This window comes from Falco rusticolus, chromosome 7 (genome assembly GCF_015220075.1).
Source record: "Falco rusticolus isolate bFalRus1 chromosome 7, bFalRus1.pri, whole genome shotgun sequence".
In the NCBI taxonomy this organism is placed as follows: Eukaryota; Metazoa; Chordata; class Aves; order Falconiformes; family Falconidae; genus Falco; species Falco rusticolus.
Genome location: NC_051193.1, coordinates 12,381,219 through 12,517,860, shown reverse-complemented (window position 1 = coordinate 12,517,860; position 136,642 = coordinate 12,381,219). Strand labels below are relative to the sequence as shown.

The following is a 136,642-nucleotide window of genomic DNA, read 5'->3' as shown; positions in this document are numbered from 1 at the left end:
AGTATAAAACTCAAAATAGGATAAATTACAAAAGTCAGCATCAAATACTTCTGTCCTATTAAATGAAGGAAGTCATCACAGCTTTCTGGACTTGAATGCATTTTTGCCACATCAGCTCCCGCCCCAAAAAAGTTAGGGGGTTTAAAATGATAACAAAGAAAGTCCTTGAGATGCTAGAATTCCCTAAGAAATTGCATTTTTTTTTATGATCAGCTTTTTTCAAACAATATTTTGGCTGTATTTCCAAATACCTGTGCTTAGCATTGATGTTATTGGACTGTTGACAATATTGACATTTTTAATTAGTGCCATTAGGTTTAAGGGTAAACAATTAAATTGTTGTTATTTTCAACAAAGCTACCTGGCTTCTCTGCTTATCCTATGGTCCCAAGTGCCTCCCAGCTCTGTCTAATTGAAAAAAAAATGAGACATACCTAAGACAATAGCCAAATTATCTGCAGAAGTTCTCAATATAAAAACCTGCAAGATAATAAGATACTGAGGTTGTGGCTATAGCATTAAAGAAAAAAAAAAAAGGTAAAATTAAAGTAAATGCAAGCACAGTGCACATACTACATCATTCATCTGCATTCAGTAAGAGTCTCAGTTTTAAATATATATTAAGCTGCTACACAATTTCCTTCTTACCAAACCAGATTGTGAAAGTACATCTAAATTCTTCTGCAAAATTTATGTTTCATTCTGCTGTAAAGCACAAAGAGCCTTAATGCACAACTGACAAATTGTCATGTTCTTGTCTGTGGAACAGTCTTGAAATCATTAGTCAGTTTGCCAGCATAAGGAACATAACACAGAATCTGTGAGATGCATATGGTAACAAGTTTAAGTCTTATGACCAATCTGGTTTTTATAACAGTTTGTGAATACCTTTAAAGTAAATTAGATCTATTAATCTATCTCTGATTTTGCATAGGGTTTTTATCTCATATCAATTGTTTCTTTGCAGATTTTGATGTTTTCTGTTTTAAACATATGTGCTGTGATTAGAATACCAGAATAGATAGGGATCATTAAAATAACATTTATCATCTTAAACTGTTATTGTTGGGTTTGGAACATATCTGGTCCTTTTAATGTGTTCTCCTTAAAGAGAAATAAATGACTTCATTTTCCTGGGCAAGTCCAATCTGTTCTTGAGAAAGCCTTGCTTTAAAGCTGCCTGTACTCTCTACTTGGTTCTCGTAATGCTTTTTTTTCTTGCATTTTGTTTTGCCAGTGTCCATCTCCAGGAAGTCAATTTTGCCTGTGACAAGACTGACACGTGGCATACTGCAGGGAGATTTGCATCTTGTCAGAAAGGCCTAGTCCCACAAGAAAAATTGTTTGTCTAAAAGTGCGCAGCACAGCTTTCATTTGCTCTAATTAAAGCATAAATGTCATTGTTCCAAGGTTCTTTAAATTAGGTTTATTAAGCTATATGCCACATTTTGGAATGCAATTAATGTGTGGCTAAGCTTTCCATTTCCTTTAATGTCACAGGGGATGTATTTGATATAATGTTATTTAATATTTTAATAGAAACTACAGAAACTGAGATTAGGCAAGTTTTTTATACATTAAAAACTGAATAGAACTCAGTGAATCAACTTTTTTTCTGGCAAGAGTAATTTCTTACGCATGTTATATTCCTTCTGTATATAACTTACATTTCAAAATCCTGCTCCTTAATATCAAGGATTTATAGATAGTTCACCCGGTTTATGGGCAAGATCAATTTTGTTTGTAATTACACAAACAATAACATTCACACAAGTGTCGCGGGTGGTTATTTAAATTACACAAGTGTCATACAGATGTAAACAAATGCCCAGATTCTGCTTTCACTGTGCAGATTGGACTGTTTATTAATCTATCAGCTGAGCCACCGGAATCAAGTATATTAGTCTGAACACAAGGTTTAACTGCATAAGTAGAAGAATCAGGTCCCAGAAAATTTAATGGATTTGTTATTTTAAGAGACTGACTAAGATGACTTCATAGACCAGTTTTATAGGAGGTTAACAGAAGTGCTTGCAGGATCACATGCCATGAAATGTTTTCATTAAAAATAAAATGTAAGGAACAAAATGCCAAGCTGTAGCATTACAGGTTGGGGCATGGCTCTCCCAAAGTGGACACTCACCTATGGAGAGCAGCGGGATGCAGACTTAATAGCCAGAAATGCTAGACTCCAAGCCCTTCACTCCTGTGAACGAGTAGGCCTGCAGGATCAGTTCCTTTGGGCCTCCAGAAGTTCTGAGGAAACCAGATCATCCCACAAATAATACTACATCAATTTCTTACTGTCCACACAGTACTCAATTACTTGCAAAGCTCGAAGTCAAAAGGAGGCAACAGGCAAGGTATGGGACCAATGCACCATGTAAAATCCCCTGCCATTCAAGCTTGCTTTTATTGAAAAATGGAATTTCACATCACATTTCTTAAAGTATCTTCTCTACTTCATGTTAGTATTAAATGAAATTCTGCAGTTCTGGCATAATGAGCAAGTGCTCATTAGTGTGAGTGGTTTAAAGTATGCAGATGCAAGACCTTCTCATTGTAAGGAATAAGTATTAATGAACAGTAAAATGAGACTGAGGTACTGAATATAATTTAAATCACCAAGAGAGCAACCCAGCGTACAGGACTTGTGCTGTATGAGCCACAGAAAAAAGTACCAAAACTGACCAAAACATTTTAAAAAGCATAATGTTACTTAACTATTAAGAGCTCTTGCTTATTTGCTTCAGTAATTTTGCATCTCTATTACCACACTGTTAACACACAGAGTGTATTTGGCTGGTGGCTGTGCGGCATTGAGATGTTCTGTCTGTCAAGACTTACACTTTGTGTTCTTCATTTCCATCAAGGACATTGCTAAGCTAAGAAGGCATTTGGGCTTGAAATTACGATTCATACAAGTAACCATTACTTTCCCAAAGGGTCCAAATCACAGAAACAGAAGCTGCAGAGAGAAATGAAGAGAGTTGCCCATCTTACCTCTAAGTTAATGAAGGAATAACATGTCTGTTAAAGTAGGTGCAGTGCTTAGGACAATGTAATTAACATTTTTTCTGAGTCTGTTCCATTGATGAGTAAAAGGCTGATGTAAGGTCAGAAACAAGATACAGATTAGTTTATTAGCAATAATAATTTTTCAGTCCATTAATCCAGTTTCCCTGAGGAGAAGGCAGTATTTAGTAATATCTAGATAAATAAGAAGTTTAACTTTGGATCTACAGAAAAGCTCAAAACCAATTCATACAAGGGAAACTATCATTTGAATGGAAATAAAAAATCTGAGATGTTGAGGCAAATACACCCCCTGCGCAAAGGGTGAATACAAAGTAAATAAAAGATCTAAGATGCAAGGGTAAATACAGTCCCAGTGCAAAGATTTCTGACTCATCACTAATTGATATTTGTAATGAAAAAGACTTTAGGATCCACAAAGCTAAATTCTCGCATTGGTTATGTCATCTCAGATATGCTTCTTAGAGACAAACAACAGTGTGTTAGTAAGAGCTTGCTAAACCAGTGATCCTTTAAATATGAGGAATGCAGAGACAGTGATTTTGTTTTATCACTGTCTTATCTGGCAAAAATAAGAAATAATATCTACCCAGACATTAATTTGGCTTTGACACAAACCAGCAGAAAGTCAAAAAGTATTTCTTTCAATCCAGTGGAATAACATCTGACCAGCATTTCCAGAAATGCCTTTTCAAAATCCCCTAATAAACTCAGTGGGTTATGAAGTCATGTTGGATAGCAGACACAGAACAGCAAGAGGTAATAATGTATGTTGTTGGTTTTATTTACTTACTTATGACACAAGATTACTGTTGGAAAGCATGCTGAAAGAAGAAAATGCAGGGACAGATACACCATGTTTCTATCCTATGGAACACATTGGAACAATATGGGGAAAAAACAGGGAGCCATATTGTCAGAATGGTATAAGTGGATGAAAGTAATTTCTTTCTGTGGAGTACTGGTTTTGAGAATGGGTGTCAGAAGACAGAGCAAATACATTTTAACCTTGATATACAGTGAGCGTTAGGAGTGTTAGACAGCTGTGTAAAAATATATTTTAGAATTCTATTGGGGCTAGAACATCCTTCCCTCTATCCAGCAGTTACACTATGGATCAAAATGAAGAAACCTTTGTTTCATGCATATCAAGCTGCTATGTTCAGTGAGGTACTGTGAAAGAAACATAAAAGTAGGCCCTCCTGATTCTACTCATGTACTGTCTCCTGATAATAGTCAATATATTGTTCCTGTTGTCAAATAGAAAATGAAACTTAGATGTGGACTGAGAGTCTTAAATACCTCCAGCAAGCTGTAATGAAGTTCTTGATAATCCATCCTACCTATTTGAGCCTATCACCATTAACGTATCCATTCAGATATTTGTTTAGCCCTTATCTCTCTCTCCCATGTTCTGTGTCACTTTTCAGCAAGGCACAGATTGTAAAAAATGTATATCTTGCTGTCCTTTATCCAGCTATAAATGACATCAGTGTTAACGGAAAGATTCCAAATTACATCAGAGATCTGAGTGCTTTTGATTGTTAAAAATGCTTCATTATTTATTTGTAATAATTTTTTCCCAGGGAAGAAGGCTTTGTTAGTGGTGAGATCAAATAATTCCTTACATTTGAAAACAAAACACAATGCTTGGTCCTGTTATGCTGAATAAGAGTACAAAAAAAGCAAGAGAATTCATGGGAAAAGGCCAAGATCTGTAGATGGAGCCGAAGCAAAAATGCATCAGAAATCCAGAAAATCTCTATTGATGGAACATAGTGAACTTTCCTGAAACCAATGTGCTGCTCCCAGTTCTCACACCCTTGAACTGATATCCCCTGGTGTTGCAGAAGACATTGTTCCCATGTTTGTAGCCCCTACACAAACATCTCTGAATGCAGCATATTTTTATTTTCTTGCTAGGCCCAGATGTCTTCATGGGGAAAAGTCACTGAGGGTTATGGCTGGTTCAGGGCATTTGATTATTAAAATAACCATGCTCACAACTGACTCTGCAGTCCTACCCACCCACTGAACATACCTGGCAGTGTGTCAGAGTAGGCCGTCAGTACTGTGCAGAGCCAGAACCATTAATCTCATCTTTTTTTTCAATCACCCCTCAAGACTCACTTTTTCCAAGTCCACGTGTTTCTTCCAGCGAGGATGCTGTTGAGTAACAAATCGGAGCTGTAAATCTGTGACAGTTTAAGACCTGGCCTTCCCGTGGATTTCACAAGGCTGTCAATGCCTCCTTTGTGGTGGCAGTTTCTTGGGAGCAGTCCTGAGCCTTCCTTTTCCCTGCCTTGGGCTGAGAACATGGTTGGCCCTTAGCCAAGATGCAGAGAGTTGCTTAGGTGGATGTTAATTTTTAAAAAGGCAGATGAACCAGGATAATATGTCACTCTGAAAACTGTGGCACAGTATTTCTGATAGACTTTATAATCCTCTGCTGCATGAGCTAGCATAGTTTTATCTTCAGTGGAAACATTAAGCTAGTTCTCTATGGGGATGGGAAAAAAATGAGCTGTTGCATTGCTCAATACTCTGTGCTAACATTAATCCGTGGGTGGACTTGGACATCTGAGCCTACACTGACACGGACTGGGGCAGATGTGTGCCTATAACACAACTGGCACACACTCATTTTGTTGAGGAGAGAGGGAATGGACTCAACTATACCATCAGGGTCTGTTGGCAACTGCGCAGCAAACTGAGTTATTGTTAAGGTCCACTGGGAGAATGTTAAGCACCCATAAAAATGTAATATTTATTCCAATATCCACCAAGGATTCAGTCCAAAACGGTGATCATTCGCCACAGCTTAGAAGCATATTTAGGGCTTTGTGTTCCAACTGCACATACTCCAACATGGGAGTCACTAATGGATGATCTCTGTTCTGCTGTGGGCTATGGCTTTTATACTGCAGAGGGATTTTGTCTCAGAAAACTTAGTATTTTCCTGAAGATTTGAACAAGAAATTCCAAATTCAAAAGCAGTAATTCAATACTTAAATGAATTCCACTTGGATGAGCTGTTGTTATTATTTTGTAGCAAATGTTTTTGTAGGATGTAGTGGCCAACTCATTGAGACGTTAAGATAATGACAAACCTTGCCCCATGGGGACTGCAGCTTGACTGACAAGCCATAGCAGATAGACAAGACAAATCTATGGGATGGGGTGGGAGGCAGGCACAATAGGATTCCAAAAAATCCCAAACAAACCCCAGCCAGGGAATCAGCTTCCAAAATATTTATTAAGGTTTTCAGGGCTTCAAAGATAAAAGTCATTCCAAACATAAATGCTCATCCCACACAGACAATGCTTGTACTTACATGCTGTTGTCTCAGTGAGGTTCCGTTTTCAGTAGAAAACCTTGTAGCTTTTGAAAGTAGTTGCTGGGAGTTGAGTTTGCAGATGCAATGTTGACTGCAAAGTAGTTCTGCATGTGGAGTATCACAATTAATTTACCAAAGTGCTGACTATGGCTTGTCTTGGCCTGTAGGCTTAGTATCGTCATTAAAGAAAGAAGGAAAAAGAGGAAAAAAGGAAGGGAAAAGAGGAAAAAGGGAAAGGTAAAGATAAAATAAGGAAGGGAAAAGAAGAAAAATAGAAGGAGAAAGAAATATGTCACAATCATGTTCAAACACAGTGTATTTTTTAGAGCAGTTTAACCTAAAGGACTTACTTTGCAGACAATTTCAATGCAATATATTCTTTTACTTAGAGTTTAAGCAGACCTTGAAGACTTTTCTTTTTCCACCTGCCAACAGTGGACAAAAGCACCAGCAATTACAGCAGCGTAGCCAGCACGCACTAGCTCGATGAATATTACTTCATGAACAATATTAATGGCACTTTACAGATCCTTATAAGTAAAGGTGACAAGAAATTTCTCCACTGCATAAGAAAGAACAGTCTGGCAAATTCAGGAAATATTAGCACCAAAAAAGAAGAGGATGCATTACAAACTATGAGGGAATTTCAGATCCAAAATCCAGTTTTAGAGTTTGACCTCTTCCTTGCCCACTGACAGCCAAACCCCATCAAAAGCCTGGGCATCAGATAAGTACCAAATCCGTATGGTCATCAGATATTTCTAGTTCACATATGCCCAGGTGCACTAGGATTTACTTCCACCTGCTGCTGAAATAAGCACTGTGCGGGAGTGAGGTTCAGCCCACATTTTCCCAGTCTGTTCAGTTGTCTCCATCTTTGGGCTCAGCTGCATTCCCTTCCTTTTTCAGACTCTTCTCATCCCCAGGCAGCTGCTCACAACCCATTCCTTCCTTTCTTGTTCCAACGAAGTCCTTTTAAGATTCATATTCTTTTTGATCTCTGGGCTCTCAGACTTGGCAAACCAGCTGTGTAACTGCCTGGGGCCTGGAAAATAGCATTTTCCCAACTGGTTATTGAGTTATTGTTATTTTAACTCCCTTGAAGTTGTTCACCCCAGGTATCATGTCTCGATCACTGTTTTGTTGCCCATTGGTTTCCATCTTCTCCCAGACTAAACAGCTTTCGGGACTTAACTCTATAAATAATCTTCACATGCACAGGCTGAAGCATATAAACTCTTCATGAAAGCAGTATACTTAATTCCCCTGGTTCTCCAAACCACAGTAGTTAAGATCAGTTATCTAGAATGTTATACTAACAATTCGCAGATTTATAGGTTAGATCATTGGTGGAAAAGGCTTCTGTGCCGCAGGGTCTCTGACTGTTGAATTTGCTTTGTAGGTTTTCTCAGCTCTCTGCTATTCACATGAGTAGAGGGGTGAGGGGGTAGGCAAGTCATCACCTGAGGTATTGCATAAGTAGGTATCTTCCTTCAAGAAAATCCTAGCAACCAGAGCTTTCATACTTTGTAAATTTACTTGCTAAATTTTTCCCTTTGTTCAACATTTTCTAGTTTTCCAACACTTCTGTTTCTTTATTTCCTCCTCCCCTCCAAATTACAGTATTTTCATACCACTTCTTCGTATAAACCATTTTAGACCAAGAATATTTTTCCAATGTAGCCTGAGGTTTCTTACTTTTTTGAATTTATTTTTAAAAGTGGGAGGAACTGAATACAAGAGAAAACTTCTAGCATAAAATGGAAAATATTTTTCAGGACTTCTTAAAATATACTATATGTGGGTTGAGCGATGCACTCAAAACAGAAAACAGTGCATCCTACTTCTTTGCCTAACTCCCCACTTCTGCTACTTACAATTAAAATGAGATACACTTAAAACGTAAGAAGACAAGCATAAATACCCGGAAGAGGAAAAATAACTCGCAAATCCATTTCCAGTTTTCTGGGGAAATGTAGCTTAAATTAATATGCATGTCAGATGTAAGAGCTGACATGTACAAACAGCTAAGTTATATGGTGAACGCCTCTGACATGATGCTAAAAAAAAAAAAAGCTGCAGTGGGAGCAAAAGAGGAGATAGTGCTGCAACAACTGCTATCAGTAACTCTATCCTGTTCAGGTCCACATAACACTGTATTAAAACCTTTTGTGTCTTTTGAAATATTGAATATGCCCATGTCCCCAGTCACTGCTAACAAGGTGACATGCTATAAGAGAAACAGTGAGAGAAAGCCCTCCTAAAGCAGCCTGGATCCATCTGGAGTTAACGTCTCCTCCTAACACCTGGTGCTCTCTTCACACTTAGTGCAAGGCTGAAGAGTTTTCTTCTAATTCAGCATCCAGGTGGAATTCCAACAGCAGGAGGTTTATGGTACTTTGTAAGAAACTGCTGGTGCCACTGCAAAATCCGCCCAGACAAAGCTTCTAACTGCTATATAAAATGTAGTATCTCATTGCAGATTTAGGAAATGTTCCTTTGCAATGTGGGAGAAGTATTCAGCACACTGGTATTTATAAACAGCCACACATCACAGTCACGAGCTTCTGGAGAACACATTCTTTCCAAGAAGAATGTAAATGTTAATCCACTGAAGAGTGAGTGTGAGAGACAGTGTGAACGCGTGAGTGCAGCGGTGCAGTGTGGCTGGCAGGAGCTATGGTAGAAGGAATGAAGCATGGCTCTCCGCTTAGCCGGCTGCCAGGGCTGGCTCACCTCCTGCCTCCAGTGAAGTCCATCAGCTGAACCCTCAAAACCATGGCACTGGTACAGCTGAAGGCCTTGTGAATTTGATGAACTTGCTATGTGGATATCTGAAACAGCTTCAGGTCCATAAATGTGTACTGATGCTGTGGCAGGGAGAAGTCCTTTCCAGCCCTCGAAGGCTTTCTATTGAGCCACTTTTGGGGTAAGATATGGAAACAGATTTTGGGATGCCCTTGAGGAAAAGTCTGTACTATGTCTTCAGATTCTCCTAGACAATGGCACTCGTTGAAAGGAATTAATTCTCTTTTCCCTGGCATGTGATTAAAAAAAATCCATCAGTGTGGTGTGAATAGCAGAAAGAAGTAAAAGTTGTTGTTGTCAATGTGTAAGGCTTCTCAGAAAAGGTTAGAACAAGCTCTGATTCCCTTCTTAGCTGCATAGTGAATGAGAAAGCCTGCAAGGGAATTCCCATGAAGATTTCCAGCAGTCACATTGGGATGGTTACTCTGCTGCAAACAAGCTCACACTCATCAGTGATAGGAATCAGATTTTTTCTCATCTTCATTATACTAAAATATCTAGCAAACCTTGCTCATATTTTCAATGTGCAGGTCACTAAAAAAATTGAAAGCTCAGAGCCCTAAAAAACATTATTTTACAATAACAAGGCCGAGGTCTAGAGGGAATTTCAATTTGTGGCAGAGATTTAAAAACTATTTTAGTAAAGGACAGATAATCCTAATATGAGCAAAAAATAAATTAGTTCAGTACTGGACCATTCACAGTCACTTGATCATAAAACAACAAACAACTCATCATTCCTAATGTTATTCTTCTCTAGGGAACTGAGCTTTTTGTTTGCTGTAATGAACTGCTGTCATTGAGCTCTAACTTTACTGGAGTAGAGCTTTTTTCTTAAACAGCTGAGAAATGAAGATTCTGATTAAAAAAGATGCTTGCACTGAAATAAATGTGCACATGATATAACCAGGTCCTTCTATGTATGCAAAAAAATTATATTCTGTTACTTTTCTTTTATATTGTATTTTTCAAGGAAAGGCATTTAATTTTCATTGCTAATACACACTGGACATAGAAGATCAGATGGCAGATATTATAATGAAGTGTTCTTTGTTTACAAAAAAAATTGTGTTCATGATTTTTTAATAGTGTTTGACAGTTTCATCATAAAGAAATGGAAGTCTCAACCGGAATTGTTGTTCGTCATATGCCTGAGGCCTGAGGTTGATTTATTTTGTCACCAAGCTGAGCTGATTTTATTGGAACTATAACTGAAACTTTTCTTGCATCCTTTACTATGACAGTGCAATGAATGAAATCCTAATGCACCAGCTGTATCTCTCTCAGAAAACTCCTCATTATCTGAATGCAGACTTTTCCTCCATTGCCTGTTAATCTTTAAGGCTGTAATGTTTTATAAGGAGCTACATGTAGTGGGTAAATCAAGATATAGGGGTATATTTGCTCTTCTCTCTACATATAAGCTCTGGTCAGAGCCGATCATTTGTGCCAAATCAACCACTGACATAGAACAGACTAATATATAATAGGTACAAGAGCAAAATAAAAATCCTATTTGTGCATCTTCATCTCAGGACCATAGTGAGGTTTGTGGTGTAGCTAGATAATAAGCCCACAGGTGTAATTTAAGTACCGTCTTACCAAACACATCAGCCAGAAAACCTCAGAGATAATAGTTCTTGTCTAAATTGGGCTTGGCACGCTGTTTTACAGCACCCCTTGGAAATCACAGAGGATAAGCCTGGAAAATTATTTAATCTAATGAAAAAAACTGGGAGCACGTTCAGTGCTGCCTTTCATATAGCCAAAAAATGCTCTACAGAAGAAAAAGGACTATGACAGCAAAACCGAGACATGTCCCACGCAAAGCCCATCACCTGTCGGCTCACTAACTAAAGGCCAGCTCCTAGCTTAACGGCACTTCCAAATGAGCATCAGCTCCACTGGCGTGGATTGCAAAACCACCAGTGAGTTTGGAGTCTATGATTTCTCCGTTTGGATCCTAGGTACTTTTACATCAGCAAAGGAAATCTGGGGACTTAGGGGCTGGTTATCATTTATACAGTGGTTGCTTCTAAGCACAAATCGAAACCTCAGGAGGAAACAGTGCAGGTGGGACTTTCTTCTCTCTAGTGCTAAAGACCAGGTGTAAAAGCCATGACATTTTCCCACTGAACACAGTTCTTTTTTGAAGATAAGTTTGAAGGGAGACAGAAGGATTTTTCCAATAGACATCAATTTATATGACTAATTTTGTATTTTCACCTCTGCTTAAGCAATATGAGGTTATCTTTGAAGAAAAGAGAATCATAACTTCTCTCAGGTGTTTTTAACCTTTTCTTAATTCACGTGCCATCGGATACTTTTTTCTCCCTTGCTTCACGCTAAGCTAAAGAGAAAAACAGTCTGACTTTTAGGGTTTTTTTCAGAAATGCCTTCAGACCATTTTTCAGCCCAACATGCCTATATATATTTCCTTTGGCAATGGGGCATACTGGAAGGTCTATGGGGTTTTTTAAGGTTTTCCTGTTGTTCTCTTAACTACAGCAAGATGCCTGCTTCTTGCACAGAAACCCCAAAGCATCCATGGCAGGAAGGCATGATTAGCTCTCTAGAAAAAAAAAACCAAAACAGCCTTCCACTTGGCATGCTGAACCATTTTTTGTTCCAAGTCCATATTTTCATTTTGGTTCTCCCAGTCATAAATGTCTTGTGATACTGAGTAACAGCAACATAATCTGAAAATTATGCGCAGATGAATGACATCGTTCATAGCTGTTATTCCTCATCTATGACTTACACATCCCACATCTGATGCATTTTTTACCTGCATACTGTTCCAAGGGATACGTGTCGCATACAGTGGTAAATATTTGAGGGAAACCTGGTACAATGTATGACCCAATTAGCCACAGGTCTTATGATCTGTCCTGTAATAACCTATTTTTGTTTTGAGATGGTTTCCATCTCTTAAGAAGGTCTAACTTAAAATAATTATTTCTTGATTTAGTTTTGTTTCCTAGACATCTTAATTCACAAGTTTTTAGTTGTTGCTTAATACAACGCATTAAAAGCAGATTCACACCCAACTATTAACCACTTGATGTATCCAGACATTAGCTAATAAGCTAAAATTCATGTGTTGAAACAAGTTCTAATAGTCTGGCTCTGCCCTCAGAGGCCATCTGAAATGAACAGAAGAGTTTTTCCCATCTCTCTTACTTCAAGTCAGTCCCAGGTCACCAGCATCCCAGAGTAGGAACCACAGCCATTTTGACTTGGTCCCACTGAGAGACTGAGTACATCAGTTTCTGCAAAGGAACAAATCTGCTTTCAGGAGGGTTCATTAGCTCTTTGCTCAGCGCTCCCAGCCCCAGCATACAAAAACTGTAAAGCAATTCAATTCCCTCCTGGAGAAACACTGGGCTACAAAGATAACTCACAGGTGTTACTTGCTAACATTCGCTAGCAGGTTCTTTAAAGCACTGCTTGCCCACCATTACCTGTGTCACACAGCCTCGGAAAGAATTATGGAACCCGAATTCCTCTCTCATTTCAGCTGCTCTAGATTAAGTCAGAAGAGCATTAATGGGACAGCATCGGCACTGCACTTGCCTTTCTCTTTGTAGAGGCTGGCTGCGTAAAAGACCCGTTTTACTAAATCCTGCATTTGCAGCCGGATTGCTTTCTCTGCTATTGCACTTCTTTTGACCCAGTCTTTTGAGTGTTTGACTTCAGCTCTGAAGAGAATGAGAATAAAGATGCACAGATCATCAGATCATACATTTTCCCAAAGACAAGGAAGAAAGAGAAGAAAACATTTCTCAGAAGAGCTCATTCAATTTTTATACTCTTGGGGGCTTTCAGGAACTGGCTACATAAAAATAATTTGTTTTATTCCTCTGAATTTTTAATACCAAAAGAAGTTTGATAGGTAGGATTAACTCTGTTCACATGGGGAAGGAACTTCATTATCTCTCACTGCTGTGCAATAAATAACTGTCACAGAAGACCAGTAAGAGACTGGTCACTTGTCCTAGCTTTGTCCCATGACCTGTATGAGAGCTGTGAGTTCCCAGCCTCTGTCCTGGCACAGTGTGTGATAGCTGGGGCTCTGGTTTGTTCACAACCTCAAGTCTCACTTTCCCACTTTCCTTTTTCCTTCAGCATATCCAAGAGGCAGCTGCATCACTCTCCTCTGAAATGTCACCGCACTCTCCTCAGGTGCTGTTCAGGACTCTCAGTAGCTCCTGCCTCTTGCCACAGCCACCTCAAATTCTCATCCCCATGTTGGAAAAATCTAAACTGCACCACTTCAACTATCCTTCAGCCTATGGTTATTATGGTCAAGTCAAAACCACCTCCAAAATGAACACATAAGCCTTCTGAGTTTAGGGTCAGTCAGTTCCCCCAAAAAATCCAGTGGCGAGATCCAAATGCAAAATGTGTTTGGGGAAAAGACATTTTCTGATCTCATGGACAATCAGGGCTGTCTGCATACCTTTCAGTGCACATCATCAGCTTTCCTCAGTAACACTCTGCTGCTCTTTTCCTCTTGCTGAAATACAAAACCGTAGCTTCCCACATACTCTCATGGCACATGTCTTTGCCAAACTGAAGGATTTTTAGGGCTGAGCCTGCCTTTTCCATACCTATGAAGAGCCTAATGCAATTTTGGGCACAGGGAATACAATTTTTCTAAAGTGATCTTGAATATTCTGTTAGACCAAGTTCCAGTCCCATCATCCCACTTTCAGTTTTACTAGGGACATACCTGGATTTTCCCATGCGACATGAGGGTTTTACCTCATTCTTGACCTGAGAGAGAACAATCATACAGGAAGGGTAAGGAAAGCGAAGTTGAACTTATGGCTTTAACTGGAAAAACATATTGGATTAAAAGTTGTGCATTAACTAACCCCTTTTATTTGTAGCAAGTCAATAAGAGCAATGGCACTAAGACTAAACAAAAGGAGATAAGCTGAAACAGGCTATAGAAGAGTATGAAATCTGCTAATTTAAGAGAAAAATAAAAGCTAATTAATATATTGATCCCCAGAGTTAATTGCCCCATGAAATTAGAAAGCATTTCTCTAATTCAAGTGAGGTGCTTTACTGACTAAATACCCAGTTCCTTTTCATCCTCATCTTCATAAACTGTAGTACCTCAAATGGCATAAGATTAAATCAATTTAAGAAAGATTTGGAAGTGTCTTCCTGGAGGGGACAGGCATGACTCCTGTGCATTCACTTTTACAGGGTCTGCCTACGTAGGCATATTCAGGAAAATTCACCTGAAATAAGTGAAGATGTGTATTTAAAGCAGATTCCTAAAAAATGCCTTCCTGTTTATTTTTCAGTTATATGTTTATTTTGAAAATTAAGGTGTTGGTCATTCAATTATGTTAAATTGTTCTGTAATAACAGCATACAGATTATCAGCTCTGTAATTATGAATGGGTGTCCATCTCACACATTAACCATGTTTAACTGTGATAAGCTTCGTTCAGTGTGAATGCAAATCTGATCTCACACATGAAACAAAGTAATATTGTCCTAACCCTTGATGTGCACATGGCTCATTTTTATAATAACTTTTATTCTAGGACACAATATCAGGCAGATCTTCCTCTAATTACTGTCACAAGATGATGTGCAGTAAGGAAGTCCTTTTTCCAGTGCTTGATTTCTATGGCTTGCAGTGAGCAGCTGACCACAAAGCCAGCTGAAACATGAAGCAAGAAAAATTTCATATTTCAAATTTGAATTACATAAGTTATTTGAATAACTAAGGAAAAGGGATGATCTTTTGCTAACTCTTTGGAACGAGGCAGCAAATATCCTTGTCTTTTTGTAACCTGAAGCTGTGCTCTCTGAAGACTCCAAGTGACTTGAGCAGCCTTTGCTCAGTCTCTTCCTCCCCATTTTTCTTTTCCCCACCTGAAACGGGAGTGAGAAGGTGATCTTCCTGCAGACATTGGCCTCTAGCTCAGCTGCCCAACGTGCAGGCCACGTTCTTCACCTTGCTGTACAACAGCTACCACAAGTTATCCCAGGCTGTTGCTGGGGCTGTTAAATGCAGCCACGATAAACCTGTCCTATAACACCGAGTTATTCAATAAAAGCATATCCAGGCTGCTCCCAAATTCTTTTAGGCTTATGGAGTCTGTTCTTGACACAACTGTATTGCTACTATGTAAATCTTTATACATTTATGACAAAGGAATAAATAAATTTACAATAAACATAAATTCATTTGTGAACTACTTAACTTTTCTCATGGACAAGCACTCTGCACTATATGGCTCTCTTCAATATTACAGGTCCAGAGTCAATTATAAGCCCTTTCTGTTTCCCTAGCAGGAAGGTTAAAATTCAATTCTTTTTTATTGCAGTTTGCAAATATAATATACTCTCCAGCTATCTTGGCAAAGCTCTTCAGTTAAATCATCCTGTGCAACACTGCTTCTTAGTCGCTGGTACCTCCCTACACAACAACAAACTGTGAACCCCATACTTCCAGGGTATTTATTGGTCTGTTCCGTAGATATGATAACTATTTTACATCATATTAGTTTTTCATTTAAATGATCACATAGACAGTTTTGGGTTTAGGGTTTTTGGTTTTGTTCTTTTGAGTGGGGACACAAGTGTGCTTTTATATTTAAAATGTCTCCTAAAGGCTTTGAGGGAGTGCTGTTGTCCTTTGTGCTTCTCCCCAGTAAATCAGTTGCTTGGGTTTGTGGGGGTTTTTTTGTTTTCATGGTTTAAAATACTGTTACTAGCAGAAAGTAAAGTGAAGTGATGTGTTAGCATAGCAGAGTTTTGCTGTGTTATTGAGTTGAGGCAAGGAGCCCAGAAAACTAGAGGAAAATGATCCATTGAAATCTATAATCCTTCCCTCTGCCCTCACCACAGCTACAGAACATGAGATTATTATGCTTGTCAGAATAACTACTTATCTGCCTGTGGCCAGGGCTGGTGTCTGTTGGAATGTTAAAAAGGTCCACACCTAATTACTGTGCTGACTCAATTATTTTTGTCCAAATCATACTTCGGAGAAATCCATTATAGCTTATCCCCCAACCAAGGAAAGTAAATGGACTTATTGGAAGGATCAATATACTCCAAAAGGGTGAGAGAGGAATAAAGACAAGAATTTGAGTACCTTTCTACAGGGTCCTATAAAAGCTGAGATCCTTCAGTGTGAGTTAATTGTTTCTGCTACCAATGCTGCAGCTCCCAAGTGCAGCCAAGTTTTCTTGCAATGAGGCCATCACCTGGCAATCCTGCTTGTTACATGTGTTCGTCATTTGGTCTGATCTTCACTGGATACTCCTTAGGACAGGGACTGTGGCTTTTCTGCATTTTAAAGTTTAAGACACATGCACCTGATACTTAATTACTATATACAACAAAATAAAAATTCAAGGCACCTTTGATGGTTCTTTATTTCTATGACTCAACAAATTTGTTATCTTGAGGTGCTAAACAGCTGTGAGCACAAGAGAGGAAAAAAAAAGGTCACTTTTTCTACTACACGAGTGTCTTCTCATTTCACAGAAACCAGATGACGCTGACACTGATATATTGTGTGCTTGTTTCCCTTCTCCTCCAAGATGTTATTTTTGTGAAAGTGCAAACCAGCACCTTTTCAGCAACATCTGTCAGCCAGGAAGACTGAGTATCTTTGGCATTTTCACAGGCAGAAATTACAGCACTGATAACAATAATACAGTACCAATGATGCTGAGGCGTATCGTAGAAAGCTGCATTGATACAGAAATTCCAGAAAAAGCTGAAGTCCAGCTGATAAAACACTTTCCAAAGGAAGAATGTGGCATGCTCTGTCTAGACGCCTGTCCTTGACTGCCCTTTTTCCAAAGGATCCAATTAATATTCCCACAGAATTTATTAGCCACGCTGTTTTAGTGGCTGGGATTTCCCCACACTACCCAAAGTGATACTCAGCCTCTGAGGATGCTCAAAGCCATTAGTAAGGGAGTTAAAGTTAAAGCCTCCTCTCACTAACATGAAGCTGCTGCTATTCTCGTGAGGTCTCAGTGCCCCCACCAGTGGCAGAGAAAATCTCCCCTGCCCAAGACACTTAGAGGGATGAGTGAATCAACGCCTAACACAAGCCTTAAGCCTAGTCTTAAGAAATCCTAGTCATTGATTGCTGTGTATCTACTGGGGCACCTATGCGGAGGAAGCATCACATTTTTGTCTCCAGGACTGCCATATATTTCTTTTCACAAATTTGCCACATACAGTTGGGCACAATTAACACTAGCAGGTCACTGGAGGCCTGGGTGACAGGGAAGCACAGTGCCAGAATGGACCTTTTCTCCCAAGAGTCCCTTTGAAGGTCAGGGTTGGAGTGGGCAACAGTCCGGCTTCACAGCACCTCACTCGAGCTGGTTACAGGGAAAGCAAGTGCAATTACCCAACGGCTTCCCAAAGGCACAGAGTCAAACATGTCATCGTAATGAAAAACTTAGGATCCCTAATGAGAAATCATTTACTGTGGCTCTTTCTCTTGCTGCCTCTTTATTATTACTGCTTGTTATTTCTACCCCGCCAGCCTGCGGTAGGACCAGTCCCCCCACCATACAGTGACAGACACTCCACAGACAATGGACACGGGTGACAATCCCTCCTTCAAGACTAGAGCAGTGCTTGGAGCGTGTTCAATCTGGGATGTTAATCCGTGAAGTTTTAGGCTGCTACTTTTTGACTGTACCCTTTATGTAAGCAGGGCTGGCACAGTCTGTTTCAGAGCTAGGGAACCCCTCCCTTTCACTTGTACTTCTGAAAAATACAAGATTAAGTTCAATTGAAAGTGTTTGCTCCTCAACATTTAAAAATATATTGGCTTGAATTTGTAATGAAAACTCAACACCTCTCTGAAGTATAAAAAATAGCGTTTGGCTGCAAGTTACAGAATACAACAACTTGCACTATAAAGAGCCATAAGGCAAGATGAAGGCATCCCCAGCCCCTTTGCCTTTAAAATGCCATGGAAGCACAGAGGCTTTCGGCAGAACACCTTATCTGCTCTTAAAAGCTGTGACTCTTCATCCTTTCGTTATGAAGACCCAGGGGATTGCTTACTTAGCATACACCAGAGGCAATGGATAGGGTGAGCAGTCACTGCAGCCAGAAAACCCCAGTACAGAGCACAGGCAATTACCTTGCACATGCAGAGACTTTGAGGCTGGATTGCGCTGAATAGAGAACCCCTCCGGCTGAGCAAGCCATGTGTGCCCGGGAAGAGCAGCCACTTTCGCTACGCTGAAAAGCAATGCAGTAAGTGACTTGGATATTGCAGCAGGCGCCTGTTCCCTGGGTTAATCAGGAGCTGAAGCCTTGCAGCTTTTGCTCGGAGAGAGACAACCTCCAGTCTGGGAGCAGTGTCAGAGCTGCATGATTTTTTGTTGTTGTTGTTGTTTCTAAATCAAGTGAATCGAGCTGATATGCAGTGACACTAACTGTATCATTTTGCATTGTGTGGATGTGTGTGTATTGCAGGGGAGTGCTTGCTCGATGGTCCTGTGCTGAACTAGTGCTGCTCGCTTTGTAGCTTATATCTGTAGTCATGTTTGACAGTGTTTAAATAGAGATGGGGCTTAATAACTTAATGTCAGCGCCTGTTCGTGTGCTCTTTCTTAATTATGCAGCATGCTCCCTATACTTAGGTGCAAACTATTTTCTGTACTATTACTGTAATGCTGGATTTATATGGACTGTGCCTTTGGATAATGATAAATTGTAGATTGCAACTATATGAATGAGTACCTTGACGATGAATAATACTTTCATTTGACTCCACCGGATATGGCTAATTTCTAGTTTGAGGTGAATTCTTCAGTGTGGTCTGAAATTGCAGATGCTTTTTTGTAGATAAATGTTTATAAGCAGAGTACTTTATTATAGCATAGCTGTGGTTTTCTTCAGATTCAAATGTTCTGTTTCTGTACTCTGCAGTAAGAGCTTTGTATTTGTACTGGGTAGGAGAGAGAAAGCATGATTTAAAGTTTGATTTATAAGAATAGGGATTTTTAGATAGTTTGAAAGTGTCTGCAAAATCAGAGTTTCGGCAATAATTGCAGGCCTTTGGAAAAACTCTGTGCAGCATTTAAAGCAAGTTTGACTATGCAGTTTTCACTCTGTTAATTTAGGGACTAATATTAAGCTGCATTCCTCCGGTTTCTTGATACAGCTTTCTCAGTGACTTATGAGGCTCTGGCTTTAGAATAACTGCCATTTTGGGCTTCAGGCGTGTTTAACTCTTTAAGGCAATGCACGCTAAATTTTTAAGAGATCAGTACATGCAAGTGCCAAAAGTTAAGGATTCTTTTCTTGCTGTTCAGTCAAATATCAGTATTAAATAGCCATCAATCTCTTGTAAAGGAGCACTAATGAAAGCAGTCTTTAATTTTCCAACTCTATTTTTGTTTAAAAGTTGGGGATTGTTTAGTTATTGTAAACTATTGGGAAATGTTAGGAAGCCTTTACATAATGAAGAAAAATCTTCCTCTTTGATTTATCTGTCATTTTAGTTCTGAGCAAAATTTGTAGTGTCACTTTATTAGGAGGGATAATTCTCAGAAATTAGATAAACGAAGTTCATTTTCTGCTGAAAGAGTTTTTGCCGAGATGCTGCTAAAGACGTGTGTAATGTTTAGTTCTAGGCACAGCTAACAACACCAAGAAATACCCTGGAAGTTATCACATCTTTCCACTCATACGCAACATGCGTGTCTTAGAGACTTTTCTTCTTGAGATTAATACTCAGATGCTCATAAGAACTATTTTCTCTGACACTGCAGTCAAGAGAATTTTCTGCTTTTTGCCTAAGAGAACCCTTGTGACATATGGTGCTATTGAGTTGCAATCGTAAAGATAATGAGCAATTAATAAGTGATAATTATTCTTCATTAGCTGTACAACTTTGAAGGTGGACAAATCTATGAGGAGGATGAATCGCATCTGTATCTGATCTGCTTCCCTCTGCCCTTTCTCTCCTAACCCAACTTCTCCTTTTCTGTTTATGTGCACTTGGTAGGTGTTATAATTGCAGTCATTTAAGGACCTGAACCTAAGATCAGTGCAATTTTTCCAGTAATGGGTTCACGATCAGTATGTCATCTGTCCCCATTTTCTGCATCTAGATATCCAGCAAAGCCAGTAATGAATTTGGAACATAAAAGGATTTATTATAAGATATCTCTGAATGAATGTTATAAACCTAGTATTGATTTACCTATCATGAGAAAATAGCAGGGGTTTTACCTGTAACTAGAATGTACTCAGAACACGCAGTTTTGATGACATTATTGTCAGACATTTTCTGATAATTTAACAAGCTACTGTTTTCAAATTATTTTTTCTGAGGAACAAAATGAAGGGAGGGGGGGGGACAGTAAGAAATGCAAATAAGAGTTGATGTTGGAAACATACTGGATGAGATACACAATAGGAATCACAAGACGAAAAGAAAGATTATAGCTGGGTTTATGCCTTCACGCAATTCTGAGTCTCTAATCAAAATGTGTTTCATGGACTGGAACCTTAGAATTATTCGCCAGATATTATTGTTCATGTCAGATTAAAAACAGAGAAAATCAGGTATAAAATCTAATATCTCAACTGTCTAGAATATGTGTATTAGTAAACAAATGTTTTCCCTTCTTTGTCCTGTCTTTTAAGTAATCCTGGCAGGAGCCTTGCCTCATAAGTCAAGTTCACTTTGTGGCATTGCAATCTTAGAGAGATATATGCAAAGGGAAGTTTACTAATTTTATCCTACATTGCCAGTAATGAGTTGCAAGTCAATTTAATTAATTAGCAGTAGTTGTTCAACATTGTAGTCACCTACACTAACTCACGCCACTATCTCTACCACTTTTTCACTTGTGGAAACACGGGCTTTTCTTTACAATATGAAATATGACTGCACTAGCTTGTCATTTAAGTACCAGGGACAAAACTTCCAGTACAAAACCATATAAAAGAACATACAGTGGGCAGATAAACATGCTCCATAATTTCAAAGTACAGTAAAATGCGTGTCATAGTTGCACCAGGAACCAATGGCACAGACAACATTACATTAAAAGATACGACATTCAGCACATTCTCAAAGAGATAAGCTTAGCTGTATTCGCACAAGAGTCAAGAATTTCTGTACCGTGCTTAGTAGAGCTGTCATGTTTATAAAGAAAAGTATCTTACAGCTAGTGATGTCCAAAACATGCCACATATGTAGTCAATACTTTCTTTCTGACTACAAAAGAAGGGACATTTTCTTCCTTTCCTGTTATTCAAGGGTAGACTTTCTGATGGTGTCAACTACTTAGATATGCTGCATAATAATTATTTTATTCATATGTATGAAAGCAGATCTCTTAGCATCTTATCTGCTATGAGCATCAAGACTGAATTTAATTGGAATTTTCAGATATATGCTTAGACAATCCATTGTCAACAACAAAATGAATATGCTATTATTTGCTACTATCACTTCTTACCAAGGGCAATTGCTTAATACTCTGTAATAGCTACAGTTCAGAATACTTCCTTTGCCACTGTGTCTGTCTTTCACTTTACACACCCACACAAGCCCCAGAACCTACTGTGCGTAAAGCAGCAGTGCAGTAGTATTCAAGGAGGATTAAAGGACTAAGATTAAGTACTTCCTAAATACTGCTGCCGGAGCTGTTGTTTTAAACAGGAGTAAAAATAAAGTACTTGCCTTTTCCAAATGTTCGAAAGGTATAGATGTGCACCCAAAAAGCATCCAGAATTAGAAAGATCATGCTTGACATTTTGCAAAGTACCTTCAAAGTACACCTGTAAGGCAGGTTGACCTTCAGAAGATGCAGAAGAACTGGTCCATGATTCCTTCACCTTCTGTATGTGTTCCCTAAAACTTCAGGCAAGAATTTTGGCTTCTGGCATTTTGTAGGGTAATTCAATACATTGAACTTTAAAACAAGGCTTGAGAATATGTATCCTAATAAACTTCATCATCGGTGACAGACTGCAAATCAGATACCTGATATTCACTGAAAAATCTGAAGGAAACTCCAAATGCTGTGTGCTCATCTCTGAATATTCATGAGTTAGTTCATGGAATCTTTAATGATCTTTTCAACCCTTCAGAACATAAATACAAAGGAAACGGCATGTGAACTGAACGAGGGTTTGCTTGAACAGTGGCAGCAGAGACACATACCTTTTCCCAGCATTATTTCAGCATTTAAGTTTCAAACCTATTTCATCTAGCTCTGGCAAGACTAAGCCTCTGGGGGTCCTATCCACAGATACTCTGAATTCAGGGTAGTCAGCCAAAGAGATTCCTAGAGAGGAAAAACATTCTATCCCCAGTGTCAGTCAGTACTTTGTTCAGAGGGAAAGATGAGGAAATGAGACAGAAGGTTGCTGAAAACACAGATGCTCACATTTCTTCTGCTAGAAAGAGAGAAAGGATTTATTTCTTTTTATCATAAGTCACAGGTTTTCTCTTACTGCTTTGCTTTAGACATTCGATCAGTGCTGATAGCTGTAAAGAACCACATGCTCAAGCAAATATAAATTATCTGGTGGAAAACCCTCCCCTTTCTTTCCCTGCCCTGCCTGATTGATTTCACAATTACTGGAGAATTTGCTGCATCACACATTTAGTTTATATTATCAACTGGTCCAAAGTAGCTGATGTCACCCATCTGATTTTTGTTTCCATATTCAAATTCAAGCTCCCACTCCCTCTGTCAGCATCACCAATATATCTATGACTTCTTACCAAATAACCGTATCACACCATATGTTGCAGAATTGTTCTGGATTTCCACCAGCTTAGTTTAAAATTCAGCCCTCAGTCTGAGCATAGTTCAGCTAGGAGGGGATATAGTAACAGATCTTTTTTTCTACCTCACTTGGAGGCATTAACTCTTCATCAGATTGCGTCTTGGCGTATTAATTCCTTTACCTCCACTACAAAAATGGAGCATCTAGTCAGTGGGGCTACCCAAGTGGTTTTGCAATCCTTGTGCTTTCTTTACGGGGGAATCAGGGAAAGAATTTGTCATATCAGTATATCAAGAGTAGCTGAGCAGTGCTTGCTCGCTTTCAGCAGTGATTTTTAAAAAGCCTGGTGGGAGCCACGAGCCAGAAGCCCCATCAGAGAATATGAAAAATAGCAGGACTGAAAAGAAGAGGAAGCCTTAGCCCTCAAGAGGAGCTGATTTTTGCCAGCAAGTTTTTTTTTTTTTTCAGGAAAGTCTCTCCTGTTATTAGAAGTCCTAATGACAATTCATAATTGCTCGAAGTCATGAAACATAGGTAAACCAGGCCAAAAAGACTGAACTCTGAAACAATAAACATCAGTCTTTTTGTCTTCCATTTTTGAGGATTCTTTAGGATTCATGCTTCAAAATTTTCATCCACAAGCATATGAGAGCATTTCAGAAGAAATAATTTGAGATCCTTGCACAGTAACCTCACCAGAACTTCAAAAATATCACTGCATACTAAAATCATACAAGTTTAAAAGTTAGCGAACCCCTATACCATTGCAATTTTGCATGCCTTTGTGTCTTACAGCCAATGGAAATTTTTCCTAGGAAGGGAAACAGAAAGATTTTCTACTGTCTGCATCTGCAAACCACCAGAAAATACTGTTTTTTGGATTCTATTCTGCCACTGAGGTCACTGTATCATCACTGCAGTTTTGCAAGATGCAAAAAAAAGGCAGCCAGAAAGAAAAATACTCAAATAAAGTTGATCCAATCCTAGTTCGGTTGCAGAAGTATTCAGAAAAATCTTTCTCTTTTCACGTGCTGTATTTGGTCAGCATGCCGTGGATGACTAGCGTTATGTTTTCTCCTGTTCAGACTCTGTCACACCACTGCAGCTTTCACAGCTGTCATCTTCATGTTCACTATGGTTATTTTCTGAAAAGAAACAGATTCTTCTGTTCAGAAAACACCTGCTCTTGCTTCATATCATTTTCCTTCTGCCAGATCTTAGTAATGAGCTCTTTTAAGAATTGCCTGGAGAATGGGAACAGGTTGGTAATAGCAAGTAAAAGAAAAATCAAACCCATAATTACATCTGTAAAGGAGTTTTTCTCCAACCGCCTTCTGCTTTGGGTCTCTGTCCTGGTTTCAGCTGAGGTAGAGTTAATTTCCTTCTTAGGAGCTGGTGCAGTGCTGTGATTTTGGTTTTAGTAGGAGAATAATGTTAACACCACACTGATGTTTCAGTTGTTGCTAAACAGTGCTTACTCTAAGTGAAGGACTTTCCAGTTTCCCATGCTGTGCCAGTGAGGAGGTGCACAAGGAGCTGGGAGGGAGCAGAGCCAGGACAGCTGATCCGAACTAGCCAAAGGGATATTCCGTGCCATAGAGCATCGTGCTCAGTGTGCGAACTGGGGGGAGCTGGCTGGGAGCGGCTGATTGCTGCTCGGGGACTCGCCGGGCATCGGGCAGTGAGCAGCAGTATTGTGCATCACTTGTCTTTCCTGGGTTTTATTTATCTCTCTTTTTGTCATCTCCCTTTTTATTACTATCATTATGTTATTATATTTTATTTCAATTATTAAACTGTTCTTATCTCAACCCATCGGTTTTACCTTTTTGTCTTCTGACTCTCCTCCCCATCGCTCCAGGGGGGAGGTGGATGTGAGCAAGCAGCTGTGTGGTGCTTGTTGCTGGCTGGGGCTAAACCACGACAAACTTGATCCCAAATCCATGGAAGGCAATGAGGAGACTCCCACTGACTTTGGATCAGAACCTAAAAGACTTCTGCGAAAGGAATATTGAGAATACTTTTGGCAATCCACAGCTACCTGCATTTGCAAAGGTTACTCTGCTTGTGGTGGAAAAAAAAAAAAAAGAAAAAGTGCAAGAGATCTTGACCTTGCAAACATTCACCTTTGTGAGCAACCCTCTCCTGTGTAAGTAGCCAGCCTTCCATCAGTGGCTTTATTTGCCTAAGTCCTTGCACATACATTAAAGATTTATAACAGAATTGTTATAGACAATGAAGTTATGTGCCATCCTGTTGTTTTCTAGTAGTGGTTTGATTTAAATTACATGTGGAACAAAGGAAATAATATTTTTTTAAAAAGAATGAGAGTAATACGAGCACAAATAAAATTTGGTTACCAATGGAATTGAAGTAGTTGGAATAACTTTTCTTATGAAGAAATATTGTGCCTAGGGAGAATGTTTTGTATAATACTCCGTAGCTTGGGATTTTATTTAAACCACCCTTTAGACATCCTAGATCTCAAAATGTAGCCCAGTGGAAAAAGCCAGCAAGGGGATGTGTCTGTCTTTTTTTTTTTTTTTAATCCCCTCCTTTTGAGCGTTTACTTAATAATCCTCATAAAACTGAGATTTTGCTAAGAAATAATAAGTGCATACAAATTAAGCAGTATCTCTGAAAGAAACTAAAACAAAAAAGCCCAATAAATCAAGATTTGGAAAGGAAATGAAAGCAGCATATATTCCACAGGAAAGTTTCCTTACACAGTATTTGGTACTAAAGCATTTATTGACTTCAATCTAAGAGAAAAAAAGCAATGTGTCAGCTGAATGGGTCCCAGCTGGATACACCTGTCTCTTGACGAAGGCAGCTGACCGTTGCAGCAAGAAGCTGAGGGAAGGGGCATGTTTATACACTGCTTCATTTCAAGCTTACTGGACAAGACCCATACAGCAAACAGTCACAGGGATGGCTGATAGCAGTATTTGTTTCCAAAACTAACCTGTGACAGCACGACTGACCTACAGGGGTGCTACCTAGCTGTTAGGAAGCACAATCCATGCAGAAAACATCACTGTCCATAAGAGCAAGAGGTTGGATAACAGGTAAAAAACAGAGAGGACATTTTATATACAATTGTGTACGTGTACACACGCAGAGATGCAAACCTGAGGGTTCGTCTTTGGGGTTTCCACCAGCTGCCCATGAAAAGGGCTGCTACGAAGGACCCAAGAGCCACTGGAGCCCACAAACAATGCAAAATTTTTCTAGCGTTTATCCACAGTATGAAAGGAATAGACTAAGTCTCTTATGAAACAAAGAATGCTCAAAGCTTTTGTTTTTTAATACTCATCTTACAGTTGTGGCACCTCTGAGCTTCCTTCCTTGAGCCTGCAGGCAGTGCTAGGTTAACGGTTGGACTCTGATTTTAAGGATGTTTTCCAACCTACAGATTCTGTGATAGCGTCTTACAAGCCTTGCTCCCTACCCCTGCCCACAGGTGAGGGAAGCACAGATTAAACACAACAGATTGAGCTAAACTGTGCAATGAGTCAACAGAACAGCTTTCTTTTGGTTCCCCTGCAGCTAGGATCTTGCTCTAAAAGTGATGTTATATTTTCGGGTGATATTTAATCAAACGGTCACTTGTTCATAAGAAAACACCTGAAGTGACTGCTAGGCTTTTTTCCCCCTTTTGGCTAGTGCTAAAGTATAAATTTACTGAGCATAGAACAAAGTCTTCTGTGGTATTTCCAATGTCTGAATCTGCTGTATGTGTAGTGGTCAAAACCCATCAGCCTACACATCACTTCCAAATATGAAGGATCAGTCTCGCTGTTTCGATGCAATAGAGTTACCATTGCTATCGTAGCAATCCAGTCCCATGGAATCAAACTGTGTGTATGTAAACACGCTGCCCTCAGAACCATTTATATATCCTTCAGTGACTCCACTGAGCGGTTTGGTAAGAGAACACCCTATTAAATTCTTTTTTTTTTTTTTTTTAATTCACATAAATTACAGTTTAAAACTAAATTTGAAAGACTGGCTGGGGGCAATCAGCCTAGGCTGAGCTTTTTTATGAAATCTGTGATTTAGTGATTTAAACTTATTTGATTTTCTGAGATAGACTAAGAGCTCCTAGGCAGTCTATTACTCAGTCTCAGCTGACAAGAGGTAACTTCTAAAGATATGTTAACACAGCCACTTGCTATCTTGAAAACATAACCCTACCATATTGGAAGTAATATTCTAATAAAAAGTTCACCACCCTATCTACAGTTATTGCCGTGTTACGTGATAGTAATAACTGAGAGGCATCAACATGAACTTCGCTAGAAATAGCTCTAACAGCTTGGAAAGGCACTTCTTCAGGTGAATGGAGAAAAACTTTTCAGCTCCTGGAAACACGAGCCTTTCTACTGCACTTCAAAGCCTCGCCCAGATGGAAGCAAACACTGTAGGAAGCTGCTGTAGGGTCCATTTGGAAGCTGACTGTAGCACGGGAATTGAAAGAAAAAGAATTTGGCATCTAAAAGGAGGTTCTGTGGAGTCAACGCTTTCTAAGCAGAGGACAGAGAGAGATTTGGCAAGGTTAGTGCATATATTATTGATGGTTTAGGTCACAAAGGGGTAAGCCCAGATCTAACTCTGAGGCAGCTGAACTTGCAGTGGTCTGGAAGCCCACCCTTCTCAGGTGTGACCGACACGATGCTGCATTGCTCAGGCCACAATCTCCGTGTGGGTACGTGAGTGTTAGAGATTGACAGAAAACATGCACATGCAAAGAAAACCCCACCATTTTTGCACTAACCTGGGATTTTCTGCATTGCCTACTGCCCACCCACCACAGGTAAAGCTTTTGTGTGGATAGTTGTCAGAGAATTAGCATAGAGTGTTGAGAAAAGGAATAATTATGCCCGCTTTAGATTGTTCAAACTGAAACACTTTTTTAAAGGAATCATTCCAAAATGGAAATCAATGATGGTTGGCATCAGACTCAGAACATTGCCTTGGGACATCAAAGTGCACAAATGCTTTGTTGATATTTTGGACACAGTGCAGGACAGTTTTCCAAGTGATTTTCCATCTCACAGCAAGAAAAATATTGCATTTTCTTATTTACATGTGGACATTATTTGTAATTTAAGCAAGTATCTGCAACACACTAATGCCTACAGCATTTTTTTTAAATGAATAGCAGAGAAGGAAATAACACTGGCACTTTTGGTAGAATTTTATCTGTTGGATTTAGTAAGAATGGGATACTCTGTATAAACAAAGTCTTGTTTCCTTATTTGCACAGGGATCAGAACTGCTGTCTCTAGCTTTCTTTTCTCCTGACAATTTGTTCCTGTAATCTCCTTATGCTCCTACATAAAAACCTTTGAGAAGTCATTTAACTGACAATTTAAGCTAGACGTCAGTAAATATAACAGGAGGAATGGAGCAAGTCACCCCACAAAGGAAGCAAAACAATAAAAAATGGGAATTTGTAGTACCACACCCACTACTTTTTATTCCTTTTAAAAAAAAATCAAACCAAAGCTTCCTTGTGATGTCTTCTTTTTTCCTCCACTTGCAAGTTGCTTCTGCTTAGACTGAGTTCACGATGTATAGAAAAGCTTACACCACAGTTAGGTCTGGTCTAAGAAGATGCTTGATGTTTAACAGTGGCAAGCACACGAACTGAGTGACTGGAGGACACTGGAAGTCTGTGCACACGTAGGGTAGGGAAGTAGCAAGGCAGAGATTTGAGATGGGCCAGGTGCCCTTGTTTTGGGATGCGTAGGGTTCTTCAAAATGGCTCAGCATCAGCTGAAAGTGTCTTTGCAAGTGCAAGGTGGATGGCATTACAAAAGCTTAACTGAAAAATCACACAATGGGTAATTCTAGGTAACTCCTCAGGAATAAGGACACCACGCACAATACTAGCAGATTGCTGTTTAGGGTTGGCCAGAAATAACTGCAGCTGACAGCAGTGGCTCATCTGAAGCATGGACCAGAGTGTCCTGGGCACACTCAGACACTCAGCAAGCAGTAGTAGTTCCTGCCACAAGCTCACGTCTGGGCATAGGCAGCCCAACAGCTCTTAGAGGAAGGAATAACTGCAGGAAACCAGATTCAGCTACAGAGAAAACAGAATTTCAATCAATGATTTTTTCATGACAACTGGAGCAATGTAGTCCACAGAGTCCAGTGTATTAAATGGCATATTTTCACTCTGGGGAAGCTAACTGTGGAATCATTCCCCAAAGACTATCATGCAACATGAGTGGCTGATTATCTCAACGAAGTGTTGCAGAACTGTTCTCTCTCTCTTCTTACAAGTGATGTTCAGTATAAATCATCCTCCTATTGCATTACCGCCACATCAAAAGAGAACCCCAAGGAAATAACGACCATCCCATATTCCTGTCTCAGTCAGAGTTGTGATCCTAGAAGCAGAGAATCCCTGGGAGGCTCTCAAAGGACTTTGCATCACTGTTCTCTGAGCAAAGATCATGGGCAATAACCAGTACGGTTTATACGACATTCCGGATCTGTTTCCTGCAAGAACCTGATTTTGCCCCTAAACAGATCATCTTGGGGCAAAAAAAGTTTGGTTTTTTAAAAAATAAAAAGTTAAAAATATTTAGTATTTTTCCTTTTCCCATGAACAAAATCTCTTTTTTTTTTTTTAGTAGATATCAATTGCTAGAGTTTTTCTTTGTGTAGGGCTTGTGTAAGCTGAAAAATGAGCAATTTAAATTCAGTATTTCAACAGAATTGCAAAGTTTCTGACCATCAATAGGCAAGTCTCATTCTAGCAGAGCAAAACCAGGATTGTCTCACCCTTCACCTGGAGCAGTACGACCAAGGCTCCCTGTTCTTCAGAGAGGAAGGGGCCGTGCTGGATGGAATTTTTCTAAAGCATTAAACTAGAGCTGCGGCTCCTCTGTTACCACATTTTCCGTGCTATCTTTTTATCCTCTTCATCATACGATCCAACAAAGTGTGTCACCCAATGGAATGTCTGGAAAGTTTAGCAAGTTTGATCAGGAAAAGAAAATTTTGTCCACCAGCTCTATTAAATTCACCGCGTTTCCTGAGAGAAGAGGATCTTTGAACAGCAGCAGGGTATATGATTGCAAGCAGACATTAATTTTATTGCACAACTACTCAATAGCACTTTTCTGAAATAGCTGGAAGTTCTACTGCACGGAGAAAGTCAGCATTTTTTAGAGCAGTTTAAACCATAAAACAGAGTAGTAACCATCAGGGGAAAATAAGAATAGCTGTTCCTTCAAAAATTTTTGAGTGATTAGACTAATTGTCAACCTTTCCTGTACATGATCTATTATCTATTATTATTAATAAATCTCCCACCTTACTTCATAGCAGCAATCGACATCTTTCTAGTCTAAACTTTTGTTTTTCTTCCATTATGGAAGCATTTCTTTCTAAAATGAGGGGGTTTTGCAAAGTGCTGCTAGAAGGGAGATCAGAGAGCAGGAGCAAACAAGGCTTCAGATGGCTGTGCCAGCTCTCCTGAGTGCAGTGCCGTGGCACTGCTGCTATTAAGCATATTCCTCACCTTGAAAGCCAAATCAAAGACAATTTCAAAACAAGGAATAAAATTAGAAAACCAAACATGTAAGGGTGAGGAAAGCTAGATCTGATCCAGGACTTACTAGGGTAAGTGAAATCACAATTAGGCTTTCCTAATCAGGATCTCGATGTTCTTTCCCATATTTGTATTATTATGAACTAAAAATCAGTAAGTGCTCTAACTACAACCACGTATCAGAGGGACAAGGAAGGGGACAGTCAAGTTTCTGCAATTTTTTGGTTTTTCTCATATAACATATGGGTTAACTGTTGCTTCTTTTGTCCAATTGATGTCCTTGTAAGATTATCTTATTATCTTAATGCATTCCCCCCCCCCCCCCCCCCAAAGAACTAATTCTATTTCTAAATAGATTTTCTGGGCAACATTTTCTGATTTCTATTCTTATCGTTTCTTCTGGTTGTATTAGCACTTTCTTTTCAAACAGCTCTGGCTAATACAAACTTGATTAACATGTCATTCAATGAGCCCATAAACAAATTGGCAGGCAGGATATTAAATAACAAGTAAAGTTCTTGTAATACACATTTAGCAAGTTAGAACACATTTAAATGAATAATAGCTGTGTCTTAAAAATAGCAAAGATAATTCTACACATCTCTTTTTTAGATTGTTAGACCTCAGTAACTTTCTGAGAAGTTACTGTTTAAAAACATGACACTACTGTGAGCACAGAATATGAAATCTGGGGTCATTTACTTCCAATCCTTCTGAAAAATGTGCCGCATTTGCTGTACAGCAGAACAACTACAGGGACTCTGAAAGGGCACTGCGAAAACCACTGCTCCATGAAGTGCTCACTGGTTAATGTTTAGAAAAGGAATTTGTGAAGGCATAAAAGCACTTTTTCACCAGATTACAAAGGATGGAGAAAGTTTCCAGTTGCTGGAACCAAAAAAAGGCGAGGAAGTACAAGTACATGCGGGGGGTGTGGGGGGAAAATTCACAATTCTCCTTTGCAAAGAGAAAGGAGTGATTAGCAGAAGGCACTCACGAAAATACTTCCACCCCAGCCCCGGGAAAGATTTGTATACAATCAACTTCTGTTTGCCGAATATCGGTTGCCGATTTATTTCCATGCAAGCTGATGTTGTTTTCCCTGCTTGAGTGGCATACCAGTAATAAATATATCTATTATTCATTAAATGACATCAAAGTACTTTAATATGCCTCAGCATTTCTGAACGGCATTGAAATTGCAGCAATACAACACCCTTCTCACTGAATTTGCCATATTAACTGCTAAATATTATAGTTTGCAGCTTAAACTTTCTAAGTGTTGGAATCAGGGCGGTGATTTTCTTCATTGTGTGTTACAGATCAGGTATGATGGGAGAGGTGGCGTTGGTGGGGCAGTGGGAGCTCATTTCGCTGAAGTATGGGACCAAGCACCAAAATACCCATGTTCTCTGTGACGACACTGCATGCTGACCTTGTGAGCGTAAGGCAAGAAATTAGGAAATTTAAGCCACTGCTGAAAATTTCAGCCAACAGGTTTGCATATGGAGCTCAAGCCCATCAACACCCCTATTTTCCAGATAATTCTCCAGCAAAATAACCACAAATCCTTACAATTCTTAATTTTTTGTTTTTAGACACTTTACACACCAGTGAACATTTCTAGACAGAATAGAGAATCACTTAACTATGTAGAAGTTAAACCCTTAAAAAATTTTTCTTAAGAAAAAAAAAAATTACCCACCAAAAAACCCTGGTCTTATACACAGCTCAGTTCACCCACATTTTAAAATACAATTAACAAAATTCACTGGGCCTGAAGGGTGTAAAATGAGGAAAAGGATGTTTCTAAGGCAAAGACAGATCCACAGATAGATGCTCTAGTATGTGCATGCATTGTTTTGTGTGGTTTGTCACATTTTGTTTGTTGTATTTTGTTTTAAATACATAGGGAGAATAAGAAAAAAAGGAGAAATCAGGAAGGTTTACTCTTCTGATTTTCTCTGCTTGCTGTTTGGAAGCAAGTATTCATGTTGCTGACTTAACTGGCTACAGGGTCCCAGCTTACATTTGCATGATGGAGAGCTCTGCATAGCATTTTCCTGAGTGCCACAGCATGCCAAAGTAGATGGAAGATGATTTATGGACTTCGTTGTTTATGGGGATATACGAGGACAGAATTATGCCTAGTTCACCGTGTCCCAAATAATTCCTTGAGGTTATAAAGTTTTCACAGGAGTGTCTTACCATAGGTTTATGCCAGCATAAAATCAAAATAACGGCAAGTGAGCTACTGAAGCGGAATGCATAGGGAACGTACCAAAGCACATAGTGCTGTGGGGGATAAATCTAGCTACAACTGAACCATACCAGCCACAGAAGAAGCAAGTTTTATCCCCAGTTAATGCTCAGTGCTTCTGGTGAAACACTTCCAGATTGTATTATTGTCACCAAGTGCAGCATTTGGCAAACGATATCTACAAACAGAGTCCTGCAAAAGTCAGGGTATAAGCAAATGAATCTGAAAGCTGAATAGTTTTGCTTCTTTAATGATTAGCACTTGAAACATCTAACAGCAGTTACCCGTGTTGTGTCCTATTAAATACAAAGAGAGAACTCACAGCGAACGATAAAAGTGGGATGCTCTTTAAACAACATGGAGATGACTGCTGCCACTCTTAAGAGTTCAGGGACATTACAGACATGATCTTACATGACTGAAGCTGGCAGTGACATCTCGCCAAGATGCAAAGTAAGGCTGAAAATGAATACGCAAGTCCATCGGTACTGTTGTTATTTACTACATGTCTCCCAAAAAAGAATATGGAACTTTGGATGGCTAGAGGATGTTTCCCAGAGGTTTGCCTGTGCTGTCTTCTGAGTCCTGACAGTGACAGAACCACCATTCATGAATTTCAGCACATCCTAGGAGCTAAGGCTGGTTTTGTCGTTTATTAACATCACTGCAGCTTGAAACTTAAAATGGAACGTGAATCTACATTTGATAACTCTGGCCAAAGGCTTATTGCAAGAAGTTATCTTTCTGGTACTTTAACTCTTGCTTTCATAGTAATAACATCAAGCATTGAAAAACTAGCTGTTGTTTGGGGCGAATGCTACTGAAGTGGTTGTATCAGGCTGTGCTTTCAGCAGGTGTGGGGTAGGTTTTGCTATTCAGTTGCAAAATGGAAAAGTCCAGTACTTGTAAATTAAATGCTCTTGAAGAGGTCCTGCGTTAGAAATCTATTTTGGAAAGCTTTTCTTCCTATCTACTTGGGCAAAGTCCACAGTCTTTCAATGTTTCTGTAAGCTGTAATGGTTTTGTCCTGCAAGACAAATACCCATCGATTTGAGTTTCTAATGACTGCTAGGTCAGGCTTGCTATATATTTTCTTAATTAATGTATCTGTCCTTCCTTCCATTTAATACGATGACCAAACTTCCATTTTACCATCTGTGTGGATGTTAGTCTGAAGCACTTACAATGTCAAAGGCTTTGTATTAATTTCTAATTTATTTTGAGCCTTTTTTAAGAAATGTGACTGGTCAGCATAGATTTATGATTTGTTTTTTTCAGCTCAATCTGCTATCATTTGTCACAGATTTAAATTAATGTATACGCATTGATCTACAGGAAGGAGACTGTTACTGTTTCTTGAGATACGAGGAAATAATCTGAACTCCAGAGAGGATTTCAGGTAAATTTGTTGAAGCTGGAAAGTTACTTCCTACTTGTAATTAGCAATGCTTCAATCTCCTGCCTTAACAGTCAATAGTAGAGGTAGAGATTGGAAAGAGAAGTATCACATCCAGTATAAAGACTGCAGCGTACAGGGTATCTAGGTGCCATCCAGCAAACCAAGCAGATGCTTAGAGCATGCATTTAACTCTGACAGCGTTAGCTGGACTTCAGTTAAGCCAAAGGCATAGGGATAGATTGGCTCCTGAATCCTACCTAGGAAGCCCTGCTTTCATTAAAGTCTATGAGAATTTAAGAACCTAAATACAATTAGGTATCTTGGCCTTACTGCTTTACTTCTCAGGGCTGCCCTACGTACATATTTAAAGTTAGGCATGTGCTTAAACCTTATGTGAAAATTGTATTCAGACAAGTGATCTAAAATTAAAATATCAGCCTGACTCTTGTATACTTGCAAATCATATTTATTTTGACAACAGGTTAATATAAGACACGGCTGAGAGGGAGCCTAGAGCTAGGTGGATTGTGTGATTTAATGCTCTGTAATTAAAAGACAAAGCCCAGGGATGCTGCCTTTCAAGTGTGTGTTGTCTGCATGCATGCCAGTAAACCAGAGCAGTTGCCATGCTACTTCATGGAAAGTTATTTATTAAGTCAATGATTTATTTAGTCTGTTTAAAGAAGGTGGGATAAAACACTGGGCTGGTATTGCCATGATGATTATGCTATTATTATTATTTTTTTAATATTGGGCAACCCACACTGCAGCCAACTCCAAGACACTTCAGAAGTGAACTTCCCATTTTCTGGCTGGAGAACTAAAACCTTCATTCTAGACAAGGATAGGATAAATAATATTTTCATTCTAGAACCCTACAGAAAACCCTCTAGAACCCTACTTTTCCTAGAATCTTTCATGTACTCACCACCCAGCCCACCATCTCTGAGAAATGAAATACAAGCCCAGACAGAATCCCAGGTTTGAAGATACCACAGAGGAGGAGAAACTCAATTCCTATCTCCATTCTTCTATAACTCAATGCATTATTTACCAGGACAGAGCCAGAAGCCAGACATGGTTGCTCTCACCCTACTGACCTGAAATAAACTATTATTTCCACCTGCTCATCCATAACTTCCCATCACTCTCCCCTACCTGGTAGATCCCTTGCCAGCCCAGCTCCCAGACCTGCTCTGGGTTATTAAGGGGGAAGTTCCTTAACACTTTTGACAGAGGTGAAACAACAGATTTTTATAGCAGAGGTTTAGCATTGGGGTAGCGGGAAGGGAAAGCAAGGAAAGAGCAGCTGGGCATGATGTTCTCAATTCAGCATATCTGACCACTAACCTCTATGTCTTTCCAGCAGCTGAACTTTACATAACTACTGGAAAAGACTCCTTCAGCTCACATGGGAAACAGCAGGATTTTTGGGGTGCTAAAGGCCCCAGATTTATTGCTATTACCCTGCTATTGAGGTCAGTGGGACAGAGGCAGGTGACTGTCAGTGCCAGGTGATAGTATCTGAATTGTGGGAAAACCACATTAATTCAAAGCTGCCTACCCAGAGAAGAGAGTCATAGTTAACTGCAAACCCATCCTGGTGCAATAGTATAACACTATGTTGTGTTAAATCCTGAATAGATACAATCCTCAGAAGCTATTTTAATCAATTAAGAACAGTTGGACCCTTCAGCACAAGGTTACTATCATCTACTTATTATGTACTTAAAATGCAATTATGGACAGGAAAATAATTTTCGTTTTCTATTGACCTCTTTTTTACTCAAGTGAATTAAGTCTACTTCTCATCTGCATTCAAAGTCCCAGCTGCTTCCTGACAAAATCAGATCCTGTAGGCTTTTTATATCCAGTAGCAATGCAGCAACGCCATATGTAAGCCCAGGGTGTGTGGGGGAGCTGGGATGTTTCCTGGCTCCTGAATTATCAGGCTGTTCCAACTTCCAGTGCAGAATCATTCCCAGGATGGTGATTCATGAGGTAGCAAAGAACCTAGATCCAGTTCCCAGGCTAAGTTTTCAGAGTTTGAAAAGCAATCTTCCTTCTCAAGCTTAAGAAAAGAAAAAGAAAAAAAAAAAAGAAAGAAAGAAAAAGGGAAAGGAAGATGGTTTTTAGAGTCACTACCTACAACAGAGCAGATCTCTGAGACTATCAGTTATCCGATAGACAGGGGGTAGAGTAAAAAGGGTGAATGTATAGTGAAGGAATTTTCCTAAACATATATAAGTAGCATACCATCACACTTTTACTCAAAGAAGCAAAGCCTGCAAGAGGAACAAGTTACTATGCTTTGAAACACATCTGACCAGTGACTGAAATGTCTTCACGCATAGTTTCAACAACCAACAAACCACATCTGAAATTCAGGGCAATGCACAAGAACTGAAAATGCAAATGCTCGTACTCCCTAAATGACATTGATGCAAGTTGCTTGCTACCATAATTAGCTTTGTCAGAAGATCTTAAATAGAAAGGAATGGCGGGGAGTCCCTGCAGCACAAACCAGTGGATACATGTGTCAGAGCAGTGTGTAGTTAAGTTCTTAAAAGCAGATCTGCATTCATTCCTGACCACTGCACTTACATTGTCATTTGATGGACAGATATGCATAGGCTAGCTACATTTCACCATGAGATTGCTAATACAATTCCAAGGTTATATTTATAAGAAACCTGGCAAATCCTTTAATTGGTATCCACTGCAGTACATCACCAAGTAAAAAAACCAACAAACTCCAGAGTAGCCTTCAGGAACCTTCTGCCTAAGCTGAGAGGAGGTTTAAGTCGCGACACAACAGTCTATCAGGACTTAGACTTCTGGGAAGAATTGTTACTTTCAGCTGTACCTTTAGTAGATGCCAAAGGAATAATCTGAACACCATTCTTTGTGGTCAAGCTTCGGTTTCTATGCTGCTACTATAATATCTAAACTCTTCCTACTAAAAATTGCATATCAATAGAACCGGCCATACTGAGTGTCAGATAATTGCTGGCACTTATTTTTCAAAGTCAAAACTCTGCTTGGACTTCCCTTTGAGAAAATGAGGGGTTTATTAGTTGGCAGGGGATTGGAGGTGATACCAAGGGGAATTTGGGTTGGGAATGCAGTGTTCCAGTTACAGCATCCTTGCTGGCAGAAAGGCTTTCCTCAGAGACAAAGTTCAGCAGGGTTTCCTGAGATGGCTTAGCTCTCAGACCTGGTTTTGGATGCCTCAGAAGATGTCAAGACGATGCCTTCAGACATACGGACCCACCCAGCAAGGCACAAAAGCCTCTGCCTTTCTCAGTGCAGAGTCAGTTATGAGTCGGTGTGTGGCACTTGCAAAAAGAACTGAGGGGGAGGAGGGATAGAGTTTGTGCTTGTCATATTGCTGCATAATATGGGAAAACACTGATTTCATATCGGTGTCTCGGAAGCACAGACTTTACCCAGTCTATCGCGTTGGGTCTCCCTCTTCTCAGACCTGACCGACCAGATGTCCACGTGGGTAACGCTGCCCTTTATTTCCCTGCTCACGGGGACATTTGCCAGAAAGATGATGACATCTGTCAGGCATTCGTATTTTGGTTAGCCCAAAACCACTGGGTTAAAGTGAAGCAATCAGAAGTTTCTAGCTGCCCACAGTCTGCCTGGTTGAAGTTAATGCAGTTTTTATGAGGCATTTTATTATTAAAAGAATTTCTCTAGAAATCAACCCGCCCACTGCCTGTCCAAGGTTTACAAAACTAATTTAGTTCAAGGGTGCTCACAGTCAAGTAAATGCAAGCCAAACATTATTCTCTGCTAGGGAAGTGTCATTCAAAGAAAGGTACCTAGCAATGTGCAGACCATATTTTAACATGCCCATAAAGTGCTATTTTCTAGCTTAGCGCTGCATATCTCTCTGCTTCTGAATGCTTTGCAGTTGCAATGTTCATTCAACCCAGGAAAGATGCTCTAGGCAGCTCTACACTATACAAGCCCCGTTATTTAATCATGGTATCACTACAGGGCTGCTGACCTCGCTGACATTACATGCATCAGGCTGTTTGTTAGCAGGATCTCCAACCTCCTCCCCACACTCTGCCTCCTTTAGCAACCAGCCAATACATGTCTTTCTTCGAGGCTTGGTGTATCTTGCAAGAGCTAAATTTTACAGCAGTCTCAGGCTACTTTCCCTTGCTGCCCCCCCCAAAAGAGCGGGTGGAGTTTGGGGTAGTCACATAAATGGATAGAGATGTTTGGCTAAATCTCAATTTACAACATTCAATTTGCAGAGCAGGCTTAAACAGAAAGCACAGCGCTGTCGGGCACTGACCTGACTTACAGACCGCGGGGCGGCATTGGAGGTTTCTGCGATTAAAGGAGCTGCCTTGTATCTTTGCTTAATATATTAGTCTTGGTTAATAATTACTTTCAGCTTATTTAGAAAAATAGAACCAGTCATATGATTTCATTTGCCTGCCTTTAAGTGTTAACTCTTCAACTCTGCTAGAATTGACGTCTGTGCTTCCCCATTACAGGTGACTCAAACAATCCCTGCTCTAAACAACCAGCCTGAAGCAAAACAAGGCTCCTTGCCTTGTCCTGCCGTAGAGGATCCCTGTGCCTTGTGTCAGCTCCCACCACAAAACCTGAGCATCTACACCTTTGCACCCCAGGCTGTTCACAGACAGATGTCTCATTTTTGAGATACAGAACAACAAAAAACCCCCAACAAATCACAAACAAAAAAAACCACACAGGAGAAAATGACAGGGGGTTTTAGTAAAGAGAAACACCCCCCCCACACACACACCCCACTGCAAACAGATAATTCTTCATGTTAATCTGCAATGACAGGGGATAAGATCATGGGCTTTGTTATTTCTGTGGTTCAGCTAACATCAGAAACACTGCAGAACTGATGAGAACCAGTTGCCCTTGCTCACCTTCTAAGAGAAGATCTACACCAAACCACACTGGAGTTGTAAAGGCTTGCTGCCACTTCACCCTCCCCCTCCTCAATCAAAACCCTGGTTTAAGAAAGCTGACTGCTGCTGGCATAAGAGCAGCGGTAGCTTCTGGACCCGGCCCTGATGGAATCACACCAAGCAGAACTGCAGCTGAGAGGCAGAAAAGCAAGTGCAGGTTTTGAGCTGAACATCTTGTCCTTCCAGATGCTCCCAGACTCAGCTGTGGCACATCAAACCTGTGGGAGATCTGGAATCATTCCTTACCATAACACACGGCACCAGGACCATCTAGAAGACCTTGCAGGGAAAACAATCCGATGGGAAGGAAAGAACACTTAAGTCTAAATAAACCAGTTTCAGATCTGCATTTGCATTTATATAAAAATTCACCTTAGAAAAAGGCTAATTTTGCCACGAGGTATGACTGCAGTCCAGTTAGTTCCTGTCCTAACATAAATCTTAACAGAAATACATCAAACAAGGTAGGAAAATTTAGTTAACCCTAAAGGTATCATCACATCTTGCTCCTTGCATAGTTTTAAAGATCATTGGCTGGATGCTCGGTATGGAGTTGTGTCTGGAGAGATGATGTACAAAGGTAATTCTATCTTTTCCAGGACGCACAGATTTGGGAATGTAATTTATATCTGTCAGATGTGTACTTCTTTCTGGCCCAAAGTCAAGTGTTCTGCAAGACAGCTAGCCTCCATTGCCTGCATTTGCAATCAACTACTAAACTTTCAAGAGCACAGACATAAAATGAGCCTGTGACAACAAACAAATACCAGTCAGGGGGCAGGCAGAGACCCACCAGGAGACATTTCACGTTATTATTCATAGGACTGAGCTGTTTGAGCTTAGTTTCCTTTCGTGCATGAAAAGCTTTTGAGGAATCTCATTATTGTACTGAATATGTAAACATAAAGAGACAGAGTTCTACTAGAAGCAAAGATCGGTGCCTGGTTTTAAAAGTGTTAGAGCTATATTACTTACAGATATGAATAGAGATTGAAGGTGAAATTGGATCAGGCCTTAAATATTTTCTCTTTTTAATGGGGACTTTCCAGGAGTCAGCCTGAAAGCATCAGTAATCAAAGAAGTAAGAACATAAGAAACCTGTTGCTGGGTCAGACCAGTGGTCCGTCCAGCCCCGTGCTCTGTCTGTGGTAGCTTCAAGGGGAGATGCCCATCAGGGGTATCGTGTAAGCCTGGCCACGGTTGGCAGGCCATCCTCCAGCATCCATCCCGTTGTATTCAGGAAGTTACAGGGAAGACGTCTGCTTAGTGTTTTCAGTGTCTATTTATAGACCTATGTCCATCACTCATCCAACCCCTTTTGAACCTGCTGGCACTGTCTCCGCTCTCCTGGGGCATCAAGTTTCAGGAAGTCACTGTCTGCTGAATAAAGTAGTACTTTTTTCTGTTTCAAGCTGATCTCCTACTAGTTCCATTGGATGCCTCAAACTTTCCCTATTTTGGAAACTGGCAATTTTTTTTTTTATTTAGGAGGAAACAGTTTTCCCACCCACCTGATCTGTGACTTTGTATAGCTCAAACATAATTATTCCTCAGCCACATTTTTCCCAAACTGGAAAGTCCCAGCTTCTTCAGGCATTTCTAAAGCAACTGACCATCCCTTTGACTATTTCAGTTGTTCTAAAGATTGCTCCCTAACAGGAGGTATCTGCTCCTCAGCACACCAACCTGCTTTCATATTGCAGCGATCCTAGTCCACCAGAAACCAAAATAATAACGGTGGCTAGAAGGGGAACACAAGAATTTAGACTTGGGACATTTAAGCACATTTGGAAGTTAGCGTTATCCCTGCAAGGGAGAAAAGACCTTCCAAACTGCTGAGTCAGTTCAGGCAAACCCTCGTAGCTACCTGTACATTAGGTTCACTTAAAAATGTCCCCTGTGGCTAATGGCGCATTAATAAGGTATTGGCTGTATAGGACTATCGGGTGCTGTGCCAGAAACACAGTCTTTTATAAATTGAACATGTACAAAGGTTCTGGCAGTCTGATTCGCAATGACCCGCTGACAAGCTACTGATCTAGCTGGAGATGTGGAGATGGAATGTAATTGCACACAACCTTTTTAATCAAGGTCTACACTTCCAATAATCTGCTGCAATGACAAAGAAAACAACATCAGGCTGTAATACATGTCTGAAATCAAAGCTCCTTTCAGTACAGTCTTAATTAAAGAGTGGCTCTGACAAGTTTTATAGAATAGTCAATGAGCTTCCAGCTGAGGAAAGGACCTTTCTTGATGTGATGAAATGACTGCACGCGTACTGAGAGCACAATCAGAAAAAAAACAAACGAAACCATGTAGCAACACAGGTAAAACTCAGGCCACTGACTGTACTTGGTACTACTGCCAATACAGATTGGGATGAGAGGGAAGAAGGGAATGAAAAGGCATTAATCACCCCCAAAACCCCAAGCACAAAGCAAGCTATGGCCAAAGCCATCACTAGCATAAGTCAGAGCTGCTTCAGGGATACTGCAGTCGGAGCTGCTTCGGGGATGGCATTACAGCCCAGTTTGCAGCAGTCCCCCAGGGCTTGGGTGCCTCAGGACAGCAGACTTGGGATCATGCCCCAGAAACAGGAATGTCGGCAAGGTAGGAGCCATTGGCTGGCTTTTCACCACTTGGACAGTCTTCAATGTCAGGCTGTGCTGGTGATCACTAAACCCGTATTCTGCCCACCTGATGCCACCAAAGCCCATTCAGAAAGTGTCCAATTGCTTTACCATTCTCAGAGATCATTTTTGACTGTTCTCTGTCTTTGCTTATACACAAACTGTATTTTACACCCATCCATCTGGCACTTCTTCTATATTCTGCAACTAAAAGATAATTCAAAGTTCACAAGTTTATTTTGTCATCCCTCTATGTAAACACATTGTAGTACAACGACCTGTTACAGAGGTCAAGCAAATTTAACAGTGTTTGCATGCGCTGCTCTTTGCCAGCCAGCCTCAATGCCAGAAAACAGCCTGGGACACACTTGATTTACTGGTACAGGTACAGTCCGCGTGTCCTGTGAAGGACAAGAGACAGAGACCCTGAACAGCTGGGACAGACTCAGGATCCTGAGTGATCCTCACTCTCCTGAGCAATGGGCCATTTATCCTTTCAACCAACCTCACTCGGTGGCACACAGAATTTGGAGGCTGCTGCATTTGTTATCTACCTGCAGAGCTGGAGACTAGAGCTCAATTATCCTTAAATTCTTATCAGGATCCTTCACTCCTGCCAGTGCTGTCATGGAAATGTAATGCATGTCCTGCCTCAAGGTTTTGGTTCATTTGTAATAAAAATCATCTGGCCTCTCTCTGAAGGAAAATACAATCCATCCCTGCTGGGAGAGGGTTGAAAATATAGTTTATCTTCATGCCAACTGGATCCTCATCAGAAAGGAGCTTTTGTGCAGCATTCACGTGCAGAATTGTGCAGAAAGGGGTGGAGGGGGCCTGAAAACAGGAAGATTTTCTGTGATGTTAAATTGTTTGTCTGGTCGCACTGATTCCAGATGGTGCTCCAGGCACTCAGTGTCTCTGAAAATGGGCCAATTTTCATTCTCCCAGTTCTTATAATAGCAAGAGAAAAACTGTTCTCCTGAGAAAACAGGGAAAAGTCTAGTAATGATATTTCTACTTCTCCTGTTGGCAAATTATAACCAAAATTAGCTAACATGCTGCAACAATTCTGGCTCTCCAGCTGGAGAGGGTGAGGAGCAGCAAGCTTCTCTGGGTGTCTCATGCAGCACAAAGCACTGCTCCTGACACAGCCCTAGCCCAAACTCATTTCAGATCACCTGAGGCCCCTAACTTTTCATTTCAGATCTTCAATTATTTTTTTTCTCTAACGCCTCATACTAGCGAAGAGAGATAAATCTGTTTAAGCGGGGCTGGTTTTGCCAACGATTTCTAAAGGGTTTTCATCCTTACCCAGAAACACCTCTGGGCTTTGGGGCTGTCCTTTCTGTAGGTCCATTTTTGCCCAGGGACCTGGTAGCAGATGCTGAACAGTCTGTAATGTCTTGTCCTGCTTTGCTGTCAAATCCATATTCCTACATGGGAGCACTTCTGCATCCCATGGCTTATCCATTCAGTCTTTAAGACTCCTTTGCAAAATTTTTTTCAGTTTAAGATACGATGTAGTGTAGCTGGCATCACGCCTCTGATTAGATCACCACAAAGAGACAGAGAAATAGCACAGTAAATTACATGCATGAGCACAAGCTACAAACTTCCATCCTTACTGTCCCCCGTGGACTAAACCGGTTCTGAAAAGGAACAGGCACAAGCAGCGTCTTTGACAGGAGCCCTGTGTAAAACATGTTATTTTGTTTTGAACTAAATGCAGTCTGGCCTTTGAGCTTGAATTTTGCTTATGTTTATTTTCTTATGTCCCTCTCCCCGCAAATTTCTGAAGTATCCGAGAAAAGTCTGTGTTAAAAAAGCTTATGAATTAGTTATCAATATAGATCGATGAGTACCTGCATGCACAAAACCTGCATCTTTTACTATAGCAAAGCTACCCGTAGCTTTTTTTTTTTTTTCCTGTTTTGCCTCTGACTTATTAATTTAATGCCTTCTTGACTAGGAGTTTCCTGCATTAGTTAGTGTCTAACTTTTCATTTTAAATAAGCAATTCAAGGTGAATCAAGGGTTACAAGATTTCTTCATGCCAATGTTTGTGGCAGTTCTATAGGTGTAACCCCACTATTTTCATAAGCATTCATCCACAATACTTTTCCTCAAATGTAAAAAATGATGATACAGCCTCAGTCTGATCCAGGTGTATGTAGCTTTTCAAGACAAAAGGGCAAAAGATGTGTCTCTGGGAGATATTCTGCAAGTTAGAGAATACTGGACATCACTACCACAAGGGAGACAATTCATGTAAAAAGGAGTTGCTGTTCTACCTCAAAGTGCACCTTTTTTTTTTTAAAAAAAAAAAAAAAAAAGAAAAAAGAAAAATTAAAATTAAAAAAAAAAAAAAAAAGAAAAAATCTTCAGAGCAGAAGTGAAAAAAAAAAAGATTTTTTTCCTCCCTGTCAACTTTGCTGCTGTGAAAAATTTCTACATAGCTTTGCTTATACTTCTCCTGGCCAACAGCCACAGTTTAATTTATAAAATAACTGACAGGACCAACAGGCATGTTTGTCTCCTTCCACGGGATTTAAACAGCAGAGTTTAAACAGCAGATACTCCATTAAAATGAGTTCATATCCTATCTATTCAGACCTTAAAAGCCTTGGCTTAAAAACAAAATCCATTTGTTTCTCTAAGACTCCTTTATATTTGCCACTCACCATGATGAAAGGGGACGTGCACCTTGTGCATCGTAGCACTGAGTGATAAGAAAAGCAGCAGCAGACCCCTTATCAAAACACATATTGAATGAAGGATGGTCCTGCTGCGGACAGATGATCCTTTCCAAGCCCATCTAAACTTCACATATCGTAGGTATTGCTTTGCATTTTCCCAGCACCAACTATTAAAGGATTTCAGCACCTGATGAATCAATGATCCCAACAGCCCCGCGGATGGAAGCGAGTACCACAAGGAGGACTGGGCGAACCATGTCACAAAATCACTGCAGCTCTTACACCCGCAGCAGAAACGCAAATAGGGAACTGAACCAGTTTCCCCGCAGCATGCACAGGAGACACAGATCTTTTTTCCCATGTCTGAGCTGGGCTCTTGGCTCGCACATTGCTCAGAGCCTGGCCAACTGAGGGCAGTACCACGGAGATGTAGCAAAAACACCTGAACTGGTCTCTGAAGGAGCACTGGGTGTCCTTTCTTCTCTTGCTTCTCTATGAGTTGTAAAACAGCTGATACAAAGACAACATTACAGCTCAGGCCTGGCTCACCTGCCCTTGTTTAGCTAGCACACGTTTCTGAAGTCCTAGCACTTCCCACCGTTGTGCCCAGTAGCCAGAAACTCATAAGGTCTATCACTGATTCTACCCCACTTTTTTTACCTCTGAAGTACCATTTCCAGCTTCTGAAAAAGGTTCCTGGGTGCTCTCACAGGCTCTCACTCCAGCAAAGTTTAGTCAAGGATTACCCATGTAAGTTGAACTTTGGGAGACTGGAGGTGGTTTTCTCTCAAGAACCCAACTGTCCATCGGTTTGCTCAATAGCTCGAAACAGCAACTTGCTCCCAAGCACAACCATCTGTTTTTTAATCTTTTGTTAACAGGTAATACCACATGCTCCTCAAGTGAGTGAGATTATTTGATTTAGGACACACTCAAATTATAAGCAGCGCACAGTTATTTTAGGAGCATGTTGCATCTTTTTTTCAATGAAGATTAATGTTATTCTTTCCATGGGGCTATGTAAAAAGGAAACATCTGTGCAGCAGCAATTTTTAACGCTCTCCCCAGATTGATTTATATGCTTATTCATTTTCAACTTTTGGGGCACCCATAAATGATGCCTTGAGTCTTCTGAGGGAATACTGACATCCAGTAATTTATGGCTGGCTAAAGGCAAGTGTGTTGAGGGAAGATTATTTGTCTCTTGACCATAACTGAGTGGGCTGGACTGAATAAACTAGTTTGCGTAAACTAAGCTGAGCATAAAGATTGGAAGTCCATATGCAAAGCAAGCAAAAAATACCTGAACCAAAGAGCCAAATAATGGGTTAAAAACAAAGATTAAATCTGCCTGTGTGCTACAGGTACATAGGAGAAATCGTGCTCACAGGAAGCCAGAGTTACTGAAATAAAGTATTGATTTTCTTCTGGAAGAACTGTAAGTATTAAAGGACAATTAATTTTTAAATGAAGGTAACGGTCATATTATTGCTCTCTGGATATAGAAAGAAGACCATCTGTCTATATCTCTCTACAGCATTTGACTCTGAGGCAGTGAGTTTTTAATCAAAACTAGTTTGTTAAGAATATTAGAGTATGATTAAATGTCCCAACTAGTCTTTTATAGATTTGAACTTCAAATCAAAGGTGAGTTTGACACACACAATATATACCTGAAGCAGCAATTCACCTTCCTGCCTGGCCATTCACCTCTACTCCTTTGCCTGAGCAACACCCTGTCCTTGTGAGTCTCCTCACCTGGGATCTGAGGTCATCTTTGGTTTCTTCTCTCCAGCCTTCACATCCTAAGCCTTAAAACACTTTTCCACACCAACATCCCAGAGTAACCATCTCCACAGGCATCCTAAAAACAACCAGGCAGGTTCTTACCACTTCTCAACTGGAATTACTATAACCTCCTCTCCTCTGGCTTTGACAAACATCTCTCCCTGCCACAGCTCCAAATAGCACTGCAGAGGTCAGCTCCTGCACCTTCCCTCAGAGCTTCCCCCAGACATGTGAGAGCCACCTCCCCTTCCAAGTGCCACAACAGCCTCTTCCCACCACCTCTCTTCATTACCGATCAAAGGCCGATCAATGCTTCCCTTTGGCCCTTGACCCAGCATCTGTCACTTGGTCAGCACCCAAATGCCCTTCAAAGATGGGAGAGAAGCTGTCTGCAAAGTAAACCTCACCGTCCTACTGGTACTCAAGGTGTTGGGTCATCAGCATTGGGTCCCAGCCATTACCTGTCTCACCATGTGCTCTTCACGCCAAATATTGTCTGGTTTTTTACACTTAGACCGTAATTTCCCTGGAAGAGTTGCTGTCATTTTGGTCTATGCTCATAGAGATCCTAGCATGGCAGGTATGGCCCATGGCAAAGGCCAGATGCCATCACATCAATGAATAAAATCAAGGTTTTCAACGAATAAAAACAAGGTTTTGTGCCATCTCTCTGCGGGTTGGTGAGTGGTGCTGCTGGGCAGGAGTCCTGGGCTCTGGGCCATAAGACATTTCAGAGTTAACAAAATTGAGTGGGGCAATGGGTTTGTCATCCAGCAAGTTGTTAGAGTTTGTCTGGTTGAAATTGTTTTCTGTGCACATAAAAAAGAATATCATCTCAAATCAGACTGAAAAATATCCTAATAATTAATAGGTTTTAAATCCTGGCCTATCAGTTCAGAGTTATCGCTTAATTTTGTTTAAGAACTGAAACATTTTACTTCTATTCTGGACATTTTTGTAATAAAAGGTTTTTTAAAAACTAACTACAGATGCAGACTCCTGCACACTATCAATTCAGACCTGGCTGCTCTTTCATTATGAATTAAAAATGGGATTTTTTTCCTTGTTTAAGAAGAAATAAGGATAGGACTACTCCGGGCTCGAACACCACTCTTCGTATCATAAATGTTCTTCTAGGGAACATCTGACGAATCCGTCTTGTGTGTGACTGTATCCGATTGCCTCAGGCTGTCGCTGGAACAATTCCCAACCGCCTAACAGAGCCGTAACGCCCACATCCTGCGCGATGAGCAATTGTGAATTTTTATTTTTTTTTTTTTTCCAGAACACACCGGTGAGAACTGCTTCCAGGTCTGGGTGGACGTGAACCTGAGTGGAGCCTGAATGCCGTTAAAGCCACACTGACTAACAAAACTTTTAAAATATGACTACAGTAAGGATTTTAACTCCACAATGCTGCTATGCTGGGATGTGACAGGCTTCCTACCCAGGCCTGGAAGGTAGGCATCTGCTTGCATATATGAAATCACACAGTTCCCCTTCCCTGCACATCTGTTGTTTTGGGAAAGGAGTACAGAAGGAAAAAAAAAGAATATGTTTTGAAATATATCCTATGGGTTGAGATGAGTGGAAATATGATTAACCAGTGTAGGAACTGGTATGGTTTTGACCAGCTCGCTGTGATGTAATATATGTGGTACGTTATTACCTAATATTTAAAGTGACAGTGCCAAGATTGTCAGATCTGGAAAAAACTCATGTCTTTTAAATTATTTTGCATGGGTAAGAATGATTGCAAAATTCAGCCACACCGATGAGCACAAGCGTTATATAGTCCGTAACAGTGCTGGTATACTAAAGAAGATGCCAACATGTCTTTGCCTGCCTGCGTACATAAGGTCATCAAAAATGAATATATCCTCTCTTCCGTGGCAATCCCTCATGAAAGGAGCACTGGGAAACAAAAAAAAGTGGCAAAGACCAAATGCTCAGGACAGATTCTACACTGAGGTACCAAAGTTCTTTATCCCCAGGCCACGGTCCCTGACTGTTCTCACACACCTGCCAGGCTGCAGGGTCTCCTGACTGCAAGAATAGTCAGACAAGGTGAAGCTGGGGGGGGCCAGGGCATCAAAACTAATGACGCCAACCCCTCTGAAGAGATACAGCTGCTGCCTGGCCCTGGCCCTCTGCGATCCACCAGGAGCCAAGTGCAGATGCACTTTTGGTACCGAGTTACACTGCCCAGCGCAGCCAGCCCAGCTCCGTCCCGGGGCCGATGGGTCCGCCTGCAGCACCCATCTATTCCCCCAGGAGTTAAAGGGGAGAGATCGCATTGAAACACCCAGGGATTTACAAAAGAGCATACACACAGGACTGCTAAACTGCCGGATAGTTTGAACCAGGGATTGCCCTTCTCCATCTGTTGCTTTTGTTTAAACCAAATTATGTTTTCAACAAATCTGAAAAACTTAAAAAATAAATTCTCAGTTCAGTGCTGACAAGCTGGGGAAAAAAGTAATTCTCTGCAATTCAGCTATTCAGAGAAAAATTGATCAAGTATAAAACTTTATAATTGTTTCTGCTGATCTTTTTGGTTTCACACACACACACACACACGGTGTCAACCTTGGCTGTGCTGGTAAATAAAAGCAAAGCATCCAGCCAACCAGTCTGTAGCTGGAGCAAGAATTAATTTCAATAGCACTGAAGGATTTCACAAGCCAGACCAGGATCTGCAAAACCATTCTGCTCACATACACAGCACATACCCCGTGGCAGAGATAGATGGTGGGACGTGCAGGCAGAGCCTCCTCCAGCATGGACTAACTGCATCAACCTGTAAGATGCTTCTACCACCCCCTCCAAATCTGGCTGTACCGCTGGGCACCAAGGAAATGCAAGGGAAGGTTGAGGCATTTACCAGGAAAACAGAAAATAAGCAGGACAAGTTGTTCAGCTATTACAGAGATGTAAGACTACAAGTACCTGGCAGACAGTGGGGAGCAGCACGTAGCTGTGGTACCCTCCCTCACTCATGTATGTAGGCACATCTTTGCCATGCAGCATGTCCGTGCTGGGAGAGATGAGGTGCACTGGATATTCCCATGGAAACAAGCCTGTTCCCTCCCTGTGCACTGGTGTATCCATAGGCAGATCCTTATCTGCAGCGGTGCTGAAGCTTTTTAGGAAATAATAATAAAACAGCATGTCAACGGTAAAACCAAAGAGCTGGCCTTCCTCAGGAGGAACCAGTCCTGGTGAATACGTGCAAATAACTCCTTTCCCATCCAAAGGAACATCTTCTGCTGGTGCCTAGATGCCTGATCTAGAACAGTGGTATATTCCAGCAATAATAAATTAATATGGAGATAACTGCCTCAGACACAGCCCCGTTCCAGCACCTAGGTCTGTTCAGTGCCAAGAACTGTCTCCACACTGCCAAGGCCACCAAGAGGCAGCTGCAGTACTGAACCGCAGAACACCACCAAAAGTCTTCCGACACCCGACCCACCTCGCCACTCGGATGAGCACGAGCATCATGTTGCTGCGGCTCCGATGAGCTGGACCAGCAGAGGAGGTTTCCCTCTCTGACAATACTGGTGCACAGGGAGATTCAGGTGAGCAGTCAAGCTGTGAGAAGAGCAACTTGGAAAGCCAGGCCCTTCTGGCCAGCCCCAAGAAATATGTTCTCCATCAGTAATAACTTAATGCGGACCAGTAGTCGCAGCATAGAAACACTACACATTTATGGGGAAAGCAGAAGGAGGGAAGACGTGTGATTTGTACCACCTCAAGAACACAACTTTTCGAAAAAAATATTTATATTCCCACCAAAAATGCTGACTTTCTGGCAAAACAAATCAACCTAAACCTGAAACCACTGGATTCAAACTGTCACTGTAATTTCCTGTGCAAACTACAGCTCAGATGCCATACACTTACACCCTGCCCTGGGTAAAGCTTTCTGCCTGGCATATCCTTTCCATAACACGTTTTTCCCTTCCAGTAGGAGAGGGGGCTTCACAACAGCTCAGGTGTTTCATGGGAAACATCATCCAGCCCCACTCCTGGGGGCAGAGGCACGCAGAAGGATGCGGCACCTGAACCACGACTCCACTTGAGATCGTGTGATGCCATTTTGAAGAGAAAAATCTCCAAGGGATGGATCTCTACTTGGAACCTCAGATCGTTTTCCACATAAATGATTCACTGTTTAGCAGAAAGTGCATTTGATTGAAAATGCAGTTTTTCTTCAAAGATCAGGACTGATGGAAATTACCAGGTAGTTCTGACATTCTGCAGGAGGTAACTTGCTGTGAAATAACACCACATGGTGCCATAGCCAGAATTTCAGGAGGGAAAAAACAAATCCATCTTTGTCAGACCTTCACAAGCATACTTCAGGAAGGACTGGGCTACATTAGTAGTTTTGATAACATTGTTTTCTTTAGCTTCACACACACACAAAAAAAAAAAAAAAGCAAAAAGGAAACAAGTATCCACACTTAATACTCAGCCTTTAACAAAGCCTTGACTCTTTTTCTCCAAATGAAGGTATAGACTGTAACATAAGATCCGTTGGCTGATGAAATAGTGGTAAGAGTGTCTTCTGGGAATAACAGGCCTCTGATCAGACTAGGTGAGCATTACAAGTCTGATCCTACTCTCCTCAGTCATTCTCCATGAGCCCAAATGTGCTGGCCCATCCTAAGGATGTGACTGGTAAATACACATGATGTCTGCTTGGTTTCATTCACTATGTGTCATCAGCTTCTCTTTCTTCTCCCTGCTGCAGAACCAGCTGTCGCAGTAATTTCTGTGCTTTCAGAAAATTAAAAAAATCTGCCGTCCTTGTGCTTAAAATAGGCTGGAGGGCCCAGCTGATTTATGCTTCCCTTGTAGGATCTAGGAGGTGGTGAGATTGGAAAACAACTTGAAAAGGAGTAAATTATGAGACGGAAAAGGAACTGTGAACTTTTCAAATAAAAGGTCCTTATTTCACCCCAAGAAAGAAACCAAAAACACTGCAGGGCACAAGAGTTCAGGAGTCACTGGGACACCCGCTCACAGCTGGCACAGCACGATGTGGAAGAACATGATGCTTCAGCCAGATGTGAACTGCGACTGAAATAGCCCTGCCAGCAGCAGCAGCTCACTGGAAATGTAATCAGGCAAACATGGCTGTGTAGATGAAATCTGTACCTGATATTTCCTAACTGTATTAATGTAGTTACAGTGAGCAATTGGACCACCTGATACCCAAGTGTCACCCAGTTCTCCCTAGGGATCGGCATCTTCTTTCCCACCTCTCTTCTCCAAATAAAGCAGGGATGAGTTCTTAGATTATTGCAGTTGATGTGAGCAATTTGTTGTTTTAAAAAGACATTCATGTTCCTGCTCTTTTACAACAGTAACCCTCAAGATTTCTACCTCCCACCTTGACCAAAGGTGGATGTCAGGAGAAGATTCCCCCACCCCTGGGCAGTGACCCAATTCCACAAGCCAGGTCAGTTCCCCTTCTTCAGCATCTTCATGCAAAGCAACCTGTGTTAGCAGCTAAGGAATTATCCAGAGGCAAACTTGCAGAGGCAGAAGGGAGTCAACCTCTACTGAAGACATTTTGGTTATGGATTCAGGTGATGAGGTCAGACGAGACCTTCAGCTACACAGGCATCTGCATCAAATAAGATAATCCTAGTACTAATCACATAATAACCTGTACTTCTCTGGGTGATAAAACATCCACTTCAAAATTATATTGCTCCTAAAAATCTTCTATTGCCTGGAGAACCTATGAGTACCAGAGATTAAATGTTATGGAAAATAAGTATGCATAATTCTCACTTCGCTTTGTGCCAGTGAGAGACAGGGAGTGTTTGGACAGAGAGGAAAATTGGGATAGAAACAGTCTGCTCTGCCATTTGTCTGCTCTTTTACACTAGCAGAGGGGAAATATTATTATGATTGGGAAATGCTGAGACAAGAACAGCGTCTGTAGCTCTTTCAAGAGATGGTATTTCAAGGGGATAGTGTTCATTCACCACTGCTTCTCTTTCCTTCGTTAACATCTCTTTTAATTGTCTAATATTTTAGCAAGAAGCATTCATGGGCTAAATTAAGGTGGAGATGAGGTTTCTTCCTTTCACAGCTGTCAGTTACCTGAGCTATGACATTCCCAGCAGCTTCATTTCCCTACAAGAACATATCACAGAGGTTTTCTCTTTTTATTTCCACCCCTGAGTTTCCCCATACTCCAGAGCAGCAATCACCTGTGTCTGATGCAGTCTTTTTTTTTTTTTTTTTTTTGGCAGGTGGTTGATGATGTTAGGAGCAAACATAAACCCAGATGAAGAGCGACATAAACAATGGAGGGACCAACCCCAGAGCCTGTGTACGTCGATGTGGACAAGGGACTGACATTAGCATGTTTCGTCTTCCTCTGTCTCTTCCTGATTGTGATGATTATTCGTTGTGCAAAAGTCATCATGGACCCTTACAGTGCCATCCCTACATCTACATGGGAGGAGCAGCATCTAGATGACTGAAAGGACTTCCCTAGACAGAGCCATAAAATGCTGCGATCCAGGAGGCCTTTTCCCACCAGGAAGGCTATCACACAAACAGCCATTTTCAGATATGCAAGGCAACGGCAATATCTCTAAGAGCACATAGTGTAAATGATTCTTGCTCAACAGGTCAGGATATCAGCAAGCCATTCTGGCAGCGCAGTTTAATACTATGCAGCAACCTTTATTTTACTGAAAACAGTTATCATTGTAACTCAAGTAGCACAAGACTCTCCAGACATTTCCTAATATAACTCTTGGTCTAGCACAGTCTGTTCTCCCTTCAGTATCTCCCACAAATCCAGGGTAACCATCACAATTTGGAAAAGCAACAGGAACATTTTGTCCTTCCTGGAAATAGATTGCTTCAAATATCTTCTTCAGTCATTATATTTGCGTTTCAAAAAAAAAAAAAAAGGCCCAGATTTTATAATTTTGTATCACAGAGCATCACAGAGTAGAACTGCTAAAGCATCCGTGCTTAGGTAGGGTTATATGAGTGAATTTAATCTCAGCTCACATGATTCTGCACATACACTCCCGACCCCACTGCAACCCTATTTCCAGTGACCATGATACAGAAGCACTCAGACTACAGTTCCAAGGGGGTCATGGACTTCTGTGACCATGTAGCACCACCTCGCTCTAGCCTACTCATGCAAAAACCAGGCATATCATCGGGCACAGGTCCGTGGATTAGCCAGATGTGTCAGACCACTTGCTATGGTAGCCACCAGAAGCCCACGGAGCAAAGTTTGGATGCTGCTGGTTTCAGCTACACAGAATTTGCTGTGATTTTCAGAGTGATTCCATATGTAGCTTCATCCATCCATCATGTTTTAGATGCACTTCACTGGGACGAGATATGACAATAAGCAGAAACATTGCTCCTAGTTTTGTCACTCAGACTCCTCAGCATAACTGTTAAAGTAACATACACTAATGTGCATTCTACCTCTGAGAAATTCAGCACTTTTAAAAGAGGAATTTCCCAACAAATTTGTAAGGTGAATAGCTGTACATTTCCTCCTCTTAATTCACCAAGACAACCATTATGCAAGAAGGCACAAGTGAATGTGAGAGCTTTGGAAATTTATTATTTATCTTTTGAAGAGTGGGGACTGAGGGATTCCCATGTCCTCTGATCCCCAAATTCTAAGGTTTGCTCGCAGCTGCCTTTTTTAGTGACTAGTGTTTGGTTTATGGGATTATAAGGAGTTGCTGAAGCAACATGGAGTAGGTACTGCAACCACAACAAGCATCTTGAGCAGACAAGACTTGAAAGCACAAATCTGCAAGAAGGACATTTCACTATTTCTCCTCTTCCTTACCATCCTACCTGACCTCTAGGTTCTTGCCACAAGGCAATGCACAGTGGGTGACAGAGGTGGAACTGAAGGTTGCGGTGAGGAATATGGACGTAGACTTTGTAGGTTACTGTTCTCGACTTTGACAGATTTGTTAGACCATCACGCAAGTCACTTCTTTACGTGCCTCTACCTACTCATTGGTGAGATGGGTACAACAATATTAACTTGTCTCACATTGTTTTGTCGGTCTCATAATACCAGAAAGCACTTGGAGAGTCTTCGGGACACAGAAATAAGGTATCGATTCACAATTCCTCATCATGAAACTAATGGGGAAGGTTTGAATCTTAGTATACAGCAAAGGAAGTTCTCCCCAGGCAGAGGACGTGTCCAAACCTCCGCTTACTCTCCCATTGAGATTGCAGTATTTTGAGCCATGCCAAATGGCACCTGCCTTTGCTATATATTCCACTGATTTCCGAGGACAGTCTGGATGCAAGGTGCTCAGCACTGTGATTGCAGAGGTCCCAAAATAGCAGGCTACGAGGCATGTGGAGATTTTTGCATGGATCTTTTGCACTGCAGTTTTTGCTAATCTCTGTTGTAGGAGGATCCGATTCAGGTGGCAGAATATTTGAGGACATCTTTAACATTGCTGTTCTCTAGCAAGAGACTTCCACTGCTTCGGTTACTTACTGCAGGTTGCTGTTATTTAGCCTCAGTTTCTGCTAGCCACTTAATCACCAGTAACTGAGGAGTTTTTCAGTTGTGAATGCTAATGTTCACCGTACTTTGAGCAAACACGTTGGTCTGCCTTATTCATGAGTGTGTCTATCTGTACCATAGGAATGGATGCCCCAGCTCAAAGAAGGTTGCTTCTGTTCCCTGGGCTAAAGTTTAGAACCCATTTTTTGTCATTAAGTCTTGTATCCCACCTTGATACAAGTGGGGCTACTTACAGAATAAATAAATAAAAACAAAACACCAAATACATTTATTTCCAGGCTAAAGGAACGTTCAGTTTGGAGGTCACCTGGCTGTGTTCACAGCTGATGCAGAGCAAGAACAGAGCTTGTCATCACACCTCCCAGTGCCAACACTCCACTCAATGTTTATCTGCACGCAGAACTCTTTGGCTTTGTCATGCGTCACTGAGAAGCCTCTGTTCAGCTGAGGACTTCAGCACAGGCTTCAGTTTAAGCCTCTGAGCGGGCTGCCTGACTACACTGAGACCAGGGTTGGTCGTGTGCTGTGTCCTTGGCGTGGCAGGGACAGCAACACATGGCCCTTGCAGGAGCAAAGCAAATTAACAAGTTTGCCTTGCAAGAACGTTTGCCACCTCTTTTTTTTTTTGTCCATCTTTCCAGCTGTACAAACCATTTTAGGGATTTTCCTGAAAATCCTGACAGAAAGACCCCTCTGGGTAGCTCTATTTTCTGATAAAAGGCTCTCGTCCTCCTGGCATAGCCTGTCAAGTCCATCCTTTTGACAAAAAAGTTTCCATAAACATCTACGTATTCATGTCCAATCTTTTCACATGACTGCATAAGAGTCAATGTGATTGTTTTAATATAGATAATGTAAATGCATTCCGATTTCTGCCTTCCCCACTGGTTACAATCACACAACCCTACCACTCTTCAATCAAAAGCAATACTAAACATCATGCTGAAAGCAGAAATTTTATCCTCCTTGCATTTGGAGTCAGGACTTGCCCACCCGAGGTGCATCCTTACAGCTCCCGCCCGAGGCCAGCAGCATGAACCCCGCCAGCAAAGCTGCACTTGCAGCCAGTGGAAAGTCGGTTTCAGCAGGGGCTGCATCACTGGGCTTAGTTGCAATTTCAGCTGCATGCAACAAGTGCCTCTGCTACTTTTGGTTCTTTTTTTAATCATTATGCCATACTACCAGCAATTGCACTCAGAGGAAATAATTCAAACTTGTTGCAAATGTATTTATCTAACACAATAAACAGCTTCAACATGGAAAACCTTCTTGTCTCAGTTGTACTTCACTTCTAATTGCCAGGAGCTCTCAAACACATGGTTTTCAAGAAAGATATATATACTTGACAGCCCTCCTTGGAGGGTGAGAGCAGAGAACTGCTCCCTGTGTACCAACACCACTACAGACTCTCAGGAGCTCAGGATGGAGCCAGCTCCAAGTGTTCTGGTGGCTCTGCTGGAAGGTCAGCTCCTCCAGAGTGGCTATTTCAGGTTACTCTCACAGCAAGAGCCCTGGGCTGAACTTCAGTTCAGCGGGGGACTGCAACACACCGTATTTCAGCAATTCACGATCAGTAACAAACAGCATAGCAAAAGAAACAGGGCCATCGAGACTGGAATCCCCCCTGCTAGCAGCTGAAAACGAGGAGTGTGGAGCATCTGTGGGGTCTCTTTGAAGAAGCCAGAGTATGTGATATGCTGAGTAAAAAGCACCCAAGGAACTCCTCCTCTTGAAAAAAATGAGAGAAATTGCCAATTCTTTTATCTTATAAAAAGGACTCTATTGCCTGAAAGCTGGGTGCTTTATGTGTCTGCTTGCCCCTGCAGCGAGTCCTCTGGCAGAAGGACCTTTGTGCCACAAAGGCAAAACGGCACTGACAAATCATTAACTCCATCTTAGGCAGAAGCAGAGGCGGGATGGAGTCTTTGTGCTGTTTTCAGAGCAGCTCCTCTGGCTAATGTTAAAGTAGGCAGACCTGAACTGAAGCCAGCAGTGGCTGAATTTGGACAGACACCCTGGAGAACTGTGAGCATAAAGGTTTATCTGAAAGGAACGGGGACTGATGCTAGCCAGGGAACCGCATAAGCAATGCTGCTGCAGCCTGTGCTGTCCGAAGGTGTCCCCAGCTTGCTGGGTCATCACAGGTCTCAGCAGGCAACTTCAGCCCACGTTACTAGAGCTCAGAAGTCAACACAGGACTCGTGGTCAGACTCCAGCAATCTCTATGGCACACATAGGGAGGGTGGTGAAAACCTCGGGTATTTAACTGATTCACTTTAGAAGCTGGTGCTCTAGAAAACAGTGACTATATGAGAGATGAAGGCAGAGACTTTTCAAGATAACCCCAAAATTAAACTTCCATGGAGCAAGACTGATGCTGGTCCCCTGCGCCACCTGCAGCTTGCATGCGGTCCCCCACTAATGCTCAGCAATAACTGAGCCTACGAAGAAAGCCTTGAGCTTTTCACCCAAAGACATCCAAGGACAGCAGTGACACCATCACCTGCGTGTGGACTGGGCATTACTGCTGGGGCAAGGAGTCATCCCAAAGGAGCAGCCACTCCTGCAGTTCTGCATCTTTGAGGTCAAGGTGGCAATGCAGGGAGTGACACCCGTTCCCTTGCTTCACACCCAGCTCTGTCCTGGTCCACAGTGGTGCTGGATCTGCACTAGCCATCAGCACAGCAGCACTGTTGCTTTGGCGTCAGCCAAGCTGCCCATGGTGTGAAAATCCTGCTAAACACAGGCTGGAAAACTGAAGTTAATCTTTTCCCCTTCCTTACCTCTCCATCTCTGACCTCACCAACCCAGACTTGCCAGGCTTCAAACCTCCTGTCGTAGCAGCTCTCATGATTTTACATCTCAGGTGATTTTATTTAAATAAAGGATATTCAATTCCCAGTTTTAACCATGTCTTAATGCTGGAATGGGAATTCTTGATTTCAGTCAACATTTTTGCAGTTGCACTTTTTTATTTTTTAAAAAACAGTTTTTGTTAAAATTGCTTGGTACACTTTAGCCACTACTCCTTCTTGCTAACCAGGAGGAAAACACTGCTCACTCATACATTTTTAAATCAACACACAGTTTAAGATTCCTAGTTGAATTTATTTTTTAGGGTTCAATTCAATCCACAACGGCATTAGGAAATGTTGAATGATGCAAGTTCTTAGTTACAAAGCTCCACATTTTGTACTGGGACTTGCCCAGGCAACTCCAGGAGGGAAATAGCAAATCAATCAAAAGTGTATTACAATTGCAGTAAGTGTGCTGAAGCCATATGGAAAATTAAGTTTTTCAAAATGTATTTTATATTTAAGACTAATTGGATTTCTCTAGCAGCAGCTGCACTGCCTCTGCAGAGCAAATGAAGCACCTGGTAGGGGCAAGTGGGTAGCAGAGCTGGGCACCCCACCGGCCCCTGAGGCAACCCCCAGAGCCACCCCTGGAGCAGGGCCCTAGGACACAGCAGCTCCAGGGCACTGGCAGCACCGGTCCTGAGCCCTGAGCATGTCTGCCCTGTATCCAGCGCGCAGAGAGGAGGGGGGCAAGAAACCCTCCCTGCACTTGCAGGTCCCAACCAGTCCCTTAATATTCATTGACAAAGATGTTGATCCTGCAGGCTGAGGGACCTCTGCTCCTGCAGCCATTCCCTGACACACCAACTGCATCTACCCCAGCTCTCTTACAGCTGCCAGTTAGATAATATGGAACAAACGGAGTAAAAATTAGAAAGCACAGGTCTATAATAAAAACCTAATGGAAAACCGAACATAAGTGCAACAGAAAAAGTGTTGAGCTGAGGATTTTCTTGGGAATGAGGGGACATGAGAAAAAGGGGCAGCTCATAGCAGATATTTACGGGGCAGCATGGTGCCGGTACTTCAGCATGTCCCTCACGTACTTCCAAAGCCTTCTATCAATTTTAGAATTCCAGAAATGATCTCTTTCTTTCTCACAAAGCAGCAACTGTGTGGGCATCTTGAACAGAAGCAGCAATCAAGCCTGAGAAACTGCCTCCTGCCTTAGTGCTTAAAGCCAAACCCAACGCGAATATTACCCATCAGCTCTGTCCCTCTTAACAAGCCACCACCCTGACCCTGAGCAGCTACTGAAAGAGCATTTTACTTTGAGTTATCGCTGCCTGGTTAATGAGGGAATTACGAATATTGCTGACTCAAATGTTTTCATCAAAACTGATTTTTTTTTTTCCATGATATCACATCCATTTCTAATTAGAATCTCTGCAGAAAACTATTTTTACTGAAGAATGCCAGCAGTTCACACAGAAAATCCATTGTTTCCTTTAAATTCTGAAATATGCTGTAGGGTTTTGTTCCATGCTTTTCTTTTGACAATTATACCAACAGATCTACTATAAATTATACTCAGCTTTTTCATTACAAACCAACTAGGTGATGCTTTGATCTAGAAGAAAATGCATCTCAAACAGTATCAGAGGCTGCCCTTAATTTTCTTACCAGCAAAATAACAAAACCAGGCACAATATTATGAGGCAGTAGGATTCGTCGCATCAAGGACCACCCCTGACAAGGCAGCACAGCACAGCAGCACCTCCCGCATCCCTCCCAGACCCTTCACCCAACATCTCATCATTACTCACACCCAGGATTGCTGCACCCTGGCACAGGTTGCTGGGAGCTGCTGACTTCCACCGAGCATGGAGCATCCAGGCAGCAGGAAGGATGCTCCAAGCAAGCGGAGGAGCTGTGGTTTCCGTGCAGACACACACTTCCATTTCCTCTGGTCAGGAAGGCAGGGTCTCTCTTCCCACACAACATTGCACAGCTCTGAATGAAGCCTCCCAGGTGGCTGACACCACAGAAAAGCTTTCATTTTCTTCCAGGCTTCTAAAGATCCAAGGAGGAATTCTCATCCTGCACCTACAAACCTGATGCTATGACAGGGCAGAGGAAAAGGAGCTCTGAGGTTTTTTTTTCTTTTTAATTTTTACTGGAAGCCAAGTTATAAGCAGACTCAGGAGAACTGATCTAATCAAATTAAAATTGTTAGCCTCTAGAAGAGAGAGCCATGCTGAAACCTAATTGCAGCAGAAGCTTCCAGAAGTGAAGGGGAAGCTTTTTGCAGAGAGTTTCAACCCAATTGAAACAGCACTATTAAAAATAAACTTTTCTAAGCACGAGGCCTGCATGCTGAACTGAGCACCCAAGCCGAAGCCCCCTCCAGCTTGAGGAACCTCACCTTCCCACCCCACTCAGCCTTACCCTGCAGACACCTTCCCCCAAAACCAGAAGAGAGCTCCATGACCTTCCATTTAAAGGCCAAGGGTGCAAAGTGGTCGCAGCTGCCCCAGGGGAGGTGGAGCAAGTGGGATGTGCCCAGAGCACCTGGGTCTTTCCCAAAGCTCCTGCTGGTGGCTGCTGCCCCCCCGGGCGGTGGGTGCTGCTCTGGCTGTTGTGCTGCTGGTCCCAGGCAAAGGCCGTGCTGCTTTCAGGACAGCCCCGCACGCTGCAGTACGGGTACACCCTTCACCTGCCCCGTGACAGTGTACCTTGGCAGGGGTGACAATCAGCAAGTGCTGGCGGCTCTGGGCTCGCTGTGGCAGGTGGGGGCAGCCCAGCTATGGAGCCCCCTTCCCCGCAGCACCCACCTGAAGGGAGCCCACTATTTCCTCCTGGGGGTGAAAAGAAAGTGGCCTTGGAGATAAAAAATGTTTCTCTCCTTTTTTTAGCATCTTCTGGCTTTTTGGCCCCCATCCATGCAGCAGGCAGCAGATGTCTCTGAGCTCTGTCCTGAGCGAGGTTTTGGACTTCCTCCAGCTCACCTCTGAAACTTGTTCTCAGGACTGTATCCAAACTCCTTTCCAGAAAATCTCCACCTTCTGGGAACCTGGGACTTCTCCAGATGTCCCCAGGCTAGAGGAGCTCAGCTCAGTCACCTTGGGGTCACAGGGGGGACCTTACAACCTCCCACCCATCCCCAGCATGGCACAGGGGTGCTTGGCCAGACGCTGGTGCTGTGGCCACAGGATGGAAGCGTGGCTGCAGCAGATGCAGAGCTGCCCTCCTCCCCGGGGCCATGGCCGGCAGCCTGGCTCTGGGTCCGGAGCCAGCCTGGGGGCATTTGTGCCTCCATCCTGCCGGGGCTTGGTTCACAGCAGGGTGCTCAGCACCACTGACCTTCCTGTCTGCCCAGGCAAGGAGCCCAGTTGTTGGCAGCACCTGCAGCATCAGTTTGGCTTTTTTGGGGAGAGGAACTCATTGCCCCTGTACAGGACTTGCCTTCACCTTGCAGAAAGCTGGGGAAGAGCACTATGGATTTAACAGTTTCTCTAAGTATTCCTACACTCAGAAAGCATTGACACCGTGGCCCTTCCTGGCTGCAAAAAGACTTGCATCAGGGTCAAAACCCATGGCTGATGATATGCTGCCCCACCATCAGCTCTTGCCTCTCTGTGTGTGCACCCCTCTCCTCAGACGTTGCATTTCCAACACGTCAGGTACAGCAAGGTGCAATGTGGATGTTGCTTCTGCAGAGAAATTTCTCCACTGAATAAATGCTTTCTGTATCCTCCTGGCGCTGCCAGGAGTAAAACCAGGCTGTGCTCAGAGGAACCACGTGAGTTATTTCTAAGTCCAAGAGGGAAGATGTCAACTTGTGGTTGTCCTTGGAGGTCAAAAGAGAGCACAAGGCATCCAATAAATTGACAACCCAGGCAGAGTACATTAAATAAATATCTGCCTATTAGTTCAGCTCAGAATTTCCACAAGAGCCCAAAGGGGAAACAGCTTTTCCTTGATAAACAATGAGCCACTGTTTTCCTGGCCAGGTCATCCCTCCTGGTGATAGTGGAATGTCTTAGGCTAAAAATTTAAATTGATTTGGGGATGATCCTCCAAATATAATTCTTTAAAGGGACTATTATTATTGCAGACTGGAAGAGAGCCCGTTTCAGAGAACGTGCCCCATTAGCAGTGATTTATCTGCACTGCCACATTTTTTCATTAATCTTCATTTCCATTTCATTTTTCTCTCCCATGTGGCCAAGAGCTTCACGTTCCCAGTCAGCACCGGGCGCTCCCCAGGATGACACCAAACACCCGCAGGGCCCACACCAGCGATGCTGCCCAGCAGACCTCGGGAGGAGCAAGGGGGCAGGCCGGGGGAAGCTGCAGCCTGCGCTCATCCTGCTGTCGCTGCACGAAGGCGGCAGCCTCATCAGGCTCTTCACTTTGAGGACCAAGCAAATATTTAACAAGTTCCCCTTGCACTGTACCAGAGTTCATTATCCGGTCTCCTGAGCTCCTTCAGTCAGTAACATCCTCTAATTGATGTGATTTGGCACTTGGCCACAGAGTTAAATTGATTTGTAGACCAGCGGGAGATGGCAGATGCCCTTTACACTTGAGGAAAGCGGCGTGCGGCTTTGTTTACTGCCTGCTGCAAGGGGATGGCGCGGCAAGAGGTGCCTCGTAGGAGTGCGGGAAGGGGCTCTGCCGTCTTGTGTCCTCGTAGCACAGCCCCTGCTTGGTGCCAAGGTGTGACTGCCACCAGCGAGCACCCGGCAATCGCTCCAGCCACGAAGTTCACCCTCCCTTCCCGACGCAGGGCGAGGGGGATGGGGAATCCCCTTCCCTAAGCCCGGGGAGCGATGCACCAGGCACCCCCACGCTCTCTGAGCAGGGCTGCCCCCGCACGGGCTCCCCTCCCAGGGCTGGCACCCTTCCTCCCTCTGGGGCAGGAGGAGCAGGGACGAGCCGCCTGCTCGGGGGGCGAGGGGGGCAGCTGCAGCCTGCGGGGTGTATCGCCAGGATCGCGGTGCTGCAGCACAAGGGCTCAGCTCCAAAGCCTGCACAGATTTTCTTTCTAAGATCCGGGAGTTTAGTGCTGAGGCTTCTTGGCTGCCGTTACTTGTCTGGGGATGTTTTGTACAGTCCAATTTCTCGTTTCGCTATTTAAAAGGTTGTTAGTTTGTCTAGTACTTTTTTCGGTTTGCTTCCCTGTTCCTTTCAGTTGTATTGATTATCACATTTGCAGATAGCTTTGTTACAAAGTACTTGAGTCACAGTCACGTAACTCTTTTCTGCTCAGGATGATCTACGAATTTTTAGCATCCATATGCAACTCACCTTCAAGATTTTGCCTCCAGCATATCAACACTGTAAGAAACTAAAGTCAGCACACAATCCCAGCTGTCATCATCAGCCTAGTACTCTCAATATTTCAGTTTACTTGAAAGTCTTTTTTTATAATTAAGAAAATATATTAATATAGTAAGAGTTCAGAATCTCACTTTCCATTTCAGTCATTCTGAGAACTTGAAGCTAGCACTGAAATTTTTTCTTGTCACACCAGAGAGCCACATTCATATTTAAGATATTTATTGATAATTAAAAATAATAAGATTCCAATTACTCATATAAAAATAATGAATCTGAATAAAACAGCGTCACTGCTAGCGGTGGGGGGTGAGATCCTCCTCCCTGGATGTCACTTACTCCAGTCATCATGGATCTGACAGGGCTGGAAGGATTTTTCCTGAGCACTGGCCAAATCCCACGCGGAAGCCGTTGCCCTGACAGTAACCTAGGGCCAGAAAACAACAGACAGCTTGTTCCGTAAGAACAGCAGGACTTCATGAGGAATAGAAGTGAATAAAGGCATAAAGAGACCAAAACAGAGTGGAAACATTTCAGAAAAACAACGAGGGGTGACAAACAGAACACCTAGAAGAGTTCCAGTAGCCCAGGAATATTTAAAAAAAAAAAAAAAAAAAAAAAAGCACAAAATGTTAAACACAGCAATATGCAAGTTCGGTGAATTGATTAAAGAGCAAACAAGATGTGCAATATTTCTGTTTTCAAACCTGACCTGCAGCATCATCAATCTAACTGGCAAGATGATCCTCTGCCTGGCCCAGCCTTGCAATTAATCAAGTAAAGCTGGATTCTCTTTCTGCAGCGTTAGGGCTGCTCTTGGGATGTCGGGATGCTTACAGCCAGAAAGGTGATCATTAAACCTCCTCAAACAGCAGGACCTACCCTTGCAGAATCCATTTTGCTCGCTAAGATCAAGTGCTTTAGTTCCATGAGAAGCTCAGCATCTGCCTCAAAATATTAATTTCTCCTCTATTACATAAACAGGCAGTGAAGGTCTGCTGACTGCTGCTGAAGCTACCGGCCCGTGACAGCGTCGCTAGCTACAGGACGATTCAATCTCTCCCTGCTCCTGTGTGACGGGAGAGATGACATTAGGACGGAGATGCCGCAGTGCCTCTTGCTGCCACGGGCCAGCTGAGCTGCTCCAGAACAGCATCCATTCACAAAGCTGCAGATGAAGGAGGGGAGGGGACACAGCCAGGGGCTTCTGGCCCATCTGGGAAGACTATTCTGGGAAGAAGCAGCTGAGGAGACCTACTGTAGCTCTCTGCTACGACAGCTGATCAAAGGAAGGACAGAAGTAGCATATACGGTACTTTAAGGACTGATTTCGTAATTAGAGATGGATTTTCCTACAACAATGGAATATCTCATTTTCCCTCCATGTGACAAGAACCAGCTGCCTCCAAGAAGCCAAGAGGGAGCCAAACAGAACAGACCTTAACCCTGTTTCCCACCCTTAGCATGGATCAGCGGGAATCTCCTCCAGGGAAGAGGAGGAGGATGCAGGGCAGCCCAAGTTGCTGCAGCAGGAGGACAGACCCGGCCAGCTCCAACCCACAGTGCAGCTCTCACAACCAGCCTGGAAGGAAGTTTTTCCCAGGACAGCAGTGCCTATAGGTGCTCGTGTAACAGCCTGCCCACAGACACCATCCCAGTATCTGCTGGGATCAGTCGTAAGCAATACTCGAGTAAGACACTTGCTTTAAGGCTCAGCTCAGTTTCTGTTTGTCTCATTAGGCTTCACTGCCAGCTTTCCTTTGAGCACCGGCTTATTATTTCAGTCCAGTTTAGTTATCCCTGCTGTCAACTAGGATTTAGAGCAGTACCAAGCGGCAGCACATTTAACAAAGCAAGCTCTGTGCTGCCAGCAGCACGGGCCTGAGCAGAGTGCCAAGGAGCTACGGAGAGAATTTTGCAGCCAGCTGCAGCGTGCCACCAGCAACCCTTCCCTTGCAGTGCTCCCTCCCTGAGCCATGCTTCTTGGGGAAAATATATTTCTCTCACTTTTTATGTGTTAAGGCTCTGAAATAGCTCCCATAAGGGGAGAGAGAACATGAAGTTGAAATAGGAGACTAGGAATTATGGGTTGGGCGCTTGGCAAGAGCTAATGGTGCTGCCTCGGGAGAGGGTGTGATAGCACTAGCCCTGCCCCAGGGGTGCCACAAGGCGCTGGACCCGCCGTACATCACTAAATAGCAGCGGACCCCCCACCGTCCCAGCAGGCAGCCCCAGCAGCACCTGGCTCTCGCAGATGGCGTGATGCCCTGATCGCTGCAATTACAAACTGTTGCTAGTGTAAAACAGCCCAGCAGAGTGTCTAACACCAGACCGTCCCGCTGGGTCAACCGCACCTTCACCCAGGTTAACGACAGTGCCATCGTGCCGTCTTTAAAGATAAAAGGCATTCACACTCACAATTTCAAGTATTTATCAAATTAACACAGCTTGCTTCGGGCACGGAGAACAGCACGGGTCACGGTCCAGTCCCTCTTGTCCCTCAGGTGGCCACCTTGGGCCAGCAGCTCCCAAACTGCAAGGTGCCCATTGCCAATAAGGATGTCAGCGTGTAACTCCAAAGAGACACTCATAATACCTAACTGTACCCTCATTAGGGCTCCTGGCATAGTTACTGGAGGTACATCTGCAACTGGGAAGGGCGACGTGGCACTCTGAATTGCTGGAGGAGCATCTTTTTGCACTGAATGTATAGGGAACCTATGGAGAGCAGCGTCAGATGCCTTATACATTGCAGCATGAATAGTCACTGGGTGTTTGGGGGGCTGAAGGATGTCAGAGGTATGGGGGATGCCTCTGTTTCATTCATCTGGGGCTCTCTCCAGCGCAGCTCAACCTCCAATTGTCTCGGCATCTTCCTCTGCAGAACTGGCAGCACCTCACAGACCCATGATTTCCAAAGCTATTGCACGGGAGGCACTGGGGCTCTGGCTGCAGCACTACCAAAATTGCTTGTAGAGCCATCACTGGGAGACTGCAATATATCCATATGCTGGGGGGTAGGATGGTTCATCACACAAAATGCTTTCTGAAAAAATGAGAAATTTTAGACTATTTTGGCAAAAATCCTAAGTCCTGGTTGGATTAAGCAGGCACAGCTATGTGAACACATCCTAGCAACACACCATCATGTCCTTCGGGTAGCTGCATATGCATTAGTCGCATTTTCTCTGCCCCAAGTCACATCTGTAAGTGTTTTCTCATCACCTGAGCTGCTTCGTTCTCTGTGCAGCCTATCTCTGATCACAGTGTGATGGATTCGCTCAGAGCCAGGCGTGGCACTGGCTGGGTCTCCTCTGATGATGCACAGCGTCCAACACTATATTCTCTAAAAATTCAGTAGGCGATGTAGCAAAGACATAGACAGACTTGAATCAAAAGTTTGTCATGGCTGATCTTGCCAAATATTTGCCACCTCAAATCCATAAAGTGGTTGATAAGGTGAGAGGAAAGGAAAAAATAGATTTATTTTTGCACTAGTCTTTGGATTAAAAAGAAGTAGGAGTGGGATTTAGATCACAAAACACCATGGTGGATTTTAATTCATAAAATCCTTAATTTATCAAGATGAAAATCAAAACCATGACCCAGCATGAAACAGGTCTCTACCATAGCCCTTTTCAGCAGCAAGCTGGTCAGCTGTTCTGGTAGGCTTCCTGCTGTTTTCCACATATTTGATTTGCAGCACACTTCACTGAATATGCCTATGTTACAAATGAAATATTATTTGCAAAATAACTTTTTCCAGCATTTGTCAAGCTCTGCTCCACATGCAAATGTGGACTGTGGCGGCAACAATACATCAACTGCTTCTAGTCTCAGGATATTTTCGCCTTTAAAGGCAAACCTACCTCCATCGCCCCCTTAGCACTCACACACAGGCACAGCATGATCATGAAGTACTTAGCAAAGCAAATAACCTAATCCAAAAAGCACTTTTTGCAGGGAAATTTCTATCCACCTGTTTTGCCTCCTGTGACAGGTGGGATGGAAACAACTGTGCCTGCATGGCAGGTGTGCACAGAACAGCCCATCTCCCTGCCAGGGGCTTGCGCTACCGGGATCAATCGATGGAAACGTGTCCTTGGTGCAGTGTAAGAGCGTTTGTTTGGCCATTACCTGTCAAAATGATTTCATCTCCATCCTGCAGGAATTTACGAGATTGTCCACTGCCAAGAGGGATTTCTTTCGTTCCATTCCAGGACAGTTCCAGCATGGAGCCAAAGCTCTCCGGCTCCTGCAGCAAGAGTTCACCAACAAATAAACAACTTTTTAGTATCGGTCCTGCTGTTAAGCTACTTGCTGCTGGAAGCGGGCACACAAGTACATTAGCGCTATAGAAAAGAGTTTGGCTGTTGATTTAATTCATTGATATGTTGGCTTGTTTTCCTGCCGTTGCATTTTAATTGCTTGCTCGCTATAAGCAGTCATGCTTACCGCCATTATCTGGTGTGTTTAACACAGTGCTGCACCCTGTAAAAGTAGTTTGGGTCTGCTACAGCAAGAACTGAACCAAATCAAGGGCACTTCTACAAATCCAGTGCTTCTGTGTAGTCACGTTTCAGATTTGTATTTATGTTTTGTACTTTGGAAGAGCAAAGCTGGTGAACGTGTGTAAGTCTTTAATGTCAATCTGCAGTAACAATAGTCTGAAGGAAAGAAAAAGGACTCCAGAAATGTTTAAAATGGAAATACAGGTATCCCACCTTGGAAACAACTTACTGAGGCTGTCTTGCAGACAGCACGAACAGGATGTATAATTGATGTTTCAGAAGGTGCAAATTACCTATATATTGCAGCAGCTGCCCATATGGCAGTTCAAGGGGAAGAGTAGCTTGTTTGGAGCTAACTTCACATGTAGTACTAGCGAAACTAAAAGTTATACACTGGCACCTTTTACATTCTTCTCAGAAATAAAGAAGCTGCATTTCAGAGAGTGCAAACAGGCCATATGGGTGTGTTGTGTACAGAAATTAATTTGCATCCACAGTAAAGTAGTTCTTAGGGAAAGGAGTGCAGGACAGATTAAAAAACAATAACAGAAACCCCACCACTACTCAGTGTGATTTTGGGGCTGCCAAAGCAGCAGCCCAAAGTGCCTAGGAAAGACCGGCAGTCGTTTTCATGGCTGCTCAAATCAAACAGGGCTTAGACCCAAGGCCCTGCTCAGTCGGTTTTGGCTTGCTGACCAGTTCTCAGTGACCGTCATTATCGAAACACTTACGGGTCCACTGATGGTGCCGGAGGCCAGGAGATCTCCAGGTCTGAGGTTGCACCCATTGATTGAATGATGAGCCAGCTGCTGTTTCATGGTCCAGTACATGTGCTGGAGGAAGGAGGAGGAGGACACTAAAGCAATGAAGGACAAACATCTCTGGCATGCCACTAGGCTATGCAGAACGTATTGCATTTGCAAGATGTTGCTGGTAAGACTGTCCCTAAAGAAAAGTTTCCTTATATAATCAGAAACCTTCAGCAACCTAAAAGCAATCTCCGAGTTGCTTAGTGCTGCATGCTCAGTAGTTACTGTGTCCTGGCCTGTTACTTTCTAAATGATGACCAGGAGTTGCTATGTGCATATAAAACATACTTTAACATACAATTTAGTCCCTTAAAATTGCTCTTCTTTCAGCTGGATGTCATTCTTCCTCTTCTTCCTCTTTAAGGCCAGTACTGTTGACTCAGGATCCATGATTAAGTCCAATATTTTAATGGCTTTATAGAAAAAGTCTCCTTATTACTGATTTGCTGACTGCTGATTTACTGATTAAGGTAATTACTATGCAAAGAACCAAATGTGAATATAAAGTTGGTTGAGAAATCCTGCAGCTGATACATATACCTCTTGCCTCCAAGCAGCTGGTAGTGGCCGAGCCACCGCGCTGCCCGCAGGGGGGCTGGGGCAGAACTGGGCTAGGGGCATCGTTGCAGCACCGAATTGCGTCTAAATCAGCAGCTGCAGCTGTGAGGCTGTATTACACCTCAGAGTGGCAGGAGGTGATTCCCTTTGCTGCGAGTGAAGCATCCCTGCCAAATGAGCACACAGCTGACGATGCTCTGAGCACCCCAAACTGAACAGCAGCAAGAGCTTCCCCCCTCATCAGTGCCCAAGCATTGGGGTGCTTCCCTCTCGGGGGGGGGGCGAACTCTCACCACCCTCCGCTCTCTTCCCTCTGTGTCCGTCTGTCCCCACCCCATACACATGTCTGATCTTCAGCTGATGCAAAAACCAGTGTTTGAAATTGCCTAAGGATGGAGCTGATGGCATCAGCAAGATTTCAAAGAAATTAAAGACACTGGAGCCTTACCTTGAAATTGGATCTGCATATAGTAGTTGGCATGCTCATTCCTTCTCCTGCAGAAAACAGAAAATAAGAAACGGGGAAGTAATTTGTTTGTGTTGGATGAATGATGTCTTTTGATTTTACAGATGGATGGAGATTTCTTATATCATTGTAGGCCCTAGCAAGAAACAGGTAATAACATTTTCTATTGCTACAAAGGCCAGCATTTCATAGAAAACCAGCGTGTGGGTGGCACCGGGGTAGAATCAAGCTGCCAGTGTCCTACTCTCTGCTCTACTACAGGAGCAGCACCTGGGTCCACCGGTCAGCAGGGCCATGAGCTGGGGGTCTGGGCCAGGTTAACACCTGAATCTCACATACAACTGCTCTCCCCATGCCCTGTGTACCCCTGCCCATGCCCTACATACCCCTGCCCATGCAGGCAGCCCACACATGGACCCGCCTCACTGTAAACTGGTCACCTGGGCGGCATTCCCTCCTTGACGCGTTGCTGCCCGGCCAACCAGGAGCATGAAAAGCTTTGCCTCTTCTTCTGACAGAGGCAATCTGGGCAAAAATGCAAAAGGAGGACTGCAGAGCCAAGAGCAAATCGTCTGAAATACAGGGTGGTTCTGCATTCCTGAGTTGGCAACTTCAGCTTTATAACCCACTCAGCATTGCCGTACCTTTAATAGCAACGAAGAGCTTGATGTCGAAAGTGTAGGGTTCCTTATCCTGAAGGTAGGGCAGTGGCTTGGGATCCTAAAAGCATATAAATGGCACCACAGTCTAAACAAACAGAAAGGGAAAATTCCACAAGCCACCGCAGTGCCTTTTTGTTTAACCAGCCTGCGCTGCACACCCCATTTACCTCACCCTTGTTACTGCTCAGATTATTGCTTTGCTTAGTCTCATGCAAACACTTTTAAAGATCTTTCTGAACAGATGTGATATCCATATAATGTGATTCCTTTTTCTGTGCATGGGCTCCGAAGCCCTCTCCACCATTGTGGCATGGATGTTAACCCACAACACAGTGCTTGCATGCCTTTGCTCTGTGCCTGCACTGGGAAGATTGGGAGTTCTCTGCAAGACTGCTTATTATCTTTTTCAATTTTAGCTAAACATCTACATAATGCAGACAACTGGAAATGCTTGAACCAAGTGTTTTGGCTTGAGCGTACTCTCTCTGCGCTGCTTGCTGGATGCTACGTGCTACCAAACGCTAACAAGAAGCTCTCTGATCAGTTTATTTTCCAGGTGTTTTAAAGGGGATGATTTTTCCACCCTGCTCAAGCAGGCAAGGTGACAGCTCAAGGCGTCATGTGCCAGCACCAGTGACATCAATGAGCATTTGAACTCAGAGGGCCCAGGGTGCCTCCGTATGTTTGGAAGCAGGATCACACTTGTAACCACTATGAAGAAAGGGCTTTGCATTGACACAGCTCAGCAATTTTTACTGATGGGACCTACCAGTTCTGCTGAGATTTTTCTAGCACTGCTTTTCCTTTATTTCAACCCTTTCTTTTGCTCACCTGTACAGGGTTTGGCAACACAAATGGCATGAGAGCTTCCATGGTGACAACCCAAGGAGAGATGGTTGTGCCAAAGCTCTTGCTCAGGAATGGACCCAGAGGAACATATTCCCATTTCTGGATGTCACGGGCTGGGAAGGGAAAATGCAAAGCAATGCTGTTAAACATATCCTAGGAGTTGCACGGCCATCACACCTATGAAAGAGTAACACAGATTTGAAATGTTATCACCACCCTTTTCTAGCTATTGTGCCCAAATCCTGATTTAAATCCATCCCTTTCAGAGCCTCAGACCAATTTTCTTAGACCAGCTAGATTAGGAAGAAAAGTCAGCAATAATTAAAATAAGTCAGGCCATCCCCATAAAACCAGTATTTCTATCCCCAGTTTAGGTGATGCTTTTACACAAGTTAATGGCCCATGTCAGTTGTAGGGACAATTTCAGCCAGTTAAATCTATGCAGAGACTGAGGGATTTGTGATGGCCGAATACTTTTTCTACCCCGACCCGACACTGAAATCAATCCTCTGTTGGAATCACCATCCTTAGTGCTGCTCCATCCCTACCCCCAAGAAACCAGACTGATATTAGCTCTTTCATAAGTAAATAAATCTTCATTAGGCAGCAATTTCTGGTTCTACTGATTGATCGAAGATGGATTGAGATAAAGCCTGAGAAATGCAGACAGCATTTCATTTTCATTCCTTTAAACTGTACCCAGTGGTTTCAATGATCACTGTTCTACTACTAAAACACATAATTCTTCCCTGTCTAAGGTTTCCCGTGACACTGTAACCCCCTCTCCAGGCAGACTGCTGCAGCATCCTTTACCGCTCCAGTCATTCATAAGGACCATCCCAAAGATGTGCTCCTGGGCTCTGCTGATAGGAATTGGCTCCCCATACTTGTTTCCAGGACCGACAAAGAACGCCTGAAATTGAAAAGCAAAATGTTGATTAAGGAAGCTTTTGAAGTTAAAAACCTTTACTTTGCAGAGGGTTACATGCACAAGCAAGAGAGGCTGGACCAGATGGGATTTTGCATATTTTTACACACACAGTCAGACAAAACCTATGGCCTGCTCCCTCTTTCTTTCCCTCCGTCAAGCTGATGGGCTTGAAATACTTAAGAGCACAGCGTTGCTAAGAGGCAGTCATTAAACAAGAGCCTGATGTTGTCAAAATGCAGGAGCAAAACTGGTCCCTCCTAATTACACTCCGGATGCGGAACAGATTTGCTGACTGAAGTGACTGCTGCAGACAGTGAACAGGACAGAGCTGGAAGTCATCCGAGGGGATGCTGAACGCGGCTGGAGCCTGTCATGACAGCAGGGAAGGGGAGGCAGGTGGAGAAATGTGCCCACGAAGTAAAAGAGGTCGTGAACTGGGTGCCTGCGCTTGCTCCCTTAGAAAACACACAGCCTGAGCACGCAGCAGAGAATCCCACAGGGAATCTCAGTTGTCCCTTTCTGCCAACAGTATGGAAGTTTTTTTCTTCCAAAGCCTTCATCAGACTAAATCTGCTCTCACAGCAGACCCAGGCTGCCAAGCAGACGTATGGCAGCACTTTGCGTATCCCTCTCTGTGGGGCTGCCTCCCACTTCACAGCGCTGGTCTGCAAAGCACGCAGCATTCAATTAGGCTGCCACGTCATTTGTAGTACCTTTCCCCTTACTGTTAGACTTCTTCCACTTTTTTTTTTTTTTTAAGGGGAGATACGGGGAATAAACCATATAAAAATGATATAAATCATAATGAAGAATCCTATAAAACTCTCCCTTCTGGGCCACACTAAGCCACAAGATGAGGCACCTTCCAAGGATGTTTTGTTACAACACCCACAGCACAGGTTTCATCTTCCCAGCCAGAAGGCTGAGCAGTTTGAATTGCACTCCCAAGAACTCACGGCTTCCTCTCTCTAGACGCAAGGCACAGACAACTTGTATGTTTAAAATCCCCAGCAACCACTAAAAGGTCGTGGCTGCAGTGCAGAGGTAACTGCTAACCAGATAACAGGCTGTGGTGTCCGATAAAAAGAATGATGCCTGCTTGCTTCACGGTGCTGCACCAGCACTCAGATTTGGCCAGACGAGCTGTTTCCAGCCTGAAAGCTGTATTAGCAAACCCCTTGGTGAGCAGATGCACCCTGCAACTCCTCAGAAGGGCAGGCTGCCTCCGTGGAAATCTTTATTGCCTGCTGCACAGACTCCTCAGAGAATGGGCCTGATGAGACGTTCACGCCAGAAGAAGCTAAACCTCCCTTATCTTCCCTGTTCCTATTTTAACATTTGTCAAGTAGTAAGGGTAAAAAGCTCCATCTTACCATTTCTAACTCGATATCCAGACACTTACAAGCACCAAACACTGGAGGTTTATCTGTGGATAGAAGAAGGAGTACTTTATGACAGGGAGGCAGGTAGAGAAATGAAAGGTACAGCCAGAAGAAAGAGAGCAGCTGATGCTCCCTGGCATGCAAACACAAGATGGACTTAACTCAGGGCTTCCTCTTGTCCTGACCCCAGGCTGGGCTTTAGACAAGACATCCCAGACCTTTCCTCTCCACTACTCTATGGCAAAACCAAAAAAAGGAAAAAAGAAGCCACATTAAAAGCCTACCATGGACTCACCATTGTTGGGTCTCATTTGCCCCACGGGTCTCCGGATGGGTGTCCCTGACACCACAACAGACGATGCCCGGCCATGATAACCAACAGGTAAGTGCAACCTTGTGAAAAAGCATCACAGAGTATGGGTTAGCTGTGTAACCAGCACCATCCAGAGCCGCTTTCTGGGGTGGAAGCGCCACAGGGGTGTGAGGTATGAGGAGAGAACTCTGCATAGATGGTCATGGACATTGGCACTTTACTTGCTTTGGTATACAGACATAAGCAAACTATAATTCAAAGCCATGTATCAGTCTTAATGCTTCTGTGCCACTGCTCCACTTAATTCCTTGGAGCTCTAACCCTGCTTGCTTGCCACTCAGCAAAACCTGCTTTCTTAGGTAAATCTGTCTTCGAACCCGAGGGCTGCACTGCGATCGGTGCGGCTGCTGCAACGAGATGCAGTGCGGACTGGGCTGAGGCTGGCGACACGTGGTTTTCAGTTCTGCTATCGGACTCTTGGCAGTACAGGTTCTTCTCTGCCGCTATGAACTGAAATCCGCGTTTTGTTGAAAGAATACTCAGGTCTTTAAAAAAAAGTATATAAAAGTACAGATAAGCGTGCAAAACAGTGCTGCACAGAGAAAAACCTGGACTACCCACCAGTTAGGCATCAAAGCGTTCTCCTTCCCCCTGAACATGATCCCAATGTTCGTGGCGTGTTGGCGCGAGGAATAGAAGTCAGTGTAATCTCCTGCATGAAAAGAAACCCGTAACACGGGGATGAATGGCAGGAAAGTCCCTGGTGTGCCGGGGCCGAAGCACACGGCGCGCCGCCGGCAGCGGGACAGGCAGAGAGCCGGGGCGCTGCGCAGAGGCATGTAGCAACATTTAACATTATTAGCACAGGGATGCAATTAATAGGATAAAAGTGGCGCTTAGCAGCTCGCCTACAAGCGGTGCGTGCGAGCCCGGCCGCCTGCGGGCGGGGGCGGGGGGAGCGCAGGCAGCGCCGCAGCCCGCCCCGTCGGGGCACCGGCCGTACCGAGGGCATCTGCTGCCCTCTGCCGCCGCCAGCGCGCACAGCCGGGACCGCGCGGCCGGGGGGGGGACACGGCACCGGGGGGGGACACACGGCACCGGGGGGGGACACACGGCACCGGGGGGGGACACACGGCACCGGGGGGGGGGCGCATCCAGCCCGGCGCGTTGCTCTGCGGGCTGGGTAAGCCCCCTGGCATCCCCGAAGGCACAAGGCAGCGCCTGCTCCCGGGCAGGGCTCTGCTCCCAGCGCTCCCAGTGCTAGCAGCCAGCAGGTTTTTGGCAAGGTATATTCACCCCTGAAGCTATTTTTGGGAAGGCAGCGCATCCACCGAAACTCCTCGTGGCTCCTTTGGGCCAAGCTAACCTTGTCCCAAAGCCAAAAGCCCAGCGGGAACAGGGTTCGGCTGGGAAACGAGCAAGGTGACATCCCTGCTCCTGTGGCGGACACATCCCTCGAGTGATTTTGATCAAGTTGGTTTGGGGCCAAATATAAACTTCTGTTAAAACCAGGAAAATGTTCATATATCTATATGGATGCACCTACTCCAAAGCAGTTATCTCCAGTCCACAGCCTCATGGGAGCAGAGGTAAGATTTGGGATGCAGAATAGTAGTCTGGGAGTGGAGACTCATGGTTGTTCATGAGGCTGTGCCAGAGTATCTGCCTTGCAAAACTTTGGAAGATCCGAATTATTTTCTGATGGCAAATGGGGAAAACGTTGGCAACTGAACAAATGTATCTTCCCTGGCTCCAGTCACAAAGGGCTTTGGTGACACCAATCTGATGACAAGAGTTACATGGCACCCAACAGCCCCGATTTAGTGAACATTGCATCCAGGAATTTTCTGGCTGCTATTGAGCTTCCCCAGTCCTTTTTTTTTTTTTTCTTTTTTTTCTCCCTCTTGTGCCACAGAGAGCACCTACCTTTCATTAGGTACAATAATCTACTTCTGGCTCCTGCAAAACCCATTCCCTGTCACAGCTATGATCTGTCTGTCTGAACAAGCTGGAAATGAAGCAGCATCTCCAGGCAGGAGCGAAGGGCTGAGCAGCCCTGGGCTGCAGGGGACTCACCGATGTGGGCTGGCAGGTGCATCGTCGCAGAAGCTTGAGGTACAAATGCTCTGAAATGAAAAATGATGACTTCAGCTCTCAGAAAAGTTGCAGCTCTCACCGTTTAGAAGCATGTCAGAGGCTGGCACTCTCTCCTAGGTCATTCCTTAATTTATTTTTCAAAGCTTTGCAGAAAAAAAAAAAAAAAAAAAAAAAAGCCAACCTTGCAGAAAAACTAAGACAACTGCACAAGCTGCTGGTGCTGGGGTGGGTATGGCAGAAAGGAGCATCCATCGGGGTGTGAGCAGGGGGAAAGCGCACTTGGGGCAACCCAGCTGGTTCCCCAAGGGGCACAGAGAAACACCCTGGGCCGTGCACACAGCCGAGCGGGTCCCTGCTGCGTGGGGAGGATGATTTTCTGGGATGTGGCTCCCAGGGTGCCCAATTTGAACTGCTGGGCCTGCTCAGGGAAACTCCCTGCATCAAGCAGCGGTTCAGCCCCTCTCCTGCAGGCGTGCGCTTCAATCACCCTAGCAAGACACGGAGGGATGGCTCCTGCTTGCGCCAGGGCAGGCGCTTGCAGCATTTGAAGCATCACCCCGGACCGAGGTGAAGGTGTGTGATTAATGGCCACATGTGTTTTCCATCAGCACAGCAGGGAGCGGAGCAGGGCCCTCCCCCCCCCGCTCCAACACCACTGTGCTGCCCCGTACCCAAAGCCAAACAGCCACGACAGATCCATTTTAGCAGAGTCAGGCGGTTTCTGAGGAGCAACCAGAGGGGTGTCCCCACACCGGAAGATGCTCCAGGTGTGACAGGCAGGTCTGTGCTGGGGAAGGCGGGGGCGGGGGAGTGGGGACCCTTGCAGCCCCATTGCCGGCCATGGCAGAGGGGCTGTGCTCAGCGCAGCCTGGCCCCACGCCTGCCCCGGCACCCCCAGGGCAGCCCGCTCCTGTGCCCAGGCGGAGCGTGACCCCGCACCCGTGGGCAGCCGAAGGGTTCACCAGAGATCTAATTGCAAGAGGGAAGCTCTTGAGCACACTCAGACCCCATTTCACTCCCACGTAGGTGGCAGGCGGCCACATTCAGACCTCCGATTTGGGTGCCTTGGATCGCCAAGTGATGGGGCGATGCAGGGCACAGCAGAAAGGTCACCGCACCCCGCAGCAGCTGCACTCCCCCACCTGCTCCGCAGCTCCACATTGTCCCTCAGGGCCGGCTCGCCGGCTGACAGCAGCTTCTGGAGAACAGCCCTCGCCTCCGTCCACGCCGCCCGGCCCAGCCCCATGAAGGCGTTCAGGGTAGGCTGACAGGTGACACAGAGAGAGGGGGGGGGGCAGGTAAAAGGCCACGTTTTGCGCAACCCTCACACACATGGAGGATGCCCTGCGCTTTGAGCCAGGGGCTGAACGGCTGTGGGCCGGGGCTACGCAGCAGCGCAGTGCCCAGGTTGCCCATCCTGGGCTCACAGCCACTGCGCTCCCATCCGCCCACCGCCAGCCTCTGAAGCGGGACCTGCTGTGTGTTGGCATCACACCCATCCCCACATGCTGCTTCAGGCCTTAGCAGCTTTGATATCTCAACTAGCTGTAACCAGAGGTCATTTGTATTTATCTTTCCCCTTAACACAACCTCCCCATCACTAAAATCCCATCCAATCCCTTGCCATGGAGCGCTGAAGGTACAAGCAGGATTGAAGTGAAGTTTAGGCTTCGTGTCAGCCCTCTGCATTGCCAAAGTCTGATGAAACTTTCAGCAAAAATGTCCTTTGGACCCCTGGTGCCTCTGCTCTCCTTGCTATCACAGGTGCAATGAGTTTTCTCTGTAAGCAGAGCCTGCCTGATGACACATTTCCAGTTCATGTCCATTATCTCACCACGAGTTGCTACAATCCCATATGTAATATTTCTAAAATGTGTGTGGAAATCAGAACAAGAGACTAATAAATACCTGGTCAAAGACATGCTGATGCTTGGCAAGAGCCGGTCCATTGAATAGATGTTTAATGACGCTGAGATCCAAAATCTGGTCTCCAATTGCTACCCCGAGCCTGTGCCTAGGCTGCAAAGCCAGAGGAGAGGGGGAAGAGAAGAAGAGTTTATGCTTTGTACCCACAAATCTTCCAAAGAGGGCATGGGGGAAGGCAGCAGCTATGGAGAGTTTAATCCATCAGGGACAAGGGTCTGATATCACAGCAATGGACCATTTTAATTGAAAAAAAGAAAATTGAAAAAACCACATTTTAATTGCCCATTAAAAGCTAGTTGATGACTAGCTCCCATTCCCCCAGAAGTATCTGCCCACCCCTTGTTAAGGACAAGCACTGCACAATAAGCCAACACGTGAAACACGCTGTGAAGCACGATGCTTCCCACTTCGTGTAATTCAAATAATGCTATCCCTCCTCCTACAGGCGGGGAACTGAAGCATAGACACGTTATGGGCAGGATTGATCTAATTGTAACCAGAGAGAGAAGTAGGCGTTTCTACACCACTGCTCCTCCCCAGAAGACCAAGGGCGCTCTGGGCTCCAGCGAGGATAGCGGGAACGCAGCGCGCCTTGCTCAGCCACATTATTTCTGGACCCCCTCGAACGAGGCTGCCCCGCGTAACCCATCCTCACACCGTGCAAACCCTCGCCGAGATCCTCGCTTGGGGAACAGCTTTCCACACGCACGGTGCATTGCAGCTGCGTTCACCGACAGATGCAACCCACGACACAAAGACCCCGTTCATCCACAGCAGCTCTGGCAGGGCTGCGCCAAGCGCGCGCGGAGCCGGCGGCGACGGCGGGGGAGCAGCACAGTCGACCCCACCACAGCTGTATGAGGGTTCTAAAAATGCTGCGGCGTTCAAAGACAAATTTCAATTATTTGTGTCTTTAGGCACATAAAGACAAACTAGTTAGTCATCATGAAAACTAGCTTACCGAAAGGGAATAGCCATCTATGAAAATCCATGCTATTAAAACTATTTTTTAACCTTTAATTTCTAAACAAGATTCCAAATACGATAGTAAGTATTTATTCAGCAAACATTCCTGCAGAAAAAACTACAGGTCATGGCAGGTTAATTTGTAACCGGGGTAGTCAGGAATGACACCAACTGCTTTAGCTTGAAATCATTAAAATACTGGGCTACTTTTAGAACATTATTTTCCTAAATAATTTCCACAAGTTCCTGCCTGTCTTTTCATAGGATTTGAGTGAAGATGCTTTCATCAGAGAACAGTTACTGGAGAAGGTAGAAAAATAATCCAAACTTGCTAGATAACACACACACACACCTAGGAAGAGATTAAACGAACCATCTCGGTTTTATCTTTGGAAAATACCACATCAGAAAACACAATCTTCCGGTTTAAATTCTATTTTTTTAAGCCTGCATGGATAAGCTGAGACAGCAGAAACCTACAGATAATGGTGAAGTTTCTGTGAGCAGTGATAAATAAATCCTCCGCTTTTTCCTTCCGTGATGCAGCTCTTGACTCCTGGAGGTCACATCTCCAGGGCTCCATCCCATCAGGCACCCGGAGGCGTGAGGTTCAGCCTAGCTGGGCTCAGTTCGTATGAAAATGGGAGTTGGGAGCTACCTCCTTGGAAGGATGGTTGAACCGTGTTTTCTTATTTGACCATAAAATATAAGGCCTGAAGCTGGCTCCGCCTGTAGCCTTTGGGCACAGCTTTAAACGTAACACACTTTTACGTGTTTAATGTATGGTTGCATAAACATACGCCCAATAAAACACAACAGGTCTGCTTCAGATCTGAAACATGCACTTGGTGCCCTGGTTTAGCACTTTTCCAGCCACCAAACTCACCAAGAGCAGCTCTGAACAGACCAGGAGACAATACTCGCTCAAACACAATGGTTTCTATTCAGGCTTCGCTATCGCCTTCCGCCAGCTGATGCTGTTCAAGAGGGACTGGGTGCTACGGAATTAACGGTAGATTAAAATGCGGCTTCTTTAAGGGTGACGGTGTGATTACACTTAGTCACAACGAAAATGAGGAATTGAGTTAAAAAATAAAAAAGCCAGTGCAAACTGCGCTGAGCCTCTTAGTGTAAGGACCAAACGCAGATTTAGTGATTTCACAAAACCAGTCACACGCACACAAACCACGGCATGCATTAGCCAAAGTACTTCTCGTCAGCATTAACTTTTCTTTTTTTTTGTGCAATTTTAAAGAAGCTGTCATCAAATCAACCACATCAAGAAAAAAATAGACAATGCGGCAGCTACAGCTTTGCTGTCGAATCAGGAAGCCCATGCAAGTGTCCCAGGCTGGGAAGGTTTCCTTTATCCCAGGCTGCTGGGAATTTCTGCACTTGTTCATAGCCTCAGAAGAATGACAACACCCCAAGGACAAAGTCTGCTGTTACTCACCTGCTCCTTAGTGGAAAAAACCCCGTAGGGGAGATTTTGGAGAGGAAAATCTGAGTCCTTGTCTACCTGGATGAAAGACATGCTAAACACGGAGCAGTCCCTCTTACGGAGCAAAGCCCTCAACTCGCGGGCTGCTAGGTGCCTTCCTAGCAGGAGGAAAATCCTCTCCAGATGTTGTAACCGAGAGCACAGAAGCACCAAATCCCACCCTCTGTCCTCAGCCCCAAACCAATCGCTGCTCCGTCCCCATCCCACCCCTCTGCCTGCTCCCCCTGACAGCAGTTAATCAGTGCCAGAGGTTTGTGAGTCAGCAGCTGTTTGCTGTGCCAGCAAGGCAGGGACCTGTGGAGAAACGGGCTCTGCCAGCTCCAGCTTCCAACAGGTGCATTACGGCGGGTGGGGGATCTCAGCAGGCAGCTCTACAACCAGGTGTAACTCCACTCACTTACCTTCTGAGGGTCATTTACATGCCGGAGCAAGAGAGAAATGATTATGCCCACACCAAGCGGTTCTTCCACCAGGCGCTCTGCAGCTCTTGGGAAGTTGCACACCCCACACCTGAAAATGCACCTTGTGTGCTTTTTAGTTTTGTACTGCTGCACCCGACAGGGTGCTTCCATTATCTCCAGGTGGTTCCAGCAGCTTAAAACCAGAAACATATGTGCAACCAACTCTGAAGAGCAGGGGAGCTGCTCCTTCTGCTCCCAGCCCCAGCTTTCTCCCATCTGCAGGAGAAAATTCACCCATATTCAGGAAAAGTAGAAAGCAATGAGGGAGTATCCTCGAAATTAGAACTAAATAGCAAAAACCACCCCTTTTCAATGAAGAAAAAGGTTAGATGCTTGTGATAGCCAAGCCAAAGAACTGGTTTCCAACTCAACTTTTTTTTTTTTTTTTGGCAGAGAAGACTCATTAGAAGGAATGCAGCAAACTGTACAGCCAGACATTTGAGTGTAAGATGACACAACAGCATCGATGACAGCCCATCTGTGACAGATCCTCACTAGTGGAGACGCAAGCTCACATGGTGCTGTTTGAAAGGGGGTCTTACTTAAATAACACAATGCCTAGCACAAACTGGTAAAATTCCCTACAAAATTCCTGTACCTACAGTACAACTCTGTTCCACTGACTGTTGGAAATGTTTCTAACACAGTGAAGATGTTTCATGGCAAGGTTACAGGACTTGGGTAGAGCCTGCTCATTCCAAAAATGAAACGAAAACATCTTGAAAGCATGTTGCAAATGCACACTGTGCATCTTGAGAAGACAGATTTACTCAAGTGTTTTGTAGTGCTGTGAACGTGCTGCTATTAATTAAAATGTTCATCTGCTAACCTCAAACTGAGGACACAAAATATAAAGCTTAACTAGTTACCCAGATTGAGAAGCAGATCAACCACTGTTACACAGCGCCAATGCCAAAGCAAACAAAGATGACACGCAGTTCTTAAGGGTCAGGGAAAGGGGCATCTCCAGTATAAATTAAAACGGACCTATCAGGATCCTATACCCTTTCAATATTCTTAACTCTGAGGAGTCTGTACAAGCCAGGCCAAAGGAGGCTCATCACACTGCTCCGAGACTGGCAGGTGCGGCAGGGTGCTGCCAAGGCACTGCAAGACAAGCTTCCCCTCTGCAAAGTCACGTCTCCCACCACATAATCGAGGGCCAGGAGAGCTGTTGCTTCGTAACGGGTGCTGGTGAAGGGAGTATGCGAGTTCCAAAGGCAGCTGCTCTTCTTACACCTTTTCTTCTTTCAATCTCTCACGGACCAGAAAACACAAACACATGGGTTTCCCCCGTCACTGTGAAAATGACAGTGTCTCCTCTCTGCTTGGCCCAGAAGTATCACTGTTAGATGAAAAGCAGATTGGAGAGGGCATGTAGGGGAGGGAAAAGAACACTTCTAGGAAAAGGAAGAGAAAGACCAGAAATAGGGAAGAGGAAGGAGTCAGACTGAGAAGCAGAATAGGGAAGTAGCAGCAAAGAGGAAAGTAAACTGAGGAACACCCATAGAAGAGCTGCTGCTCTTCCACACTCCACTGTGTAAGGGGAAGTTTAGCAAATACTCTGAGGAAATACAGGATCTCTGACCCATAAAAAGGCTTACCAAAACTTATTGGAAAGAGTTATTCATTCCTTTCTTTGTTATTAAAAAAACCCCAACCACCAAACCATGTGCTTCACAGATTGTGGTTAAGTCATTCTTGCAAGCACAAGAGACTTCGTTTATTATTGGGTATTGCAGATTACTTTCTATAGCTATCAGATAGAGAAAGCTCCTTCTGCTGCATAGTGTTTATATGCTAAATGTAGTGCTTTATCTACTAATTGCCAGCCATAGCTTTCAAAAAGCATTACATATTTTAAGAATGTAGCCAGCTTTGAGTAAAAATTTAATGTTTTAAATAATGCCATGCAATCTCATTTATTTCACAAATGCTTCAAAGCAGCAAGCAGCCAGTCACCAAGTGAAATTTCAACGGCAGATCAGTACCATCTGGAGAGGAGTTAGCTCTCCTTTAGTGTACTGTTAAGTGTGGTGGTAAGCAGCGCTGGCTGAAGTTACCATGGCACTCCATAAACCATGGAAGTTATACAGAAGACCAAGGCAGCTGAGCAGTTGAGGCACACTCTGATCCGTCAAGAGAGGCAGTCTTGAAGGAATAAACTTCCTTGAGCCCTGAGCACACTGTAAAGACAATGAAAGAACAATTCCCGCTACCCCATCCCCATTTTGGACTTACAAGCCTGTAAATCCACCAAACGAGCACGTGGGGTGTGGCTGGGGCAGGATGCAACATCAAAGTTTATAAACCTCAGCAGTAAGGACATCTCAGTGGTGACACTGTCCCATTTTCTCACCTAACTTCAAGGAAGTCGGTGCAGTGCCGTCTGTCAGCTAGTGGATCACAAACCCCACCGCCGTACTCCCTAGAAGCAGAATCACCATGCACAGACCCACAGCCCAGTACTGGCCACCTCTGTTTTAACCTGTAGGTCTGCCCTCAACTTAAGTACATTGTCACAAATGACCCCAACTCCTGCACACAGCGTGACACACTGCACAGGAGCACAGAGAACCCCCTGGCCAGAATGTATCAACGCAGAAGGTGGAAAGCTTACAAGAACTGCAATCTGATAGATATAGATGAAAAGGTTAAAAAAAAAAAATCACCAACAGAAGTTGGCCAGCATTGGGACATACATGGTGTCTGTGAATAATGACCCTGCAAGGAAAGGAACCACCAGTGGAAGATCCTCATGAAAATAAAGCAAAAGAAATCCAAATTACATATGCCAGTGACAGCCACAGGGGCTCTGATTTTTTAGAATTTTATTTAATCAAAGTTAAGACGTGGATAAACATAAATACAGCACAGGTACTTCAGATCATTCTTCATATTTGTGTACAGACAGACTGATGGATGTAATCCCAATGAAACCTGCAGTCAGTGAAGTGCATACAGCCTTCCCCCCACACACACAAAACCAAAACCCAATAAAAAAACAAAACAAAACAAAAAACTCCACACAATCTCAGCACACACTCTCATTACAAATGATTCATACATAAATAGGTAGAGGGTGCAAACAAGCTAATATGCGAACATGTATAACCTCTCGTTAATGGGGAAAAAAAAAACAGAAGCAGCCATAATGATTAAAATACATTCAGTTACTGATAACTAGTTGTGCCATACAAGGCATTATCAAAAAAAAAGGAAATTGTGCTGCAGAGAAAAGCTATATACAACAAGAAAATAAACTGCAAAATTAACGCATGCATGTTTTATCCTGGAAAAGCACAGCCCTCCAATATTTTCTCCACATTTGTTATAAAAGCCCTCTGCACTCAACTAAAATTAAAATGATCTTAAAGGATAATACTTGTAAAGTTTACTTAAGTCTTCAGCCACAGAAAACTGCAATGAAAATAAATGTTCAGAGTCATTTTCAAAACAAAAAAACAAAAACAAAAAAATCTATTCATCTGATGACATGCATGATTAAAAGGTCTAGGCAAGATACACTGCTCTACGTTCCTGATGACTAAGGAAATAAGCTCAAGTCAATTTAATCTGCAGATGGTCAGAGTATTTTTGTATTCCAGCAGAAGTAGCAGTTCAGATCTTCTGGATCTTTTCCCCAACGACTACAGGATTCTCTTTTCTGATTTTCTCAGCAGCATCAGCTTTGTAATTGTAAGAGCAACTGTGTACATCTGAATAACGGTGCATACCACAGTAAACGTTTCCACACCGACATTCAAACCCTGTGGACAGAAACATTAGTTTAGACATTTCAACATTCTTAATTATACTGGTTTGTCTTAAATCCTGAATGTGTTCACTCACTAGCAATAAATCTCAGTCACCAGTGTCACCCAGCCAAAGAGCCTCTGCTGCAGAAAGCATAAGAATCACAAGTAATACATTTTTAAGCAATTACAGCAAGATTTGACTTCATCATTCCTTCCTATCACATAATACACTACCAGAAAACATATTCCTAGAGACCTCCTGAGCTCTTTTCCTTTGTTTATAAGTCTTCACCTTGCAGAACTCAAGTTTTCTTAGGCCCTTTCACTGGATCACTGCAAAGCTGGTTAGTGAAGAGCCGCAAACTGTCATCCAATTCCTCAGCAAGGCAGACTTCCAAAGGGAAGTATTTGGAATTATGAACTTTACTAAAAGACAGGAAGTCGAAAAACAAAATGATACATGAATAACAATCTAGTTAAGAGCCAGCTGAAAGCACCTTTGGCCAAGTTTTATTTCAAATCAGCAACACAGATGACCATGCCCCATTTTCCCTTTAGAAGCATTGCCAAGGGGCAAAGCCTAAACACGTCTAAGGGAAGTGAAATCAGTATTTCTTACCAGTAAGTCCAACCTTCTTCCTGCACATGAAACAACGATTCTTTTTCTGTTTTGGTTTGTCAAGCGACTTGTCTTGTTCTTCAGGTGTAGGCTCTGCGTTCTCTGACACTGAAGCTAGTATTAAAAAAGTTAATAAGAACAATGGAAAACACATGCCTGTCTCTCCCCTTCCTCTGTTTAAGTCATATAATTATCTAAAGCCCATGTTGTAAATTTAGGTTCTGGGATAGCCATTTTGCTGCAGCTTCTCTGTCTGAAGCGTAATGGGCTCAGCAGTGGTACTGGAACTCCCTCCTCCTAGACCTTCAATATAATTTAAGGAAAGAATTTACTGAATGCTCATACAAAGTTCTTTATGGCATTTTTGTATTGTGAAAGAGTAATTAAAAATCAGGTTTAAGAGTAAGGTTCAGTGCCATCAGATGTGGGAAGAGAATCCAACACCCAAATGTTTCCCCAGCAGTATTACTAGTCCGGTTCCATAAATCTGCTTGTAAGAAGCACTGTATTAGGATCAGTTGAGTAAAGCACCCCTTTTCAAATACCGCACCAACACTGTTCTTGCTGAAGGTTGCAATACTGAGGCCACACAAAATGCAGCATTTCAAACCAACCTCTACTACTTTGACACTGCCACTCTTACACACCTAAAAAAAGCCCACACAGCGGCTAGTTACTCCCTGGGGTGAGATACCGTTAGCTGAAGATACACACACTTGCAGGGTGGAAGTACACTATCCTGAAACCCAGAAAGATGCGGGTAAACAGCTCATTTTAAAGACACTTTTGCTAAGGGACAGGTTACAGGTTGTGTGGGAGAATATTAACAAGCAGTGGTAGTATTTGCCTAACCCAGGTAAAAATAGAAATTGGCTGGTTTTCCTCATGTATTTGCACATTCCTTACATTACAAAACAGAAATAGAAACCAAAAAAACCCAACTTCATTTCAAGAAGGGCTAAGAGCCAATCTCTGCCTACCAGCCACTGCTAGATCACAGCAGGACAAGTCTCCAGTGAGTAAAGTACACAGAAGCTAGGAGTATTTGCAGCAAAGAACGAAAGCAAGCTCCAGCTGGGAGGAGTGCCAACGGAAGCTGAGCTAGAACCAGTGCTGTAAAGAGGACACAACAGCAAGCCCAGACATTTACCAGGGAAAAAGCTGCACGCACCTCTGTGCAGCTGGACTTTTGCTAGGCAGACTGTCAGCTGCAGTTCTACACTAGCCGACTGCTATTCTGCATGACAACTCCTGTGGGTTTTCTTCCTGTGCTGCTATTCTGAAGATTTATCTTTTTTTAAAGGAAAGGGCACTTTCCACTTTTGCTGTGTATCAAAACACTGCAGTCTGTACCAAGTAACATCAATGGGTAACAAAATACTTGCACCAGCAAAGACCTTGCTCAACAGTATATTCCAAAGGTTAATCTAGCAAAGACAGGTTGTTACATGGTTTATTAAACCCTTTAAACATCCCCCTCCATTAGGAGCAGAGCTTTTCTTTGTCTTGAATTTTTTAAGAATTGACATTTTTGCAAAAAAGGTTCAATGGCTTTAAATGGCTGTTAAAGGGGACATTTCTGAGTGGACAGATAATATCCTAAGGTTTGCAAGAATCAAAAGCAGTAAGGATCAAAAGATGCAAGGTAAGTATCAGAAGTGGTAAGACAACCAAATGAACTCTTGCGGTGTTACACAGAATGGACATTACAGTGTTTATTAATTCATTAAGAAAACTTCATGCCATGAATTAGTGTTTAGCAGCTAACATTGCCAAGTTTGCATTTCCTGTTGTAGCAAAATCCAGTTACCTCAATGTAAGTTTTACTAAAAGTCTCTGTAACCATTAGTCAGGTTTAGGAAAAACTGGCACTGTTCCCTGCAAAACAAGGCTCTCTAATACATACACACTTAACATTTGCATTGTGCGCATGGCGCTCACACTAAAAAAGTTTGAAAATGTTTAAGGGCAGCTGCTCGCTGTAGAACTAAGCAGAAAGGTTCTTCTACTGCTGCCACGAGTCATTTCGTATCTAGTGTAGTAACCATAAATTTTAGATCTCAATTTGCTTTTGCACAGAAGCCGGAGATTTGACTCAAAACCCTCTATGATAATCATGAATATCCCAAACACTAAGTCACCTTTAGACAACCAAGTGCCAGTGTTAAGTGCTCCATCTATAAGCTAGCTGTGATGCACACAACAGAAAAAAACCACAGGTAAAATGCAATACCACCAGTTTGGAGCTCACAGGAAACATGTTGCAGCCACTCCCACAGCTGCTGTACTTTGTCTGGATTCCAGGATGCTGCTGCCTGCTTTGCTTGAACTGATTCCCTCCCTTCCCGCAGTCCCAGCTCTGCCTTTAGCTGCAGAACAGCAGCACTGGCAGCACCAGTACAAGCAGCCAGCTAACCAAAATGGAATAAAGCATGAACACACTCATTTTTCTGGAGCTGACAAGCTGGGCTGGCCACTAGGTGTTCCCTGTTTTACAGAGCATGTTCACAGCTGATCAAAACAAGCAGAGCCTGGACTTCCACCTAAACACAGAAGCTTTTACTACTGCTTCGCTTGTGCCAACCATGCTTGAACTTCAGTGTACTCCAACGGATCGTGAAAGCAGCACCTGCAAGATAAAGCACACTCCAGTGCTCGCATCCCTGTGGACACAACACACAACTCCATCCATTTGCTGCAAGACTCCTGATGCCTCATCTGGCGTCTCCTCTGTCCCTGCTCTGGATGCTTCACGTGTCACCCCCGTATTACTATGCAGAGCTTCTCAAAGGGTTCCTCATTCCCACGGGAAGAGTATAAACAGCTAACATTTACCTCTTGAGTGCATCTGAGCAGGCCTAAGGAGAACACCCGCTCCTCCAGAGGAATGAAATGTGAAGTTAATCCTAAACAGAAGATCAGCGCTTCCTAACATTTTAACAGTAAGCTGAAGTAATCAGCCTAAAATACAGCTTCAGTGTTAGGAAGAGACAAATTAAATAAGTAAGAGTACACTTTCCTACAGAATTTAGTTTTAAATCTTCCTCATGAATGTTTCCTCTCTCCCCGGAGCATTCATCCAGTAAATCAGGATATCCTACATTATTTCCTACTCTGTATCCTAACCATACTGTACCTCCAGGCTCCTGGTACAGTCACAGAAGTTGAAAGTATCTACCAGTTCCTCCCCAGTACTGCCTTACTGAGCCAGCCCTGGAAGTCCACTGAAGTTGATGCAATTAGTTCAACAGCATTCACTTTGGGTCCGGGTTATCTCCACATAACATTCTGTAGCAACTTAATTGTTTTGATATCAAGTTTTTCAGATTTAGTCAGCAATGACTGAATTTAACTGTTCTACCTGACTAAAAGCCTAGATGAGCACAAAACCAGGTGACTTCATTCAGAAGAACTGCCACCTACCTTTTAACCAATTATTAAAATCTTGGCTCATATTTTGATTTTTCAAAATAGTTACCACACATACTGCACAACTGAGTGCATTTTGCATATGGTACATGTGGACCTCTCCAATTCGCAATGAGCTTGGAAACAGAGCAGCTGGTTTGGCTCTTAGAAGTTTTCAGCCTCAGAGACTGAAAGCCCACCCACTAATACAATTTGTACTTGTAGCGCTGTGGCCTTCAGTTGTAAGAGCTCCAGAAAGCATGTGATGGACTGCTGCCTTCCAAAAGTTTCATTTACCTTTAAAATCCTCCCCGAAATATAGAGCATGAATCCTAACTTGGATGGTTTTAAACTCATTAATCCTAGAGAAGTGCCTCTCTACCCGCTTGCAGGCTTGCCGGGAGGCAGCCCCATGAATCCCCTGGCTAACAAATAAGGAATCCTGACTGCCTAATCCGAACAGCCGTAACGTCGAGTAAAAGGTACAACAGCCCACAAGACAACCTAAAACGTGTTGGAGAGATGCTCAGAATAGAAGAAAGATCCTAGAAAAGCTGGACTGTACCTTAATGAGTTTCATTTTAGGTCATCTTTAATGGTATGGTTCATGATATTTAAAAGCATTAAAGTAAAATAAAAATAAAATTCTATTAGCCTCTATCTAGCATTGCACTTTTTGCAGTGTTCCACACCTACACAAGCATTATCACACAATCACTAAGTGCAAAACCTAGATTTATTAACACATTCTATAGTTTTTCTCTATTTAGTTTACAAAATAAACCCAATGAAGACAAACAAATGTGAACTGCTCTTTGGGATTTTCATCCCCTTGCAATTTTAGCTTGTCTGCGAACAGCAAGGACTGTGCACACAACTCAAACCCCATTTACCTGTCTGCTTCAAAAAACTAATAAAAGTAATGTAAGAAAGCTTAACCATTCACCCAATCTTTCATTCGTGGGCTTTGTAGCCTAGTAACTTTTGTAAAGCAGCAAGTTAAGGGGACCTCAACTAAATACAACAGACTGACCTATTATACAAGTAGCATAGAACAATCTGCTTCAGAATAGACATCCCAACAAAGCAAAAAATTTATCCAAATAGATAGGGGGGAAAATGGTCAAATCAGACAATTTCTTTTTTTCCTCCCCTGCATCAACAGAAGTAGCATTATAAACTCTTCAGTCTGGGACCAACTACTGCATTTCTGTGACGTTTTTTCCTTTTTAAGTGCTACAAAACCACACACCACTAAATAACTGACTTACACATTTCTATTACATTCTTGACAGCAGCCTAAAATTCAAATTCCGAATGATGTGGGAAAAAACCACTCTATGATGCACAATTGTGACAACAATTCAGTGAAATCCACTTAGGACCCATTACAAGCTGCTTTCTTTCCAAACTTACACTTTCCAAGCAAATTACTTCAAAACTAGAAACACTACATTTCCTACGATTTTCGGTTAAGAGATAGCACAGAAGCAACTCTTCAGGAAACAAGGCTGACCCTGCCACAGCGAGTTATAAATAGGGACTGTAATTTAGAACTGCAATTACATGGTGGTGGTGTTCTTAGTTTAGAAATCACCACGGTACAAAGAAAAGGACACGGGACACAGCTGAGCACTCTAAACACCTGATAGAGGTGGATCCTTAAAAGACATACTGTAAAATGCAAATATTCCCCTGAAATAAAAGCTTCTAGTTGAGCAACCTATGTTATCTTCTCATAGGGAGAGCTAGTTTTAGAGATTGAGAATTAGAAGGAGCATAAATCTATCCAAATGGGTAAGAAGAGAGACACACCTCTGAGAACTTGCTGGGAAAAGTCTTTTCACAGGCCCAAGTCACCCCATAGTACAAGAAGCTGCAAACCTGGAGTTTCAATTTACAGCTAAGCCAACCAAGTAAGATATATACTAAGAAGGCATTAGACGGAAGGTGAAGAATCATGAGACAGACAGGGTAGTAGGAAGATCAGCTTGCAGAAGTTGCCTTTCTATTCTCTGATATATGCCACATCCGTATCTATATAAACCTGCAGTTTGTGCTGCGTGGGCTTGACAGAGGTGTTCTACTTCTGAGGTTCCCAGAAAGGGGTGTACCTGCACAGGAGCTGGGTTACAGCTGGCATGCCATGCAGCACATCCCAGGTTCCCCATACTGCAGAACAGGGATGAAAGTAGAGCTGTATCTGTATTACTCTGAGGTGTACCAACTAAAAATCTAGCTTGCAAACCTACCTCTGCTGTGCAAATATACAGAACTTAAGAAGCATAAGCCTTTACAGCACTTGCTTTTCTCTCAAGCTGGGTAAGGCTTGAGAGATCGGTATTTAGAGCATGCCCTTTGTGCGTTGCCAAAATCAAAGCACCAGAAGCTCTCAGCTCCAAGAAACAACCTAACTAGCAGGTATTAGAGCATATGTCTAGAACATATTTAACAATAAGCATGTTTCTAATAATTGACATCTCAGAGGTATGATTACAAATACAAAATGTTATTAGCATTAAAACCTATTCTCCCAGTTTTACAGCTGCTGTTTGTGTGAACAAAGAGGTGACCTTACTCAGCACAGTAGCTGAATGACTCTATTCCACCCCACAAAAAAGGAAAGCTTAGGTTTAGAAAACTATCTGAAAACCAGAACTTTATCAGAGGTACAATGAAAGAACTTCTATTTAGCACCTTGAAGTGGTATTATGTGTTGCATCTGTGCAAAACCCGAACTCCTATGCTTAGGCTAGTTTACAGAAACATAACTCTACCCACTAAAGCCTCAGCTGTCAGCAGAAGTACCTTTTGTAATGTCTATGGATTAAAGGTCTGAGAAAATTTTGAGTACTATTCAGCATTTTTGCCTTTTCCTAAAAAATACTATTAAAAATTCTTTAGTTTAAACTCCGTAAGGCTACATATAAAAAGAAAAGAAAAATCAAAGAAAAAAAACCCCAAAACATCTACATTGTACCAGCAACAAGATTTTAAGCCAATATAGCTAAAATCACCCATTCAGCCATTTTCCTTCAAGCAACCAGAGTTTGTGGGTTGGTAATTGTGTATCTGATAAAGTGAACTTCAAAATATTACATTGTTGCTGTCCATAGGTGAAAGGTTCTTTTATAGGTGTTTCACATTTATACAAGATACTAACACTGTTCTTGTATCAGCTGTGGTGTAACACCCTCAAACACAAACTTCTGTGCTGTTTGCTGCAAATGACTACTCTGAGAGGTAACAAGATACTCGGAACTCTACTTATATGTAAGAGCTGTAGCATAAAGACAGAACAGAAGATTGATTTACAATGTACATTTCCAAAGCCCAATTAACATACCTGTTACAGCAGATGCTGAAATCACTAGTTAAACATAACAGTTTCCAGTTTAAGACTTGCCTTTTAAGAAAATAAAGTTTATCTTTCTTTTGCCTTCTGATTTCACAGAAAATTGGGGTCTGAAAATAAGGCACCTCCTGAACAGGACTGTATTAAGTACAGTCCAAGTTTTACAAACATTCCTAAGTTCTGTCTCTGGCATCTAGGCACCAACCTTGCAAATCTTCTGTCTCAGGTACTGTTTTGTCCACAGCTGTACTATCCGGTTGGGATGATGCTACAGATTCTGTTAGAAGTGACTGACTTGACACAGGGCTAGGGGACAAAAAAAAAAAAAAAAGTTACATTTACGAGGTATGTCCACGCCCTACAGAGCATTCCTGAAAGAAATACATTAGAATATATCTGATGAAAGAGCATGCCAAAACATTTCACTCTGAAGTTGTTTCTGTAACCACTTATAAAATGCCACAGTGTCCAAGAATACTGGACAATGTGAATTGATGAAAAAGAGTTACCCGTTTTTCCATTCAAATTGGATGCAATAAGCCAGATCAACTATAAAAGGGGGAAAAATTATTTTGGGATAGTTTGGCACACCATCCTTTCACAAAGACGCAATAATGCAACATTCAACATGCAAGGATTTTTCTAACCTAAGTCAGCAACATAATTGTAGAGGAGCTACTTTAGTGTGCAATGATATGAACAAGAAAATTGCAGCATGTCAATGTTTCCAGTAATAAAGCATCTGCAGCTGTAGACAGAACGCCTTACGCTTTTGCAGTGTGAAGTGGTGCTGGCCAAACTTCCCAACTCTGTCAGTCATACTGCTGAAATCACAGCATGGCTGAAAATTCACAGGTGAATACCCTGGACAGTTATAGGAGAGGCATTCAATACTAGCGAGTCAAACTGCTCATCCAGCAGCTCTACTATGGAACAAGACACAGCTGAAGTCCCAAGCGAGAGGTAGCACTACCCCATTTGCCCAATTTGTTTCTCCCTTTCCACTTGGATTCAGAGTGAATCCCTAAGAAACCGGATTATCCAGCAGCCCACGAACCAGCAAAGTCCTACCAGTAGTCCATGACACAACCAGGACATTGGAGTTGCAATTTTAATTGCCAAGAATTGCATGTAGGTCTTGAACTGCAGGTTTGGTCACCTACAAAAGGGCATTGTCAATTTACTAGATATTTCCTCAGAGTTTCATAATTCTGAGGTATTACCAGAGACTGAAGTTGAATCCTTGTTTTTAATTTGGGGAAAAAGAACAAGTGACACTGATGATTTTTTTTTTTTTTTTAAGTGCAAGTTTAAGAGCAACCATCCGCTCATTTCTCACGTAACCAGTAATCAAGCTAGTGATCAAAGAGATACTTTATTTTCTCTTTCACGGTATTACAAAGGTTGTATAAGAAAACAAACCCAAGGCAATGTAATTGGTTCACCTCTGTGCATTTCTTTATTTATTTTTTTTACCAAAAGAGTTGTATTAGCATAAGGTATCTATTTTTTACCCCAATTAGAAAGCCCAGAATGGAAAGACCAAATTCAGCACCAAGCATGGCACCTAGCTCTCAGTTCATATGCAGGATCCAAGAATGAGGTAACACCTCCTATAAAAAGCTGAGGAGCAGAAAACATAGCCTGCACAGTTATCAGCCAACAGCAGCTGATGAAGTCACCCTCAGCCTATGTTTTACTACATTCTGATTTGTAAAGGAAAGCTAGAATAAGTATTACTGCAAGTTAGCTTCCATATAGTACAAGACACTAACATTTTTCGCTCAAAAAACTTCCAGAGCACTTAAGTTGCTGTTGGTTGTGTCAGTCTAAACTGAAATGCAGCACTGAATATAAACAAATATTTAGCTTCTACAAATGGAGAGCACTTACTAAGTCTGAGTGATTTACAAGAGGTCATTACATCTCCTTGAATAATCCAGTTAGAAATTACTTGTTTTAATAAGAAATCAGTTCAGTAGCACAACTAAGATTTCAGATATTTTTCCGCTCTTCTAGTACACTCCACTTTTTGTGAAGCAACTGGTTTGTTAACACATTATCATACATTTATGAGCACTCTAGTAAACAGCTTTCTGCCATTTTACAAAATCTTTGAATTTCTAAGATGGAAAGAGCTCTCCTTTGGTAAATGTACAACCAACTGCACGTTGTGGAGTCAGACGACTGGCCAGCCAAATCTCTGTAGAGCAGCATGAAGCTGGCAATGCTCCTATTTGAGGCCAAATTCTAAAGACAAATTTGCATTTGAATGCAAGATGCAGCTAACAGATCAGCTACTATTTACCATGAGATCCCATGCTTTAAAGTTAGCAGCTAAATCTTACGTGTTTGCCTAATCCAGGTCCTAGCATTTAATTATGCAGTATCAGCACACTTCATTTTACATTAAAATGTGTATCAAGGTGACTAAAACACAGAACAGACAGAAACAGCTTACCTTGGCTGCATAGATGGAGTCGATGTAGAATCTAAAGTTGACTGAGTTTCCTGGGTGCTGCCTTCTGTGCACTGAACCGGTAAGGACTCAGTTATACTACTGACAGAAGTTGCTGGAAGGAAGACACTAATGTAAAATGTGTTACACTACTTCTTGGGATTACAAAAGTTATACCATGCAATTATTCCTCGACCCCCACGACATGAGCCAGGAACGTAATTGAATCTCAGCCTGTATCATAATGAAACATAATTTTACAAAAAGTAATTATGTTTGGCCATATTTTGATTACGTTCCAGCCCCAGGCCCCTAGAAGTTAGAGCACGAAATTCTGAAGCTGGAGCTTTAAAATAGTTACTATTTGCTGCTAATTAAAGCTTCTACAAACAGCTTTCTCAGCATAAACTGCGGTACTCTGACATCATAAGCTTGGGTTTTGTTTAAAAAACAGCACAGCGAGAAACAGCAGTGTAACAGCCTAATGCCAGCTCCTGATCCATTCTGAAGTTGTAAAGCCTGGATCCCCAGATTTCAATGGAAGCTATTACTGCAATTTTAAAAGTCAGGTTTTAATATTCAAGTCAAGGAGGGAAATCTTCAAGTGTGCCATGAGATTCCTTGCTGTCAGCATCTAGCCTAGTCAGAAGAGACATTTTAGCAGCTCCAGGGAAGCACTCCCTAGCCTGCTTTCCCCCAGCAGAACATGCTGAAGTTGAAAACACTGGGCTGAAAAGCACAGAGAAAGGGTTCCTCTTTCTGAGGACACTACCATTATTTTAAAGGGGGAAAAGCACTCTAGCTTTTTCTACAGAGTCAATGTAGAAAAACAGCACTTATTTCAATGGGCAATCTGCCTTGTAGGAAAGACCATCGTACAGGGGACACTGGGCCAAAAAGCACAAAAAGTGTCTCTATCTGAAGTTAGGAGAAACTATTCTTCAGGTTAATTCTTCAGCATCAGGCTGCAGAAATTAAATACCTGTATTTTAAATGCTTTCAACAAACATTCCTCAAGCTCAACGTTATCTCTACTGCCAATAATTTCAGGAAAAATATGTTGGTATGGTATTTTTTCCTGTCTTTTTGTATCTTCAAATAGGAAACTCAGATTAATACAAACATATTAGCAAGAGTCTACTTCTGAGCAGATTAATCAGAACACAACTATATTATGAGCATTTCATCCAACCTCATTCAATAAGGTAAGACACTTGAACAAAACTGTTTGCCCCAATGCTCCGATACTTTTAGTATCTGGACACGACCAGAAAACAAGTTACTGCCTCCTATGTCATTGAGTTGTTCAAACCGATGTGTGTTACTTACCAGGAGGGCTAATTCTACCATTACTGTTCTGCCTTTGAAGATGTTCTTTGTAGCACACTGAACACATGCCATTTGTACGAGGATTCCCATAAAATCCGCAACCAGTGGAACAAAGCATAGGCACTTGGCTACGGTTAGTTTCTTGAGCCATTTTCCCTTCTTCTATAAACCTGAAATTGACACATGCAACCCAGTTTTTAGAGGCCCAAGAAAGCCCTTCTCTTACAGTTGACATTTGAAAATCCGGAGTTTCCTATAGCTCAGCAAAAAGATATTCTAGAAAAGATGCCTTGAGGGTAACTCAATGCCCTTTCCTGAAAGGTCTATGAAGTCTGCCCAATAATACAGATACGGTCATAATTATGCTTTGCATAACCCATACATACAGACCCTTCCAGCCCCATCGTTTTATGTTCAATATATAGCCCACAAAGAAAAGTCACTTTAGAAAATACTGGAAGCATTGCTGCTAGAAGCTGTAAGTATAAAGGGAGGGGGACACCTATGCTGAACTCTTCCTGAGACCTGAACTGCTGATACTGTGAATGAGAACTATAAAATGAAATACAAGCATGGTAACACATGCTTACTTACCGCATAGTAATTATAATTAGCAATAGTCACATGAATTTGCAAGTTACTGTTTAGTCACTGCATCGTTAGTGAAGGACAACACAACTACTTACCACAAAACTCGTATTACAATTTTTCACGTGCAAAAAGAAAATCACCCTTTCTGTCAAAAATATTAGTCTAGGTACATGTACCTCCTATATATCAATTCTGTGTGAAAATATACTAAAAATGAGAAATAAATATCAAGGCAACTCATAACATCCTTAGATGTTACGTTTTCATCAACACTGTACAATCCATGGTTTCTGTCCCTGGCTCATAGGGATCTGTAAACCTTCTTAATACAAGAAAATTACAACAAACTACTATTTTCAACAGTGTTCTGAGCCTCCTAACTATTCTCAAATGGTCTTATAAAGCAGCTTTGACATCTGTCACTCAGGTAAAATTAATTTTCCATTTTTTCCCCACACACACTCCCAAATATATTCTTGACCTCTTTTGTATCAGTTTTACAAGAAAAGCCTTCCTATTAAGAAACTAAGTATCTCAAGGTATCACTTTTCTCATTCAAAATCAATTTAGCTCTACCATTTTATACTTCCCGATTAAAACTTCAGCTGAAGCATGGATAATTTTAATTCTTGCAGGATAAGCAATATTACTGAAAATAATAAAAAAAAATAATCAATCTTTCAAGTAACATCAGTATACATTTCAAAAGCAAAGCAAAGAAAATCCAGAGGGGAAGGGGTTTCAGGATACTTGAATACTTTGATTGCCAAGTTATAAAACTAGATCAAGCTACAGTAACAAGTACACCAGCGTAGAAAGATTTCCTTTTACATAAGATGTATTTGAAGCCATCTACAAACAAGTTTCCCATTATGTTGTTTTTAGACAAATATCCTCATCTCCTCACACCCACATCCATTGCATTTTGGTTTTATTTCCCCAAAGGATGTGAAATTGACACCTCAAAAAGCAAACCTCTGGGTTGCAATGCTAACAGCAACAGAGAAGCAACAGTCAGGTTTTCCGTTTGCAGCAATAAGGTACTCTAAGGATGAGAAAATACTCAAGATATAAGACAAGGAAGATGTACAAGCAGGAAGAAAAAAAAGTCTCTGATAGTATCTTATTCAGCTTCAACCTGCAATTAAGCTTATTTCAGCTGTTTGACTGCACTCCCCCACCCCAATATAGAAGCATTTGCTTTCGGCATACAAAGCCCCCATTGACCTTAAACGACAGCTAAATTTGATTTTGCTGAAGTACGGTACTTGTAGCTGAAAGAGCACTTTCATTCCTGCCTTTCTCCAGACAGCCCTTTAGAATCAAACTGCAAGTAGCACATGTGGGAATTCAATTCTTACACTGGGCCCAACGTTCAGTGAAGCCATTTCATGAAAGTGTAAATGAACGCGAGTTTTCTCTTTGGTAACTCAAACCAATTTAAAGATGAAGCCTTACGCAAGTCACTCTTGGCACAGAATGGTTAAGATTGAAAGACTAATTAAAAAACACTTTGGACAGAATATTTCAAGGACTATTAGAGATTCAATGTCATAATACAAGTATTAATCCTTTTAATTTTAGACAGCAGCATATTAAAGGAACCCTACCACCCTAACTTTCAAAATCTACCGTGATTGCCTTTGTGTTCAACAGTTAGCTTCAGGCAGCACACAGGAACTCAATAACAGCACCAGTTACTGCTAATTTTCTTATTCCCCAACACAACCACTGCTGAAGGGACCAGGTGCTAATGCAATCACAGCATAACAATTTCTAACATGGACTAAAAAAAAAAAACAACAACCAAACCAGTCTGCTTCAATTCAATAAACAAATTGTGAAAGGTGCACAAAGATGCCCAGAAGAAAAACAAGAAAAGCTGGACTGAGTTCCAGCTAAGCCAGTTCTCAAGTTCATTAACCAGTGGATCCTGCCACCAGCCAAAGCACAAGCCACTGGCATGAGGCTCCAGAACACTTAAATCTCCAAGGGGAAGTGCCAGGGATTCTTCTGAAGAGCTTTCATAAAAGCCACAGGAAGCGGACGATCCTTCATTGGTTGCTAATATTTAGGCAGTAAAATGGAGAAGAGATAGGATCAAACTGATGCAATGTTACAAAGTCAAATGAGAAAGAAGTTGAACCAATACAACAGCTTGTTGCAATCATAAGGGGGAAATTACATATAATCACCCACACCAGCTCCAGTGCTCAGCTGGATCCTCACCCACCCAATTAGCTCCCTGAGCCATCAAAAAAAACCATACAAGGAAAAAAGGGCCATCACCACCACAAAAAGTTTTCTGACAGTTCAGTAAGCTCAATCAGTTCACACATAAAAAAAGAAAAAAACACAATGCAGGGGAAAAAAAACCTCTGGAACTGATGCAAGGGATGACATGTGACCAGGAGGGACAATACACATTTTAGCAGCCTGTACACTGCTGAGATGGCTCGCTGATCTATCTGAACCCAAGAGCCAGAATGCCAAACCAGTACAATAAGCTCTTGCACCCTAGCTTTCTCACTCCCTCTCCCACGCTGATCCCCCTCCCTCTCAGCGCTCACATGGACCAAAATGAATCAAGGAAGTGATCAAACTTAGCCAACCACTCCATCTTTTGCCAATTAGTTTTAACATAGACTGGTTTCCGAGCTTGTGTTTGTCACGTGTGCTGTTTGGGCGTAAGAGAGGATCTAGCTGAAGACACGTGTGGAACCACTTGTTTTAGCAGCACAGCAGGCTTAAAGCATTAGGAGAACCACCAGCCAAAAACAGGCATTGAAAACGTAAGAGAATCAAGATCCAAGTGCTGGTGGTTCCTGCCACTGTACTTAGACATGCCTCTCCTGTACACATCCACTACTGGCCAAGGGCAAAGGCCAAGATGACACAGCATTGTGCCTCAGGGACTTTCTTCCTCACTGCTCCGGCAGGAGTCAAACAGCTGCAAGCAGAGCAGCCAGACTGTCCCCATCTCAGCAAATATGAGCAGCAAGAGATCACTGAACAGATGTTTTGGGGGAGGGAAGACACCACCCCCCACCACCACCCCACCTCAGTTCTTGGCTCAGCTTCAGATGATTCGTTTCAAAACCATCCGTAATTCCACACACAAGAAGATCCATAGAACCACTGCAACCAGCCATCGCATAAGCCAGTAATGGTGGGCTGCCACTGAAATTGCAGCCTTGGAAGCTCCGTGAAAGGGGCAAGTCTGCTCCCGCAGCCCCAGCCCTCTTCCTCAAGTCAGATCGGTTCATACATCTCATGGGAAAAACAGGAATATTTATTCTGGTGAACTGGAGAGCTTGCTGATCTGACAGAAGATCAACTCCAGAGAACCGTATACGGTGCAAAGAACCGACAAGGCTAAAAATAGAACGACCCTTTTTCGGGGCAACTAGCCCTTGCTGAGCATCCAGCCTACTGTAAAATATATCCCAATGCATACTCTCCCTGTGGTTTCAAAACTGGTCTCCTAGCTTGGCTTCAGTACAAAACTCGAAGCAGCTTCATGGCTGAAGTGACTGCAAGGTCTTGGGATCAACGTGGCTACACCTGTGCCCCACTCGGTTTGAGGTGCCACAAAATGAACGTGGAGCTTGTAAAGCTGCTGGAAATACCTCTGGGCTCTGCCTGTCCCCCCACCCCTGCTCCCCAAGCTGTGCTTGCACAACACTTGTAAGGTCATCCTGTTACTCCAAATACAGGATTGATTCTCCTTCAAGAAAAAAAAAACAACCAAACTCTTTACAGTATCTTAAGCATGTTCCCTCCTTTGCTTTACAGCATAGTTGTATAACCAGTTGTATGAGCACTAGTAAGAAGGAAGCATACTAAAGGGAAGCAAACAGCCTTAAACAAACCCCCTCAACACAACCCCAGAACATCCACTTTGTTGAAGATTATGGAACAGCCTCTTTTTGTATTAGCTGAAAATTGCTAAACTTAAAGTCATACAAAGTTACCCCTGATAATTTTCTTCTCAAAAATATTTACTGCCACTAGAAGCATGGTAGCACACAGCTCTGCAGGCTAAGCCCATCGTTTTCCTACAAACCTGGTGCTTCAAGTCTACCTATTCCTGTTACTCCTGACATAAACAACTTAATTCATCTATAAGGCCTGATTGCTGCTCCTGCTGCTACAGGACCTACCATTCCCCTCTTACCAGTGCACATCTTAGAGAGTAAATTATTCTCCGTACCAAGAAAAAACCACAACAAATCATATAAAGGACATTCCCAATTACAAAATGTATAGAGCTGAAGCTGTAGAAATACTAAAGTAGGGTAAGTCTTTTGAATATCAGGCTCTCTGGGAAACGAACCACCTCTTCCAATACTCTGCAAAGCAACTAAAAAAATATTTGTGGATATTCCTTCCCCATAGAGCTGGCACCACAATACTGGTCTCCCCCCCCCCCCCCCCTTTTTAATTAAAATGTTTATATGCCACTACTTTCAAATAACTGATACCCTAGCTTTATAGGCTTCAAATGTTAATCAGTAAGATCAGAGAGAGCAGTATTTAGCAGGATTAAACACACAAGGTTTAGGAATAATCTCTCTCGTCCCCAGCAAGAAAAAAAATCCCACACAGAAACTAGACCTCTCTTCAGCTATCTTCCCCAAAGAAAAGGGCCTCTGGAATTCTAGTTGTCCTCATACTCAAGGTGTGGTAGGGAAAGCCGGCAGATCCTCAAATCCACTGCCCCAGCCAAAGCACAGTCTTGTATTCTGCAAACACTCCTAAAATTTGTGACTGGTATGGGAAGGATCCCTCCCCAAATGCTAATGCTGAAGCAGAAGAGACTACCCAAACAGCACTCTCCTTCAGCTGCAGTACCAAACCAGACAGTCTGAGCCATACCGATGCCAGCCTAAAAATGCTTCTCAAGAAGAAAGCAGAGCATTTAGTGTTAAGCTACTCTTCACTGTCAGAGATCAACACACTGACAGATTTCAGCTGACACTCACCTCAAAGGATGAATCCAATTTTTACCAAGTGATAAAACACTCCTTCCTCCATCATAATCACCTTTATAATGAAGCAGTTCAGCACTGATTTAAGTAGCACCAATACTAATGGTCATTTTTCCTTTCTGCTAATGAAGCAAGGAAGAAACTGCAAAAATGGTAAATTGTGCTGGTTAAGCATATAAAGAAAGACTCATACCAGGCACAAATAAAAAATATGAAGTTGTGTAGACAAAAATGCATGTCATTTTAGAATATGTATTGGTACAGATACCCGATACCACCTGTATCACCATATGAAAAGGCATGCTGGTACAAAAACAAAAACGGGAAATGCATTCCTCCACAGGCTTATCAAAACAAATGGCAAATAAAGACCTAAGAGCAGAGCACCGTCGAATCTTGCTGAAAAAGTTAAAGCACTGGCTGTGTTTGGGGATACTGCTTCACAGCAGAATTTGCAGAGACACAGCAGCTCAGGTGTCCTGCTGAAAGCAAGACACTACTCACAGTGTAAAGCACTACACTCACAAATTAACAGCAAGTTGTAGAACTGTCCTGTTTTCTTTTTACTCCATCCATCTCTCCCAAAAGGCCCCAATTTACATTCACTGAGCAACCGTTGGTAGCTGCTTTAAGGCATTACCATGTCCCAGCAACTTGCTACGGAGCCAAGAACTGGCAGATTTGAATAGGGGCCTCAGTCATTACAGTTCAGCCCAGCTTGCTGGTTGCAGTCAGACATGTCATTTCATCTACAGCCTGCCCCGGCTACACACTACAGCTGGTTCAGATTTGCCAGCATAGCTACATGTGTAGTTACACTCTGCCCCAGTTTCATCAGAATGCTTTGAGTTAAAAAAGCGAGTATGGTTAAGGACCAACAATGCAAGCAGATCTGTAAGGGCAGCGACCTCTTTGTTCCTGTAGCAGCAGAATACACAGCTGCTGCATTTTTTCAAAACACTGAAGTTGGATAACTTCCTCAACACCAAGAGAATCCATGCATTTTAAAGCTTTCAATTCATTCCAGCAGGCATCCAGTTTTCTTCCTGCTCACAACTAAATACAGTTTTAAGTTGCAATTTGAACTACTTAAGTCGAATGTATAAAATGACTTAATAGTGAAAACAAAAGACCAAAGAAAAAGACCAAAGACTTAAGTAAGATGTTCTCTCAACTTACTTGACAAGTCATCCAATACCTACTAATGTTCCAATCTATTCCTGTTGAACAGCTTTTTATTTTTGTTCCATGCATAGACATTTCAGGCTAAAATCAAGCACATATATTAGACAAGCCTAGCAGAAACTTTACAAAGACACAAAGAATTACAGAAGCCTTTTCTTCACTTCTAATTTTTAGTAATCAGCAACTTTACATCCTTCAGTGCAAGACTTGTAAGTAAAATCTGAACCCTCAAGAAGGCTACATTACCTGTACAGTGTAAATCCCAGATTTAAGATGGAAGGAGGACTGTGAAAGAATCACACTGGGGGGGGCGGGGGGGGGGGGGGGGGGGGGGGGGAGGAGAAGCCACACATATGAGAGAAAGTGCAAATCTCACAAGTGGCAGATGGACAGAAGAGACACAGTTCAGGTCTTAGGAAGGAAAGGAACGTTAGCAACTTTCAGAACTAATATGACCCAGAACTGAGCCAGAATATTATACTACTAATGTTACATCATTATACAACCCAGGAACACTTGGTATACACAAAGCCTCCAGTGTTAAAGCGTGCATATTGCTAACTACAGCTGTCTGCTCTTGTACTCAAGGTTACACAGGGAACAAGAGAACATTTCACTACAACCTATTCACTCTTACGAGGGAAGAACAAAGACACACAGATTCTATACTGGTATCACGAAGATCACTGATAATAAGGATTCAGCCTTCCATGCCTGTCTGCATACACTATTAATAGATGTTACTTTGAAACTGTAATTACCACTTGTGGCCACGCTCAGCCTTTGTAAAGTACGGATTACTAGGACCAAAGATTAACTGCTGTAAAACAGGGTACCTCAGAAACTCTCATTCACCTCATGCAAACGTACCAAATTACTTGCAGTGACCACTTAAAATCTACAGACAAAAACCAGAAGCATAAGCAAGTTTTTTCTTACTTAAATTCCAACCTTTTCAGTATAGTATATATACAAATATATATATTTGGTATATGTAAACTTCTATATACCAAATAAAGGGGCAACGCCATGAAGTTCACTAGTCTACTGAAGATTAATCTTAAAAAACCACCAAGCAATTTAACAGGTACATTTTATCGATTAGGAGGAATCACATTTTATTCACATGGGATTTTTCTAAGAGGCAGAGTACAGACAACAGGAGTTTCATGAAAGCGTCGGAATTCCAGAACGCTGCCACACAGTGCTACCAGCTCTCACTACATGATGGTAGGGTTTTTGTGGGAATGGCCACTACTTTATGCTGGAACATCTGGTAACTGCTGCAGCACCTAAAAGAATAAACGCAGCACTCTGTATTAAGCCTTCAAGAATTTTCCTTCTATTTATCACGTATTTCAATTTGAGCCTAAAGCAGCAAAATACAACTCAAGATGCCAATGTTTATCATTGCTAGTACAGTTAGGCATGTACATTTGGACTTAGTTGTTCAAGGCTAAGACTGCAGCACCACTAGAATTAGGCCCTTCCATATGACAGTATCCAAACTTTGTGAAATTCAAAGAAACTATTTTTTTCGCTGGCTTAGAAAGCTTAAGTGTCTCCTATTTATTTCTTATTCCCCAGCAACATGATACATTTGTAGCCTACCCCAGTTAATCCAAGGAACTCCAGCCCCCAGAGAAGTACAGAGATGATTTCAGAAAGAGTGCCAGCAGCATGTTCTAAGCTTCTATCGGCTATCTGAAAATCGAAACTGACAAAGCTGCCCTTTTGAGGAAGTCAACCCAAATGCAAGGGAAAAAAAAAACCCCAAAACAAAACCTGCACACAACACAGAAGTCACTCCTTGGGCTCAAGAGAAAAAACACAAGTAACTCTTAGTACTGGATGCACTTGTTTACAGCAAGACACAACAAGGACCTTCAATAAAGATAACTACTTAAAACATTAAAAGCACTGAGAGCAACAGAGTAACTATAGTTGCTCTGTACAAAGTAAAGACAATTTCTGAGTGAATTACAGACCAAGACAAGTGAACACAAGAAAAGAACATGCCGTACGTTTTGGGGAGCTGTTTTTATACTGGTCTTTTGTCTGGTACTTTGTCACTGGGGAAGTCATGGTGACAGAAGTCCAAGAGGCATATCTGAGGAATGCAGAGGACACTGGCTAGCCATCCCACTGGTCACATTGTCCTACCCAAAGGACGCTATGTCCATACACAAGCCAGAGGAGAGACCAAAGCATTCTCCTCTCCAAATGTGAGGTTGTACTTACTCAGCTTAGCCTACTCAGATCATCCAAGATTTAAGGCTACAGGCAGACAGGCTTACCAGGTCCATCTCTGGAAGATGGCTGTCTCTATGACATGACTGCCACGGAAACATCACATGAAGTTACACTTCTGATGGAACATGCAACTATTAACAAAAGAGCATACTTTTAGGTAGTGCTTGTTCTGGCATCTCTTCTCAAGACGAATAAAAATTCAGGAGTTACACCCATTAGAAAAATCAAACCATCTCAGTAATTGCTTATCAGCGGCCTGCTACATCAACTCACACAAACCAGAGTTTGCATCATGTGTAGCTGAACCAGTGTTGAACTGCACTAGCTGCAGATACTGCCTGAGGAGCCCTTTCCTTTCCTCTAGAGTTTGCGCTATAACATAGGTGTGCTTTGGCATTAAGGTGCCCAAGCCAACGACTGCAGGAATTCTCAAGATGCTCTCCATATTCTTACACAGCCCTATCAATTCAGGGTTTATCTGAAATCTGTCAGATAACAGAAATGCCTTCTTTTAAAATGGTCTACAAAAGGTAAGAAAGTTCCTCTGAAACAGACAACAAGGCTACATATTCTGCTTTGCTTGGCATCATATATTGAAGTCAGCCATTTCCGAAACGAGAAGTTGTGTAAAATGATGATCAGGAGAATCTAAAATTCTCTACATTCCCTTAAGACACCAGACCACAGTTTAAAGGATGTGGAAGGAGGGCAACTCCTTAAACTATCTTTCATGCTGTATTTTAAAACAGGTTTGTTTTTACATTGATGAAAAATAATCTGTAAGAAGAATTCAAACACTTACAAGATTACCCATATAATTACTGAAAGAATAGATACAGATTCAGTAATCGCTTCTTTTGAGCTTCAGTAAGTAATCTTCTCTCAATACAGCATAAGTTTCACTTATTTTAAGCATATCAAACCCAGAAGAGATAAAAGCTGCTTTAACACAAGTTCCCAAAATAGCTTCTTGTTAACAAAACACCTGTTGCTCAGAACCGACAGTAAGCACAAAACACTTTATAATTTGTTTTTGTAAACAGCACTATGTAGAATTTTAATTACCTTATAATGTTACAGTTTGACGTGGGCCAAATGCTAAGGGAGGTCCTGCTCTAATATCAGGGTTCCTAGCTGTTAATAAATAAAACTATCATCATTTCTGGCTAGGGCATCTTGAATTTAACTTAACTCCCAAGAACATTGTGATTATCATGCATGATGTGTTTTTCTATTTAGAATTATGCACTATGTCTAATTTAAGTGTTCAAAATTATACAATGCCCTTACTGTGGTTCGATGTGGAACTCAACCTAAAGCAAACGCCTGACCAAAGAGGTTATTCAAGGACAAGTTTTCAGCAGAAGAGGTATGATGTTCCCTGTGGCAAAGCTGCATTCTTCATCTTTTGCAATGCACTTAAATTTAGCCAAGCGACTCAAAGGTGCTATTTTGTTTTAACCCTAATGTTATTCTAGGGGGTTTTGTTGTTGGGTTTGCTTTTTTTCTTCCCCCTTAATTATTTCAATCACTGGGGAAGCCAGGTTACCTGATCCCAAACAAGTTACTGGATATCCAAATACTAAAATCTATCACACCACACGAAGCACAGGAAAATATTACACAGCTGATCAGCAGCCACTATGCTGGGCAACTGATATTTACCCATCACTTTAGTGAAACTAAATATATATAATATATTTATATGTATTAAAGATATGAATATACCAGCTGGTAACACTATGAAGTTTTGCATCTCTCAGGTTTCCTCTCAACTGTCAACTTACACTGCCTGAAATACTGCAACGTGTAAATGTGCCCAAGTGCAATCAATATACATGCATCCAACACATATGTATATGAACTAATGCACAGTTTCATGATCTAGGTAATTTGGGGCTTTAGGTACTTCTGCCACAGTATTGCTGGGCCAGGAACCGATGAACCTTGAAGACTTCATTCTTCAAAAGCTTGGACTGGTTCTTCTATCTGGTTTATAGTGCAGCTCTACAGCTCTGTGTCAGAAGAGTCAAGGCTAACAGTGCACCGCAGGAGGATGGTGAAACTTACCTATTTAGTTTCAGAACTGAACTCTAAAGCATAGCTTCACCCATAGTACAAGCCAAGGAAAAATGCATGCATCACCAAGAGGTCAAAGTGAAAATTAAGTAAGAGTTGCCTTGTTGTCAGCCTTGACTACCCAGGACAGTGTCAGATTAACAGATAAGGGGCTAAGGAATGATCTGAAATTTGCAGTGTGAGACTCTCCTTTCTGAAGGTTTCCAAGACTACACTACTTCCTCAGAGGGAGAGGTCATTATGCTGTTTAGGAAAAGCTTAAAAACTACTGAAAGACATTTGACTGAGGACTGGCACTTTTTCCCACTGCCATCATGAAACAGAAAAGAGGGGGGTTTATATTCCTAAGCCTATACAGAACAGACTGCATGTATTTCAGTTTCTCAACTGACAAGAAATCCAGAGCTGACAGCTTTTGAGTAAAAATCTGCATTGTAAACACTGTGCTTTAATAGTCAGGGCATCCTTTTTACCTACTAATACTCCAGGTACAATTCTGAAAACTGCCTTTCTGATAATCAAGCTTGCTATTCATTCTGTGTTCAGACAAGATTCAGCTATGTGAGCATGCATTTCTAGTACAATGTCTCCCCCACTTACTGTCCAGAATACTTAGATCAGCAAGTTAAGAGCACAATAGCCTAAAAATAGCATGGCTGGATGCCACTGTATCCCTTTTTATTACGATGGTACCTTTGTACAGAGTTCTTTCCACAATTCTACATAGAAAAACACAGCCATAAATGGATTTAAGGGAGGGACTTGTATCCAAAAGGACCAAGCTGTTAAGTAGTGCCATGGGATTTCCCTTTTTCCTCAAGCCACATAAACAGAAATTTGCATTTTTAGAAGCATTTTGAACAATAACTTTTCAAGTACATCTGACTTCTCTTTTTATCCTCTTGCCATAGTGATTGTATTCTGCCAGAGAACAGACTGACACATGACAGAGTAACAGCACTTTCTAGAGAAAGGAAAATTCATGATATAAAGGAGCAGTAGACAAACATAGAAAATGCAAGCTACACCTCCCTTCAATTATTTTCCTTGACATATTAAAGCCTGTATCACACTTCAGAATGGATGAACAGGGAACAAAATCTGCTCAGAAGATACTGAGCCACAACTGTCAGCAAGGTGTGGCTTTCTATCACGATGCTCGTTCCCTTCCATCCACAACACCGGCCAACTGAGCTTCTATCAGAAAACAATGGAGAAAGAGCACAATATATTCCCTTCCGTTATGCTATAACGTCAGAAACAAGAGGGTGATCAGCAAGACCAATGCCCTTCAGATTGGCCTAGAGTGCATTCCCAGGCACCACAGCCTCAGCTGCTGCATTATGTTAGGCTAGTTCCAGAAGTACCAAGTCCTTGCTGTGGCTTGAAAAAACAAAAGCCCAGTGCCCTAACACCATCTCCCGGAATTCTTGTCTCACGCTCCTTTTGCGAAGACAAAAAACCCCACACTACTATCAAAGTATATTTGTATCCCTCACATTAAAAATAACCAATTTTAACCCCAAATCCTGGGTTTCAAGAGAAGACTTTCCATTTTAACAACTAACTTGACACTGCCTAAGTAAACCCAGCAACACCACAATGCACATTTTACACTGTATATGCCACCCTGTGTAAATTCACCAGATAGTTCTATCAGGCCATACAAAGATGTTTCAATAAATTCTTCATCTCAGGTCTTGACAGTCTGAGAAATTAAGATGTCAGGGCTGCAGCAAGGACTGAGGTCTTCCTAAACAGAGCAGACTGATATTCCAAGCATTCTAATTGTGCAGTGGGGGATGTCAGCTAGAAGATATACGGGTAAGTAGGCAGCAACTAATCAGGGATTTATTTATATACAGAATGACTAGGTATAAACCTAAGACCACAGGTCACAGTCACATTGTGACTTTGCAGAACAACAAGCTCATTCTCGCAATAAAGAGAGGCCATAGTAACAGTCAAAAGTTTTACAGATACCAAGTTAGAGAAAAGCAAATGCAGGAAGGCAACACCATCAACTAAGTGACCAGAGTGTGAAATTAGATTTTTTTTGTTGTTTTCCAAAAAAATGTTTAAAGCCAGTCAATTACTGCACTGCTATGCATAGGAGTTTTAAACAGTTTGACTAGACTTATTAAGAAGGCAAAAAATCCATGCACGGCTCCCAGGCCAGTCCACAACAAACCAAACATTCCTTGATCTTAGCCCCTGCATGGTTTGACATGCTCAGATGACGATTTGTTTGTTATGTAACTAATAATACACTTACCTTGACCTATTGTTACTAAACACTGCCTTCCTCATCTCTCAGGATACTTTAAACAAACCTCATGAAGACACATTGATATCCAAAACAATCCTATTGAGAAATTCTCAAGTCTCTTCCTTAAAAAATGTTCCAGGTAAGTCCTTCCATGTTGCCACAATTATTTTTTTTCTTTTTTTGCAAGTTAGCAATCAAATATGTTGGTATCCTGAAACACTAAACAACATACTTTTGTAGTTACTTTTCACAGAGACTGCAACATTTGTTTGATAACTAACATGGTCAATACCTACACTTCATTCAAGGATTTAACACCAATATCCAGCAGTACATCATATTAGCATATTTCGATATCATGATCCAAACTTAAGTCTGGTGAAGTTCACTTACAACTCTTCTATATCAGCAACAAAAGCTACCTTGTAAGCTTCTGGCCTAATTCTGAAGGAGCTAAGAAGAACAAACTCCAAAACATCTAATTTTAACATTCAAAACACAGCCACTTGTTTTGCCCCTGCCTTGATAATGGTGCACATTCCAATGCAAGGTCATTCTGTTGCACAGAGAACATAACTGCTACATCAAATTACACTGCACTGAAGTGTTGTTTCTATGTATGATTTAAAAAAAATAGTAATCTTAAATTCATACAGGAGGTAGTAGAGAAACAATTTTATCCTTCTTTGCAGTCTCATATCTCCCCTGCCACTCCATCCTCAAAAACAACTCGTTAAATGTTTTCTTCTGACAATCATAACTCAGAGATAGCCTTTTGTACAAAAAGGCAAGAATATGCCAAATCTAGGTACAGACATTTTACATTTTTGCCTGCAGAACTGATGGTTCTCTCTGGCCTCTCACCTCCAAATACAGTTTAAAACCTTAAGTGGAAAATACCTACCTTCCCCATGCAATATTCTGCTTTCATCAGCCCAATTATAATCAGCAGCATACACCTGAGAACTATCTACCCTCCTGCTTGTTCAAGGTAATGGCAAAAACTTTAAGCCCTTGTTTCAAGAAACCCACATCCAATGCAAAATGTTTAAACAAGCTGAAAGCACCTCACTTCTATCCTCAAAAATACTGCTATTAAGTTCCCACTACAAATTGATTATTAAGTTTGTATTTGTTTCCCCAGTCCTTCACGCAGATAAAAATGCCTTCGCATCATGAATCACAGGACACACCAATGAAGTGTTGTCTTAAACCCTGGGCTAGTTAAACTGTTCAGGTGGTTGCTGGGGCCTGCCAAGTCAGCCACACTGTTTATAGTTTAGTTTTCCAGATACAGGATTATTACATTTCAGACTGACAAATACCGTATCCTGAAGGTTAGACTCCCGTGATAAAAATACATCCTGACAGAGCAGAATGGCTGAGCAGGGGTGGTCTTCAGCATGGAGCCAGTTTCAGCTTCTGCAAGACTGCTGAACCATTAAGTTAAAGAAAAAGTTGTGTGTTTAATACAACCAGCACTTAACAAGGAGCTATTTTTAGGAAATACTCAAACACAAGTGTTCATTTGTTTAAGTAATACTCAAAAGATTGTCTTAAGTTATCTAAATGGAGCAGAAGATGGACGAAGCAGTTTATCTCTTAATGCATATTTTAATAGCCAAAAAAGTTACTTTTCAAATGAAAAAAACGCAGCTTCTGTCAACAACTGGAGAATGAGCATGAAAACACAACCTGATGGAGGAGAAATGATTTTTGCACTGTTAAAGCTTTGGTTTTGCTAATCTCCATTCAGCTCAAAAGCCCTATAAACACAGTTCGAAGAAGGGATCTGTTAAAAATATATCACCCCACCCCTTCAATTAAGGGCTGAGAAGCTTATGACACATCTGAGACATCCAACAAGAACAGGGAAGAAGGACTTAATGTTCCTGATATTTTAAAGGTAAAAAAAAAAAAAAAGCAGGTTTAAAAATCCCAAACGTTTCATGCCTCTGTTAAATAGATTTTAAAGCAAGAACAGACCCAAGCTATTTTTATTCCTTTGTAGTTCATGTGTAATTAACTGCTTATTTTCACAAAACCTTATTACAGTGTAAACATCATTGGCCAGATCATCTGCCCCACCCAGACTGAGCTCCACACCACAGGAGGCCAACTATCTCTGTGAGGAGCCCAACTATCTCTGTGAGGAGCCCTTGTATCTGCAGGAGAGGGCTGGCCCTCCCGTACCAATCTTCCCCACAACAGCAGGGCTGTAATGATCAGCAGCTCCCTGAGCTCTCACCCCTTCACCATGTCCTTCCTAAAAAAAATGCAAGTAAACTAGCCAACAGGCCTACCCCTGCATCAAGGACCATGGGCAGACATCCCTTTCTGGATACAGCCAAAACTCTCTAAGATGACATTATTTCTCTCCCCCACTCCCTTCTGCCTCGGGCATGCAGCAATTAGCAGAAATAATCACTAAACCACTTGGGAAACAGGGGGAGGAAGAAGAGGGGAAAAGCGCCAGTTGGGTTGGATCGAGCCACTAATTTAAAACAATTATAGCTAACTAGTTGACTTTGCCTCCAGTGCTCACAGGACCCCCTCTGCTGGAAGAGGGGCAGGAGGCTCTTGCAAGTAGCAGAGGGCACTCAACAAGCATGGATCTGAAGCCCAGGTCACCATTTGCAGGATGGATGGTCTGCCCTCCCTAAGGCTCCAGACATGCTTTCCAGATATCACCCCATGGCAGGCGTGCAGCCTTCTCTGTAAGTAGTATTACACAGAACCAGAGCACAGGATTATTATCCCAGCACATGGTGGGCCACCTACTTCATGACACTGGGACGTGCCACCAGCAGTCAGTGGACCATAAAACATAGATTACCTTTGCCTCATAAACAGGGGAGATAAAATTTGATCCCACATTTGGTACACAGGTTTACAATCTTTTAAGAATCTCTTATTTACAACAGAGATGTATATTCCGTCCTGGCACAAGAAGCAGACACATAAATCCCACAGCACACAACACATTCACAGTGTTTAAGATCTGCAGATGGAGCATGTGCAGGAGAATGTTTTACGAACAAGTAGTGCTGGAACAACCAATCCTCATGCAGGGACAACACGGGTCCTGCCAGCAACGGCTCTGAATGCAGGCAAGAAACATTTGCTGTAGCCTGAATACAGAAGTTGTACAGCTGTGCCAGCAAAGTGGTATGTTTATCCTTTAGGGCAGATCTGCTTTCTACAAACAGCCTGCATTAGAGTTGTACATATGTGGCGAGAGAGCTGAGCATTTCACTTCTGTGTGGAATAAATCAGGAAAATTGGTCCCAGAAAAGACATCCTTCCTAAGTTGGGCAGCAGAGGGGACCCAAGAAGAATGGCTATCAGTCATCAAGCAATATGAACAAAGCAGCCTCATATATTCAGCTTTTTTCCTATTTGAAGTAAAACCAGCTTTTGGCTAAATGTAGTATTTAACAGCATAGAAATACCTACGTTTGCTTCCTTTTGTTTAAGCAAGTCAAACACAATACTCAGAAGTTTATAGCAATTACAGCGAACTACACTATTTTTCTCGCCCCCACCTCAGAAGTCTGATCTCTAGCCATTCAGTCTAGGCCTAGCATCACTTGTAAGTTACGAAATGACTCAAAATCCAGGTATTTAAGCACTTACATATCCTAGTCTTAACTATCTCCCCTGATACACGAGATCTAGCCCACCTCCCAGCTAAAAGACCGCATATAGTCATGGCTCATTCTAAAGTAGTATTTCCAGGGTTTAAATACAACCTAGAACATTTCAGAAGTGTTATTAAAAAAGATACAAACAGATAGCAAGAGTAAATTAGTAATTCAGACCTATAAGCCACTGGAGCATGGCAAGATGCAAGCATGTAAAGACACTGACACACATAAAAGTAATTCATACCCAGTATTTTGGGAGAAAACAAAATGGCTCAATGTAAAACTGAAAGAGCGAGGTACACACTTTAACAATCGCACTTGTTACATTCAGTAAAATCTCTAGGCAATTGCTTCCCACCGTCATTTGGAAGACTGTTCCTCAATTTGCACATCCATTCTTCCATCACCTTTACTAATCATACAAAACCCATCAAAATCCTTAGACTCAACAAGTATTAGGGCCATGAGTATTTCCTTCTAATTCCCAAGAGCAGCTGTATATAAACATAAGTGTTTTCATAAAAACCAGGAAATATTTAGTGAGGTAAGAAAATATATTCCCCATTCTGAAAGCACTGTTCTGTATATGGCCTCATCTAACAGACTTGTTAAAGATACAGAAAGCATGACATTTAAAAGAAAGTCTTCATTCCCACCAGAAACCCCCAGCTTCCCGACTCTCCACTTCCTGCTCTCCTCCCTCTCACCCTATCCCATGCCACCCATGGCAAACCGTACTTTTCCTCTTCCTGAAGCCCTTTCAGATGCAGAAAGTGTCACTAAAAATACCGTATGATAAATCTGGTACAGAAACTGAAAATAATCTTCCCTCGAAGAGGACACCTGCTATCATCCAGCAATACAGGATTCAAAACAGATTATAAGCGATTCCAACGACAAACCCACACACCCCCCCCCGGGTTTTACTGGCTTTTTTTTTTTTTCTTTTAGGGTAGTAGCTGCAACCGAGCAGTAACACTTCATTTTCCTGCCTATGTTTGTAATCAGAGCTCTGACAAATCCAAATACTCTGCCAAACTGATGAAAAAGAAAAAAATCGCAGTGTTCTACGTAGTTTTTACATATCTTTGTTCTAAATACTAAAGACCTGCGAGACATTCATCTCATCAAGAACAAATATACAGACAACAGCACAGCAGTCTTCAGAGCTACAACAAAAGACAATTTGAGACAAATGACTTAAAGCAAATGCTATCACTGAATAATCCCCTAGCAGCTGTCATAATTAGTTAGCTCAAATCTCATCAGCATCAGAGAAGTTAAGAGTTAAAATCGAGCTCCCTTCCTGTAACATTGTGTAACTCCAAAACAGCAGCATTATCCTCGCTATTTTAGAATTCGCATTTCTCCATCGGATGAGGTGGAACGACTCGATCCCTCCACGCCAAAAAAAACCCGTGCAAGCCCAGAGATGACAAAAGAAACTCGGTCAAGTTTGAGCCTCTCAACACCTTATTTCCTGTCTAAAGAGCCCTTTTGTTCTGCTTCCCTGCATAAATGTTAATATTCTGCCATCATTAGAAAACGAAACAATGAAAAAAAGCCCCACGCACATGAAATTCGCTGCCCCCGAGGGCGAAATAACGCCACACGACGCGATTAGAACCGGAAAATTCCTACCAACAAAATCTCCACAATTTTCTGTTTGCTTCACCCCAGATTAACTTCACTTGAAGCTGTACTTCGGCGCAACCTAGCCTGGACGCGGAGCCCCGCCTCCCCAGCTCCTATTGGTCGAGGCGGGGGAGCCCCGCCCAGCCATCCAGGCTCCGCTCCCCCATTGGCGGAGCGGCGTATCCATTATTTAAAGAACTTTTTCCTTGCTAGCAGGTTAGGCTGGGCAGGTTAGAACACCCTGGGCAAGCTGATTCTTAAAGGGACAGGACCCCGCTCCGGGCTGTGACAAACTAGACCCTCCGGCGACTCGTCGCCCCGAGCGAGCTCAGGCGAGTGCCCTTACCAGCGGCGGCGGGCGGCCAACCCCCCGGCGGCCCCTCCGCGTCCCCCGGCAGTAGCGCTCCCGGGGGGCCCCCAGCCCTGCCCCCACGCCGGGTGGGGGGGCGAGCACCCCAGCGGGCTGGCAACGCGCCTCCCGCTGCACTTACCCCCCTGCCGCTCGCTCTGCTTGGGGGGGGGGGTGATGCCATGTGGGGCTGGAGCCCACCCGCGCCAAGAGTGGCTGGAGCTACCCCGGCAAGCCGGGCACGCTGTGCAATTACTAACCCCGGCTAAAAATGCGTTGGGTTGCCAGTTCCAGAGACTCCGCTGCCCACTTAAAGCATGAGTCAGCAGAAGAGGAGCTCCGCAGGAAGTGACTGTCTCCATCTCACAAGGTACCATGGCTCCTGCCAGAAACTTTTTGTGCTTATTCAGGCTTCGCTCAACTGAACAAATTTGCAAGATCCTGTTCACCTTCTGACAGCAGCGTTTCCCACAGCGCAGCTTCCCCTTAACACCCGACAAAAGCCTGTCGCTTCGATTAAAAGTGTTTCTTTTCCCTCAGTGTAAACACCGATGCAGTTCCTTACCCATCTATCAAGTGAAAAGCCTGGAACACGCAACAGTAAAACCAAAACAAGGCTTAGTAAACATTTCACAAGTGCAGATATCACACCTCGTTGAGAAAAACCTTGCCCCATTCCGAACAAGCAACACACGGGAGTGCCAGAACACAGTCGGTGTTCCCTCCTGCACCCACAAAGCGCCACCAGTTACACCAGACTTACCTCATTAGCAAGGTTGCCTTAGATACAACATTTCCGTGTGTTTAGTGTAAAAATAACTAAAAATACTAAGCTAGAGGAAGATGTGACACTTGTCAGCGTAAGCACATTTGAGTTGGTTTTGTACTGTGCAGGGGCAGAGAGGAAAAACTCCTCCTTGTTCCTGGTGCTCGCCACCTCTCCTCCAGCCAGCCGGCCCGCCCTTACTTCACCCACCGCCTGCGCCAAAAAATGGGTACCTGCTTTAACTTTCCTACTGCAGATTAATCAAGTCCAAGACAGTTTAGCATTACTGCAAATACCACCCAACATCAGGAAAATACTTACAGCCAAGTACTCCCTTGAGCTGCGATACATACACCAAAAGAGCATAAAACCCACCTTCAGGAAGGACATTTAATTCCTCTGCAACGGTCAAATAGCACATTTTGTGTCACCTCCTATTTTACAGGAATCTATCACACCACAAATCCAAGTAGGACTGAAAGGCAGCAATTCATACAGTTGTAAATTAATAAGTATGAAACACTACAAGAACAGAATTAACAAGATTTACATAACTTCCCCTACAGAACCTAAAATACAAGCTGAAAGAACCAGACCTTAACCCCGGCACCTGATTTCAGTGTCCTGCAAGAGTCTAGAAGTTAGTCAGGTCCCCTGAGGATAACTGTCGGGCCACTACTTCCACGACACTTTTTTGACCAAATGTTATCTAAGCAATCAAAACCAAGAACATAGTTCATGCAAATAAAACATACCAGTAAATTGTCCCCTAAGTGTCTCTGTAACCAATCTTGGAAAGCTTCAATTTAGAGCATAATAAATTTAAGCCCATAAAAAACAACAGCAGAAGTCACAAATCTTACCAACCAAACTGCATAGTGCTAGAGGAAGGCATGACGACCCTAAAGTCAGTGTTACTGTTTGAGTACTTTCAAAAGCTGGGGGGAGGGGGGGGGATGGGAAAGCCACAAACCAAACACATTACCCCAAAACTCTCCATCTCTATAAGCTGCCACAAAAGTCTAGCCACATCAGAACTGCAACAGTGATGAAAAATAATTTTTATCATCAAACATTCCACACTTGAGCTCATGCTTCTGTTACACAAGCAACTAGCAGCTCCTTATCACTGCAACAGAGAAGTTTCATCCCTTTTTCTTCCCACCTTTCCCCTCCCAGTCATGCAGTCTGGCCAACTGCCTCAGCCCAGCTCTAGGGCTCATCAGACCCTTCCATCTGCCTCCAAGTCACTGATCTGGCAGAAGCTTGGCCAGCTTCTGATAAGCAAGAGTAGGGCTTATACCCAGAGCATAAGGGGAATGGCAAAGCAGATTCTCCTCCATTCAACACTGACAAGCTAGATTTGCTTACCTCATCTCATTTAAAACAAACAAACAAAAAAACCACACACACAACACAAAACCATCATACTAAGAATGCCCTATGGGTCATTTCCTACCCTCACAGAAGTTAAGAACCCCCACAAAAAAAAAAAAATATCTGTGGAATATCCAAGCTAGGTTCATAGTTGACCCTACCTCACTGGGCAAGAAGTCATGGGTAAGCACATCTGCATCTAGAGGTTGGGAATCTGGACATTAAAAAATTGCTGTTCAAGTTATTCCATACTGAAGGAGACCTAGTGAAATCAGGCACTAAAAAGCCTGATTCACAAGCTCAGTTTCTGCACATAAGCCACCTATTTTCCCTGTAAATAGATACACATTTTTGAGAAAATGGAGAGGCACCATTTTAAGGTCCTGGCTCAAGTTATGGCTTTGCTACTCTTACAATATCTGTAGCAATGCAGAAAAAAACAAAAATAGCAGATTGCAACTGGAAGTGCATTAAGCAGGGAAGCTTTGACAGCAGTGTAAAAAAGATTCAGTTTGCTGCCACTGAACTTTGCACTGAGGACAGTAACAAGGGAAAGCACCTGACTCTCATTTGACTATTGTAATCATGGAACAGCTAAAAGGCCATTTGTTCTGTAATCTTACATATACAGAAGACTGTAAGTTTGGAGAACTTGACAGCTCAAGAGATCAAGAGCAGAGCCTTTCATCTTTAAGTCACCAGTTCAAACAGAGACCAGAATAGTAGCGATCAAAAGCTACACGTGATGGCTGTTCAGGGATTAGATGAAGAGATGGTTGCTCACTGCCCAGTTCCCAACAGATCAATGTGAATCACAAGAGCTTTCTTCCCAGTTTTCACCTGTTCTTTGCAGTTATAAATACATTATACCTTCTGGATTCTGTACATGTTAATAAGTAGCAAAGCAACTGAAACTGCTGCGTACACACACTGAACTTGCATTGTAGAAAAGGACTTTACCCTCCGGTTGTCAATCATGTCAGCACTACAGCATGTGCTGAAATTTTTATTTATTATTTTTAAACAATAATAGCTCTGACTTTTAGCTTTTTCATTACTAGAGGTAGCTTTAAAAGTAATACTTAGCTTCCCATTCCTTTCACATCCTCAAATGCTTCAAGCCTGTTTATAAACAATAGCTCTCAAACTTGCTTGTCTAAGGTATTTTTGGAAACGTAACAATTTTACAAGCACAACCCTGGCATTTGAGAAATTCTTTTGAGACATTAGTAATTATTTTTTATCAAATCTAAGCAACATAAACTTCATAAGGGCCACGTCTACATAAGGACAGGGGAATAAAATTCCCTGTGTGATGAAAGAAACTTTCCTTTTCATATTCTTATACATTCTTCAACACATCAGTGCACAGTTGTTAGAAAGTCAGGTAGCAACAGCTCCTTTCCAACCTGACTTTAGTTTCAAAACTCTGCAGAAGTACCTGGAATTTCCAGGCTGACAGGCTAGATGAAAACAAGTTCAGAGTGTATGTTGACTGAAGGTTCTGGAGTGCAGGTTCACTGTCCTGCTACAAACACCAGTACCAAGAACAATCTTCTACACAACCCCAGCAATACAAAGTTCCATAGTTTTTAGTAGCGTATGACTTCTCAAGAATGAAGCTGCTGATGAAAAGCCAAGATCCTAGAAACTTCAGTATCCTTAGGAGTAACTAAGGAGGCCCTCGCATACAAAGAATTCAACTTGCTCTTCCAGGAGTCTAGAGAGAACAACATACCAGACTGATGAGATTTCAGTAATCTTGAAGAATTTTGAGATTTCTCTTGCTGCTTTCAATCCAAGATGTACTACTGCACTGCAGTCATCAAATCTGGAAACAACAAGAGGTGCATGTGGTAAATACTGAGTCTTCATCAGACAGGACTGGTTAGTTGTCTGGACAACAGTACAGATGCACCAGACAGCTGCTAAAACTTCCAGGGGAATGTGTTTCTATCTCAAAGCGCCCAATGCTTAGCTACACTGAGAACTTAAAAGTTCATCCACATGTTAAATTCCAACTGCTTCCTTCTATATAGGAAATACGTCATTAAAAGAATCACTTACTGGTTTTTTTCGCCCCTCCTAGGTTATCTCCTGGCCTACAAAGCTGCACATCTGTAACAGGTCTCAATCACTCTCAGCAGTGAACATGTTGGTTTGGGGTTTTTTTTTTTGTTTGGTGGTGGTTAGGTTTTTTGGTTTGTTTTTTGTTTTATTTTTAGATCAGGACATGGAATTATCTCTTGTACAGCTGCACCATGAGGCCTCCAGTGATAGATGGCCACATCACTCGCTTTAGTCAGAGTCCTTGAGAAAGGATCTAGACATTGTAAAAGACTTTTCCTTTACGTGAGACATCTCTTGGGTGGGAAAAAAGTAGCATACTACAGTTTCCACTGAATTCAGCATGGTCCAGGTACATTTACATGTAATCCATAATACTCTTTGTAGCTTAAATCAAGTATCTTGAATGCAATTCATAGCCCATTCAGCATTTTAAAAAAAGGAAAATAATAGCTGCATAACTATTAGCTGCCAAGAAAACGAAGCCAGAAGTTTGTATACTTGTAATTGTCTCAGAAATCATTCTGATTAATATAGTTCTTAAAGCGACACACTTTCACAGAAACAGGGATTACCTTTATCTGTAACCATAGCAACTTTTCAGTAGTTTGTGTTAATGCTATTCTCCGTCTGATAATTTGCTACTATCTCTTTCAAGCTATTTGTATAAGGTTTTGAACGTGCCACCTGAGACAAGTTGAAATGTAAACTTACATTCTTAGATCACACTCTTAAAAGTGCATAACTTAACATAAAATGCTGTTAATTTTTGCCATAAATTCATGATTAGTCAAGAAGTAAATTTATTTTAAACTTATTATTTTAACATGATTCACAGTTTTGTAAGACAAAGAAATATTTTAAGATGTATCCTATGAAATACATACAGTCAATAGTTTCTTGAGCAGTGAAGGATTTCTTCTCCTCTATCTGGAAGGTAGTAAACCCAAGGAATTATGCCACTGATATGCCACAGACTTTGATGTTCAGTATCGCAAGGAACAAAAATCCTCCCAAAACACACTTATTTTGGCCTGAACAAATACATGACAGATGAGAAAAAGAGCCAGGCCCCTTGTTCTAGGTTAGGTGAATAATTAATATAAAGAACGGGTGTAGGTATCTCAGCACTAAATAAACAAATCAGGCAGAATTCAAAGAGCAAAGCTATAAAAGTTAAAGGAAAGACAGGAAGGAGACTAAGGAATTTACATGTTTGCTTCCTCAATTGTTACCATCATCCACAGTTCAGAAGAGGATTAGCACTGTGAAAGAAATTATTTAGGATGACATCAGACAAACAAAATCATTGGCTTGGAAGCAGGAGGAGGAAGAGAATAGTTTCTTTTTTTTTTTTTCCCCCGCTAAAGTTCATAGGGCAACTTACCAAGTGGCACACTTCTCTCTTCAGCATAGACAGACAGTTTGGCACAGTTAAGATACAAGCATAGATCCTTAGAAGAATGAAAGAAACTAAGCACGCTCTTTACTGCCCGTAACTCTTATGCAATGACATCTATTATAGGACAAGTCTGGACAAACATCCAGGGAATGGACTTCAGAACACAACGGTGCGCTTTAAGACAGTCCACACAGGAGGAGAAGTAACCACCATCAGTTCTGCCTAATGCCTTCACATTACATCAGCACATTTGGTGGAAGCTTCTATATTTCGTTGTTGTTGCTATTGGTGCTAGTAGTAAGATAATTAACGCTTGTTGTTTTAAGACTCCCCCATCCCAATATCCTCTGGAAGCAGGAGTGGATGTTCGCACCCCTTACCTATCACTTCAGGCTTTTTGCAGAGCCTAAAAGGAGGTAAGTTTGGGTAAATTCCGCAGGGCTCCTCGGTGGACACAAGAGCAACAAACTTTTCGTACAGGATGACAGACCGCGAGGCTTAACCCCTTGGTTTAATGGGGGGTGGGTGGGGGGGTGGCGTGTGCCACAACGGCGTGTCGCTTCCTGAACGCTCCTGTCCCCAAACCAGCCAAAACCGCTGCGCTGAACTCACCGCGGAGCACAAACGCGCCCTGCCTGCCGCGGGCACCGCCGGCCCCGGCCCGGGGGCAGGCCCCACGCACCGCCGGGGAAGCCCTCCCGCTCGCTGGGCACCGCCGCCAGTTCAAGCGCAACCCCCCCGGCAGCTGGCAGACCCGCCGCCCGGGGAGGCCGCCCCCCGGCTATCCCCAGCCCAACCAAAATAGCTGCGGGGCCGCGCGGGAGGGGAGCGGCGGCGGGGGCCGGCGCAGGGCTGGCGGCGAGCCGCGGGCCGCCGGCCGCCTCTCCCCTTCCACCCAAGGACACGAGTACAAACACCTCTGCCCTGGGATGGCTCCTGCGCACGCAGCGCGGAGCTGCCGCCGGGGGGGTGCGGGGAGGAGGAAGGAACGACCAAAAAAGGCAGAAAAAGAGCCCCGGGGCCCTGGGCCCGGCCCGGTCCCGCCGCCGCCACGCAGCCCCGGGCCTGCGGGGTGAGGGGGTCGGGGGGACGGCGGGGGCGTGACCCTCCCCTCAGCGCCCCCACCCCGCTCCCCCGGAGCTAGCGGGCGGCCGCCGCTTCGCCTGCCCCGCTACTGAGCGGCGGCGCCGCCGGCCCCCAGCCCGGCCGCCCGCCGGCCCGGTCACGCTCCCCTCACCTGCCGCCGGCCCCGCAGCGTCCCGCCGCCGCCCGCCCGGCCCCGCCTGGCCCCGCTCGGCCCCGCTCGCTCCTCACCAAACTTTTTTTTCCCTTTCTCCGTGTTTCGTTGCCCTCAGAGTGACGCGGGCGGGCGCTGATTGGCCGAGCCGAGAAAGGGAGGCTGCGAAGAGGAGGAGGCGGCGCTACGCCCCACGACTAATTATTACAAGAAGACGGCGGCGACGTGAACCACTGAATGCTATTTAAAGGGACAGCGGCCCGTCCCACGTCGTGTCTGTATTCCCCCACCCCCCCCCGGGAGGGATCCGAGGCGAACGGAGGGGCGGGAGCACGGCCGGGGGCTGAGCGGGCAGCTGCCGCCCGCACCGGGCAGGTTGAGCGGACGAGCCCTGAGGCGGGCGGGGGGGCTGCACCCCTCAGGCTGGGGGCCGGGGCCTGCAGCGGGCGTTGCGGGGCGGTCTGTGAGGAGAAGGAGATCCCTCGGCACGTCGTCGTCCACCCTTCTTCCCCCTCCACAAATAAATTTATTTCTCTGCAAAAATCCCCTGTGGCCGCCTGCTGCCACCCCTCCGCCCGAGGGGCGCCTCACAGCCGTGCGGGGGAGGCTCCCCCTCAGGGAGCGGGGCTCGCTGGGGGCTCAGGCCGGCTCTGAGCGGGGCTGCCCGCCGCCCCCTGCCCTGCGACGTGTGGATCTTTTGTTATCTACAGTGTGTCACATGACTTGTTTCTGTTTCTCTTTTTTTTTTTCTTTTTTTTTAAATTATTTATTTATTTATTTCACGTTGGGGCTCGGAGACAATACCCCGCAGCTTATTTTTACGCAGGACGTTTCCACGTTCCACCCACTGTACACAGTCTCGCCCCATGTTGCAGGCGGCGGTAAACGGTACCAGGAAGGTTTTAAAGGTGAGATTTAAGGGTGATGAGTGACTTGGTGGCTCAGAGCAGATAGGAAGGGAGTGCAGGGTTCTGGAGAGTTGAAACAAGACAAATGAAAGAGGAATTTATCTGTGGATAGTGGAGAGGAGCACGCCAAGGCTGGAGTAGCTGCCAGGAGATAAGCTGAGTTTGTGTAGAGTTTTGAAGGAGGAGAGAAAAAACGAGCAGTTGTCAAGCTCAGGAGAAGCCAGAGAAGCTGAAGGTGGGTAGAATATCTTTCCATTTCCAAGGGGAACAGTGAACAGATTTTAAAAATTGTTGCTCTGCTTTTGAGCAAAGGAACTAGAGACTATCCTAAGGAAGGCATTGCAAGAGGACACATAAGGAATTCAGCAAAGACAGAAGTCCAAGCAGAGATGTTCTGTCAGTAAGAGCTTGTTATTGCCAACACTGTGAGCCAACTAGGCCGATCCATAAGCCTGGCAGAAGCACTTAATGGGAAGAAGGCCCCTAACTTTTTTGGTTTGACTATCCGAGCTTGGTTCAATAGCAGAAAATGCTGGTGCAACCAGCATGGAAGTGCTAACATAGCTTTACAGCTATTTTGGTATAGATTATTCACTCTTGGCTGTCTTTGCTGATGCAATAAGTCTTCCAAATGCCAGGTTGCATGAACAGAAGATGACCTGCATTGCATGTGGGTATCACAGCATTCACCACAACATTATTTGGAGCGCTTTCATGGTCTTGGCAGTCATCATAAGGAGCTGTGGGGAGTGATGATCACATTCCTCCAAGCCTCTCCATGATCATCCTTTTTTTTATACAATTTTTTAAAACCTTAAATTCCCTTTGGTTCATCATCAGACTGCCACCTTTGTGCCAGGTTTCATCTCATCATTAGAACTATAGATGCAGAATAGTAGCATGGAACATTCACAGTGTATGTTCAGAAAAAGGCCAACTGATTCTTTTGCAGTTGTGAGCAACCAGCACAACAGCTGGCAGTACAGCAGTGGGAATAAAAGGGAAATGCAAACAGTGAACAAGACGGACATCTCCTGTGAGGAGTTATTGACCAGCAACACATGGTGGAACAAATGTTAAGTTATGGCATCAAACGTCAAGGCGGGGGGCGGGGGGGGGGCAGCAGAATGTTCAGATGTGATCTTGCTCAAGTTGCATATGAAGCACGTTAGTTTTCTGATATGCCAAAATGAGAAAACTGAGTTACAGTAATGCTGGAGTAAGTAGATTCCTTGAGGCATTCAGAATCGGTATGTTTGGTATGGTCAGAAGCTGCCACAACTCAAAAGAAGCAAACAACTGGGAAATAGGGAACACGAAGTTTTATGTCATCTGCAGAAAAACAGCCAGTAGTCAAACTGTCTCTGAGGAAGAACATTCACAAACAAGCTGGCCAGGCTTATTCTTGGGGCAGAATAAAGGATGCAGTTAAAAATTAAGTGTACATCTTGATCCACTGTGAATGAAAGACATAATAATGAAGAAATACCATTAAATTTTCTCGTTTGAGGACTGGTAGGCTAAAAAACCTTGCTGAGCTCAAGTAAGATATGGAAAGAGATAAGTGTATAATCAGAAAAATGACTAAGCTGTTAACCACCCAGAGAAGGCATCCTTGACTCTGAGAAAGGATCAGAAATCAGCTAAAGATGGGAAGCAAAAAGTGACCCTGAGCCAACAGATGAAAACAGAAGCCTGTTTTCTGAAAACTGCTGCAGAGGGAGTTAGAGGCTATTCCTCTGCCTTAAGTTGACAGGAATAGTATTGATTTTTAAGAGTACACAAATGTTCAGCAGGACTAGGACCGACAGAAGCATGTGGAGCCTGGTATGCAATGGGACATTCATCTTCATGAAACAACTTCATTCTACCAGGCATAAATTTGCTTTGACAGAGCAGTCCACAAGAAGCTCCAGACAGTTAGGTAGGGCATCCCAGCACAAGCTGAGACACCTGAGAGGGAGCTGAAAGTTTTCCCAGCCATGCAGGTGGTTTGGTGATGTATAGCAAAATGGAACAACTGATGAACGAACGTTAGTTCCTCATTTATGTTGTCACAACTGAAACTGTGCTTATTCTCCTTGACCTGCATTACTTAGATCTGCCTGTCGTATTTTAAGGCTCCCATCATCTTGATATCTCAGCACAACCTATTTTCATGTTAAGGGCCATCTATTCATATACCTCTTTCAAACGTGTTGGCACAATTTTTCTGAAAGGAGTTCCTTCTAATTTTTACTCCCTTCTCCAAAATCCATTTAATCTATCTGCTAACACAGAGGACCTTTTTATTTGGTTCCTTTTATGTTTGTTTCTGCTATAGTAGCTTGTTATTTCTTTTGCTAAAGCTTTAGAAATCACTTGAGGAATTTTAGTAATGTATTCATTTTGAGGTAGCTGTATCTTCAGAGCTGGTAAACAGAAAGTCTCTTATCCACTTCAGTGGGCTTTGGATCAGGTGTTTAATGCTAACATCATTTCAGTTCTTCTAATCTAGTTGTTTGGGGCCCAGCATGCAGCTCCTGAGGCTGATGAGATTTTCACCATAGGCTTTAATGAGAGCAGAATCAGCCCCTAGTTCCTGAGAGACAACCAATAAAAATCCTAAAGAAATAAGTACAAGACTTTCTTGAACTGAGTCTTTGATTTGATTTGATTCTGAATCTCACTGGATTTTTTTTCCACAGCCACCTTGACCTCTGTTCTATGTCTTATCCTAACAGGATGAGCTGAAGTTTCCATTACCTAGGCCTACTGGAGATTGGGCCCAGCAGTCATTTGGCAGTGGCCTTGCAAGAGCAGCAATGCCAGCTCTCTATTGCAATGCCCACATTCAGAGATCTGTAGAATTAGAGTCCAAATTCTGCTTGTATTTGCAAGCCCAGAACACCACTGACTTCAAGGGGGTTGTAGGATTTTAGCCAAGAGCAGAAATTGGTCCAGGATTTTTTCAGATTCCCTCATGCTTCTGTTTATATGATGTTATCGTCAAGAACTAACAGCATACTTCATGATGAATTTTACTTTTAAATTACATAAAGGATATTTACTGTGCTGATGCTACATAGTTTGCAAGAAAGATGCACATATGGAAATGAAAACACACTGATTACCATTAGGATTTCCAGCTTTCAGCATTCATTTTCCAAAACAACCCAGGGACTATTTCTCATCAAAAAATGCAGAAATGAAAATCTTCTTTCTTGGCATTTATGTATGCCATTCAGGAGTCTTACTCATCAAGTCTGTTGTGAAAATGGTCAGAATAAAAAAGCCTCGTAATGTACAAAAAGTTCAGTACTCTGCTTTTGTTTTCTGTATACTGGTTTCTCAGTCAGAGATACAAAATCATAGAATATCGAATTGGAAGAGACCCCTACAAGTAATTTATGTTCTTCTGCCTCTCAAGGGGTGGCAGAAGAGAGGAAGATCTGGGGAAAGCTGAGTGATCAGCAAGGACAACATGTAAAAACACAGATAAAGACTGAGAATGAATGGATCAAAACTGTAAAAACAGGTCAGCAGGATGCCAGGCAGAGCACGTTGGACGATGCCCACTGCTGCCTGAAAGCATCCGAGCAGCCAGCGGAGCCAGGTCAGTGCTGCCCAGAGCGATGGCACCCGCTTCAGAGCCAGCAGCTCACTGATGCTCTTGGAACTGCAAAAGGAACCTGAGAGCAAAATAATTGCTCAGTGTCTGTCTTAAGTAGGAAGCAGCATAGGACAGAGGTCCTCCACAGAACAGAGCTCATCTGGTTGTAGTGGGAGCTACTGAACTGCATCATTCCAAATGAAGCAGATTGTTTTGCTGCATAGTTACAAATCTGGGAGCTTCCTTCTAGATAGCCTGCTTTAGAAATCTGGGCTGGGGCCTTTAAAACCCTTGTCGACTCCTCAGTTAAGCTTTTACTATCCATGTTAAATAGTTCATTGAGCGTGGCCTGGTATTTAGTAGAACAGTGTGCCATTGTTGGCGATGAGTAACTTTAGGCAAAGAAATTATTTTGTACCTCTGTGTTTTTTCTTCTCCAGCATCTGCTTTGTTTATGTAGATAGTAAAGCCTTTCAGGGAAGGAGTGGCTCATGCTATGCATGTCTAGTCACCAACACAGCGAACTCCAGTCTTACTGAGAGCTTCTCTGTGCTCCTCAGTCTCACTTATTAACAGTAGCATCTTAACACATCTGTCTCTGTATATGCTTGCCTTTCACCCTACTGTAGAAACAGGGTTTTCATAATAATTACAACTTGAAACTAAAATCTGGAGTCCTAAATTCTGTAACATTACAGTATCTGTATATCATGCTTGCATAAACCCTTGCACAAATAGGTCACTGTACAGAAAGCCCAGAGGCTACCAACCGCTCTGGTGACCAGGTGCTAAATTGTGAGTATAAAGGGACCAGAGATGGCTTAACAGAACAGCTTCGGTCACTGAAAAGTCTCCATGCACACAAGAAAGCTGGCCCTGTCTGACTCTGCTCTAGTCTTTGCAGTTTAACGGGAGCAAAGGTCCTGCCGTCAGGGCAGTACTGCTTGGTGCTGCCTTAATGGCAGCACTCCTTCCAAGGCCTTTAAAAGCCAGCAGAATTTAGTGCATCCCTGAGGGTGCTCTGGGCCAATTTTTGCTTTTGCAATTTTCTGTTGCCTCCACTGCATGTAGCAGAGCTCTTAACTTGTAGTGTTTCACTGGATTCTTGGATTTAGAGGGCTGTTCTGTGTAAATAATCATGGTGTCTGGGCACATCCTGGTGTCTAGAAAGCAAACGGTATGCTCAAAGCATCTGTCAGGGATCTAGATACAAATGTTCCAAATGACAAAAATGTCTGTTCATCCATTTACCTGCCTGCCTAGGAATGCCAAGAGCACCAGACTACTACGGGTTTGATGTTCTTGTTCTGTTACTGTCCATCTGACCTTGCTAGTTCAGACAGGCTATTTGTCAATGCCAGAGAAATCTGCTGCAGCAACAGAGGGAATATCTTGTGTCAGTATTCTCCAGCTCCTTGAGGGAACTACCTCATTAGAGAAGCTAAAACGTCGCTTTGATTGCTTAGAAGCAAGCCATTTATTTTTCAAAAATCTCCAAGCAGTTATTCACTTCTTGTAAAATTATAATGCCTGAAGTCTTTTTTCTGAAGCAGTCTTGGATACTGCAATGACTTGAAATTTGCAGCCAATAAAAAGTTTTACAGCAAAGCAGATATGATCAGTGTTTCCTTAAGTAAGACAATTAATCTTCTCTGTCAAAATGTCGTCAGATTTCAGTGGATTTCAAAACAATAAAATGTTTTACTGGAGAAAGTAATAAAACAGGACATTTCTGTAGCTTCACAGATGTTCGTAATGCATTTGAGGTTTGTATGCTTTCTTTAGGAAATCTGGAGCTGAGACTTTTAATATACCTGCAGTATTTTTGTCCCATAATACCCATAATATTTTGTCACAATCAGCTTTGATCTCTCTCATAAACTTCGGCGGGGATATCAAGCTGAAATGGGATGACCACAGTTCTGGTATTCTACCTCAGGGAAGAAGCCTATTGGAAGATTGATAGCTGTGTCTGCTTTTGGGTAGTACCTTTCATTCAAGGATCCTAAAGCAATCACAGAAATCCCTAAGTCTTCCTAGCCAGAAATATGACACAGCTTTACTGCTTTTCTGAAGCGTATTTAACCTCATCGTATCGCATCAGGAGGGACAGAGTCCATCCATCTCTCACCTCCGTGCTGGCGTTTTCCCAAGGAACTGCTAGTGAACACAGGTTACAGAACACGGTCCCTGCAATCTCTACACAGGGAGAAGGGGCAGAGAAAGAGGTATCGTGTTCCTGTTCTCCCTGTAACAGATGGAAATCCCTTGGGTACCACCAGATGTGAGCAGCTCCTGCTGCAGCCTATTTGAGGACCACAGTGACATAGAGAATTCTGGAAGAGCAGAGGCCTGTGCATTCTCATTCCCACCCTATCCCTGCTACATTTTATAAACCAGACCTGGTCAATTTTACATACTGTTTAGTTTAATCCGATCTGAAGAAAGTCTGGTGCCTGGTTCCCTATACTATCTTTTAATGTCCTGTGCCCTGAACAGGACATATTAAAAAGATACAGTAGCAACATAGCAGAGTTACAGTAAATGCCCAGGGGACTTCCTGAGCAAAAGTACATGCAGAACAAGGCTGGGGATTTGGATCATTGGCAGGTCTATGATTGAAAAGTTTTGTCTTAACATCACACGATCCTGCTGTAAATGGTTTAGCTAATATTTCTTAATGCACATCGGTTAACTTGGAACTTCAGAGGTCTCTGATTTCTCCTTTCTTCCCTGTGATCCTTTCCCCTCTTCATCCTTCTCCCTCTCTGCTCTTGACATTCCTCTCTTCTGCTGCCCTATGAAGTACTTACTACTGAGTAGTGGGATTATGACATAGTTGATAAACTGGGAGATTATGACATCAGAGCAATAAATCATACCTCCCTCCCGGCCTTCTTCTCTCTGCTTCTTTCTTCCTTTTCTACTTCTCCTCTCCTAAAAGAAAGGAAAATCATGATATTAGAAAGAAGCATCTTCTCCCAGTCTCTCTGCTCCCCATCAGCCCTCTTGGAGGGGGTGATTCTATCCTTTTGTTTAAACATTTCTAGAATCTGTAATGATAAATTTGTGCCCTCAGTCTTCAGAATGCATGATACAGTCTTATTTTCACAGCAATGGCCATTTGACAATATTCTGACAACTGACAGGCTTGCAACATTTTCACATCTTTGGGAAATTGCTGATTATCACAGTTGCCACAGTAAACAAGTTCTGCAGAAAGAGAGCAACACACCACAGTACAGAGCTCTGGACTGAAGCTGATTTTTTTTTTTTTTTTTCCCTTACCAAACCCCTGGTATTTCTGAAGGTCACTCCTCCTAGAATATAATGTCCCACATATGAAGACATGATGGGTTCCTGTGCACTTCAGCCCTAAGAAAGTTGGAGGGTGTAATTCAATTTCTTAATAAATGCTGTCTTAGAAAATCTACTTTACACCATGCTTTGCTCTTTTATGTAGCAGTCTCTAGAATCTGCTTGGGAAAATTCATTTTACCTAATTTCTTGTCCTTACTGGGACAAAATAATATTTACACATCCCACACCAAGCTCACTAGCTCTCACAAAGAATAGTGCTTAGTATACTGCTGTTAATTTGCTGACATACCTAATTATATAGTTGAATACGTCAACATTGTTATATTTACATGACAGGCATTGATGTGGCTGTTACGTAACACAGATGTACACAAACCACCTTAAAACAAAGCTCAGGCACTGCAAAGCCAATCAGAGTAATATTTATTGAGTTAGAATCATTAGCCTGTGCCAAACTCTGGTTTTAACAGCTAGACTACTACTGGTAATCCAGCCAGCTCATGAAGACCTTGCCCAGTGTGTCTACCTACACAGCAGTGATCTCGGCCTTCCGTCAGGCTCTAGCAGATGAGCACTGGTGGCGTTGGCCACAGAAGGATAAGGTTCCATCGTCCCCCTCTGGGTCTTTCTTCTCTGTGAGAAGCTTCCACCTTCGTGTTGGGGACCAGGGAAAGGGAGGGTAATCTAGTTTACAATTCAGCTGGCCAACCTCACCGCTTAAAGCGGAGGTGGGGAAGCACTGGTGCTAAAATGCTGGATTATGAACGGTGGTATAGACACACAACCTTTTGTGCTACTTTTATGCTAGTGTCAATAACATCCAGCAGAAAATACTGGGAGAAGCGCTGATCATTTACAAAACTACTGCTAAATGTGCTGGAGCTGGTCTGCCAGAGCCCTTGCTCTGGGAAGAGAGGAACTGGGAGAAATACAAACCATAAACCAGCAGCTTTATCTACTAACAAAACATGCCAGTGTAGTTCAAAATCAATATTAAGTCTGGAGTAAATCAGAGAAAGTAAAGCAATAACTAAACCAGGGAAAATCATAAACATTAAAGACCAAAGTATTAGTCCACATCTAACTCAAAAAAAGTTGCTTCTTCTCCAGTATTTTTTTCTCCAGTGCTACAACAGATTTTCTGCATGATCTTGGGCAAGATGCATAATTTCTCTCTGCCATGGCGTTAGGTAATACTTCCCTACCTTACAATAGCTCATGTTACAAGTTGCTGAGCGTCAAAGAATACTTATTAGCCAGGAGTATACCAGGTCCTGAAGAAGTGAAAGGACTGCAAAAGGCAGATAAAAATGGGATGAGTTCAGTTGTCCTTGGAGCCAGTGGGAGCTGAAGGCATGGCAGATGCTCAGGCATTCTCAGGGTCAGTCTCTTGATAAGGAAGCATTTCCCTAACCAGCATACAGGGAGCAGGTTTAGCGTAGGCGCAAGTATTTACACTCTTAGTATTCAGTGGGCAAATTGATTAATTGCAAAAAAATGTTGTTTGATTTCTCATTGGCACCACTTGTAGAAAACATTTCAGTGGAGTCAGGACTGATTCGTCTCCTGAGGAATGAGATCCTGGTAAAGGTCTTGGGAAACATTCGAGTAAACTTTCTAATGGGTCAGGACCTATGAACGATGACAAGGAACAACCCTGCACAAGGTTTGCTTGTTCCCTAAAGCAGTAGTTCTCAGATGTGTGGGGCCTGCATCAGCATAGGGATCCTTGGTGGTGAAGAGTTGAAGTGCACAGTGACAAAGATGGAAGAAGACAGGGGTGAGCATCAGCAGATGGCTGGGCATGTTACTCCTTACAGCGTTATGTATATTAAACTGAATAAGACACGATGGGAAACAGTGAGAGTGCCAGCATTTGGGAAGACACCAGTGCTTTGAATTCATCTGACGGCTAAATCAAGTGACATTTTTTATGAGTGCGTTTTATACCCTTCAAAATTATTTCCACCCACTAGCACTGTAAGAACTATGGGCAGATCAGAACAAACAACACTGACCATTTCTGTGTGGACAAGAATCTTCTACCAGCAGTTGAGTTCCCTTCCCTGGCTTTAACCTTTATTGCCTTACGTGTACCATAGAATCAACACCTCAGCTTTGCAGCACTCTTTTTCATGTCCAGGTAATTAAAAGTATGCCACTGCACCTGGTAGAACTATAAAAATGTCCTTATAAAAGTCTCAGCAGTATTTAATATTTTATTCATTGCTATGTTGTTGTGTTTTGCCTGCAGTAAAACAGCCTCATGGAATTGAGACACCACCACTGAGGGCTAACAAACATTCTCCCTTCAATGTATTGCGTTAGCTCCATGTCTTTTTTTGTCCTTCCAGTTTTGGATCCTTGTATTTAATAACCTTTCTGCTTTCAAGAAAGGAAAAAACAACTTTCTTTTGCTAGAAGTAGGGAACAAGAACAGGCAGTGTTTAAGCTTTCATCTCTTTTCCATATGTGAAAAAGATTGTCTGAAAACTTTATTTCCCAGGGAAATATATTCCATGTTTTAATCTTGTAATGCCTGAATAATTGCCTTGCATATAACATTATCTCTCCGGTTAGTAACTCAGGAACCAGAAGGAAAAATAAACCAAAGTCTAATATATACAAAATAACATTGATAGTTTTATTACAGAAGGTGTAGGAAGCCAAACTGCACAAGCACAGACATAGCTATTAAAGGAAAATTAGAAAGTTGCCGACACACACTGTTCAGAAATAAATTTTCAGGTCCCCCAAAGCCATCTGATTGGCTTACAGACTTTTAGCTTTCAAAATACAGGTTCAGTGTGTTCTTATTTGTCTTCATTTTTTGATATGCTGGGGAATCACATGAAACCAGCATTATTTCACAAGCATGGAGGCTGATAACTCTTTGTTTAATAGAGAATCTTGAGTGCTAATATGACTCCAGAATTTAGAAATTTCAGAAAATCACCACTAAGGCCACATGGCCAGCAGTAGCGCCGTAAGATATGGCATCATTAGTCTATTCAATTCTAGCAAACAAACTGGTGTTTCCCATACATGCAGTTCCCCGTAGGCATGCTGTATTTTCTCATCCAGCAACATTGTCTCAGGGAAAAAGGACTCTGTCTAGGATTTACAGACATCTTGTCCCACAAAGAGAAGCAAAAGCAAATTGGGACATCACAAAATTTGTGTTGTGTTCTGTGTATGCTCAGACCATCCGTGAATGCATATGCAGTAAGTCTGACTCATCCCCAAATCCTGGATGTGAGTGTATAGGAGCCCCAGGTGGAGATCATGCCAACAGTGCAATAAGGAACATGACTAACACCTATCATATGTAGTTTGTTTTCTCGTCCTTTTTTTCCAAGGGAAGGACCGCATGTCTTGGCAGGTACTATTAGCGCTCTCTTTGTATCCAAGAACGAAAGCTCTAGGAATTGCTTCTAGCACAGGAAGGAGAAGGGGGTGATGCTTGTGATGGCCACCAGGCCCTGAGGGAATTCATTGCTTACTGTGGGATGGGGCTAGTCCCCTGCCCTTACAAGCTCCACTGTCATTTTGCAGAACTGCATTTATCCCAGGATGCGGCTGCCAGCTAGGTGTTTAGTGTGAAGGTCTGGATGATGGGGTATGCCAAGTCCAGCTGTTTGAACATCTTGCTGTAATGCTCAAAATTTATGTCAAGAAAAGAAAAAAGGAGAAGGCCAGGAAGAATGAAATTCAGAATGATATTCAGTCTACCTGTACCAAGCTATGTGAAGGTGAAGAGATTAAATGAATATGCCAAGCCCAAGCCTAGTCCGTGGCTATAGGCTGAAAGTGCAATCTCAGGGGACAGTCCAGCCCAGTATGACTTTCATCCAGCACCAACCCATTGACAGACTTTTTAAAAAGTCTCAGCAAAAGCAATCTATACTTTCTCAAGTAGTTTGGTGTATCTGAGCACTAAGTCATTGCGCTGACGTGAAAAGCAAAACCCTCATTCTAGATGGAAAAGGAAGAATCACTCATTTAATTTCACTAAGTACATTCAGTGACAGCACCAGTATTGCCGATTCTGGTCATTAGGTCTTACAATATTCCCTGTTTTTCTGAAAACAATAAATTATGTGTAGCTCATGAAAAATGAATGCCTTAAATTTCTAGCCTTAATGGTTGCAAAGAGGTTGAACACCTGAAATGGGTGTGCCTCACAACCTTAGAAAACCCAAAGGCAAATTGAAAATATGCATTTTATTGTTTTTGATCATCCTTGTGATTTTAAGTCATGCATGACATTTCTTGGAGGCCTGACTCACAGCTTTTAAATGTTTATATGGGGCTGCAGCATCCCGTGAAGAATGAAATGCAACTGTAAGAGCTGTACCCAGGTGACAGGTATGGGGCAACCAAGCAAACATGAAGCATTTTGTATTTGCCAGCAATTTTTGTTTCATATTGGTAAACACAAGGAGTCTGATAGTCCTGGTGTTTTACAGGAGCAAAGAAAGCTGAAGAGCAGCAAAGCAAGGGGAGGAAGTATTCCTGCCCAACTTGAAAAATAGGTGAAAGTTGATCCTGAGGAAAAAAATAAACTGAATCTAACTGCTACCGCTGTGTTAATGAACGGTTGGGAAGACAGTGAGGGAAGGCCTATGTTTATATTGCAGAGCTGGTAATAAGGGATTCTTGTTCTCGCCCTGATTCTGCCACTGACTCATCCAGCAGGGTTAGGCCTACTTTGGTTCTCACTTCAGAGCAGATTAGACTTAACTATAGACCCAGCTGCTGTCACATTTACTCATGTTGAGTAACACTTTCTTCCCTGGCAACACTCTTTGTGAAGGAAGAAACTCCACAGTTCACAGAAGGTGAATGACTGAGCCCCGCTGTAGAAACAGAAAACATAGTAAGCATCCGCAGCACAGAGGTGCTCTATGGCTTAGCTGGTTAGGTATATGCCTAATGCATCTCTTAATTAGTTGAGGCATAGGTAGATACTGGGATCAGTTACTGATCTGCTTCTCTCCAGGCTTTCCTTTAGGAACAAACAAGCAGGAACTGAGGAAGCTTCGGGAGTTGAGATTTGCTCAGCTGGCAAGCCCACTGACTCATCTCGAGTAGCTGGCAAGGTGATGGGGGACCACCTAACCCCTCTTCCATGCTTAACTCCGAGTCAGCAACAGAGAGGGTGAAGAATTCACAATACATTTATGGAGATGCTTCTAAAAATCCTTGTACTTAAGATGCTCTGCTTCAGAACTGAGCTGGGTTTGGAGCCCAGTATGAACCCTGTTTGTGTAAGTTCTGCCAGCCTTGAGCACATACAGCGTACCAGCACCCCAACTCATTAGCAATCACTGACGGCACGACAGCGTGATTCAGTAAAGCCTTCCAGGGAGTTTTACATGTTAAACAAATGTTTGATTGAAAAATAAAGTTTTAGAGTTTAACCAGTTGCACAGATCCCCAGACATCATTTGTTCAGGAAATTATTTGGTTATTGAGTATCATCAGCATTTTAGAGGTGATATATCTGCTTTTGTCAATGCCAGCTGACACTGTGTCATGCCTCCATTCCCCCTTGGAGGCAATCCTTTGTAAAATGGCTGCGGATCTGTTAATAAGACCTAGATTCAAAACTAAATCTCATAGAAACTACATTTGTTATAATTGTATTATCGTGGCTATGTTGTTTAAATAGAAGTGAACTTTTCCCTTGATACCTCCTCGAATTTCAAATAAACTACATGTGGCGTGAATTCAGGGTGATGCCTAATTTATGCTCTTACAGAGGCCCTTACGTTCTTACTTTTGATTTGAAATGTTTCGCATTGTCTTTGCTCAGGGATCTCAAAGAAAACATTGTCTTGCTACACTTTCCAATTCCTAAATTATCCAGTTCACAATTACTGTTATTAGTCTGGTACACAAAAGTCAGGCTGGGCAGCTAAAGATTATCCAGTATTAAACGCACACTTCAGAACTTACAGCTGCCATAAAACCCTCACCTTTATGCTTACTCGCTGAAGAACTTCATGTCCCACTTTTATTGCGCATCCATAACTTACAGCAACATAAAAACACATCATTGTTTTTCTCAATAATTTTGCCATCCTGCTATTTTATGAGCCAGTTGGTTGGTCTGCAAGTACATGTACCAGGTTCTGTATCTTGATGAAGGAACTGGATTATTGCCAAATAAAACAGTCAGACTATTATTATGGCTAATATGCTAGAAGTGTTTGCAATGGGTTTTTAAATAATCCTCTACATTTATGTTGCACCATTCATCCTGAAGAGAACCAAGGTGCTACGGAAGCTGATAACGGCTTTTTTTGCTCATTGCTAAAATGTTAACTGCTGCTATGCTGGAGAAATAGTGACCGTCCTGCACAAACAGCATTAGCGAGTGCAGTAGGCAACGAAGCAAACAGTAATATTGCCACTTGAAATTGCAGGCTAATTACTTGATTTGGAATTTGATGAGGACATAAAAGCTGATATGCTGCTGCTCGTAAAAATATGCCCCAAAGTATTTTTGGGTTGTTTCATCACTTGTGAGTGATGGTACTTCTACCAGCATTAGGTTCCCTGTCATCACGCTTGGCACAGTATTTCCAGCTGGGCTCAGGGACAAGACTGTGACTTGGGCAGTGAAAGCTTCATTTTTAGCAGCACATGAGTTTCTCTCAAATGTTTCCTAAGCAGTCCAGTGACTTGTGAAGCCCAGCTCCCTTTGGCTTAGAACCCAAGCATACGCAGCTTTACTCACTGCAGCCCAAACACATGATACACGTAGGAAGGTGCATGACAGGCAGCCTTCTGCCAGGGATGCGTAGGCACTTTGCTGATGTCTGAGTTGTAATGCAGATAATACCATACGATCTAGCAGACAGTGAGTCTTTCCTAAACGTGGTAGGAGGATATGCAGCATTCTACTGGACTTGGAGAGATGGATCATTAGTGCATTCCCACAGTCTGCTCTCACTTCTGCTTTGGGGCTGGTTCTGCCACATATACTTGGAGGACAAGAAGATCAGAGTTGAATTCAGGGAAGGTGAGAAATTCTTCTATTATGTAATATTTAAAATTTTTTGTGTTGCTATATGTAGTTATGAAAGGACTTTCTTATTATCTGAAATAGGAGATACAGCTCCTGACAGATTATCCATATCACATTGTTTGTATAACCTATCAGTATACGAATAGGACTGCACCACAAGGGAAGACAACTGATCAGACCTTCCCTTCAAAAACTGCTGCCAAAGGCAGATGGGAAGTACCAAACCAGCATACACTGAAGCTGAAATCTTGCTTACGCTGAAGGTAGAGGAAAAATTCAGTATAGAAGTAGTGGTTTGTGTCCAAATTGGGTCCAATGCCAAATTCATTGCAAATTAAAGATTACCTAGACCCTACAGCTGAGTGTCATTTTTGAAGCCAGGAGCCCAACTCAGTCAAGAGTTGCCCAGCTGGACTCCTGAGACCTAGGGCAAGAAAGGTGCATTCCCAGTAGCAGGATAAAAGCTGGTTTCGTGGTACAGACTTGTGACAGTGATGCCTTACAGCAAGCACTGATGTCCCAGGACATCTTTATCTTAATACCAGTCTCCTCCCCTCACAGTACTGGGAACAGACGAATTTGCATTGCAGCGCTTTG

General features: G+C 42.7%; 3 protein-coding genes and 2 long non-coding RNA genes across 12 annotated transcripts in view; 1 reads left to right on the top strand and 4 right to left on the bottom strand.

Moving 5' to 3' along the window:
• LOC119151762 overlaps window positions 1-8,230 on the bottom strand; it is a 13,346-nt gene extending 5,116 nt beyond the window's left edge. Inside the window, exons 1-5 of the long non-coding RNA XR_005105539.1 lie at window positions 6,372-8,230; window positions 5,078-5,202; window positions 3,004-3,106; window positions 2,144-2,256; window positions 1-480 (exon numbers count right to left, since the gene is read on the bottom strand). The exon at window positions 1-480 is cut by the window's left edge and continues 3,500 nt beyond it. This is a non-coding gene — a long non-coding RNA (uncharacterized LOC119151762). The remainder of the gene's footprint in view (window positions 481-2,143; window positions 2,257-3,003; window positions 3,107-5,077; window positions 5,203-6,371) is intronic.
• Window positions 8,231-24,411: 16,181 nt separating this feature from the next.
• Window positions 24,412-38,538, bottom strand: LOC119151411. Its single transcript, XR_005105409.1, has 2 exons — window positions 38,503-38,538; window positions 24,412-24,952 (listed from the first exon to the last, which is right to left on the bottom strand). It is a non-coding gene; the product is annotated as an uncharacterized LOC119151411 (long non-coding RNA).
• Window positions 38,539-52,557: 14,019 nt separating this feature from the next.
• Window positions 52,558-53,737, top strand: CTXND1 (cortexin domain containing 1). The gene has a single exon (XM_037395788.1). It carries the CDS (start codon window positions 52,604-52,606, stop codon window positions 52,781-52,783), a length of 180 nt encoding a protein of 59 aa, XP_037251685.1. The 5' UTR covers window positions 52,558-52,603; the 3' UTR covers window positions 52,784-53,737.
• A 9,449-nt stretch (window positions 53,738-63,186) lies between these two features.
• Window positions 63,187-80,081, bottom strand: FAH (fumarylacetoacetate hydrolase). Its single transcript, XM_037394555.1, has 14 exons — window positions 79,905-80,081; window positions 77,468-77,578; window positions 76,702-76,823; window positions 75,539-75,588; window positions 74,084-74,174; window positions 73,445-73,542; window positions 73,141-73,193; window positions 71,650-71,749; window positions 70,819-70,949; window positions 69,970-70,045; window positions 69,308-69,354; window positions 68,224-68,325; window positions 67,119-67,236; window positions 63,187-63,408 (listed from the first exon to the last, which is right to left on the bottom strand). Exons 1-14 carry the CDS (start codon window positions 79,983-79,985, stop codon window positions 63,329-63,331), a joined length of 1,260 nt encoding a protein of 419 aa, XP_037250452.1. The 5' UTR covers window positions 79,986-80,081; the 3' UTR covers window positions 63,187-63,328.
• Window positions 80,082-83,205: 3,124 nt separating this feature from the next.
• ZFAND6 (zinc finger AN1-type containing 6) lies at window positions 83,206-121,371 on the bottom strand. Of its 8 annotated transcripts, XM_037393285.1 has the most exons (8): window positions 121,189-121,206; window positions 119,937-120,003; window positions 118,221-118,313; window positions 95,341-95,510; window positions 94,015-94,126; window positions 91,759-91,859; window positions 84,791-84,904; window positions 83,206-84,183 (listed from the first exon to the last, which is right to left on the bottom strand). In XM_037393285.1, exons 4-8 carry the CDS (start codon window positions 95,489-95,491, stop codon window positions 84,035-84,037), a joined length of 627 nt encoding a protein of 208 aa, XP_037249182.1. In that variant the 5' UTR covers window positions 95,492-95,510; window positions 118,221-118,313; window positions 119,937-120,003; window positions 121,189-121,206; the 3' UTR covers window positions 83,206-84,034. The 8 variants fall into 8 exon arrangements, with proteins under 8 accessions (XP_037249182.1, XP_037249189.1, XP_037249184.1 ...); XM_037393292.1 differs by lacking the exon at window positions 119,937-120,003 and having other exon boundaries at window positions 121,189-121,234; XM_037393287.1 differs by lacking the exons at window positions 119,937-120,003; window positions 121,189-121,206 and adding an exon at window positions 120,332-120,455.
• Between the last annotated feature and the right edge of the window lie 15,271 nt (window positions 121,372-136,642).

What these genes read in the sequence shown, in the direction of transcription:
- FAH (XM_037394555.1), bottom strand. Translation starts at nt 79,985, where the DNA reads ATGTCTTTCATCCAGGTAGACAAGGACTCAGATTTTCCTCTCCAAAAT. An exon ending in TGTTGCCAAACCCTGTACAG is followed by an intron (nt 70,046 to 70,818) that starts GTGAGCAAAAGA and finishes ATATGCTTTTAG; the next exon opens with GATCCCAAGCCACTGCCCTA. An exon ending in AGATGAAATCATTTTGACAG is followed by an intron (nt 63,409 to 67,118) that starts GTAATGGCCAAA and finishes TTCTGGCCCTAG; the next exon opens with GTTACTGTCAGGGCAACGGC.
- ZFAND6 (XM_037393284.1), bottom strand. An exon ending in ACTCCATCTATGCAGCCAAG is followed by an intron (nt 91,860 to 94,014) that starts GTAAGCTGTTTC and finishes TTTGTCCCCTAG; the next exon opens with CCCTGTGTCAAGTCAGTCAC. An exon ending in GAAGAAGGTTGGACTTACTG is followed by an intron (nt 84,184 to 84,790) that starts GTAAGAAATACT and finishes TTCTGTCCACAG; the next exon opens with GGTTTGAATGTCGGTGTGGA.
- CTXND1 (XM_037395788.1), top strand. Translation starts at nt 52,604, where the DNA reads ATGGAGGGACCAACCCCAGAGCCTGTGTACGTCGATGTGGACAAGGGA.